The 144,179-nt window shown below is 45.2% G+C and overlaps 1 protein-coding gene across 4 annotated transcripts; it reads right to left on the reverse strand.

The window, feature by feature from the left end:
* Positions 1 to 1,503: 1,503 nt before the first annotated feature.
* Positions 1,504 to 92,328, reverse strand: MTLN (mitoregulin). Of its 4 annotated transcripts, none has more exons than XR_014962687.1 (3): positions 91,971 to 92,328; positions 13,222 to 13,289; positions 1,504 to 1,848 (listed from the first exon to the last, which is right to left on the reverse strand). XR_014962687.1 is itself a non-coding variant. In XM_085609340.1 (2 exons), the coding sequence occupies exon 1, from the start codon at positions 92,154 to 92,156 to the stop codon at positions 91,986 to 91,988; it is 171 nt and encodes a 56-aa protein (XP_085465466.1). In that variant the 5' UTR covers positions 92,157 to 92,327; the 3' UTR covers positions 1,504 to 1,848; positions 91,945 to 91,985. The 4 variants fall into 4 exon arrangements, 2 of the variants coding, with proteins under 2 accessions (XP_085465466.1, XP_085465465.1); XR_014962688.1 differs by having other exon boundaries at positions 91,945 to 92,328; XM_085609340.1 differs by lacking the exon at positions 13,222 to 13,289 and having other exon boundaries at positions 91,945 to 92,327.
* Positions 92,329 to 144,179: the final 51,851 nt, after the last annotated feature.

Here is a 144,179-nt window from a genome sequence, read left to right on the forward strand (position 1 = left end):
CGAAAGAGGGTCATAGGGAAAGACAATGAACTATTAGTACCGGTGAAAGCTGTGATTAGTTGAGGTTTGTTCTGTTTTTCATTCTCCAATGGCTCATGGTAAAGAGTTTTTTTCATGCTGACTAAGACTGCTGTTTAATAAAAGTGCATGAGCATAAACCTCGCCTCCATGTCCTAAATAGAATAGAAACTTTCCATTACCTAAGCTAGGAAATATTACAACGGTTTTAAGTAATCATGCAATAAGTAATCATGCAATAAAGGTTATTCTGATTCTTTATTCTAGGTCCATATCTGAAAGTGAATAAAACAGAAGAAGCTTAAATGTGTTTAGAATTGTTTTGTTGATGATAACAATGCCATGGGATCAGCCTGTTTTATATTATTGCTCTCTTCTGTCAATGTTCTAGAATTACAGTTGGCAAACGTGCTTTTGTGATTCATTCCTTAGTAGTCAAAATATTTGCTTCTCGCTGCCCTTCAGGAGAAAGGGAGAACACAAAGTGGTTGAAGACACTGAACCACAAATATGTGTCTGTAACCAGCTGTTGTACCCTGACCATTAAGTACTAGACATTTTTTTAACTGTTGAAAAGTTTTATCACCCACAACTTTGTCCACCATGTTGGAAAAAATTGACAATGAACATGAAAAATATCCAATTTACCACAAAGGTAATTGCCATACAATTCCTATAGTTAATTTCTCACATTTTATCAGCGGTCTGGAATACCATGAACGTTTAGCATTTTCAAAGCATTACTGGTCACATAGCCCAGTGGAACACGGAGGAATACACCTCTTAACTGTTAAGGTCAGAGTCCTATACCAATATCAGTCACTCTTTTCGAGTTTCTAAGTAATAAATGTGGTTGCAGTACTATGAAGTCTTAATTTACTTTACAGGCCAGTGTGATGTCTGCCCACAGTGGTCCATAAAAAAATCGTAGCAGGGCCAGATAAAAGAAGTGAAAGCTACTAATATGGCAGTAGTAGCCTGCTGGTTCACATACTTACCAGTGTATAGTTGTTAATGACGTTGCCAAAATGCCGAAGATAGATACAAGACTTGCATGAGTAGAAGAAACCGAAGATGCTGAACCAACCAAATTTTGTGCATCTCATGAATAACTTAGAGGTGGGACGTGTTTTGAGAATTAACTTTCAACACAACGAATACCGAACGATTTAACGATATGTTTTAGAGGGCTTATTCTGACAGTTTCAGTGTATGACTTGTGAAATGCCACATATTTCCTTCATGAAATACCAATGAATTACCTGTGTTTGTAGCTCACAGTGGAAAATGGTCTCCATTTTAAGGGTGGCTGCTCATATCTAACACACTATGACCACCATTCTGTACCACAAACAATATTTACATTAATGGACATGCACAATAACGAGTGAACTTGTAAACAATCGTAGAAATATATAAATATAAAAAATAAAAGTAGTGGTATGAAAAGAAGATATCAGAAGTGGAAATAAAGACATAACAACATAAATTATCAAAAACATTTATAAACTGTAAAACATGCTTCAAAGCAAGGACACATTTAAAATCAGCAATTCTTTGTCCATAAAGCAAGTCTTCAAAGATTTAGTTCCACAGTTAAACACAGTTTGTCTTTACCAGGTGATAAATGTGAATCCAGAAGAACAAAGAATGGCCACTTTGTATGATTTCTTCCATAGAATTTGGGACAGTTAATCTTCTTTCAAAAGGGTTGACTTCTCGCAAGATCCATAAACAAAAGTACTTATTACATTTTTAACAAAAACATATGAAGGTTTCTTTAAGCACTAGTGTGTCTCTGTTCAGCGTCATGCTTCCTTCTTTGAAAACCTGTCAAAAGCAAAAGAAAGAAAATCAAACAGAGTAAAGACACTTCAAGGCTAACAGACTAACACAGATTGCAAACAATCGCACGTTGCATATGTCAGCATTAAATAGCCTTCTTACACAATGAACAAAAGAAAGAAAAGTTGTATTTGCAAAATGGAAATCTAAAGGTTACTGATCTGAAATTTACTCGAAGGTTTAATTCCGCCTACATTTACAGACATTAGACGTGTAGTCCTGACGCTCCCAACGGCAACTCCAAGAGGTCAAGCTTGGAAAACAGATTCCTTGCAAAAGAGTACCATTTAACTTATATAATCTTTAGGTCTGGCTTAACAGCAGTGCTGCAACAAACCATATGTGATCAACCAAAAAAGAAAGAAAAACTTAAAGAAGCAGTAATAAGGTAGGGGATTAGACCGTGGTTTCAGGATTTGATTTGGTTAGCATGTTTGTTAATCCGCTTTGTAATTAGTCCCATTGCTGTACAAGGGCAATGGACTGTGTCCTTGCTCTAAAATGGAAGCACAATGATGTAATATACATTTTCCCACAATTGCCCCAGAAAAAAGAACACACTTTCTGCTACTACATCACCCCAACCACAAACAGCGTCATGCCAGAAGCAGAGCTAGTGATACGAGCATGACATCCGGTGGCCCTTCTTTGATGTACAATGGCTTCACAGCAGCCTGCAAAGGGCAACTCTAGTCTAGGTGGAACCACGGAATGGAAGGAAAAGGGAAGCTAAAGGTGGCATTTTGGCAGTGGCGTTGGTGAACATGATGGGGCCCCATTCATAAGGAGATGAATGCCCTATGGTGCCTTCTCAGGTCCCTTGAAACCCTGTCAGTCCTTCACTGACCCCCTTCAAACAGCTCCCCACTAGTCCAGGAGGTTGTAGCAACCCTGCCATGGCAGTTGTCATTGGGCGACTTCCTTGACCTGGATATCAGAGCAGAGGTCAGCTGAACATGGGGGTAGAAGGCAGCAACAAGGCAGCCTAGAATACAAAGGCAGCGGAAGCACTTCACCTAGGCAGAGCTCAGAGCTGGACTCGCCATTCTAGTCTTCCTTGCATGTTTTTTTTAGGTCAACACAGCTGTCTGGTTGCAAAGACATATTGGAGCCATGCTGGAAGCTCATCTTGAAATGCATTTCGCCTATTGCTTACCATTGGCTTTTCCTTTGGTCACTCACATTTGCATGCTTTCTGTTCACTGGCTTTATTTGTTTTAGGCTGTGTAGATTGGGTTAGTCCCTCTTGTGGAGCACTGCCTATTTACCACCTCCCTGATTGACTCCTTTTATTCTTCCACAACTGCTCATTGTTTGGGAACTCAATTGTTTCCTTTTGTGTGAAGCACTTCACGAGAATGCATGTTATAAAGCTGTCTCTCCTTGTACGATTCCCCATCCCCATCCCCCTCCCCTCCACCCCTCTTTCTATGGCTCTCGGTGGATTCTGCAGTCACTTTTACCAGAAGCGGTCTTGGTTTTTGAGGCACATTTTTATGCATGAAAGTGTATGTTTTGTTTAGAGGTTGGTTTTCACAGGGTGTTTGTCACTATCTGACACAACATGCCTTCCCTTCCACTGGGATGCCAGAAGCTGTAATTTTGTTTTTACAACTGCTAAGATTTGTAGGTCAATTAGCCTGTGAACACAGCATGGCGTTATATTTACAGCATGTCAACAAACTTCCCTGGCCCATTTGCTGATTGACCGGGGTCTGAACAGACAGTAAAATATTTTATTGAAATGTGTTCCTCTAACACAAAAGAAACCACCTGAGCATACATTTGTATTTCTTTGGGAAATCTACCAATACTTTGCAGTGATGAACAGTTCAATTTAGTTTTCTATAGTGATGTCTTTATGTTGGATGCTTATGTACTGTGAGCAAGCGTTCCTTTGATATATTGGAATGTGCTTGCCACCAAGTACAACACTTTAGCATAAGTTGGATAAGTCAGTTACTTTCATTTATTGTTTGGCAACTGAATATACCAAGTGTTGCCCTTCTCCATTTAATACAATAATTGTATAAATACATATTCTTTTGTTGTCATAATGCTAGCTTCTTTCCCAATGCACACAATGTTGCACATGGGCTTTTTTGTAAAAAAACCATAATAAAACATTTAACTTTCCTAGGTGGCCTTGGACCCATCATGTAAGGGAGTCCATGTACTGTTTTTTCGAACGCCCATGTTCTTCTTAATAAATCCCACATGAATTTGATTGGGAACTCTATATAACATAGTAAATGTATTAGGCCGCTGGCGATGGAGCATGCAGTAAACTGTAGCTCAAGGATCACATCTGTCTCATGTCTCTATACATGTTTATTAGGCTGTTTGCCTTTAATAAGCTTGCTTTTACCATGCAGAAACATACCCTTACCCTAAATATACCTTTACAACACAGATGCCATTCATACGCAAGTTAACTATATTTAAGGTAAGTGTATACTATATATTTATTTTAATCTTGAATTTATTCTTTATTGGTGGGGAGCCCCCCCTTTTTTTATTTCAATTTTACTCCTAACCTGCCTTCACCATTACCCACCCTATAATCCTAAATTTACATTTACAACTACTTATAACTAAACCGTAAATGTCCATTACCACCGCAGCCTTGACCATATTATATAGTCATAGTTACAAGACTACAAGTTAAAAATAATGTTTTTTGTGGAATATATTGGGTCAATAAATGCATACTCTGTTAATAACCCTAATTTTGTTTTAATGGACAGCTTTACTGCTTTTATTTAACATTAGTTATATTGTGTATAGCAGTGCTGTAGCAAGTGCTTTGTCGGTTGATATATAGTTTTATTAACAAGAGAAAAATGTAAAAGAAATAACATATAAATATATATTCGCTGAAAAGAATCAGAGGTTACAGAGACGTTATACGTATGCTCATATTTCACTCATACAAACCCAAAAAATCAGCAGTTATAGTTACCCGAGCTAACTATAACTTACGCCCACACAATTTACTGCTTATGACTGGACATATTACATCACTGATGACATGGTCAGTGACATCACTGATGACATCTCAAATAACATCACTGATGACATCATCTAGTGATTGTGAGTGTTTTCTAAACGTTTATGAGTGTTAAACATATACACTAAGGTATTACAAAAATTGAATTACTATGTTTTGTGTACCACTAATGAGTGATACTATTTCTAACGTATATTATGAGAGTGGCTCTGTGACTTTGTAGCCATGTGTGAGTGGATGTCTGAGTGGTTTATAGGTGCGTGAGTGGCTGTATGGGCGAATCAGTGGGCGTGTGAGTAATTGTAGTGGTGTGGGAGTGGCTGTGTGACTGGCTGTATTAGTGAGTGAGTGGCTGTATGGGTCTGTGAGTGGCTGTATCAGTGTGTGAGTGGCTGTATGTGTAAGCAGATGTATGGGTGACTGAGTGGCTGTTTGAGTGGGCGTTTGGTTAACTGACTGGTTGCGTACATATGTATGTGAGTGGCTGCATGAGTGAGTGAGTACATGTGTGAGTGCTTGCATGGGTGTCTGTTTGAGTGGTTATATGGGTGAGTAAATGCCTCTGTTAGGAGGCTGTATGGGTGAGTGACTGGGTGTGTGAGCAGTTGGATGGGTGAGTGAGTGGCTGTGTGCGTGACTGTAAGGGTGAGTGACTGACTGAGTAGGTGTATGGGAAGTGAGTGGCTGTATGGGTGAGTGAGAGGGGGTGAATGAGTGGCTGTATGGGAGTGAGCGTGGGTTTATGAGTGGTTGTGTTAGGTGTGTGAGTGGATGTGAGGGTGCCTCTGTGGATTCGGTCATTTAGCACGGTGGGCGTTGGATGCAGATTCTGACCTGGCATAGTGCTGCCCGTACCCAAGCTTGCAGCTCCTGCCCCCTTCCTCCTCGTCATCCATTGTCTAAGTCCATGCCCCTGCTACCTCTTTACAGCTTTGTGTGGCCATTGTTCTGCCACTGCCATTTCCACCTACCCTGAACAGTTAGCTTACTGCCCCATCCACCTCCTCCCTACCCTCTGTTGTCCAAGTCCATGCACCACCCCCTTCCCTTCTGCCCTGCATGGACCGATGTGCTCCCAATGCCCTCCATTTAGCTTGATGTCCCTGCCCAAGCCTCCTGCCCTCTGTTGCCTAATTCTATGCCCCATCATTGCCCTCCACTTAGCCTCTGTGCTTAGCTTGCTGCCCCTACTTTGCTTCCCCTCTAAGGTCTGTGTGCATGCCCCTGCTACCTCTTTTTTATCACCATGTTCCATGGACCAGCCACTGCCCCTCCTTTCTACTCTTCATTGTTCTGTTGAACTGCCACTGCCCCTCCCAGCTACCTAGCATGGTCAGATGGCTGCCGCCTGTCCCTGCCACCTCTAGCCTGCCTGTCCAAGTTCCATGCCCCCTATGCCATCCCTCCTGTCCTCCATGTTTCATTTTGCTGCCACGTCCTTTTGCCTTCCATGCTCTGTTGTGCTGCAACTACTCCTCCTGCGTGGTCTGTTGTGAAGCCCCTTGCATTACTCTCTTTTGTCTGTGTCCAGCCCCTGCCCCTCCCTTCTGTCCTCCATGGTACTTTGTGTATGCCACTGCCCCCTCCCTCCTGCCCACCATGGCCGTTGTGTTGCCACTTGACACGCATGGTCTTCTGTGCTGCCACAGCCCCTCCCACCTGCCCTTGTGTGATCAGCATGCTGCCCCGGACGCCCTTGTGTGGGCAACCTTCTGCCCCTTACCCCCTCCCAACTTCCCTCTCTTGTCTGTGTGAATGCCATTATAGTTTCAGTGTTGCCCTCCAGGGTCTTATTCCCATTGAAATTATTGTTAGTGCTCTAAACAACTAAAATAAGGACATATTTTCTGAGTTCTCAAATAACAACACAGCACGTTTATATAATTTGCTATCTTTATGATTTTTTATCCAATTATCACTTGATTGTATGTTACATTTAAAGGAGAGGAAGTGGAGTTACGGCCAGAGCTGCAGACTTAACGGGGGAACCAGGTTCGAATTTCAGCATCAGCTGGACATCTTGCGATTCTGGGCAAATCACTTAATCTCCCCATGCCTAATACTAAAATGAATGTATTCTTGTGCAATATAACCAATGCTCACGTAAAGCACTCCAATACCTTTGGGTCAAGACTGCGCTATATAAAACTGCAAAACAATTAAAAATGAATTTAGTGTTTTGCACACTTTTGTCATTGGCTATACTTGGGCTACATTTGGGTGAAATTTGTACTACATTTGGGCTCTTTTTTCTCTGTTGGCCACCTTATGAGACTTATTTGTTATAAAGCTCCCTAATTTCCTCATTTAATGCAGAATCCTCAGTAGAAAATGGTTTCAGTTTTCCACTTCGATTCCATCAAGATAGCATTCAGATGTGCCACACTTGACATAAATTCAGAATGTTAGTACTTGAGTTGCAAATTAGAACACTGTAGTAAAGCTGCAGATCACCACGGAGTTAACGGCCAGTCTGCTGCTGGTGTTGAAAGTGCATGTCAGAATGTTTTAATGAAATAGAAGAGGAAGATATTAGAGAACTCACTTAAAATGTGTCCTAATTTTTCTTTCTACAGCACTAACAATAATTTCTATAACAAACTGAACCCCCTCATATTGTACCTTTTTAAATTAAATGTTTTCAATTTTACCAGTTTGAGTCAATCAAGATGGCTTCCGGTGTTCCATACTTTTGTCACTGCTCTAGTTATTCTTTAGAACACTCTGGGGTGCTACAGTAGAACACAAGGCAATCAACTGACATGCTTCTCCTGTTGGCAGTTCATAATTTAGTGAGAATGTCAGACTTCATTCTCATATGACTGAGTAAGGTAGTGTGAACTTACAGAAAATATGCTCACATTTTAGCTTCTGGAGCATCTTCCATAACCTCTATGAGAAACTCATGAGAAAACAGTTCTCTCTCAAACATGATTGATGAAATCCCAGCAGGAGACTTTTTCACATGGTGAAAACACCTTAGAACACACCACAATTCCTAAATGTTTTTTTAAAACTTTATTGATTTTACAACTTTTAGTGAAAAAGCAGCACTATGAGCACAGCACCAATGCAACAAATTGGAATACATTCCATTATTTACAAGAAGGCAGAAAATACATCACATTACATTTCACAGCTGAACTAATGACCACCCTCTGCGGGGCAGGGTCCGATTCTCCTGCTCTCACATCAATATTGTCCATTCCACACAGACCTGTGACCCCACGATCCACCAATGGCTTCTCTGTGCACAGCTATAACTGTATCCCTCAATAATCTGCCCTTTCCTTCCAGATCTTAAAGTATTTCTGGGGGTAGCCCCGTGACAAGTAAATCAGAAGTATCATTGTCATGCAATGATCCATGGCCTTGGCCCAGGTGTCTACAAGTGGAGCCTCCTTCGCCTTCCAGGCCCAGGCGATATCCCTCTTTGCGACAATGAGTCCCAGCTGAAGAAGTGGCAGAAAGTGTGAGGTAAAGCCCCCTTGGGTCATCGCACCGCAGACAGTTCCTCGTGGGGATCAGGCCCATGCGGCAGAGCCTGGCCCTAGTGAGATACACTGTATGAAGTATCTTAAGTTGGATCAAACAAAACTGAGCAGCTATCATCGTCTCTCTGGATGCTTCCATCGCCTCCCTCCAGGCGTTGTCTTCCAGACAGCCCGGTTCACCCTCCCATGCCTGCCGCACTCCCGCCATCGGCTCTGGCATATTACGCAATAACATTTTATTTATTTCCGATACTTTTTGCTCTTTAAGACAGAATTCCCCAAATTAGTAAGGTACCATCAAAAAATTATTTATATTGTAATTAAACTCTTTTATCACCTTTTTTTACGTTCTCCTTTTTGTGACCCACAAAACCTGCCATTTACTACAATGCATTTCAATGGGGTGCTATCATTTATATTGGTCCCAAGATGGCTGCCAACACTTCCTGGATAAAGTGGTGGCTGCCAATCAGATCCTGTAACAAAAGAAGGTACGTTGTTCCTAAACAGGGTCATAGAACAGATGGGGAATAGAGTGCTATGTACAAGGCCCACTAAAAATACAGGTAATCCTGCTGATTTCATAATGCAGGAAAATTGTTTCCTTTGGAACTAGGGCCCTCACACACCCAGCCAGCAGGTGTCATGCTTCATCATTGGGCCTGCTCCTCGTCGGGTCGGCGCTGCAATACCCGACGGGCACCCAATGAGGGGCTCTTTGGCGGAGATCTTTTGTTCCATGCCGTATGGTGTCGTGGGGGTGAGGGACAATCAATGTCTCCCACTTGAGCGGTTTCAAATTAAGCCATACATAAAGTATGCTTTGGCCTTTTGCCCGTTCAAAGATGGCTGACATAGAATCCCCTGGGTAGGCGTCCCTTAAACCAGAGAGACGATTACTCACCCGCTGGTAACCTATCGTCTTTTAGCCCCGCCTTAAACAGGAACCGGGGGAGATATTTAACTTCCCCTCGTAGGTGAAACCACCGACCGTTTCCGGCGATGTATGGGTAGGTTTACTACACGGACAGCACTGCAAACAAGGTGAGACTTAGGAGAGCACAAGTGGTCTCTGCCCCCACTGTCAGCGACACTGGAGGTAACAGGTTGGGCTACGAGTCGGTTTTTCTTGTATAGTTGGCACGTTAGTCCCCACGGCATTATTTACATGTTGAGCTGGTTATGGACGCGGGGACCCCCCCGTTTTCCCACGGCCGCTAGGTTCACTCACAATCTTTTGGGTTTTCCTTGGCGGGCCCTTGGGGCTAGATATGTCTTCCAGTGTTACGATGCTCACGTAAATCGCTCCTCATTTAACGCAATATGTTGGGATAAGTGCCAAACTAGACCACTACCCTCCCTGTTACCTACCATTGGTATGTCCTGAGCAATTGGGTGATGTAGCATAAATTCGATCATCTGATCTTCCTGCCATTATTCTGTTCTCTAGGACACTCCACCATGTGTGTCCTTGATCAGCCGGCAACTGTTGAGACATAACCCTTTAATGACTAGGTGAGTCCTTTTACCTTCCCCATCGCCATTCTGTGTTTTTGTGAGTCCTGCTTTTAACATATTTGACTATGTGCTCACTTAAACCTTTCTACTTAAGTAAGTCACGATTATAGTTTCGTGTTGATGACATTATTACTGTTGAGTGATGTTATTATGCACATTTGCGCACACTATGGGTCATATGTTAACAACTTATGGTGTTGAGAGAGCCTTTTACTGCCACTATGTTTATACAGTATTAACCTACTAGAGTTTGAGTATGATTTTTTCCTTTTTTTCTAGATTGTCCTCTATACCTGTGGGTAAATGTTTTTTTTTCCCCGAGGTCTCTTCATGTGATAGGTAGGTGATGCCACCTGATCACAATGTGTAGATAGTATTCACTATGGTCCTGAAGAATTGCCACTGATCCCCCTGACAATTAGGCATGAAACATGTTGACCTTGATAGTAAGAGTAGGGCGCTAATATATTTTTTGATCCACTATGGTCACATAGCTGCTACACACTCTCTATTTTTAATCAGGCAGGGAGCCGATTACAAAAAACTGGTTCGCACTGGACTTCCTGACCTGTTTTAACCTTTGCACTCACTAACACATCACATCTACACGTTATAGGTCCCTCACCCCCACGACACCATACGGCATGGAACAAAAGATCTCCGCCAAAGAGCCCCTCATTGGGTGCCCGTCGGGTGTTGCAGCGCCGACCCGACGAGGAGCAGGCCCAATGATGAAGCATGACACCTGCTGGCTGGGTGTGTGAGGGCCCTAGTTCCAAAGGAAACAATTTTCCTGCATTATGAAATCAGCAGGATTACCTGTATTTTTAGTGGGCCTTGTACATAGCACTCTATTCCCCATCTGTTCTATGACCCTGTTTAGGAACAACGTACCTTCTTTTGTTACAGACCATTTGGGGCACGTACGTTGGACCTATCAAGCCCTGTGAACTCCCCCCCTTTTTTGATATATGCCAATCAGATCCTACCATGAGATCTGTGTCCTAATGCTCTGCCCGATTATACAAATTAGAATTTCCTTTATTATCTCAAAAACTACTGAACGCATTTACACCAAATACAAAAAAAGCACACTTTTTGGACCGAGAACAACCTTTCTGCTAAATTTGGTGTAATTCCGTCCAGTGGTTCTGGCTGTAGTCATGTCTAAAATCTCTATGAGAATTAACATGGGAAACACACGTTTTTTTTAAACCTCCCTTTTTTCTCTGCCCCCGCTTGACGCATCACCCTAAAGCTTTCCAATCACAACTAGAATCAGCGTGGCACTCTTTAAAAAAAATTCATGAAGATTCGTCAAACGGCACCAAAGATATATGCAAGTCAAAAAACACTTTTCCTATGGAAACATTGTTCTGACTAAAACTACCTACTGATATATATATTCCAAAAGACATTAACGCACTGGGACACCCATCCACTCGGGTCGGGCCTGTTAGAAGCATCAGACCCCAAATTTTCCAAATGCAAAACACATCCAACACTTACAAAGATGTAAAATCAGGCCCACCTGCCAGTCGATAAGTAACGATTTTTTATTCCAGGCACAGCAAACAGCATAAAGCGTTTTGACTCCCAACGAGTCTCGATCATATGCTCACATGCGGGTGATCACTTGTTGAGTATTTAAAACATTAGCAGCAAATGCAGAAACCCATGAAGCCCAGACACCAAAGCCCTGTGACATCCCTGATCAGATGCTTTAAAATCACACAGGGATCTGTGTTGAGCCCCACGTTGTTTAACATCTTTATGTCCCCTTTGGCGGCCTTGGTGGAAGCATATGGGGCCCAGATCATCTCTTACGCCGACGACACGCAACTCCTCTTCACATGCGGGAAAGACCAGGGAGTTTGATGGAGGGAGAATTCGGGACTGTCTTACATTGGTCTTTGACTGGTTCCAACGGAACAGTCTAAGGGCCAATTCGAGCAAGTCCGAGGTTCTGTTTTTTGGTTGCGGTGTCGATCCGGAGTGGCAGCATTGGTGGCCGTCCGACATGAGCCCTCCTGCACAGTCTTCCTTGGTGGCTAAAAACCTGGGTGTCAAGCTGGACAACCAGCTATCGCTGCGAACACACATTCTGGGTCTGGCTGGCACCTGTTATGGAATTTTGAAAATGCTCCGTAAATTCCTGCCCCTGCTGTCTGAGGAGCACAGGCGTATTACTGTGCAGGCTCTCGTCGGTTCGAGGCTTGATTATGCTAATGCCCTCTTCCTTGGCCTCCCTGATTACCTAGTTCAGCGCCTACAGGTGGTACAGAACTCTGCCGCCCGGGCTATCTTTGGCCTGCGTAGACGAGCCCGAGCTTCCGGGCTGCTTCAGGCGCTACATTGGCTGCCTGTCCGGAAGCGGATCCAGTTTAAATCCCTGACTCTGATGCACAAAGCCCTGTTTGGATCAGGGGCTGGATACCTGCGGCGGAGACTAGCCTTCTATCGACCAGTCCGCTCCTTGCGCTCGGAATCCCTTTACAAAGCGGTGGTCCCTCGGGTGAGGAAGGCCCGCACGGGAGGGCGCTCTTTCAGCTGCAAAGCCCCACAGCTGTGGAACTCGCTTCCTCTTTCGCTGCGCAGCACTGTCAATTTGTTCCAGTTCAGGAAGAGCCTGAAGACCTGGCTTTTTAATCTTTAGGCTGTTCTTATTGCTTCAGTTTCTGTTCTTTTTCTCATTCTTTTGCTGTGTTGTGTTATTTTTATTCTGAGATGCAGGTGGAAAGCGCCGGGACACTCTTTTCGAGTAGCCGTGCGCTATAAAAGAACGCTGTAACATAACATAACATAACATAACATAACATAAAATTCTTACAGCATTCACATGTTCTCAGGTACACAATACACATCCCAAATGCATCTGTGTTTGTCGTCCACCAGCTGAGTTGGAACACCCCAGGACTAAACTGAGTTGCTTTTAATGTTTACTATTTGTGCATACGTGACTATTTGTGTCTGACAATGCTCCAAACATTAATTCAAAGTCTCATCATAAAATTTTTAGTATGCTAGATATTGAGTTTATATAAAATATGATAATTTGTATTCGATAAATAATTCTAAATATGGCCCGTATTTCAATGACTGCCACAAAGCCCCTCTGCTTCATACACATACTCCAAATAAATAAATAATAATGTAGTTTCAATATAGCAGCATCTGAAATTTAAAAGCGTGGTAAATAACAGGTGTTTCTATTAAATCATTTTCTTTAACTCGATTTACCAACCGTAGCATGTTGGAAGGCTGCGTCAACTTTGCGAAGAATTGCACTCGAGATCAACATAGTACTGTAAGTGTCAGCAGCGAGCCCTAACTCACCGAGTTACTCTGCCAGCCAATCTTCTCATTTTGATTTGGTATTTTCCCTCCAACCACTTTATCCAGAGCTGTTTGATAGAAACAGTAGGTTTGTGAAAAGCCAATAGGTCTAGCTTTAATGTGGTAAACTAATGCAAGTATCTTTTCTGCATGGCTATGCTTGCATTTATTTATTTATAAAGTTTTATATAGCGCGAACAAGATCCTGAAGGATATCAGAGCGCTTTACAAAGAATGGAAGGAAGGACATAAATCCAATATCGAACATCAAGTAAGAATACAAAGCAGGAATAATCACATAATTCCCAGACAAATTAATCAGGGAGAGTAGTGCAAAAGAACACGTTACTTACCTTCGGTAACGCTTTTTCTGGTGGATACAGTATCTGCCTGTGGATTCCTCACCTTGTGAATATCCCCTGCGCCAGCATTCCACGGAATTTTTCTTCCCCAGCACTCCACGTCGACGTGGGCGACGTCATAATACATCGGCTCCGCTCGCGACTCCGTATGACGTCACCGGAGCCATAAGAGGCCCACGTCGGCGTGATGACGTCAGTTCCACCCATTTTTTCCGTGCCTTCGAGGCGAACAGGTGAACCAACGACAAACTCAAAGTATACACAGTGTACAGTATACCAACACATATACACAGTATACAAAGGAAAAGGATGCTAAATAAACAAGCATTTCCAACAAATGTACAAGCATTTCAAACAAGACCTATTTCATGGTATACAAAGGTGGACAACGGGGAGGCGGGTGGGCCAGTGAGGAATCCACAGGCAGATACTGTATCCACCAGAAAAAGTGTTACCGAAGGCAAGTAACTTGTTCTTCTGATGGATACATCTGCCAGTGGATTCCTCACCTTGTGAATAGATTCCCACAGCAGTCCCCACTCCCGGAGGAGGGTGTCCACCTTCCTATACCAGAAAGCCTTGCAACACAGAGTGCGCGAAGTGGCCCTCCCTCCTCATCTCGGAGTCCAAGCAATAATGCTTTGCGAAAGTATGGAGGGAGGCCCAAGTCGCAGCTTTACAAATATCTGCCACAGGAACACCCCGGGCCAAAGCAGATGTAGACGATTTTGCTCTAGTTGAATGAGCTCTAATGCCCTCAGGGGGAGTCTTACCAGCCAGGGCGTAGCAGATCTTGATGGCAAGGATGATCCATCTCAATAGTGTGCGCTTGTGCACCGCCCTACCCTTCGAATGACCAACGTAGCCAATGAAGAGTTGCTGATCTAGACGAAAGTCTTTAGTCCTGTCCAGATAAAAACTCACAGCCCTCTTCGGGTCCAGGCGATGGAGTCTTTCCTCCGCTTTGGAAGGATGAGGAGGTGGATAAAAAACAGGGAGAGTAATAGACTGCCCCAAATGGAACGGAGTAACAACTTTTGGCTGGAAGGCAGCCCTGGTCCTAAGAACCATCCTTTCAGCATGTAATGTAAGAAAAGGGGGTCTAGAACTAAGAGCTTGGAGCTCACTCACCCTCCTTGCCGAGGTTATGGCTACAAGAAAAACCACCTTAAAGGACAACAGCCTCAAAGGACAGCTATGTAGAGGCTCAAATGGGGACCCCCATCAGAAAGGTTAAAACAAGATTAAGGTCCCACTGTGGCATTACAAAAGGAGTGGGAGGAAACATGTTTGTAAGGCCCTTGATAAACCTCAGTACAACCGGAGATTTAAACAGTGACGGTTGATCCGGAAGGCATAGAAAAGCCGATAAAGCCGAAAGATAGCCCTTGACCGTGGCCACAGCACAGCCCTGCTGAGCCAAGGAAAGAGCAAACTGGAGCACATTAGAAAGATGGGCTTTTAAAGGGTCAATGGACCTCTCTCCACACCATTTTACAAATTTAGACCACCTGTAGGAGTAAATGGACTTGGTGGAGTGTCGCCTGGCCGATAAAATAACGTCCACCACATCAGGTGGGAGAGAGAAAGATCTCAGGTTGCCCCGTTCAATCTCCAGGCATGAAGGTGTAAGCTCTGGAGGTGGGGGTGTAGAACCTGCCCCTCCGACTGCGAGAGGAGGTCTGCCCTCAGAGGGAGACGGAGCGGAGGGCACGAGGAGAGGTGGAGGAGATCTGTATACCACACCCTTCTTGGCCAAATCCGGGGCGACCAATATGACTTGGGCCTGGTCTTGGCGAATCTTCCTCAGAACCCGAGGAATCAAGGGTATGAGAGGAAACACGTAAAGGAGTTGTGAGCCCCAATTCAACTGAAACGCGTCCCCCAACGCCCCCTGCATCGGAAACTGGAGACTGCAGAATGACGGGCAGTGCGCGTTCTCGCGGGTGGCAAACAGGTCCACCCGAGGTGTCCCCCACGTCCGAAAGACGTGACGAACCACCTCCGGATGGAGCCTCCACTAGTGGTCGGCAGAGAACTGCCGACTGAGACTGTCCGCACGTACGTTCAACACCCCGGCCAGATGATTTGCCATCAGACAAATCTGACGGCCATGAGCCCAGGACCATAGACGCAGGGCCTCTCTGCAGAGACAAAGAGACCCCACTCCTCCCTGTTTGTTGACATACCACATCGCGGTCGTGTTGTACGTCAGGACTTGAACAGACTGACCGCGAAGGGAAGGGAGGAAGGCCTTGAGTGCCAAACAAATCGCCCGTAACTCCAGAAGGTTGATGTGAAGCAACCTTTCCTCTGGAGACCAAAGACCCTTGATCTCCAGATCCCCCAGATGAGCACCCCACCCTAAAGTGGAGGCATCCGTTATCACTGTGGCCACCGATGGAGGCAGATGGAAGGGCTTTCCTTGCGACAGATTGCCCTCCACGCTCCACCAAGATAGATCCGCTGCAGCTTCTCTGGAGATCTTGATCGACTCCTTGAGATCCCCGTTGTGCTGATACCACTGCTTGCGGAGGCACCACTGGAGCGCCCTCATGTGCCAGCGTGCATGGTTGACCAACAGAATGCAGGAAGCGAACAGACCGAGCAGGCGAAGGACCTTCAGAACTGGAACAACCGCTCCATTGTGGAATAAAGGGACCATCTCCTGAATGTCGAGAATTCTTTGTGGAGGAGGAAATGCTCGACACACAGTAGTGTCCAGTACCGCCCCTATAAACAGGTTGCGTTGAGAGGGCACCAGGTGAGATTTGGGCACATTGATCGAAAAACCCAAGTCAAATAACAGCTGAGATGTTACCTGCAGATGATGCTGCACCATCTCTGGGGACTCTGCCTTCAGAAGCCAGTCGTCCAGGTAGGGGAAAACTGGAATCTCCGACCTCCTGAGATGAGCAGCCACCACTTCCGTCACCTTTGTGAAGACTCGAGGTGCGGTAGTAAGACCAAATGGGAGGACCGCAAACTGGTAATGTTGCGACCCAACCGTAAAACGGAGATACTTCCTGTGCGACTTCAGGATTGGGACATGGAAGTAGGCGTCCTGCAAGTCGAGCGACACCATCCAGTCTCCTTGCTGCAACGCTTGAAGAACCTGCGCAAGGGTCAGCATCTTGAATTTCTCCTGTTTCAGGTAAAAGTTCAAGATTCTGAGGTCCAGGATTGGACGCAATCTGCCGTCCTTTTTGGGAATCAGGAAATACCGGGAGTAGCATCCCTGACCCCTTTCCTGCTCCGGAACCACCTCTATTTCACCCTTTTGAAGCAAGGCTAGAACCTCTTTCTGAAGAAGAAGCAGATGGTCCTCTGAGCAGTAACCTTGGCAAGGAGGGTAAGGGGGAGGAAACTCCCGAAAGGGAAGGGCGTACCAAGTCTCTACGAGGTTCAAAACCCAAAGGTCTGTCGTAACAGATTTCCAACCCCGTAGAAAGTAGGACACCCGACCCCCCACAGGTCTTACATGATCCGGGATGGGGGATCTAGGGCTGCTTCCCTGGTGCCTCATTGGGAGCAGAGGAGGAGGAAGAAGAAGAGGGGTTGCGTCCAGAACCTCTCCGACCCCTTTGTCTCCCTCTATAGGATTTATAGAGGGGATTCTGCTGATGCTGCTGCTGCTGTTGCTGCTGAGGCTGTCAGTAGGAGCGAAAAGATGACCTTCCAAAACCCCTAAATTTCCTAAAAACAGAACCCTTTGCAGGAGCTTGCAGACCCAAAGACTTTGCTGTTAATCTGCTGTCTTTAAATCTTTGTAGAGCAGAATCTGCCTTTTCACCAAACAACTTGTGCCAATCAAATGGCAAATCCACTAATGTGGCTTGAACACCCACGGAGAATCCTGACGAACGGAGCCCTGCCTGCCTTCTTGCAGCTATGGACCGAATCCGCCGTTTCCAATCCCGACTGGATCACCTGTCTGGCAGCGGCCTGAGTGTCTGTAACCACCTCCAAGAAGGACGCCTTATCGCCCTCCGGCAGCTTAGGGGCCAAAGTCTTCATCGAGTCCATCAATGCGTGCACGTACCGCCCCAGCAAGCACGTGGCATTGGAAGACTTTAATGCCATACTCCCCGAAGAGAAAGTCTTTTTAGCAGCCTGATCCACCTTCTTAGACTCCCTATCTGCGGGAGACTGAGGGAAAGCCCCCGAAGCATGCTTCGAGCAGGATGCCTGCACAACTAGGCTCTCTGGAGACGGGTGTACAGATAGAAAATCCGGATCCCCAGGCGCCACCCTATACCTTCTCGCCACCTGTCTGGAAACCGCCGGAGAAGAAAGTGGTTTCCGCCATACCTCCAAAACAGGCTCCAAGATGGCCTCATTAAAGGGCAGTAAAGGCTCTGAAGTGGAAGTAGGAGAGTGCAGAACCTCTGTCAACAAGTTCGATTTATACTCTGCTGAGGGCAACTGCAAATCTAACAGCTCTGCAGCCTTTTTGATAACAGTATGGTAGGGAGCCAGTTCTTGTGGTGGAGAGGATCTTGCCGATGTGTGCTCCCATTCTGGGGTGGTGTCTAGGCCACTAGCCTCTTGTATGCCCTCAAAATCATCAGAGGATGTGTCCACCTCACCTTCCTCTACCTCTTCTCTGTACCATCCTTCTTCCAATACCCTTTGGGCCTCCCTTCTCGATCGAATCCGGGGAGCAGGCGTCGACGACATCGTACGCGGCGTCGGTGGAGCCAGAGGTGATGGAGTCGGCGGCACCATATACGGAGTCGGCGGCGCCGGACACGGCGCCAATGGAGTCAGCAGCGGCGTCGAGGAAGGCTCTGAAGCAGGTCTATCCATCCGAAGTCGTGACGGATCCCCAGACGGCGCCGGAAACTGCCACGAAGGCGCCATCGGCAGAAAGGGCATGAAAGGGGCCTGAGCACAATGCTGCGGCACACCCAACGTATAAGCCATGGGACCCACGATACCAGTTGGTGCTCCGGATGGGAAGGCCACCCTATTAAAAATACCATACATGGCATTTAAGAACGGAGTAGAATCAGTACCCGAAGCAGGAAACTGAGGATAAGGCACTGAACCTGCATCCCTCTGCTGAGTATTTGGCTGCGGCGCCGTAGTGTCCTCCACCGGAGCCATAGATTCTTCAAGCGCCGGAGTCGGTTCTTCCTCCCGTTCCTGATCCGAAACATGCGACTCCACCCGATCCGGAGACGACGCCGGGGACTGCTTCGGAGACGGAGAACCTCCCGGAGTCTTAGAGGGAGAAGGAGAAGGTGAAATGTACTTACTCCGATGACGCCGAGTTGAAGTCGACCTCGACTTCCTGCTCTTCGAGCAACGGCGTCGTGAAGAGTGTTTTCTTTTTTTATGATGTCTCCTGGACTTCGACGACCTCGAAGTCGACGACGCCGCCCTCGATTTCTCTTTCTTTCTCCCTCTCTTCTCCTTACCGATCTTCGCCATAAACAGCTTGGCCTTTCTTTCCTTTAATGCTTTAGGATTCATCCTCCTACAGCATGCACAGTCTTCGACATCGTGGTCCGACGAAAGGCACCACAAACAGTCCTCATGTGGGTCCGTCATGGACATGTGTCCGCCACATTCCCTACAGGGCTTAAAGCCTGACTTCCTCGTCGCAGACATTACAGGATTTTGCAACAGAAACACCTTACAACTACAAAGTAGCAGGAGTACTGGAAAAAAACGTTGCGCGTCGACGGCGTGGAAAAAAGGGAACTGACGTCATCACGCCGACGTGGGCCTCTTATGGCACCGGTGACGTCATACGGAGTCGCGAACGGAGCCGATGTATTATGACGTCGCCCACGTCGACGTGGAGTGCTGGGGAAGAAAAATTCCGTGGAATGCTGACGCAGGGGATATTCACAAGGTGAGGAATCCACTGGCAGATGTATCCATCAGAAAACAGGTATATAGCAAGCTCCGAAGGGGGCAAACCATGCGGAAAAGAAGAGCATAGATCCAATATCGACAACAATTAGGAAAACACAACATGAATAATCGTTTGATTTCCAAACAAATGAATCAAGGAGAGAGATACAATAAGCAGGAAAATAGCAGGCTATAAAGGGGGGGGGGGCACACAATGCAGTACAGAAGAGCAGCATCACATGAAGGTACAATGGATGTAGGATCCATGATTTCGAGCACTTGATCCTAGCCCAAATTAAGGTAAAAATATGTTAATTAGGAATCTTTTGGCTTCCAGTTTGAAAGCAGTAGTTGAAGGGATTCTGCTACTTCCGGTGGGAGAGAGTTCTATATCCTTGGGGCAGCGCCATTGCCCCATTAAAATCAGACCTATTGCCTTGGCCAGAGCTGGTTGACGTTTTGTCATTTCAAGAAGAGTTGTCAAACCTGGCATTTGGAAAATGGCTACCACTTCAGGGGGAGTCCCCTCTTTGGGCTGCCACCAGCAAAATAATCTATTCAGACATTAATGGTACCCTGATGCTTCCTTAATCCTTCTTGCTCCACATCTCCATGATCAAAAATAAGAAAATTAACGTTACAGTCAAAACTCTAATCCTCGACTCAGCTTCTGCTCAACCAAAAATGAGCATGAGTTCTTAAGAATCTAAGACAGGCCCTCAATAGATAGGAAGTAACAGTTCACCAGGGGTGTGGAATTTAATAAAATATCTGCTTGTCCATTGGGCAGGTTGCTTCATAAATCTAATGGTCCTGTTACAAAATCCACTTTTCCCTTTTGTGCCATGTAAAGCAGCGACAAATTATGGCAGCAATCTAAGTATATATAAGAGCTCTGAAATATCCTCTCTGATTATGCCTGGGCTCATTCCATAGTAGGGTTTGAATACTAGCAATTCCCTTATGTTGCCACGTTTCCGCAGATCTACATACTGGGGCTGAAGGTAGTGGTAAGCAACAGTTCCAGGGTTGGAATTCCTTTTTGAGTCTGTGCAAACCTACCATGTTTAAAGGTTTTTCACTAACTCTTCTCTAATCTTTTCCCATACTGAGAAAGATTGGACATTTACTCCTGACAATGGCAGACATAAAACTTCTTCCAGGATTGGGAAAAAAGTGGTTGGAGGGAAAGTGACCTTGCAAACACTCAGATTTTCGCATGAGCAAAACGACACCTGAATATTTGCTCATGCTAAAATGCAGTTCACAAATATTTTCTAGGAGTACTATTTCTTGGCCTACTTGTATAAAGTCTTGTGAATTCACAAAAGTAGTCTATTTGCACTTAATGCAAGGACATGGGTGCACTTTGAGACTTTATTTAATAATTTGGCACCTAAATAGGTCTGGCGTTAACCATAACCTTTTTTGTTTATATCAAAATTCTGTGTCCATTGGCAAGCTTCACTGTGAGTGACAGCATTTTGTTCTTTCACAAGGAGCATATCAACGCATTTGTTTTGTTCAGTGCCAAGAACTACTGTGGCAATGTGTGCTTTTGGAGACCAAAACTATTTTTGCTTTTGCCAATGTTTGGTATAAAGGTGAAGGCCCGGCAGCTTCCACACCAATAAGGTTTTACAAAAGCCAAGTCACGCATTAACAAAACCAAAAGGCTGACCAATAATTTCAGACCTACTGGCTTTACCAATGCTTCTTTATTGTTATGTTTCCCATAATCATATTAAAAATGGTTACACAGATTTTCCATTATAAATATTTTTGGGAAAAACTCGCACACATCAACACATTTTACTAAATGATGTTGCAAAGAAATGGTGCCTTAAATTTAACAGTAGTTCAGTGAAATGTTTCTGCATTTGTTTCTAGTTATTTTGAAAGCAAAGAATCCTCAATCTTGCTTTCAAGCTTCTGCAAATATGTGCATCTAATCAGAGAGCATTCTTGGAGCATTAAACATAGCCTCATATTGCTAAACTTTGAACTCGTGTGTAAACATTTTTATACTGGAACCACTGTCAGTAGTGCACTCCAAGCTTGCAACATTTACTTAGAGCGCTCACCCTAATAATAAAGGCTTCGCATTAATGAACCATTAATACAAGTTTGAACAGCATTAATACATGGACTCAAATATTATGTTAGCTTCAGTTAATGCCTTTCCCTGATCTATGATGCGGTGCTGTAAACTGGTGGCCAAAGGGTTTATGCTGTAGGGGGTTGGGCCTACATGTCCCAAGGACAAAATACACATGAAAACCTGTTGCCCTTGACCCCAAACAATATGTCCCGGGCGTCGTGCTATAGGAATTCCACATCCCTGGTTCACATACTAATTAAACAAAAGTAAAGGGTCATTGCGTCACACGCGATTTTCAAAATTACAGAAGCTCAGCTTTTCAAGAACAGTTAAGTCAAAGCCTCTCTATGGTGCTCTTGGCTCTCCAGTAGTAGCTTGGTTTAGTGTGTTTGGGTCCACCTACTTGCAAATTAAATTAAACCCCGGAAAGACAGAGTTCCTACTGTTCTCTTTCTCAGCTACTGGACTAATTTTCATTAGTGACTAAGTGCACGATTTAGAGGTAGGGTACTCTGCTACCAGAGAAACTCCCAAGCTGTCAGTCATTAGTATTTTGTAGTTCAAACACAATTTCCTGCTTTGGGAGTTCGTTTTTGAACAACAACAAAGTTTGCCAAGCGGCGCCTGAAATAAAGAAGTCACTCATGACACTTTCAGTGCCCCCAGAGGAGTCGCCATTGCAGCAGCAGCTCTTTTAAGGACATAAAGGTCTCCCGATGGCTAACAGAGGCACTGAACACAGTGTGGGGTAGTCTGGACAGGGTTTCAGTGGTAATGACCTCTATGTACTATGGCTGCTTTCCTCTACTTTTTCCAGTGAAACTAATGAGAACAGCTGTTCACCTATCATATGCAATAAAATTACTCCATGTCACCATGATACCATTTATCAGTTCTGTGCTTCTCATTAACAATCTGGGGCCGTATTATAAACAGGGGAATGTTGCGCCCTCTTACTTATAGCCCTCAAGATAGATGCGAACTTGCAGCTGCCCTGGTGGCAGTGCATTAATGAAAGAGAGTTTTTAAAGCAGCCGCTCTGTCTTTCATTGTTTAGGCGGCACTCTCCTGTACTTCAAAGTGGAGATAGAAATACCCCTGCAGGCGGGTGTAGTTAGTGACTGAGATAATTTCCATGGGACCCCCTGTTTAGGTCTCACCTACGCAGCGCACATACGCTGCATAGGAGGGGACCTTTAATAATGGATTCCCTTTTTCTGCCAAAAACATGCACGCTTTGCTTTCAATGGCAATGCGAGCACGTTTGGAGATTCCCTTGCGGGAGCGAGCTTTGAACCCAACTGTTTGTAATTAACAGATGGGTCCTGCCCTCTCCCGCAAGGGAAACAAGCGCAGGCCCCTTCCTCTCTCCCCTCGGAACATGCACAAGTACAGTCCCACTTTGTTTTCATTCCCCGTGTGTTCCTTCTGTGTACCGTATATTGCCATCTCTCAGAGCGCCGGGCGGGGTGGGGTATTGGTTCGGTGTAGTTCCTTTGTCTTAGAGGCACGTGTTGTTCCTCCTCCGCAGTCCATGTCCTTGACCCACATTGCTGCTATCCATTCATCGGAGGATATTGAGGGGGCATAGGTCTTTTTCAGTGCCCTCCCCCATCCAGTTCGGTCGAGCCCCCCTCGAATTATCGTGCCTGCTTCTACGGTACATGGAGCAGCGCGGAACCAAGTAATCCCCTCAGCCCCAAATAAGGTGTTCATCCGGTGCTGGAGAGTGTCACCCGTCTCCACCAGTACACTGGAGTATTCGGACACAGAAACCTTGATTATCGTGTGGATTTGCTGCTGTGGAGCATGTACCATCTCTGCAGCCCCACCCGCCTTCCCCCACCTGGCCATCATCCTGTCCAGTCAGCTGAGATGCAAGCTCCATCGCAGCTGTATCCAAGGGTATATAACTTACATTACACATACCCAAACCTGCCTGAAACACCCTGTCCGAGATTGCTGCTTCACAGCACGGCCCACACTGGCTTGTCTTTGTAAGTGATTTTAAATCACTGTTTGTTGAGCTCTCGGAGAACTGACTAGCTGTACATTTTCTGTCATTCTCCCACAAATTACCTCTAATGCGTGCTTTCAGCCTGGTGCTTATTTTTGGAGGGGTGAGCGCACGTGGGAGTAACCTGCCAATGTTATTTTCATGGCAGTAAAGTGCCGTCAGTACCCTGACAGCAGCGTGAAAGCTGCAGGCTGTGCGGGGCCGTGTGGTGTGCCGTAGTAGGCTGGGGTCACACTAGATGGCCGTCCCATGGGGACAAATGGCGCAGTAGTATGTAAAAGGCAGTGCAACTGGAAGCCAAGTGTGATGTGTTATCAGTATGTTGCGAGATGGTCCCCAACCGGCCATTGTCCAGGGTTAATTTGTAGAAAGTATTTTCTTTTTGTGTATACCGCGTCCTTGCACTTGGCGCTATACAGGCAATAAAACAATTTGACAAGTACATGGAAAAAAGCAAGGGGGTAAAAAACACCCCTGGGTATGGAGGGGCTCGCTGCAGGAGGAGGCTCGCAGAGTAAAGCATGTGGCTGAAGGGGGTTGAACCATACGCCTGTTGGTATAAGGTTACCTGTCGAGGTGGGTGAGTTTGTCTTCCCATTATCTCCCCAGCTTGGGATAGCGCCACAAGAGGGGTGGGAAGGATCCAACAGAAGGCGCTTTTGGTAGTGGGCCGCTTCTCTACCCGCTCCCGGGTAACTTTATGTGTAGATACCTGTAGGTCAAAGGCCAAGATAATAGGCCTTTTGTTGTTCTTTTTTGCCCCTGCTCTGACCCCGCGTTCATGCACAGGGTCACACGTCCCATGCGTTTCTTTATGCACTTCGACCACAGATGGAAGTAGGCTCCTGCGAGGAGGCTAGCCAAGAGCTCACAAAAATGAATGGGGGTGGAGGATGGGCAGGAATTCTTATGTCTCGGCGACTCGCTTTGGTGCACGAATATTTTTGTATGGTTTATTTCAAAGCTTGTGAAACTTTTTTCTCTGCGAACATGTTTTCATAAAACGCGAGCAGACACAGTTGTTTGTCCTTGCGCTGGGTCACCTCTCTGCTCTGTGCTGAGAGGTGAGGTCCTTCCCTTCCTATGTTGCTGTAGGCCTGTAACTACCTAAACATGTGTTGCATGAGTGCGCCTCTGTGTAGTGCTAGGAAGAATAGTGCTTGCTTGCCATAGTCATCTCGTTACCCTAGATGGGACTTACTGGGCAGTGTGGGCTGGTGGCCTAATAAATATTGCCAAAGTAAGCATTGAATCCATATGTTACGGCATGCCCGTCCACCTGTGGTTGTGTTAGTGTGCACACAAAGCCACAGTCCATGTTTTGCCTCTTTTGCTGAACTTCATGGACATGTTGCACTGTCAACCTTTAGAAACAGAAGCACGTGACTACAATGAGAGCTCCCATTGGAGGAGAAGAAATTAGAAATAATATTTAATAAATACATACATTACATTGAAAATAAATAAAACCATTGTATATTCAGTAGCAAATATTGACAATATCAGCCTTACGCAACATCAGATATGTTGTCGAAAGGCTTTCATTCCTTTCCTGGGCAGAGAAATAACATGTATCATAATCTGCAATCCACGGCCACCAGAATTACAGGAATATCAATATTTTGCTCCAACCACTACTTCACCTCCTTTAAAATAAAAGCTTCCGACATGTTGTGATTTTCGTGCTGTCCAGTATATATTTTCATAAATTGTTCATTTTGATCAAGCAAGCATGCATATTGGTGAAAGCAGTGCAAGTATTGTCGCGTGTACAGCGCTAGGGCGGTCTTACTTTGGTGAGCTAGTGCTCACTTTCTAAGGTACCTTTATTTGTAAAAGGGAGTGTTTGTCAAAAAACACAGATAATTATAGAGCAGTTGCCTGTGAAACATAAAATAGTGAATGTTCACTAATTTGTCCATCCCCACTTTGAGAACCCTCCTACCCCATCTAAACCGTGCTTTTTGCAGTAGTCATTCATGTACTTGAGCACTTGTGGTTGGATCTTGGACTGAGTGCAATGGGCTACATTTTATGATTTTGAAATGGTGGCCTTGCTGTGTGGCATTTTAACATATCATGGACATAGACTGCAGCTAATCATTCCCTCGGATGGTGGCACAAGGGATGTTTAGAGAAATACAGTGGGTATTCAGTTCTCCTGAACTGGTTTTTTTTTTAACCAGGGAGTGAGTATCCTTTAGAATCTGTGGCACCTATGAAATCAGAAATGCGCGGGCCACCAGTTACGTTTGTAGTGCTGATTCCTCGTGGATTGTGGTGCCTCTTCTCTGTGGGACTTCATTGCGCCCTCGGGCAGGAGTCTCTTCATGCTTAGGGCGCCAGAGATGTTAGGGTGTGTCAGGCCGCTTACCATTGGACACGGTCGGCGTTTTAATGACCTCTGTCCGCAGAGACCCCGAAGGGCAGTTGAGCTGAAAGTATCACCCCTCTGCTGGTAGCCCGTGACAGCCCCTTCTCCAGGGAGCAGTCAGTGTCGCGGCCTGCTGCTTTGTGTTTCTACGTGTGGGCGGAAAGAGGCGTGTGGGAGAGCGGAGGACCTGCTTCTGACACTGCCCCAGTCCAGTAAACATGAGGCTCGGAGAAAAGAGTGGCGATCAGACTGTATTCGTCGATACCATTGGCAGTGGAATTGGTGGTGTTAACCATCTAAGACTTTATCTCCCAGGTGGTTGCGTCCGCCTCCCCTGGGCCGTAAGCACTTCAGGCTGGCCTTTGCTACAACCACATGTCTCCGACATGTTACTTTACTTCATGACAGGGCGCCTCGCGGAAAGGCATAGGTTTCTTTAATTTTTATTCTTTCTTTTTTTCATCTTGTGTTCAGAGGCCAGAACTTAGCACTATGTAGAGTAATCTTACCGAGCATTAAACTGCCCGTAGCAAGAAGAAATTTAGGCGGACTTAAGACCTCACCACGAGGCCTAGCTTTTTGTTCCAAAATGCCTACCTGCTAGAGTTTTTGAACGGAACACAGGGCGCCATTCATCCTCTGCCCTCTTGGACACGTGCTTGTGCTCTGAAATTCGTGCCAGACTCACTCTCTTCTTTTTACGAAAATAAATGTACAATTGGAATTAGCGTGTGCAGGAAAGGCAATGTGCTGGCTATTGAGCATGTTGCTTATAGAAAGTATTACCCAGCAAGCGGCGGGCAGGTTGATTCCAATCCGCAGCACTGGTAACAAGAGCCCCATTTTCTGTTTAAGGGAGTACCAGACCCTCCTTCTCCATCGGCCGGCTGTTTGCAGCAACGTTTTCACTGTGTGTCTTTGTCTGACTTGCCAAGGGGGCAGCAGAGAGCGAATCCGAAAGGCACCTCCATGGCGCCGTAAAGCTGCCCCCCTCCCCCAGTGGCATAATGCATTGCAGTCCCATGGCCAAGCCAACTAGCATTGGCATAGCCAATAGGTCTCGCCCTTGGGACCCTATAAGTATTTAGCCATGCAACAGTTGATGTTGTTGCACCAAGGATATTGTGCTGCATAACTAAATACTTATAAGGTCCCAAAAGCCAGACCTATTGGCTATGCCAATGCTTGTTCCCCTTCTGAGAGCTGTCCACAGTTTTTGTGGTGCTCCGTCAGTGCATCTCCTGACGGCATCTTTCACTCTGCATCGGTTTCCATATTACGGCGTCAGTACAGAGCCAAAGAATTTCCCTCATTCACAAGGGGTCATGCCCCCCTGCAAGTAAGAGAAGGCCCTCTTCAGACAGCACCAACGCTGTATGTGTTGGCTCTATCTGTATTACAGAAGGGTCTGCAAACACATCTGCTGCCCCTCCTGGAATAGAACAGTGCTCCAGAAGAAACAGGGTAGCAATCAAGGTTGGTATGAACAAAGCTGGAGACCATGCAGGTACTTTCTGTCAAAAGATGACAAAGACAATCACTGCATAAAAGGTAGAAAACAAAGCAATGGGAGCACTATCGCCGTTTGCCCTGCAGTGCCCTTTTAATGATGAGCACCAGGAGCAATCAGGGATAGTGCACCCTATTACATATCTATTGCACTGCCCTCAGAACAACTGTGAACTCGCAACTGGCTGGACGACAGTGCATTAGTGAACAGCAGAGCAGTTGTTTGTAGCGGCTGCTCCACCATTCATATTGCAGGCAGCACCCAGTCTGTACTTCAAACAAAAGGGACAGGTGGAGAAGCAAAGTGTTTCTGTAATTTGCAGAGGGCTGTGCCCCCATGCAAATGGGAAGAACATCCCCATAAGATAGCACCAGCACTATCTATAGAGCAGAAGAGGCTACTCAAGAGAGTCTGTGGCCCTTCAGTAGTACCACAGTGCCCTGCCAGAGCAGAAAAAGAGTATACACATCTGTGACGCTCCCTTGGCAGTGCATGCAATATGGCTCAAGGTGCTTACTATGCCGGAGAACATGCTGCCTACTGTGGAAGTATATCAGCTTTGCAGAACAGTGCATGTATGCCCGCTTTCCAAAACAAGGTGTGTGGATGATTCCATTATGGGAGTGCATGCCCATGTAAAGCAGTGGTTGGGAGAATGTCCAGCCTGGAAGGTCTTTCGGGGCAATCTACCTGTGTGTACATGCATATGTCACTGCGCAAGTACGTTCCGTAAGAGTGCAAATGCATGTCATTTTCTAGAAAATTGTTCTTAGTTAGAAGCTGACTAAAATGTTTTTAAAATAGTGATGATTGTTTTGTTAAATCTATCTTTATTGATTTTGATTATCAATCAAATACATCATGGAGGCAATATAGTACACTTCAAGTAAGTATAATTGCTACTTGGTGAAACTATTATCCTCGTAGGAGGAACCATCTATATACTGTTGTTCAGCTCAGAATGCTTATGATTATATGCTTATGCATATTGACACAAACAAATGGTTAGAGGACACAACAAGAGTCCACGGACCCCCTGAAGAGGCACAACATACCCCCAGAGTTCTCCAGATCACAGTTTAAGAACCGCTGGTCACGCAAGGACCCGTCTACATCAGAACACAAATAAATTTAGATTGGTTTCCTAATGCCAAAATAAATATAGTAAAGGTGTGCATTCATAGTATTCAATCACTGTTGGTCCCCAGGCAGTCTGAAGAGATTTATGGAGTACAACAAACGGACCAGGCACAGCAATGTGGCCTGTCTGCCACTGAGGCCTCGAAACAGGAAGTGGCAGAGAAGAGTTTTATAACAATAAAATATCACACAGTCCAGGTCCTGATGTATTCCCAAGGACATGCCGACATGACCCTGACATTCAACATGTTATAACGTCAGGGCAAGATCCTGGAAAGCTTGAAAGATAGCATAGAAGGGTTAGAGACTATTGACTTCTGAATCATTAGGGTTATTCCAGTGGAGATTGAGGTCTCCGAGAAATATTTGGGTATTTTGTTGTCCGGCATAGTAGAAACAATGTGCATGAGGTCCGGTTCTTGCGTAAGTATGAGGTCAGCTAAATCAGCAGCATGTCTTGAGGCCGATCTACAATTAAGCAGTATACATTTCAGACGGGGCTTGGTGGGGGTTGAGTTGGGTTCCTGAATAAGGGGAACTTGTATGAGATTGTTTTCGACTATACCTCTTAGATTGTGTTTTGTGATTCTGTGTGTATTGGAAGGAATAGTTTGGATTAGGGAATTTTTGTGGAAGTTGTCAGGAATCACTGTGTTGAGGTGGAGTTGTGGGTGATCATAGTAGCGTAATAAGAAGAGTACGTCTTTATCCGATAGAGGATTGGTCCTACGGATTGGGCGGGTTGCAGTAATATGGAGAGGAACTGATTCCACCAAGGGGGCCATTGTTTCGGGGAGAGTTTGGAGCGGTTAGTGTGGAAGTTTGTCCTGGTTTCTTGTTCAGATCTATTGGTCAATGGTTGGCAAAGAAAAACTTCACATAGAACTTGTAGGTCTTCTTTGACTTGCCATAGGGAAATGAGGATCTCGTCAAGTCTAGGGTCTGGTGTAGGTGGTAGCATGTTTGGTGGTTGTATTGCGGGTGTGGGATGAGTGTTTGCGTCCTGTAGGTAGTATGAGGGTAACACGTATTTTGTGTCGTCGTGTTGCATCCTGCCTGGTTGCTTATCCAGATCGGGGGGAGTGGGGTTGTTGATGTGTAAACTGCAGGGGTGTGAGGAGTGGATGGAGTCGCAGTAGTGTTGGTTTTGCAGGTGGGAGAGTTGGAATAGGTGGGATGTATGTCCATTCCAGGGGAGACAGCTGGATCTGGAATTGGTGTCAATGCTGGTAGTGTAATAAGAGGGGAGTGTCTTTGTTAGACCTGTCAGCCCTTTGGGTGGTCCCTCCTCATCATGATTTATTTTGTCCCACTTTTGCCTCAAACCCTGTTTGAATTTTTCCTTTTTGGGAACCACCAGACTTTTTAGTGTTGCTGCAGATTCAGGGAGCCATTTTAGCTACCCCTGAAACTTCTGTCTGAGGGCCTGAAGCACAAAATGGTGGCCACCTGTGACATCACCAGCATCCACTGGAACCTACCAGCACCTTCCAGAACATTCCAGAACTCTGTGACAGTTGGAGGCGGTTTAGAATGTTGGGAAGCTAAGAGAGAGTGTTGGCAGTTGGAGCTGGCAGTTGGCACCTGACTGGTGAAGAGAGAGCAGCACAACAGTGAAGGAGGAAGGAGTGAAGCAGCAGGGGTGGAAACTTGTGCCTGGAGTGGGGTCCATAAACCCACCCTTGATACTTGTCCCTACTGATGGATCCCAGCCTATAGCCCTGTGTGGGAAGAAGACAGAAAAACTCATCCTAAGGACCTGGACAGCAGGAACAGGCCTTAGAAGCAGAAAGCAGCAAGATCCTGACCTGGAAACTGGTTTCCCTGGAGTCCGGCGTCGAGTAGCCTGAAGACCTGGAGCCCGAGGTGGAGAAGCGGCGCTGACTGAAGAAGCAGACGTCGTACCCGGAGCCGCCTGAGGTCGTGAGAGGGCGCCGACGGAGGTCGTGAGGAATACCAGAGGTCGAGGAGGAAGTGAACCGAGGTCGAGCGAGCGGCGTCATCGGAGGAGTGAAGTCCGCCCTCCGGAGTCGTCGGAGACCGAGGTAGAGGAGCACCGGAGGTCGGGAGTGAGGATCGCACTCCGGAGTCGCCGGAACCTGAGAGGAGGAGCACCGGAGGTCGGGGGTGAGGATCGCACCCCGGAGTCGCCGGAAGTCGACATCGAGGCCAGGCCAGCCGACGTCATCGGAGCCGAGAGCGCCATCGGACCGGAGCCGCCCGAAGTCGACATCGAGTAGAGACTGCCCGACGCCGTCGAATCGGAGGTAGAGATCGAACCGAGGCCGCCGACATCGGACCGGAACCGCCTACCGGCGTCGTCAAAGAACTGACATTGTGCCGAGGCCGCCGAGACCGAACCGGAACCGCCTCACGGCGTCGACACGACTCCAGCGGCGTCGGAACATCAGAAAAAGGGCAGTAAGTGGAGTAGAGGGCGCCTAAGGCCCTGTGGAGACCTGAGAGACTGCTCTAAGGGGCTAGGGAGGTGCTGAAACCAACCTGACTGTGCCGGGGGTGAACTGGGACTAACCTAGAGAGGTTGTGTGGAGAGAGAAAGCCAGGGCACTGGTATTCCCCCCTTTGATCTACCTCAGTTTAGGCCTCAGCCTTGTCCCAGCCAGGGAGTAGCCCCCCCTCAAGCCTTCCACAACCCTACAAGCTGTGCCTGGGCCAAATCAGCCCTTAGGAATTGAAGAGTCATCTGATTACAGGAGTGTTGCTGTATACTTTTAATTATTTATTGGGGGCACTGTATTTATGGTGTTTTACTTATTTATTGCTTCACTATATTTATTGGTCCACAGGACTTGATGGTGTACAATATTTATTGGTACAGTATTTATTGCCTCAAAATATTTAATTGCCTGTATTACCTGCACTGATATTTATGTCCCTTGTATTTATGATCATCCCTATTTATTGAATCTTCAGATAATATTTATTTGACCTGCACTATTTAAAAGTTGTATATTGTGATTGACTTATTTATTTTTCCAATCAGCAACTAAGAGAAAAAGATAAAGAAAGAATATTTTCATAATTTTTACGGTGTAGAGTCGTTTTTGGAACGGATGCACGCATGGTTATTGTATGGGTATATTGTATGCTTAGCACGGTGCCTGTTTCCTGACCACTCGAGCCAAGCTACCACAGTGTGTTCGGGGAGTCCACCACCACCCTGCGGAGTGGGAGTGGGCTGTTTCCAACATAAATTGGTGTTCAGTGGTGGGATTGAGCTGTGCCTACATATACTCAACAATAAATGTGGGTAGTCCATAGGCCTACACCGGGAGTTTTCTCAAAGCGGCCTTCCTAATTGTGGGTTTTTGTTTTTTCCAAATTTACTCTGGTGGTGGGAGGAGGTATTATTGAAGGTACCCCCCTGCATTGTTACTGCACAAAACCTGTCCTCTAACCTGAGTGGGCAAGATGGAGTTTGTACTAGAAAATCTAGAAACGTACACTGTGGCCCAACTCAGGGAGTTTTGCCAGCGGGAGGGGGTGTACTGTCCCCCAGGAGCAAAGAAGGGTGCACTCCAAACCAGCTTAAGGGCTTGGGGGGAGGCACGCAGGGAAAGCAAGGCTGAGGAGGAAGACAGGGATGGAGAGCCTGACCCCGAGGGGGCTGAGATGTACCAACCTGAGGTGGGGAACCTGTCAGCAGGGCCCAGGACACTTTCTAGGGGGGGCAGCCGTGCCTCTAGCGGGGGCTTGTCTGAAGTGGAGTTAGCAGATCGGAGGGAGAAAAGACAGCTCACATGGGACTTAGCAAAGCTGGAGAAGGAGAAGGAGGAGCAGAGGATGGCCCATGAATTGCGACTGAAAGAAATAGATCTTCAGATTTTGAGAATCGGGGCACAACCTGTTCCTAATGGTGGCAGCCAAATCCAAGAGTCCACCAGGGAACCCAAACCTTACCTGCCAAAGGACATAGTAGCTAGCTATGGGGCGGGTGACGACATCGCCAAGTGGCTAGCAGCCTATGAGGTCTCATTGAGGGCCCATGGGGTTCCGGTGAAGTACTGGGGAGGGGGATTGTATAAGTACATGCCTCCAGCTGGTAGGGATGCTTTATTGGCCCTCGAAGAGGATGAGCAGACCCACTACCCCACCATGAAACTGGCGCTCATCAGAAAGTTTGGACTAACACCTGAAAAGTACAGACAGAAGTTCAGGGGTAGTCACAAACTGGGCACACAGAATTGGGTGGACTTCCTGGACTATGCAAAGAAGGCACTGGAAGGGTGGATTCAAGGCAGTGAAGTGAGGAACTACGAGGAGTTGTTTGACCTAGTACTGAAGGAACACCTACTCGAGAAATGTTTCCCTGAACTGCGGCAACACCTGGTGGATAGCAAGCTGACCAGTCCCCGGAAGCTTGCTGAGGAGGCGGACATTTGGGCTAGTACCCGGGTGTCCACAAGGGGGACTGGAGGGGATACTCAAAAGGCCGGACAGGGCGCCCCCCAGAAGAAAGAGGGAGGGGAAAAGAAAAAGGAGTTCTCCAAAGGCCCCCAAAATAACTTCCAAGGGAAGGGAACAGGATTCACCTCTAAGGCTAACCCACCCAGAAACCCTAATCCTGGCCAGAGTCAGCAGCCAAGGGTTGTCCATTGCTACGAGTGCGGTGGCGTTGGACACTATAAAGGAGATCCGAAGTGTCAGAAACGACCACCCCCTCCCACTGGAGGAAAGACCCCCGGAGTAGCTAGTGTAGTGCTCGGGGAGGAGATGCCCTTAACTAAGGGAAGGGAGTGGGCGGGTGTCACTTTAGTGTCCCTGGGAGAACGGGAGATGGTTCCTAAGATCCAGGTGCCCGCAAATACCGCAAAGTATGGGCAGTGGATCACCATCAACGGCCAAAGAGAGGAGGCTCTGAGAGACACAGGAGCCAGTATGACTATGGTGCGTAGCCAACTGGTGTCTCCAGAGCAGGTAATTCCCGATGTACTCCACCCAGCCGCGATGGCTGACGGCAGAACAGGTCACTATCCCGTGGCCGAGGTTCCCTTTGAATGGGGGGGGGTTGCAGGTTCACTTCGAGTTGCCGTAAGCCCTGCCGTGCCAGTCGATTGTCTGCTGGGCAATGACATGGAGCACAACGCTTGGAAGGAGGTGGAATACCGGACTCACACCGAGATGCTGGGTACACCTGACTGGGCCTGTGTTAGCACAAGGTCCGCGACTACCCGAAGAGGGAGTTCATTCCGGCTGGAGCCTGGAACAAAGGCCCAGCCAGCTGCCAGTCAAGGGAAGAACCGAGGACAGGAGGAGCCTGCCTCGGCGTCTCCACCCCGTAGGACGGATAGGCCACCGGAGGTGGTGGACCAGGAGTCTGCGGAGGGGGACGTTACCAACCTGGAGGACCTACCCATCCCGGCCGAGTGGCACGTGGAGGGAGGCCCGTCCAGGGAGGAATTCTGCCAGGGCCAGAGGGAGTGCCCTACCCTTGAGGGGCTGAGGCGACAGGCCGAAGCCCAGGCAGCAGGGAACGTTGAAGGGAACTACAGCGTTTACTGGGAGGATGGCCTCCTCTACAGTGAACCCAAGGCACCCCTACATGGATCGTCACGAGCCTTGGTAGTCCCTCAACGTTATCGAGCCTTCCTTTTAGAGTTGGCTCACGAGATACCCTTGGCAGGACACCTGGGGCAAGACAAGACCTTCGCCCGTCTTGTCCCACACTTTTATTGGCCTCAGATGAAAGTGTCGTCCGATACCTACTGCCGGACATGTGTGTCTTGCCAAGCCAGTGGGAGGGGTGAAGCTGAAAGCTCCCCTGGAACCACTTCCTGTCGTTAGCACCCCCTTTGAAAGGGTGGGCATCGACATTGTGGGTCCATTAGATCCACCAACTACAGCTGGTCACAGGTTTATCCTGGTTCTGGTGGATCATGCCACACGGTACCCAGAGGCAATACCTCTGAGGACCATAACAGCACCTGTTGTGGCTAGGGCCCTGATGGGAATCTTTACCCGAGTGGGTTTTCCCAAGGAAGTTGTGTCCGACAGGGGGACCAACTTCATGTCAGCGTATATGCGGGCGATGTGGAAGGAGTGTGGAGTGACCTACCGGTTCACAACTCCTTACCACCCCCAGACCAATGGTCTGGTGGAGAGGTTTAACAAAACCTTAAAAGGCATGATCAGAAGTCTGCCTGAAAGCCTGCGGAGGAAATGGGACGTCCTCCTACCCTGTTTACTTTTTTCCTACAGGGAAGTGCCACAGAAGGGAGTGGGCTTCAGCCCCTTCGAGCTTCTGTATGGGCACCCTGTACGTGGACCTCTTAACCTGGTGAGAGACGGATGGGAAAGAACTCCCAGAAAGCTCCCCCAGGATGTGGTGAGCTACATGCTGGCCTTCCGGAGCCAAATGGCTAAGTTGTGGAAGCAAGCTTCTGACAACTTGGAAGCCAGCCAAGCAGTGATGAAAGCGTGGTATGACCACAACGCTCACCCGGTGGAGTTGGAGCCTGGCCAGAAGGTGTGGGTGATCGAACCAGGAGAGCTTAGTGCCCTCCAGGATCGCTGGTCAGGACCCTTTGAGGTGTTGGAGAAGAAGGGTAAGGCTACCTATTTGGTGGACCTGAAGACCCCTCGTCAGCCCCTGCGGGTGCTGCATGCCAACCGCCTCAAACCCCACCACGAGAGGCCCGAAGTCATCTTGATGATGGTGACTGACGGAGGAGAGGACGTGGAAAGCGAGCCTCTCCCTGATCTGTTTGCGTCTCAAGAAAAGGATGGGTCGGTGGAGGGAGTGATTCTCTCCCCATCTCTAACTCCTGAACAGCAGGAGGACTGTCGCCAGGTCCTGGGGCAGTACTCTTCGTTGTTCTCCCTTGTCCCGGGTAGGACTCACCTGTGCGTCCATGACGTGGACACAGGAGACAGCCCACCTGTGAAGTCCAAGATCTACCGGATGTCAGACAAGGTGAAGGCCAGCATTCATAGTGAAGTCACTAAGATGCTGGAGCTAGGAGTGATTGAACCTTCTAGCAGCCCCTGGTCCAGTCCGGTGGTGCTAGTACCAAAAGCTGCACCACCGGGTGCCCAACCAGAACTGAGGTTCTGTGTGGACTACCGGGGACTGAATTCAGTGACAAAAACTGATGCTCATCCGATCCCTAGGGCGGATGAATTGATTGACCGGCTGGGAGCTGCCCAATATCTAAGTACCTTTGACCTTACTTCGGGGTACTGGCAGATCTCTTTGACTGATGGAGCAAGGGAAAGGTCAGCCTTCTCCACGCCCAATGGCCACTACCAGTTCTGTGTGATGCCCTTTGGGCTCAAGAACGCACCTGCCACGTTTCAGCGCCTGGTAAACCAGATCCTCACCGGAATGGAGAGTTTCTCTGCTGCTTATCTGGATGACATAGCCGTCTTCAGTAACAGCTGGGAGGATCACTTGCGTCACCTGCAAGCTGTTCTCCAGGCCCTGAGACAAGCTGGATTGACGATCAAGGCCAGCAAGTGCCAGATCGGGCAGGGGTCGGTAGTGTACCTTGGACACTTGGTGGGTAGGGGAACGGTGCAACCCCTCCAGGCGAAGATAGAGGCCATCATGGCCTGGGAACCCCCCAAGACACAGACTGAGGTCCGAGCATTTTTGGGCCTCACGGGATATTACCGCCGCTTCGTGAAGGGGTACGGTACCATCGTAGCCCCTCTCACGGAGCTCACGTCCAAGAAACAACCTCGACGGGTAGTCTGGACGGAGGCTTGTCAGCAAGCCTTTGAGAAATTGAAGAAAGCCATGTGCGAGGCCCCGGTCTTAAGGGCCCCAGACTTTTCCAAGAAGTTCATTGTCCAGACAGATGCATCAGAACATGGCATTGGGGCAGTGTTATCGCAACTCAACGAAGAGGGTCTGGATCAACCCGTGGTCTTCCTATCCCGGAGACTACTTCCCAGGGAACAGAAGTGGAGTGCAATAGAGCGTGAAGCCTTTGCAGTGGTATGGGCTCTGAAGAAGTTGCGGCCATACCTGTTTGGATCGCACTTCCTAGTTCAGACCGACCACAGACCCCTTCGCTGGCTGATGCAAATGAAGGGGGAGAATCCCAAGTTGTTGAGGTGGTCTATTTCCCTACAGGGAATGGACTTTCAGGTGGAACATCGGCCTGGAGTGGACCACGCCAATGCAGACGGTCTCTCAAGGTATTTCCGCCTTAGTGATGAGAACTCCCAAGGGGTTGGGTAGCTCTCCCCACTTTCAGCTGGGGGGGACGCGTGTTAGACCTGTCAGCCCTTTGGGTGGTCCCTCCTCATCATTATTTATTTTGTCCCACTTTTGCCTCAAACCCTGTTTGAATTTTTCCTTTTTGGGAACCACCAGACTTTTTAGTGTTGCTGCAGATTCAGGGAGCCATTTTAGCTACCCCTGAAACTTCTGTCTGAGGGCCTGAAGCACAAAATGGTGGCCACCTGTGACATCACCAGCATCCACTGGAACCTACCAGCACCTTCCAGAACATTCCAGAACTCTGTGACAGTTGGAGGCGGTTTAGAATGTTGGGAGGTTAAGACAGAGTGTTGGCAGTTGGAGCTGGCAGTTGGCACCTGACTGGTGAAGAGAGAGCAGCACAACAGTGAGGAAGGAAGGAGTGAAGCAGCAGGGGTGGAAACTTGTGCCTGGAGTGGGGTCCATAAACCCACCCTTGATACTTGTCCCTACTGATGGATCCCAGCCTATAGCCCTGTGTGGGAAGAAGACAGAAAAACTCATCCTAAGGACCTGGACAGCAGGAACAGGCCTTAGAAGCAGAAAGCAGCAAGATCCTGACCTGGAAACTGGTTTCCCTGGAGTCCGGCGTCGAGTAGCCTGAAGACCTGGAGCCCGAGGTGGAGAAGCGGCGCTGACTGAAGAAGCAGACGTCGTACCCGGAGCCGCCTGAGGTCGTGAGAGGGCGCCGACGGAGGTCGTGAGGAATACCAGAGGTCGAGGAGGAAGTGAACCGAGGTCGAGCGAGCGGCGTCATCGGAGGAGTGAAGTCCGCCCTCCGGAGTCGTCGGAGACCGAGGTAGAGGAGCACCGGAGGTCGGGAGTGAGGATCGCACTCCGGAGTCGCCGGAACCTGAGAGGAGGAGCACCGGAGGTCGGGGGTGAGGATCGCACCCCGGAGTCGCCAGAAGTCGACATCGAGGCCAGGCCAGCCGACGTCATCGGAGCCGAGAGCGCCATCGGACCGGAGCCGCCCGAAGTCGACATCGAGTAGAGACTGCCCGACGCCGTCGAATCGGAGGTAGAGATCGAACCGAGGCCGCCGACATCGGACCGGAACCGCCTACCGGCGTCGTCAAAGAACTGACATTGTGCCGAGGCCGCCGAGACCGAACCGCCTCACGGCGTCGACACGACTCCAGCGGCGTCGGAACATCAGAAAAAGGGCAGTAAGTGGAGTAGAGGGCGCCTAAGGCCCTGTGGAGACCTGAGAGACTGCTCTAAGGGGCTAGGGAGGTGCTGAAACCAACCTGACTGTGCCGGGGGTGAACTGGGACTAACCTAGAGAGGTTGTGTGGAGAGAGAAAGCCAGGGCACTGGTATTCCCCCCTTTGATCTACCTCAGTTTAGGCCTCAGCCTTGTCCCAGCCAGGGAGTAGCCCCCCCTCAAGCCTTCCACAACCCTACAAGCTGTGCCTGGGCCAAATCAGCCCTTAGGAATTGAAGAGTCATCTGATTACAGGAGTGTTGCTGTATACTTTTAATTATTTATTGGGGGCACTGTATTTATGGTGTTTTACTTATTTATTGCTTCACTATATTTATTGGTCCACAGGACTTGATGGTGTACAATATTTATTGGTACAGTATTTATTGCCTCAAAATATTTAATTGCCTGTATTACCTGCACTGATATTTATGTCCCTTGTATTTATGATCATCCCTATTTATTGAATCTTCAGATAATATTTATTTGACCTGCACTATTTAAAAGTTGTATATTGTGATTGACTTATTTATTTTTCCAATCAGCAACTAAGAGAAAAAGATAAAGAAAGAATATTTTCATAATTTTTACGGTGTAGAGTCGTTTTTGGAACGGATGCACGCATGGTTATTGTATGGGTATATTGTATGCTTAGCACGGTGCCTGTTTCCTGACCACTCGAGCCAAGCTACCACAGTGTGTTCGGGGAGTCCACCACCACCCTGCGGAGTGGGAGTGGGCTGTTTCCAACAGTCTTGTAAAGGAATCGGGCAGGGAGGAGGGGATAGCACTGGAATTGGGTGTAGATATGGAACGTGTCATCAGGTGTGAGCGACTAGACGTAAAAGTAAGGGGGTGTTAGGATGTGTGCTGGGTGTGGGAACCGCGTGTGAGGGGGGGTAGGGGTTTACCACTTTTTCTCGGATGATGGGGAAGATGTTATCCAGCAGGTTTAAGCTACGGTCCGATGCTTGCATGAGGATGATCCCATTGTGATAGATGGTGATTGTTGCTGCGGTGTTGTAGATTAGGGAGGGGAGATAGAAGTTGTGAAACCATGTGCAGTTTTCCTGGTGGAGGAGATCGAGAACGGGGCGAGGAAGGCTTTCCTCCATTGTGTTCTTCTTTTGGTGTAGAAAATAATGTCAGTGGTTATGTGCCCTTTGTTTGTTGAGAAGTAGGGGTCAGAGATAGGGGTTTCAGGGTGTGATTTTAACAAATTGTGTTTAAAGCGTTTGGCTGCTATTCTCAAAATGTTGGGAGGGTAATTAATGGTGTAAGTGTGTACGCCTGTGCATTCCATAGTGGGGTTGGCGCTTGTTGATGGGGATAGTGAGGAGTGGAATGTTGTGCATGGATGTGGGTTTGGGACAGTAGCGGTGGCCTGTGGTGTGAGGGGGGATAGGCTTGGGAAGGTATAGGGTAGTCATGAGATGTGGAGGAGTTGTTGGAACAATGGGAGTGCAGTTGTAGGATTAGGGCAGAGGGGGGGGAGGGGGAGGGTGGAGTGGGGGTTGTTTTAAATTTGAGAGGTGAATGCCCCGCTGCAGGCATGTAATAGATTGATTCATGAATAGGCTTAGTATTCTCTTCCTAGTATTGCCCTGACTGCTTTTGTAAGCGGCAGAGTGGGCTAAAGAACGGTGATGGATCAAACCCAGATCTGTTGACTGGGTGTGAGTGTTTGATTGGTTCTGATGCTCCGTCCATCACCACCCCCTTTTGTACCGCTTTGTTCGCCATAAGTTGGCAGGGTATGCTCAGACGTGAGTCCCTTGATCACTTTGCCACTGGATTCAAGCAAGCCTGGCTGAAGACGGCTGAAATGCCAGAAACCGGTCCTAGGAAGCTTGTTTCCGATCCAGGGAAGGCCTGGCTTGGCAGTTCAGGCTGGACTGTTCCCATGAGGCACAGGGTCAGACTGATTTGCATATGGCCATGTCTGAACTGGGGTGGCAGAGTGGGCTAAGGAACGGTGACGGATCAAACCCAGATCTGTTGACTGGGTGTGAGTGTTTGATTGGTTCTGATGCTCCGTCCATCACCACCACCTTTTGTACTGCTTTTGTAACCTCCCATGAGGACAGGACCTTTTACTTGTGTGGTTACACGGTATTTTATTTAGTCTGTGCAAACTATTTTCTTTCATTATTTTGTCCTACTCCAGACACCACGTGCTTTCCTGCAACTGCAATGCGTCTTTATTTTTCCAGCACGGTCCGCTTTCATTAGAGCGGCTGCGCGCATTTCTTTCTTTATTTTTCCAGAATGATCTCCTTTGAAGAGCGGCCGCGCTCCTTTCTTTATTATATGATAATTGTTTTTTTTTTTAAAGCACCCCTTGCAGCGCTTTCACTTTAATACCAGCCAGGTACCTTTCTTTATACGAGCCACGTCTAAAAAAATAGGCATGGCCTACATTAAAGTGACAGTGCGACATGGGGTGCTTTTACAAAAAATATATGTCAAATTGATAAACAAATGCTTTTTTTTGTAACATTGCCCCATGCCGCGCTTCCACTTTAATGCCCGCCATGCCAATTTCTTTAGACACGGCTCATCTAAGGAAAGGGGCGGAGCCAACATTAAAGTGAAAGTGCCGCATAGACGCTCTGACAAACAAGCCTTTGCATTGCAAATGCTAGTGTTCATCTGTTACTGCTATTGCAGTAGCCTTGAAGAACTGCGGAAGGGCAAGCTCCGCTGGTTTCAAATGAAAAACACTATGACAAAGCTTATGTGCTGAGCTCTGATCTTTTTTGGCCTTCTTTACTTACCGTACCATGCGTCCAGGAACGCCTACATCATCCTGAGAGCCTATTGGCCCAGCGTAAGCCTTCTCATTGAGGAATCCGACGCTTTCTTTTTCATCGAAATGGCAGTCTGCAGTCTCAGCACCTGCATCAACCCTCTTTTCTGTTTTGTTAGTAGTTGTGATTTTGGAGAACAAGTTAGCAAGATTTTGTCATCATTTGGACACACCTGGAGACTGCGAAAAATAGATCTACCGTTCACACTAATAAACCAATGAACCTAAACAAACATTGAACTGTGCCCATTCTTACAATCCCTCTCCAACTTCCCCTCGCTGAAATCGCACATTTTCTATAGCGAATTCAGAATCGTGCATTTAGCTTTGAACTGCTGCTGTACGTTATTTTTATTTTAGCACTGGAATATCAAATAAGGATGCTGTCGGCACGCGCATCAACAATCAAATAAGCAGCCATGTTTAATTGAAATGTTATAAAACAGTTTCAATAGCCGTCACAATTTGATTGAGTCTTGTTTCTTACTTTCGAATGTGCGTTTTATACAGATGTTAACCTCTGATTACACTTAAAACTTTTGGGTCTAAAATTATCTGACGAAAGAAATAAGCAATTGCCTCCAGTTCACAAGGATAGACGGAAGGGATATTGGCAGGGCTTTAAGTGGGCCGGGTCTCACTGGGTCTGAGCACCGGCAGTTTTTTAAAGGGGGCCTCGAAACAGGTCTCTATCGGGCTCTGTTTTGTGCCCTGGCACAGGCGGTCCTTTTTTTTCTCCGGATTGCAGTGACAGCAGACACACCGATGTGCACTGCACACACTGCTCACTTCTCCCTAGTGGAGAAGTTACAGCATTACGTCATGCCAAGTGAGCGTTGTAGGGGAAGGGAAATCCTTTGAAGAGAGTCATTTTCTCTCTGGATTTCCCTTCTCTTTTGAAACTCAGGAGCAGCAACATTGTTGTGGTGTCACCACGGCTTTAAGAAGAAGCCTTTTCAATATTATATACAAGTCATAGATGCTGCTTATTTATCTTAGGCAACTAACAACCATTGACAAAGCCAATAAATAGCCCTGACTTGTTGTATGTATGATGTTACTTTTAGTATATATCTGGATTCAATGACAGAAATAGCAAAATGCAAGTTGGGCGGTACACTATGCTAAGCACAGATTTTAGGTTACGTGTTTTAAGCCACACCCTTAATTACATTGGCCACGGCCCTTTGAGAGACCCCCAGTTTTTTCATCCCACTTAAAGCCCTGGATATTGGTTCCGATTTGCTCAAATTTAATATACATACTTAAACTCAGGAGTAGCTCGAGACCTTAAATGAACGTTGACCTTCACTGCGTGAAAAAGTTGCTTTAAGGACCCATTGGAAGAAAATGATGAAAACAGCGGGGTCGGGGCATGCCTGGTCATGGCCTCTTTGTTGACTAGATTTGATTATGAGTGCAGAATGCTATTATGTGTTCACATGCTGGGACATTCAACAAGGCATCCAACATACAAGCACTCTTTCACTCATTCTTGTACACCATACATCCATTCATCTGCTCACTCACTAACTTGACCTTGCATTTACCCATCAACACCAAATATACACACCCACACACAAGATAAAGTAAATAATAAAAGAGGAAAAAAGAAAAAATGCACTGCTCTAAATTTGGCTTCTGGGAATGTTATGGTGCACAGTGTATCATTGTTTTAAATGTCCAATATCTCCACATTTATAAGCAATGTGTTTGCCAACTTGAAGTGGTAAATTAATGGTACACTATGCGCAATACCATTCCAGGAAGGCTGCTCAGGTCACCTTCGAATGGCATTATGCATTGTATATTATCGTTGTGCTGATCCAACATGGGCCAGCACAGTGCTTCAAAAATGCAGTTTCCCTCATGGAATGATAAAACAATGATATACTATGGACAATACCGGCTAGTTTAGAAGCAGGTTATGTTGATGTAGCCCACTACAGATTAAATGAGCGGCTAGCGAGCTGCCTGCAAGCACTGTTCAGGGAGCTGCAAGATGCTGTTAAAAACATAATGAACAAAACGGTAGGAAATTAATTCAAGGTAAACTAATAATGGAGAAAATACAAACCAAACACGCATTTGCAATGCAATAGGTCTTTCCTTTTTAAAAAAACGGCAATAATAAAAGGTAGAAATTTACAATACCAATAGGTCAAAGTTTTGAAAATGCGAGACCTATTGAATTGAGACCTATTGAATTGAAAATGCATGCTGTTATTTGGTGTAAATCTGTTCAGTAGTTTTATACTTATTTAAAAATTTGGATATCTAAGCACGCGGATCCTCAGAGGATCCGACAGTCCCCTTTCTGATATCTGATTGGTTGGCAACACTCCATCCAGATATTTATATAGCCACTCATTCTTCAATGCAGATTGCTATATATATAATACATATTTAAATAATGAACCAAACCACATTCACTGGATGATGTCATCAGTGATGTCATTTGAGATGTCATCAGTGATGTCACTGACCATGTCATGAATGATATAATATGTGACATCATCAGCAGTGGATTGCAGGCGCGCGAGTTACAGTTAGCAGAACTAACTAGAACAGAGGAATTACAATGGTTTTGTACAAGTGAAATGTCCAGCTAACTATAATAGCCCTGAAACCTATGGTTTTTTCAGTGAATTTCAAAGGTTTCTTAAATGATAATTTTTAAATGTAATAATAGTTATATGTATTTTTTTGATACTGATTTTCTACAGTTTAACTGTTTATTTTTACATATTTTATTTTTTAAATTACATTATATATTTTTAATATAAATGGAAATAAAAATATTTTTTTAAATATTGAAACTGAAATTTTGTTTTTTGTCAGGGTCACTGGATGAGTACTTGGGTACTGACTGAATGATTAGAGTACTGCAAAGAGAGTGCCAGGGTGAATTTATAAGTGTTTGGGTTTTGGCTCAGTGAATGGATTAGTACTTGGTGCTGAATGGGTCACTAGAGGAGAGCAAGGGGAGTGACAGGGTGTTTGCTGGAAGTGTATGCATACTGACTGGGGAATTGAAGGTATGAAAGACAAGTGTGTAGGTGGTTATAAGACTGCATGCATAGTGGATAGGCGTTTGAAGCAGTCCATGTGCTAAGGCCTGGCTCAGTGCATGAGTACTTGGGTAGTGACTGAATGATTAGAGTACTGCAAGGAGAGTGCCTGGGTGAATTTATAAATGTTTGGGTTTTGGTGCAGTTTTTACAATTTGTTCAGATGGGTACTAGTGGTAACTGACTCTGACTAACCAGTCCTAGAGCCAGTGCTATGCTAAAAGACACTTAGAATACAGTTAAAACATCTACATACACTAGAGAACACTATGCGTTGGGGTACCCTTGTGATTAGAATGACCTCCTCTGTAAGCCCCTAGTACATAATAGGGCAGGGGGATTAAAACTACCTCTTAAAACGCGCCACAGGGCGCGTTTGCACACTGTTGAAGGGAGGGGGGGCTGAGCTGACGTGTGCAAAGAAGCCCTGTTGCCGTTTTAATTGGGGGGTTAAAGTCCCCTTGAATCCTGAGTGTCCCTTGGGTCCAAATAGCCCACCAGGTATCTCCAGTTAGCGCCACAGAGCTGCGTGCAGAGAGGTGTAAAAAGTGGCACGGCCTGGACCACCTCTCTGCAACGCAGCGCAGTGGCACTTACTGGAAGCACCTGGTGGACTAGTTGGCCCCAGGGGCCCTCAGGATTGACGGCAAATTATTTCCCCATCTTTAAACGCGCCACAGGGCATGTTTGCACAAGTCACCTCAGGCCACATCCCCTCCCTTCACCACTGTGTAAACGCGCCCTGTAGCCATTTTAATTTGGGAGATTAAGTCCCCTTGAATCCTGAGGGTCCCTAGGGTCCAAGTAGCCCACTAGGTACCTCTAGTAAGCGCCACAGAGCTGCATTGCAGAGAGGTGTAAAAAAAAAGGGCACGGCCTGGACCTCCTCTGTGCAACGCAGCGCAGTGGCGCTTATTGGAAGCACCTGGTGGACAAGTTGGCCCCCAGGGTTGCTCAGGATTGAAGGGGAATTATTTCCCCATCTTAAAACCTGCCACAGGGCGTGTTTGCACACGTCACCTCAGGCCCGCCCCCTCCCTTCACCACTGTGCAAACGCGTTTTAAATTGGGGGATTAACCAGAGGTGTAAAAAGGGGAGTGGCCTCAGAACACCTCTCTGCAACGCAGCCCCATGGCGCACACTGGAGGTTCCTGGTGGGCTAGTTGGCCCCCAGGGACCCCCAGTATTCAAGGGGAACTCGTTCCCCATCTGCAAACGTGCCAGGGGGCGCGTTTGCAGAGTGCTGACAGAAGGGGGAGTGGCCTCCGGCGCAAAGCCGGTCTTTTTATTTTTTAAGAAGGGGGGCTGTGTGGCCCCCCCCTTTCCTAAAATTCTTGGCCCCCAGGGCCTGCCCCCCAATTTTTTTTTTTTAATCCAAAAATTCGGGAAGGAGGCCACGTGGCCCCCCTCTCTAGGCCTTAATCGGCCCCGGGGCCCCCATCCCCCGGGGCATGGCCTTTTTTTTTCTTATTTTAAATCTTTCCGAGGGGGACTGCTTTGCCCCCCTCCTCCGGCCACTTATGTCTCCGGGGAATCCATCCCCTGGGGCCGGCCTTTTTTTTGTGTGTGCAAATTTTGGGGAGGGGGCCGTGTGGCCCCCCCTCCCGGGCCACTAATAGCCCCGGGGACCCGATCCCCCGGGGCTGGCCCTCTCCGTTGGGGGCCGTGAGAGGGTCCCCAATACCCCCACGGTCCCGCCGGCTCCCCGCGGGAGCCGGCATTGCTTTTCCTCATGGGGAGCTGCTAAGACGCAGCTCCCCGTGTAGAAAAGCAATTTGGTTTGAATTTTGAAAGAGAGCAGGTTTCCTGGTCTCTCTTTCATAATCCAAACCAAGTTTGCTATGGCAGGGCGGGAGCGGCGAGGCTCCCGCCCTGCCATAGCAAACAGGAGTGTCCTGTGGGTGGGCACCCCGGGACACTGCAGGAGCTAGCCCTGGCGGGTGGCGGTCCCCAGGGCTACGGCAAGGCTCCAGGAGGGGGGCCGCATGGCCCCCCTCCCACCATATCCATAGCCCCGGGGAGTGGTGGTCCCCAGGGCTGGGGGGTCCGTTACGGACCCCACAATTTGAATATTTAGAGCCCTGGGGAGGTGGCGGTACCCGGGGTGTGTGTGGGGCTTGAGCCTCCCCACACAGGTTTTGATTTTTTTTTTAAAAAACACTAGCCCTGGGGGGTGGTGGTCCCCGGGGCTGCGAGCCCCCTGCATATATTAGCATAAAGCCCCGGGGGTGGAGGTCCCTGGGGCTTGGGGGGCCTTTGAGCCCCCCACCCATATATTTCAGAAATTAGAAACACGTATTTTTTTTCCGAGGCGGGATGTGCGGATCCTACACGCATCCCGCGATTTAAAAAAAAATAAATACTTTTATTTGGGCATTGGGGGTCCTTGTGGGACCCCCTGAGCAGGCCTAGGGGGTCAGGGTGTTTCTACCCTGCCCCCTTTTTGCGTTTTTGTTTCACTGCTTTCTTGTGCCTCGGTTCTACCGAGGCACAAGATGGCTGCCAACACTTCCTGGTTTGAAGTGTTGACAGCCAATTAGCATAAAGCTTGTGCTCGGGAGGATCCGCGGCCCTAGATATATAATGTTTTTACTTTTGAATTTCTCAGCAACTACTGAACGGATTTACACCATTTAACAAAAAGGCACCTTTCTGAACCAAGGGCTACCTCTTTGCCAAATTTGGTGTAATTCCGTTCAGCAGTTTGGGCTGTAGCTGCGGCTAAAGTTTCATATGGGAAATTGCATGGGGAAAACACGGTTTGGGACCCCCTTTTTTCTCGCCCCACGCTTCACGAATCACCGTGAAACTTTCAGTATAGGAGCGGACCGGAGCGCCCCGCGAGTTTTGAAAATTTCGCGAAGATTCGTCAACCGGCGCCAAAGTTATTGGGAATAGAATGTTGCGGATTTCCTATGGAAAATAGGTCCTAACTATAACTACCTACTGGCGATCGCCAGTAGGTAATATATATATCTTCACAGAAAAAACCATAGGTTTCAGGGGTGTTATAGTTAGTTGGACATTTCACTCGCACAAAACCATTGAAATTCCAACGTTATAGTTAGTTCAGCTAACTATAACTCGCGTGCCGCAATGCACTGCTGATGAAAACTACCTCTTAAAACACGCCACAGGGCGCGTGTGCACACTGGTGAAGGGGGGGCAGAGTTGCCATGTGCAAACACGCCCTGTGGCCGATTTAGTTTGGGGGATAAAGTCCCCTTGAATCCTGAGTGTCCCTTGGGTACAACTAGCCCATCAGGTATCTCTAGTTAGCACCACAGAGCTGCATTGCAGAGAAAATGGGCACTGCCTGGACCACCTCTGCAATGCAGCACAGTGGCGCTAACTGGAAGCACCTGGTGGGCTAGTTGGCCCCCAGGGACCCTCAGGATTGAAGAGGAATTATTTCCCCAACTTAAAACGCACCACAGGGTGTGTTTGCACATGTCACCTCAGGCCCTGACCCCTCCCTTCACCACTGTGCAAATGCGCCCCGTGGCGCTTTTTAAGTTGGGGGATTAACTCCCCTTGAATACTGAGGGGCCCTGGGGTGCAACTAGCCCACCAGCTACCTCCATTAAGCACCACAGAGCTGCGTTGCAGAGAGGTGTTAAAAAGGGGCGTGGCCTCAGAACACCTCTCTGTAAAGCAGCACCCTGGCGCATACTGGAGGTTCCTGGTGGGCTAGTTGGCCCCCAGGGACCCCCAGTATTCAAGGAGAATTCGTTCCCCATCTGTAAACACGCCAGGGGGCACGTTTGCAGAGTGCTGAAAGGAGGGGGCGTGGCCTCCGTCTCAAGGCCGATTTTTTTTTAGAAGGGGGGCTGAGTGGCCCCCTTCTTTTCCAAATATTCTTGGCCCTGGGGACCCCCAGGGCCTGCCCCCCAATTTGTTTTTTTTTGGGAAGGGGGCTGCATGGCCCCCCTCCCAAGGCCAAAAGCTGCCCCCGGGGACCCCTTCACCCGGGGCATGGCCATTTTGTTTATTATTTTTTGGGGAGGGGGCTGCCTTGCCCCCATCCCCCAGGGCCTGCCCCCCAATTTTGTTTATTTTTTTATTTTGGGGAGGGGGGCCGCGTGTCCCTCTCTGTTGGGGACCGTGGGTGGGTCCCCAATCCCCCCATTGTCCCGCCGGCTCCTCGCGTCCTTCAGGAGCCAGCATTGCTTTTCCACATGGGGAGCTGCTAAGATGCAGCTCCCCGTGTGGAAAAGCAATTTGGTTTGAATTTTGAAAGAGAGAGCAGGTTTTCCTGCTCTCTCTTTCAAAATTCAAACCAAGTTTGCTATGGCAGGGCGAGAGCCGCAAGGCTCCCACCCTGCCATAGCAAACTACAGTGTCCCGGGGGTGGGCTCCCCAGGACACTGCAGGAGCCGGCCCTGGGGGGTGGCGGTCCCCAGGGCCATGACAAGGCTCCAGGAGGGGGGCCACGTGGCCGACTCCCACAATCTACAAAGCCCCGGTGGGTGGTGATCCCCGGGGCTAGGGGGGCTGTGAGCCACCCACATATTTTTTAAAAAGCCCGGGGGGGGGGTGTGGCAGTCCCTGGGGCTTGGGGGGGCCTTTGAGTACCCCACCCATTACTTTTCTAAGCCCCGGGGAGTGGCGGTCCCCGGGGCTGGGGGCCCCTCTGGGCCCTCCTTTACATAAACAATATTGCCCCCAGGATTTGGCCCCCTGGGGACTAATTACCAAGGAAATGTTTTAAATCGGCAGATTTTTGAAAAAAAAATACTTTTTGGGGGGCCTTGGGGGTCCTTGTAGGGCCCCCTGAGCAGGCCTAGGGGTTCAGGGTGTTTCTACCCTGCCCCCTTTTTGCGTTTTTTGTGGGGGGTTTTTCTGCTTTCTTGTGCCTTGGTTCTACCGAGACGCAAGATGGCTGCCAACACTTCCTGGTTTGGAGTGTTGACAGCCAATTAGCATACAGCTTGTCATCGGGAGGGTGCGCGGATCCTGCGGAGCCATAGATATATATATTTTACTTTTGATTTACTCAGTAACTACTGAACGGATTTACACCATTTAACTAAAAGGCACGACTCTGAACCAAGGGCTACCTTTTTGCCAAATTTGGTGTAATTCCGTTCAGCAGTTCGGGCTGTAGCTGCGACTAAAGGTTCCTATGGAAAATTGCATGAGGAAAGCATGTTTTTGGGCCCCCCTTTTTTCTCCGGCCCCTGCTTGACGAATCACCCCGAGACTTTCAAGATAGGAGCGGACCGGAATGCCCCACCAGTTTTGAAAATTTCGCGAAGATTTGTCTACCTGTGCCAAAGTTATTGGGAATAGAATGTTGCGAATTTCCTATGGAAAATAGTTCCTAACTATAACTACCTACTGGCGACCGCCAGTAGGTAAAATATATATATATATATATAAAATTCACTGAAAAAACCATAGGTTTCACACAAGTTATAGTTAGCTGTACATTTCACTCGTAAAAAACCAATGAAATTCCCCCATTATAGTTAGTGCAGGCAACTATAACTCACGCGACCGCAATCCTCTGCTGATGCTAATACTGTATTTAGACACTTATTTGCCCATGTCTTCTTCCATCAAATTTTAGCTATACATATATTACAAATATTTTTTTTTCATAAAGACACATATGTCATCAGCAGAGGATTGCGGTCGCGTGAGTTATAGTTGCCTGCACTAACTATAACGGGGGAATTTCATTGGTTTTTTACGAGTGAAATGTACAGCTAACTATAACTTGTGTGAAACCTATGGTTTTTTCAGTGAATTTGCAAGGTTTTTTAAATGCTAATTCCTAACTATAACGTGTGTGAAACCTATGGTTTTTTCAGTGAATTTGTACGGTTTTTTAAATGCTAAGTTACTTTACGCCATTCGTGGCGTGCGCGCCCAGTTAACGCAGTTCGTTCCGTGCGCGCACGGTGCGCTTCGCGCACCGTACGCGCACAGTGAGCACGCGCGCCCACTTTACACAGTTAGTGCCGTGCACGCACGGTGGTCACGCGGTGCGCTGCGCGCACCGCGTGCCCACGTTATGCGGGATGGGCCATGTACGCACGATGCGCTTCGCGCACCGTGCGCACATGGGGGACATATTATGCGCATCGTTGTGAAATGTATTCTTTATTAATTTCACAGCTGTAATATGCCATGCACAAATGGTGCCCATCGGGCACCATTTGCACACGGGGTAGGGAGAGTATGGATAATTTTTTTTGGGAAAAATTTTTTAACGTACGCGTACGGTAAGCGTAATCGGCGATTTTTCGAAAAAAAAGAAAACTTTTTTTTTGGTCTTGGGGGTTGTTTGGGGACCCCTATATAAATGCTGGGTGGTTATGATGTCAATATACTGCCCCTTTAGACATTTTTTGGCTTCATTTTTGCTGCCCCACTCAGAGTGCGAGAGAGAAAATGGCGGCCGCCGCTTCCTGGTTTCGACCGATTCGAATGTTTACTAAGATCTAAGAGCCAATCAGAATCGCGCTCACGCACGCCACCGTACGCGTACGGTAAGCGCACCGTAAGCTGGCTCAGATATATATATTGATTTAAAGGCTATTTTCTCAGAATCTACTGAACAGATTTACACCAAACCTACAAAAGGCACTTCCTTGACCTGAGGACTACCTCTCTGCCAAATTTCATTTAATTCTGTTCAGCCGTTCGGGCTGTAGCTCTGTCTAAAGGTCCTATGGAAAAATGCATGGGAAAAATGCGTTTTGGGACGCCCCTTTTATCTCAGCCCCCGCTTGACGAATCCCCCCCCGAGACTTTCAGGGTAGGAGCGGAGTTCAACGCCCCACCTATTTTGAAAATTTCGCGAGGATTCGTCGACCGGCGCCAAAGTTATTCAAAATAGAATGTTGCGGATTTCCTATGGTAAGAGGGTCCTAACTATAACTACCTACTGGCGACCGCCAGTAGGATAGTAGGATATATATATATATATATATATATATATATATATATATATATATATATATATATATATATATATATATATATATATATATATATATATATATATATATATATATATATATATATATATATGTATTTATTTTACCTACTGGCGGTCGCCAGTAGGTAGTTATAGTTAGGACCTTGTTTCTATTCATTAAGCGTTTTTCCCCCCCAATAACTGTGGCGCCGGTCGACGGATCTTCGCGAAATTTTCTATAAGTTGGTCCCTCTCCGGTCAGTTCCTATCATGAAAGTTTCAGGGGGATTCTCTAAGCGGGGGCCGAGAAAAAAGGGGCGTCCCAAAACGTGTTTTCTCCATGTTAATTCCCACAGGAAATTTTAGACATGACTACAGCCCGAACTGCTGAACGGAATTACACCAAATTTGGCAAGAAGGTAGCCCTTGGTTCAGAAAGAGATCTTTTTTTCAAATGGTGTAAATCTGTTCAGTAGTTTCTCAGAAATTAAAAAAATAGAGGTCGGAAAATCATTTTTCCCATAGGAAACTTTAGACACGGTTACAGCCAAAACTGCTGAACGGAATTACAGCAAATTTGTGCTTGGTTCAGAAAGAGCCCTTTTTTAGGTCTCGCTAAGTCAGCGCATGCGCTGCCCTGCGAGACATTTAGTCAGTTGCTTGTGGAAATGCTTCCAAAGGCTGTTGCCAGCCACCAGCTTTTGGTTACGCGCACAAGCGCGCACGCCTCGCTCCGCCTCTCCAATCAACGCTGCTGCGCGCGCATCCCTCACGTGCTGAGCACAGAGCCCGTCATCACGATCACTTTCGCTTTCAACGCGATGACTTTCGCTTTCACGGCCGCGCGGCGTTACTTTTATAGCCACGCTACTTTCCAGAGTCTTTCCTCATCTTCTTTTCAGACATTATCTTTCTCTGAAGGCTTATCTGTCCATCCACTCTCCCCCAGTCAGTCTTTTCTTGCTCATTCTTCTCCCCTTCATACTGGTTTCCCAAGCCCTCCTTTCTCCTACATTACAGTGCTTTGATGCAGTACATTTGTGGTTGTAAGCACTGTATGAAAATTACGATTTTTAAATGATCATTTCTGATCTACTGAACTGTTTTCGTTCCGCTTTGCACCAGGTCTTCCTGTACAATTCATCCCTTGCGTGTCTGGGGCGCTGAAGTGCGTCAGAGCGGAGGGCCGAGCTGGTGCTTTTCTTTGTCTCAGCGTCGCATGCAAACTCAGAGCTCCCGAACGCGCACAGTCTGTCTCCTCGACCCTTTTAATTTTTAAGCTAAAAAGAGCTATTTTTTTTACTGAAAGCGCCACTAAGGTATTTGCTTGTGAAACCATGAGAGCCGTTCTGTGATATTTCATGTTTACACAATGCAGGGCGTCTGAATTGCTCTAGTTGCCTGCGGACCAATCACCGCGCCGTAATTGCTATTTGCATAATTTCCGTTCTTCTGCCACGGAATCGGGAACCAAAACCTCGGCAGGGAGTCAGCTCTCTTGCACGGCTATAAATCACAAACTGACTTTTCTCTCCTCTCTCATCACCACCCATTCCTCTGTCTTTTTCTCAGCTGGCTACAGCATATTTTCCCTCCACTTCGAGTGTTTCATGTGTAGTGGTTTGTCCTCAGAGACCTGTGGGGATGCGCTCAAGTAAATGCGAGCGACAACCATGAAGAGCCAGAAATCAGTAGGTCTTAGGGCTGGTGAAATGTTGTGCGTCATGTAACGTTACATTATTGCTTTGATGTCGAGTGGTTCGAGGATCTCAGTAGGAGAAACGTGCAATGTAAACTTTCTAAAATAGAAACCAGCAAAATGAGCAGAATTTAAAGGGGATGAAAATATACTTAAACGAAACCCACAATGTATTTTATACGCAGACCCTTCTGCGTGTCAACTCTTTTCCAAAATATAAAAAGATCTAGTTATTGAAATTACACAAGGGGGTGTTTCCTGCAGACATTCCTTTTACATATTTTAAAAGGCACTTGGTGCCCTGCCACCAACATTACAGTACACCCTTATCCTGCCACATCCCAGGCTACTGATGTGCTCCCCCCACCATGAACCTGTCTATAATTGGGGATGGGGTGGACGGGAGACAAAGGGATTAAGCTGCCACTAAGCATCGCTCTGTCACACTGGCAAAGTCGCTTCCATGCAGGGACGTCATTTAGGGGTGCATAGGGGTCACTCCTGCGACCCCCTGGCTTGACCCCTGGCCCTGTATTTGCGACTCCAACTTCAGAGGTGGTGAAATCAGCGCCAGGAACACAGGGGCAGCTTGTCCTTATTGACATCGGTTGGGGTCCAACTCTCCTTGTTTTCTGTCAAACTTTTGACATTAATATTTAATAATGTAACATTCACTATTAGGGTTATACAAATGGAGTACAAATAGCTGAAAAATTACTTTTTCTTACAGAGGAGGTAAATTAAAAGAAATGCTTTTAAATGTATGGTGTGTGCATGCTTGCAAGTGTTCATGTATTAGTGAATGTGTGTGTATATGTAAGCAGTGTGTGTGTATTTGTGAATAGGTGTGTGTGAGTGAAAGCGAAGGTCAAAGGGCATGTGATGTCCCTTCTGCTACCCCAGCATTTTGGCGAATAGACGTCCATGCTGCCATGCACTGCTGAAGTCCATGAATTCTTGCGGGCCTGTACACAGCATAAGGGAGGGGACCAAGCAGGTCTCAACACTACAGCAACTTCTATTCCACTGCTTCAACTGGAGCAAAGTGGGAGATGGAGGGAGAACACGACAGACCAAGACCTGTAATCCCACCAAATCCGGCACGTCTGAGCAAATCCAGGGGATGAAGACTCAGGCTAAAGCTCAAAACCCACCATTTCACTTCTTTAGTTTTGTGGAATCTGTGGTAGGCAGGGTGAAATGGGCAGGTGCTCTTTCCTCTGTAGAGACAGAAATCGGGACGCTGTGGAGAAATAGGAAGCTAACTCCTAGGTTTCTGGAATTTTGATGGTACCTGGCATTGGATACTTGAATGGACCAAGAGTAATCACATCAAAGTGAAGCTAACAGCTTGATGTTTTAATTCTGCTGGTTACATAAACTCTAATCAAAATATACTCATCTATATCTCTAATAGATAATGTTTTCTGCTTTGATCAGGATAAATAAAAGTAAAATGTCCTGCGCCTTTTATTATTTCTCTGTGAGGGACACGGTCTACTGTATGGTGTAAGATGAGTCTCCAACTTGCATCCCTTTGCTCTTAAAAACGCTTAGGGCACATACAAAAATTAGGGCACATACAAAAATTGAGGCAGTAATAACTCTTAGTATTATTTAAAGTCCCAAGTTGGCAGGAAGGGATATAAAGGACAAGGACACTTTGACTATAGGCAAAGTTTTTTTTGTTGTTTTTTTTTTTTACCATGAAAGCATGCAAGAAACCAGGACTTTAAAAAAATATATGGGACATTTTAGTAATCAGACTGGGCAAATAGGGAGCACTAACACCCTCAAAAGAGAAACCCCTCTAACTCTGTCCAGCAGTATGTCTCATTCATCCACTTTCAATCAGTTCAGACGGTTAATAGCGGTTATATTTTGTCTAAATTATTTACAAATATCTGAAGCAGTGCGGTGCTCCCTGCAAACAACTGCAACACTACATACTCACTTTACCTTAGCTGAACAGATGGATGGATAATACCGTCCATCAATACTAATCGAAGTCTGAATGCACTCAATGTGAAAGACTGCAAAACTATTAGACCGTCAATCCCATAATGAAAAAAATTAAACCAACTGAGAAGCAATTTGTTCATCAGTTTGCTAGACTAGCCAAGCCCTTAGACCTTTCTTCGCCTCAAAGACTCTCCCAACATTTTAGATTAAATCATGGAATAAGACTTCCCTCATTCTCCTGGGCAAGCACACCTTCAGCGTGCTAAAACATCTACCCTTCATGCACTGTTTAGGAGAACGGATGATTGGTAAATTGTTAACATCAGTTAACAGCCAAAATCTTCTACAAGCGTCAAACTGAAACACTGAAGCTGTTCTGGTGGCAACTTCTAGTCCGATCCAAGACGCACGTATTTGAGTCGGCAGGCTCTTTAAAGTTGGTGAGCCAACCGTCTCACTCTCTCACTGACTGCCTCTCTCACTGACTGACTCTCACTGACTGACTGACTGACTCACACACTCACTCTCACTGACTGACTGACTCACACACTCACTCTCACTGACTGACTGACTCACACACTCACTCTCACTGACTCACACACTCACTCTCACTGACTGACTCACTCACTCTCACTGACTGACTCACTCTCACTGACTGACTCACTCTCACTGACTGACTCACTCTCACTGACTGACTCACTCTCACTGACTGACTCACTCTCACTGACTGACTCACTGACTGACTCACTCTCACTGACTGACTCACTCTCACTGACTGACTGACTCACTCTCACTGACTGACTGACTCACTCTCTCACTCTCACTGACTGACTCACTCTCTCACTCTCACTGACTGACTCACTCTCTCACTCTCACTGACTGACTCACTCTCTCACTCTCACTGACTGACACTCTCACTGACTGACTGACTCTCACTCACTCACTCACTCACTAACTGACTGACCTTCACCCTCCTGTTATCTTTGCTCCCCCATAACAAAACAAGCATTGGCATAGTCAATAGGTCTCCCTTTTGGGACCGTTTAAGTGTTTAGCCATGCAACAGTTGATGCTGTTGTACCAATGATATTGTGCTGCATAACTGAATACTTATAAAGGTCCCAAAGGTGAGACCTACTGGCTATGCCAATGTTTGTTTGGTGTAAATCCGTACAGTAGTTTGAGATATTAAAGGAAAAAAACCTTTATATATCTGGGCGGGACCTAACTACACAAGCACGAGCTTGGCTCTAATTGGCTGCCAACACTTCAATCCAGGAAGTGTTGGCAGCCATCTTGGTGCAATGCTTTTTAGGTCTCGCCTAGCGACGCAGCTCATGCGCTGCACTCTACACAAACACCACTGCACTGCCCTAAACCCTAAAACACTACTCCCAGTCCGACCCCCTACACTGCCCGAGCAGCACTGCACTGCCCTAAACCCTGAAACACTATCCCAGCATGACCCCCTACACTGCACGAACACCACTGCACTGCCCTAAACTCTGAAACATTACCCCCAGTACGACCCCCTACACTGCCCGAACACCACTGCACTGCCCTCTAAACCCTGAAACACCACCCCCAGCATGACCCCCTACACTGCCCGAACACCACTGCACTGCCCTAAACCCTGAAACACCAACCCCAGCACGACCCCCTACACTACCCGAACACCACTGCACTGCCCTAAACCCTGAAACACCACCCCCAGCAAGACCCCCTGCACTGCCCGAACACCACTGCCCTAAACCCTGAAACACCACCCCCTGCAAGACGCCCTACACTGCCCGAACACCACTGTCCTTCCCTAAACCCTGAAACACCACCCCCTGCACGACCCCCTACACTGCCCGAACACCACTGCCCTGCCCTATACCCTGAAACACCACCCCCAGAACAACCCCCTACACTGCCCGAACACCACTGTACTGCCCTATACCCTGAAACACCACCCCCAGAACAACCCCCTACACTGCCCGAACACCACTATACTGCCATAAATCTTAAAACACCACCCCCAGCACGAGCCCCTACACTGCCCGAACACCACTGCACTGCCCTAATCCCTGAAACACGACCCCCTACACTGCCCGAATACGGCTGCACTACCCTAAACCCTAGAAAAGTAACCACCACCCCATGCCCAATCCCCCTTACCTCTCACTCCTTGTGGTTCCTCTCTCCTCATGGTTCCTGCTTCATGTTGTCTCTGAGGGGTGGTGCAGGTCGTTATGAGGAAACGGAACAGCCTCTGTTTCCTTACAACAACGTGGATCGGCTACATTTTTTTACAACTCATGGTCATTTACCATCATACCTTTTCATCAAAATTTGTTGTAAAGACATGTGTGGTAAATGACCATGCGTTCTAAAAAAATGCGTAGTACTGACTTCGCGATGTACAACGCATGCGTGGTAATGCATGCGTTGTATCGCGAAGTAAAAAAGTCGTTGTAACGGCTGTTTACCGATCGAAGCTGGCCCCTGTTCTTCAGTGAGACGTTTATTTGATTAATTAGGAGGAAGGAATGTGTTTTTTTTTTTACCGAAAAGTGCATTCCCAGCTGTTGTATTGTGAAAGTGTCTGCGTGGCCTGGTTTCACTTCCGGTGAGAAAGTGGAAGAGTCTGTTTGGATCTAAAGGAGTTCTGTTGTTGGACGGGGCCAGCGCGACACGTCATCAGAAAACATAGCTAATGGAAAGCGTCCTCCCTGAAGTTTGGAGCAAGCCATGAAGCTGAAGTCGGACAAGACGGAGGTCCTCATCCTCAGACCCACCCCCTTAGCCTGTGACGACTCCTGGTGGACGACCACACTGGGAACACCACCGACCATGCACGCAACCTAGGGTTCATCCTCGACTCCTCCCTCTCCATGTCCAAACAGGTCAACGCCGTCTCCTCCTCCTGCTACAACACCCTCCGCACGCTCCGCAGGATCTACAAGTGGATCCCGACCGAAACAAGAAGAACGGTGACACAGGCCCTCGTCAGCAGCAGACTGGACTACGGCAACGCACTCTACGCAGGAATCCCAGCCAAACTCCTACGACGACTACAACGCATCAAAAACGCCTCCGCCCGACTGATTGTCAACGTCCCCCACCGCACCTCCCACCTATGAGACCTACACTGGCTCCCCGTCGACAAGAGGATCACCTTCAAGCTCCTCACCCACACACACAAAGCACTCCAAAACGCCGGACCAGCCTACCTGAACAGCAGACTCAGCTTCTACACCCCCACCCGCCAGCTCCGCTCCGCCAACCTCGCCCTCGCCGCTGTCTCCCACATCCAACGAACGACCTCCGGCAGCAGATCCTTCTCCTACCTCGTCGCCAAGACCTGGAACACCCTCCCCACCCACCTACGGCAGACCCAAGACCTACTCGCCTTCAGAAGACTCCTCAAGACCTGGCTATTCGAGCAGTAGCGGCACCCCCCCACCCCCCCTTGCGACCCTCACGGGTAAGTAGCGCGCATTACAAGTACTTTGATTGATTGATGAGAGGTCAACGAGTGTGCGTCACACCGCAGTATGAACGTACCGCGTGACCCATGTGCCGCCTCCAGGTTACGGGAGGCAGAAGCGGCATCGCAGGTCCTTTTGAAGACCGTTGTAGCACTATTTCTACATTTTGGTACAAGGGCATTTTAACTTTGTTGTTCCTGCCAGATACAAAGAGAAGATCATGTGTTATTCAGTGACCTCGTTACCTTTCTTGTGGGTTGTGGTTCTTGTCACTTCGCTGCACCGCCGGTGCACACGACTGGGCACCCCACCTCGTGTGCCATCTGCAGGGCCGACAAAAACAGTTGCTCCCAAAAGGACTAGCCTGAACACTTAGGTGAATATACCCTGCACCAGCATTCCACGGAAATTCTTTCCTAGCTCTCCCACATCGACGAGGACGTCATAATAGCACGGCTCTGCTCGCGACACTGTATGACATCATCGGAGCCATAAGAGGACCTCGTCGGCGTGCTGACGTCAGTTCCACCCATTTTTTTCTGTGCCACCGAGCCAAACAGGCGGACCAAGAATTTTTCACATGTATACATAGTATAATAAATATATATATTCATTGAAAAAAACTATAGGTTTCAGGCACGTTATAGTTAGAAATTAGCATTTAAATAACCTTAGAAATTCACTTAATGAGTGATGTCACTGACCATGTCATGAGTGATGTAATATGTGACGTCAACAGCAGTGCATTGCGGGACTGCGAGTTATAGTTAGCTGAACTAACTATAACGGGGGAATTTTTATGGTTTTGTACGAGTGAAAAGTCCCACTAACTATGACGCCCCGGAAACCTATGGTTTTTTCAGTGAATATATATATATAAAATAAAAAAACATAGGATTGAGGTACATTAGACTTACACATTTTCATTTAAAAAACCTTTGAAATTCACTGGAAAAACCATAGGTTTCAGGCACGTTATAGTTAGAAATTAGCATTTAAAAAACCATAGAAATTAACTGAAAAAAACATAGGTTTCAGGAACGTTCTAGTTAGTTGGACATTTCACTTGTACAAAACCATAGAAATTCCGGATCCACCCACTAGACACCAGGGAGGGGGGAGCAGCCCCTTGGGCAATGGCCTTTGCTCCCCCCAAATAAATTTGGAATAAATTAGTCTTTTTGCCCCCCCTGGGGGGCAGATGGGGCAGCAGCCCCTAATCTGCCCCCCTGGGGGGACAAAAAGCCCACTAGACGCCAGGGATTTCTTTTGTGGCGCATATATTATTAGGGAGGGGGCTGCCAATAAAGGGCATGTCCATGACCCCACCCCCGCAAAATGTACTGCCTTTCTGCCCCCCCCGGGGGGGGCAAAAAGCCCACTATACGCCAGGGATTTTTATTGCCGAAATAAATTAGGGTGGGGGCTGCCCAAAATGGGCATGCCGATGCCCCCACCCCCGGCCGCAAAAATAACAGTCTTTCTGTCCCCCCTGGGGGCAGAAAGCCCAGTAGATCCAGGGATTTTTTTATAAATTATAATTTGTGGTGGGGGCGGCCCAATATGGGCATATGCCCATGCCCCCCCCTTCCCTGCAAAAGTGACAGCCTTTCTGCCCCCTTGGGGGGCAGGAGCCCCCAATCTGCCACCCGCGGGCAACAAGCCCACTAAATGCCAGGGATTTTTTGCGGCAAATCTGAATTAGGGTGGGACCTGTCCAAAATGGGCATGCCAATGCCCCCACCCCTCCCCCACAAAAATGACAGCCTTTCTGCTATCTGTGGGGGGCAAAAAGCCCAGTAGATGCCAGGGATTTTTTGGGCACATTTTAATTAGGGTGGGGGCATTGGCATGCCCGTTTTGGGCAGCCCCCACCCTAATTAAAATCTGCCTAAATAACTCCCTGGCGTCTAGTGGACTTTCTGCCCCGCAGATGGGGGCATCAGCCCCCAATCTGCCCCACCGAGGGGGGGGGGGGGGGCAAAAAGCCCACTAGATGCCAGGGATTTTTTTGGGGCAAATTTAAATTAGGGTGGGGGCTGCCCAAAATGGGCATGCCCATGCCCCCACCCCCTCCCCGCAAAAATTACAGCCTTCCTGCCCCCCCCGGGAGGCAGTAGCCTCCAATCTACCTCCGGGGGGGCAAAAAGCCCACTAAACACCAGGGAATTTTTTGGGGCAAATTTTAATTAGGGTGGGGTCACTGACATGCCCGTTTTGGGCAGCCTCCACCCTAATTAAAATTTGCCAATCTGTACTGCCAGGGGGCAAAAATCGACTAGTCACCAGGGATTTTGTTTGGGCAAATTTGAATTAGATTGGGGCTGCCCAAAAAGTGCATGCCCATGCCCCCACCCCCTCCCTCGCAAAAATTACAGCCTACCTACCCCCCCCAGGGAGCAGATGGGGCAGTAGCCCCCAATCTGCTCCCCAGGGGGCAAAAAGTCCACTAGATGCCAGGGATTTTTTGGGGGAAATTTTAATTAGGGTGGGGGCTGCCCAAAACGGGCATGCCCATTCCCCCACCCCCTCAAAAATTACAGCCTTCCTGCCCCCCCTGGGAGGCAGATGGGGCAGTAGCCTCCAATCTACCTCGGGGAGGGGGCAAAAGAGCCCACTAAACACCAGGGATTATTTTGGGGCAAATTTTAATTGGGGTGGGGGCACTGGCATGCCCGTTTTGGGCAGCCCCCACCCTAATTAGAACTAGCCAATCTGTACTGCCGGGGGGCAAAAAACCCACTAGTCACCAGGGATTTTGTTTGGGCAAATTTGAATTAGAGTGGGGCTGCCCAAAAAGAGCATGCCAATGCCCCCACCCCCTCCCTCGCAAGAATTACAGCCTCCCCCCCCTCCCGGGAGCAGATGGGGCAGTAGCCCCCAATCTGCCCCCCGGGGGGCAAAAAGCCCACTAGAAGCCAGGGATTTTTTGGGGGAAATTTTACTTAATGCATACTTATATATATATTATAATATTCTGTTTTTCATTTTTATTTCACAAATAAGTGGACACTTGGCCACTGTGAAATGTTATAAGAAAGAATGTGCCAATGATTCAGCTGCTGGTAATGAACAAGTTACTTACCTTCGGTAACGCTTTTTCTGGTGGATACAGTATCTGCCTGTGGATTCCTCACCTTGTGAATATCCCTGCGCCAGCAACATTCGGAAACCTTTGTAGCTCTCCACGCAGACGAGGACGACGTCACAGAAGCACGGCTACACACGCGGCTACGCTGACGTCCCTGGATCCATAAGAGGACCTCGTCGGCGTGATGACGTCAGTTCCGCTCTTTTTTCCGTGTCTTCGAGGCACATGACAGACCGACAACAATATATATATTCAGTATACACAGTACATAATATACAAACCAACACACACAGTGTGAAGACAATGCAGGAAAGCAAAAGAAATAACACTTCCTTTGACAGCAATAGATAAATATGTCAAATCATCACTATTGTAGGTATACAAGGGTGGACAACGGGGAGGCGGGTGGGTCAGTGCGGAATCCACAGGCAGATACTGTATCCACCAGAAAAAGCGTTACTGAAGGTAAGTAACTTGTTCTTCTGATGGATACATCTGCTAGTGGATTCCTCACCTTGTGAAAAGATTCCCACAGCAGTCCCACTCCCGGAGGAGGGTGTCCACCCTTCTATACCAAAAAGTCCTGAAGGACGGGACGTGCAAAGTGTCCGTCCCTCCTCACCTCGGAATCTAAGCAGTAATGCTTCGCGAAAGTGTGGAGGGAGGTCCAAGTTGCCGCTCTACAAATGTCCTCCATAGGAACACCTCTAGATAAGGAAGATGTAGAAGACTTAGCCCTGGTAGAATGAGCCCTTATACCCTCTGGAGGTTCCTTACCGGCCAACGAGTAGCATATCTTGATGCACAAGATAATCAATCTGGAAAGGGTGCGCTTGTGCACCGCTCTGCCTTTCCTGCAGCCAATGAAGCCCACGAAGAGCTGGTCATCCACTCGAAAGTCTTTAGTTCTATTGAGGTAAAAGCTCACCGCCCTCTAAGTGTCCAAGCGGTGGAAGCGTGAGGGGGAGGATAGAAGGTAGGAAGGGTAATGGACTGCCCCAGATGGAAAGGATATACCACCTTAGGCAGAAAGGCAGCCCTGGTCCTGAGTACCATTCTTTCAGCATGAATGGTCAAGAACGGGGGTTTCGAACTCAGAGCTTGAAGCTCACTTACCCTCCTTGCCGAGGTAATGGCAATGAGAAAAACTGTTTTGAAAGACAATAGCCTTAAGGGACACTTGTGCAAGGGCTCAAAGGGAGAACCCATCAAGTAAGTTAAGACAAGATTTAAGTCCCATTGAGGCACAATAAATGGGGTGGGCGGAAATTTGTTGGTCAGGCCCTTAATGGACCGTAATACAATGGGTGATTTAAACAAGGACGGCAGATCCGGCAAACAAAGGAATGCCGACAAAGCCGATAAATAACCCTTCACAGTAGCTACAGCAAAACCTTGCTGAGCAAGAGAGAGAGCAAACTGAAGGATGTTGGATAAACGAGCCTTCAAAGGTCAATAGACTTCACTCCGCATCAAAGGACAAATTTAGACCACCTATAGGAATAGGTAGACTTGGTGGAATGACGCCTGGCAGACAAAATTATGTCTACCACGTCTGGCGGGTGAGAAAAAAAAAAATCAGGTTGCCCCGTTCAATCTCCAGGCATGAAGGTGTAAGCTCTGGAGGTGGGGGTGTAGAACCTGCCCCTCCGACTGTGAGAGGAGGTCTGCCCTGAGAGGGAGACAGAACAGAGGGCATGAGGAGAGGTGGAGAAGATCTGTATACCACACCCTGCTTGGCGAATCCGGGGCGATCAATATGACTTGGGCCCGGTCTTGGGGAATCTTCCTCAGAACCCGAGGAATCAAGGGTATGGGAGGAAACGCGTAAAGGAGATGTGAGTCCCATATCAACTGAAACACGTCCCCCAAAGCTCCCTGCATCGGATACTGGAGACTGCAGAATGACAGGCAGTGAGCGTTCTCGTGAGTGGCAAACAGGTCTACCCGAGGAGTTCCCCACATCCGAAAGACGTGACGAACCACCTCTGGATGGAGCCTCCACTCGTGGTCGGCAGAGAACTGCCGACTGAGATTGTCTGCACGCATGTTCAGAACTCCGGCCAGATGATTTGCCATCAGACAAATCTGATGATCCTGAACCCAGGACCAGAGACGCAGAGCCTCTCTGCGGAGACAATGCAACCCCACTCCTCCCTGCTTTTTGACATACCACATCGCGGTAATGTTGTCCTTCAGGACCTGAACCGACTGACCGCGTAGGGAAGGGAGGAAGGCCTTGAGTGCTGAAAGTATCACCCGCAACTCCAAAAGGTTGATGTGAAGCAACCTTTCCTATGGAGACCAAAGACCTTTGATTTCTAGATCCCCCAGATGCGCACCCAACTCTAAAGTGGATGCATCCGTTATCACTGTGGCCACCGATGGAGGTAGATGGAAGGGCTTTCCTTGAGACAGATTGCCCTCCACGCTCCACCAAGACAGATCCGCTGCAGCTTCTCTGGAGATCCTCAAAGACTCCCTGAGATCTCCGTTGTGCTGATACCACTGCCAGCGGAGGCACCAATGGAGCACCCTCATGTGCCAGCGTGCATGGTTGACCAATAGAATGCAAGAAGCAAACAGACCGAGCAGACGAAGGACCTTCAGGACTGGAACGACCGCTCCATTGTAAAACAAAGGAATCATTTCCTGTATGTCGAGAACCCTTTGAGAAGGTGGGAATGCTCGACACACAGTAGTGTCCAGTACCGCCCCTATGAACAGGTTGCGCTGAGAGAGCACCAGGTGAGATTTGGGCACGTTTATCGAGAAACCCAAATTGTACAACAGCTGAGTTGCAACCTGCAGATGATGGAGCACCTTCTCTGGCGACTCCTCTTTGATCAGCCAGTCGTCCAGCTAGGGGAAAACTGGAATCCTCGACCTTCTGAGATGGGCTGCCACCACTGCCATCACCTTGGTGAAGACTCGAGGTGCAGTAGTAAGACCAAACGGGAGAACCACAAACTGATAATGTTGCGATCCTACCATAAAACGGAGATACTCCCTGTGCGACTTCAGGACGTGGATGTGAAAATACGCATCCTGCAAGTCGATCGACACCATCCAGTCCTCCTGTTGCAGCGCTTGAAGAACCTGTGCAAGGGTTAGCATCTTGAACTTCCCCTGCTTCATAAAAAGGTTCAAGATCCTGAGATCCAGGATTGGACGCAGGCTGTCATCCTTCTTTGGAATCAGGAAATACCGGGAGTAGCATCCCTGACCCCTTTCCTGCTCTGTAACCTTCATTAAAATTCTGCCTGTTCTCCTCAGACAACTTAGGAGCTAGCTGTTTAGCAGAATCCATGAGAGCGTGGATATAACGACCCAAGAGACAGGAGGCATTTGTGGACTTTAAGGCCATACTCGCAGAGGAGATCACCTTCTTGGCCGACTGGTCGAGCCTTTTCGACTCCCTATCACTAGGAACCTGTGGAAAAGCCCTGAAGACTACTTTGAACAGGCAGCTTGAACCACCAGACTTTCAGAAGGATGGGATGTAAGAAAGTCCGGATCTCCTGGTGCCGCCCTGTACCTCCTAGCAACAGACTTAGATACTGCCGGAGCCGAAAAGGGCTTACGTCAAACCTCCATGACTGGCTCAGGGATGGCATCATTAAAAGGAAGCAAAGGCTCTACCACGGTGTAGGGAGAATGAAGAACATCAGTCAGGATGTTGGGTTTAAATTCAGCCGTTGGGAGCTGCAAGTCCAAAAGCTCCGCTGCTTTCCTTATGACGGTGTGGTAAGGAGCCACATCCTTAGAGGGAGCATCAGTAGGAGGAGAAAGCTCCCATTCCGGGGACAAATCAAGGCCACTTGCCTCTTTTAGTTCCTCAAACAAGTCATCTGACTCCATGAGCTCACCCTTTTCCATTTCTTCCACCTGGTACCTCTGCTCCTCCAAAATTCTCCGTGCTTCTCATCTGGATCTAATCCTCAGAACCGGCGTCGGCGGCGCCGCACACGACTCCGACGCAGCCGGCGGCGAACACGGATCCGGAGGAGCAGCTGGAGTCGAACGAGGTCGAGCTGGAGCCGGAGAAGAAGGGAGCGGCGTCGACGTCCTCGGCACCGGGAAGTGCCAAGACGGCGTGACTGGAAAGAATGGCATAAAGGGAGCCTGAGCATAAGCCTGAGGAACCCCCAAATTAAAGGCCATTGGATCCATAGGACCCGAAGGTGCTCTAGAGGGGTACATCGCTCTTGAAAAGACACCTTACATAGCATTTGAATAATGCGATGGGTCTTGCCCTGGGCCAGGAGAGGGGGGAGGGGTAAGGCTCAGATTGAGGCATTACCAGACTCGGGCCAATCGGCGCCGACGGTCAAGCCAATGGAGCCGAAGACTCATCAGGAGTCGGAGCCTCTTCCACCGGAGCCGAAGAATGCGTCGGCGATGGAGCCGGAGAACGCCCCGGAGAAGCTGCAGGCGAAGCCGGGCAAACAGGTGAAGTCGGATTTGACACAGAAGGAGAGAGAGAAACATAGTCCTTACGACGTTGAGGAGCTGGTGAAGTCGATCTAGGAGCTGTCTCCTAATCTGAACGGCATCGAGAGCTGTGCCTCTTCTTCTTTTTATATTTCTTCGACTTTGAAGCATGACCAGACGTCACCTTCGAGCCCGACCTCGACCTGGACCTCGATCTTGAACGCTTTAGACCTCTCTTCTCCTTTCTCATTTTCGCTATAACCAGCTTAGCTTCTCTTTCCTTTAAGGCCTTTGGGTTCATCTTGCGGCAGCAAGAGCACCCCTCGAAGTCGTGATCCTACGACAGGCACCAGACAAAAAAATTCTCGTGTGGATCCGTAATAGACATGCGTTTACCACACTCTCTACAGGGCTTGAACCTGGACTTCTTCGTCGACATCTTGAGAAAGAAGCAAGATGAAAGCAGAAACACTAGCAGAAACACAAAGTAACTAGTAAAAGCTACGGAGAGTCCCAAAAAACCGTTAGCGTCAATGGCGCGGAAAAAAGGGAACTGACGTCATCACGCCGACGATGTCCGCTTATGGATCCAGTGACGTCAGCGGAGCCGCGTGCGGAGCCGTGCTTCTGTGACGTCGTCCTCGTCGGCGTGGAGAGCTACAAAAGTTTCCGAATGTTGCTGGAGCAGGGGATATTCACAAGGTGAGGAATCCACTGGCAGATGTATCCATCAGAATTTCAGTTATTCAATGTATTGTCTAATCTAGCACTACACTTTTGAGTGGTAATTTGCCCACAAGCGCATTGCTCATAAACTCACACCTCAAAGATTATGTCACAATAGACATACTTCAAGAAATCACTTGAGCAATACTTCAGATGCTATTACTGTAAAAATTCCGGCTGTGCTCGGCAGCCATGCACACCAGGTAGGACCTTTGTTTCAATTTTTCATGCTTGGTAAGGGAAGCTGAAGCAGGGGCACTTCTCATTTTTATTTTGAAATAAAAGCTTGAAACATAAACAAATAAATCCAGTATTCATATAGGGGGAAGGTAGGCCAGGTCGGTTTACATTTCCATCCTCTGAGAGCAGGTCAGTCAGGAACTTTTTAGGTCGAGCATTCGAGACCTCTTGTATATACTTTAGTATATACTTTTATGTGTATGTACTTTGTGGGCTCTGGAGATCAGCCCTAGGACGTGTCTGCTTCTGCTGAGGGACTTTTTTTCTGTTCAAGTGCCTCTATTTAACCATCTTGATATAACACAACCAGTAGAGTTCAGTAAAATACCAGAATTGCTTTCTGTTTAGGGACTTTCTTTTTGACATTTTTCTGACAACTGTTTTTATTTAACTTTCTTGATAGAAAATGACCAGCAGAGGTCAGTAAAATACCAGAATCATTTTAGCATTCTCTAGATTTCAGTCCACAGAAATTGTCTTCCACGAGCACCGGTAGACAATAATATTTTTTTCAAATCTTGTATTTTCAGTGATATGACCATCGAAGGCCCTGATTTTATATTAAAACCAGAGCTTTGGACTATACCATTTCCCGCTAAAAGGCAAGATTTATCTCCATCTGTTCCCATACCTGGCATGTCATTCTGTTTGGTGCTTACTTTCCCCCCATGTTAAAGAAAAGTAGATGTTTCAGCACCCAGGTTAATGTTCTGCATAGCTAAATACATATGAGGTCCCAAAGGCGAGACCGATTGCATTGCAAATGCTTGTTTTCTTTAATGTTTCTCAGCATAGGATCGTCCAGCCCCACTGAACATTTGTTTCCACCTGCAGATGTTGGCAGCCTTTTGGGTATTAGCTTTATCCTTCTGCAGTGTGTCAGACACAGTTTGGTGGGGCCTAAAAGACAGATGGGGAATACTGTGCCCCAACCGTGGTGTTTGAGGTAGTCTGTCATAGTGTCCTGAGCCTGGTCAGTATAAATCACTAATCATATGCTGGCAGCCCTCTTTTATGTGAAATGCCCAGGTCAGGGACAGTAGTTAGCTATGAGATCACTCTTGGTGCACCCCCCATGTGTCACAGGACTGATCCTGGAGCACTAATCGTCAGGGACAGGATCAGTCCTCCGTGGCCTACAGGAAAAAATAGCTTCTCAACTGGAAGGACTTGATTTTTCGAATCCTATGCCAATATTCTCTTATATTTCTCCAAAGCTGCTAAAATGACACGCCAAGGAAAATTGAACCAACCCACATAACTCCAGCAGATTTTGACTTAGCTGAAAGCAAAGTCTGCCATGGAAAATCCAACTTTTGTGACCACCACATAAACCTCTAGTACAAAACTGCATAAAATGTTCCAAAATCAATTATAGGTACCTTTAGTAAGATTAATGTAGCCGTGGTAAACATTTCATTACTGCAATTAAAGAAATGTTTTTATGTATAATAACAACCTTAGCCATAGTTACAGCTGCTATTGCCAGTTCTGTAATAAAAATCACACACATATATATATATTCACTGAAAAAACCATAGGTTTCACACATGTTATAGTTAGCAGGACATTTCACTCGTGAAAAACCAATGAAATTCCCCCGTTATAGTTAGTGCAGGCAACTATAACTCACGCGACCGCAATCCTCTGCTGATGACGTCAGATATTACATCACTGTATTTAGACACTTATTTACCTATGTCCTCTTCCATTAATTTTTAGCTATACATATATTACAAATATTTTTTTTCAGAAAAACACATATGTCATCAGTGATGTAATATCTGACGTCATCAGCAGAGGATTGCGGTCGCGTGAGTTATAGTTGCCTGCACTAACTATAATGGGGGAATTTCATTGGTTTTTCACGAGTGAAATGTCCTGCTAACTATAACATGTGTGAAACCTATAGTTTTTTCAGTGAATTTGCAAGGTTTTTTAAATGCTAATTCCTAACTATAACGTGTGTGAAACCTATGGTTTTTTCAGTGAATTTCAAAGGTTTTTTTAAATGTAAATTTTTTTTGTTGAGATTTTTGTTAAAAAATAATATCCATCCTATGTATAAAATAATATATGTACTATATCCTGCATTATGGAATGGTTAATTTAAAAAAAAATAATGTTTACATACAGTTGTACATCACAGTTATTATCTTCTACAACCCTTGAAACTTTTAATTTTTTTTTTTTTTATGAATTTTTTGCCGTGCGCGTACGGTAAGCTGACGCTACGCGCTCCGTACGTCATAAGTACGGTGCACTTACGTGATACGTACGTGACGTACATACGCACGCGTACTTCTTCGGCAACGCGTACACGCATGCGCGTAGCGCGGAACCAACGTTGCGCTTACGTGGGTGCGTGTAATGCGCATGCGCGAGTGCGTTATACGTACGCGCTCCGTAAGCGCTCCGTAAGCGCATGTGTACGTCCCGTTTGCGCATGCGTACTTGTTTACGAGCGCGTAGCGTAAGCTTACGGAGCGCATAGCGTACGCTTACGGAGCGCGCACGGTAGGTCATGTGATCCACAAAGAACACTTTACATTGGTTTAAACTACTTTCAGTTCCAGAAACTTGCAACACCACACCCATTCCCCTCATTACTGCTTGAGATCCCCTAGGAGAAGGAGCTGAATTGACATTGAGATACAATGGAAGAACAGCAGTCCTCTTCTGAGAGTGAGCCTAGCAGCACCATCATCATACAGAGAAGGAGGAAACAAAGGATTCTTTTGTGTGGGAGTATTTTACTTTTCCAGAGGGGCAGAAAAAGGTCAATGCTCCATTGGTCACTTGCAGACTTTGTGACCGTGTTCTATCTAGAGGAAATCCAAGGAAGAAGTATTCCTTTGGAAATCACTCTATGATGAGACACCTTAGGGATAAACATCCCAGGACCTTTGCTCGACATACTGGAGAAAACTCTTCAGTAAATCACCAGAGCCCAACCTCAGAAGCTCAGCCGAGTACATCATCGGCAGCTCAGCTGAGCCCTTCCTCTGAGGTGGGAGCATCACCTTCTTCAGCTCCTCTGGACATTAACCCTCGATTTCGGAGGGTTTCAATGAGGTGTACAGCGTGTTGTGGTCTTATTGTTTTTGGGGAGACCAGTGTTTCCCTTATTAACAATAAGATAGACCAGCACGTTTGTAGACGTTCATAATATTCCCATTCTTTCTTTCCTCTATCCCTGTATTAACACAACGGCTCTTTTAAGAGCCAACCTTACCTCACAATTTTTAAAACATTTTTTTAACCTCTCCTTTTTGAAAAAAATGTTTTACCGTGCGCGCACGGTACGCGGAATCGCGCGGAATTTTTCCGTTTACGCCGTGCGCGTACGCTACGCGCATTCGGCGATTTTTCGAAAAAAAACTTACAATTAATTTTTGCCCTTGGGGGTCCTTCTGGGACCCCCTGACAAAGGCTAGGGGGTCAGGAACTGTCCACCCTGCCCCCTTTTCACGTTATCCACCTTTATTTTTCACCCCCTCAGAGTGCGAGAGACAAAATGGCGGCCGACACTTCCTGGTTTCGACCGATTCGAATGTTTACTAAGATCTAACAACCAATCAGAATCGCGCTTGCGCACGGCGGCGTGCGCATACGGTAAGCTTACGGTACGCGCTCGGAGCGCGCCTATAGACCTTCAAAAGGCACATCCCTGACCTGAGGGCTACCTCACTGCCAAATTTCAAGTAATTGTGTTCAGCCGTTCGGGCTGTAGCTCGGACTAAAGGTCCTATGGAAAAATGCATGGGGAAAACGCGTTTTGGGACCCCCCCTTTTTCTCAGCTCCCGCTTGACGAATCCCCCCGAGACTTTCAGGGAAGGAGCGGAGCGGAGCGCCCCACCTATTTTGAGAATTTCGCGAGGATTCGTCAATCGGCGCCAAAGTTATTCCAAATAGAATGTTGCGGATTTCCTATGGAAACACGGTCCTAACTATAACTATCTACTGGCGACCGCCAGTAGATAATATATATCAATATATCTCATATATCTATATATCTTATATATCAGTGAAGACAATTTGTTAAAGGAAATTTATGGTTATTTACTCAATGTACTATTTACTCATAACAAATAACTTTTTCAAATAAAAAAATAGTCAGTCCCTAAAAAATAAAAACCTTTACTTTGATTGAATATTATGCTTACTGTAAAAAGAACACAATTACCACTGAAGTTACCCAGTTATGGTGATCGACATACTCCACATAGAATGGCTTGTGTCTTCACTAACGATGTTAAAGATAATATCACAAAAGACAACTATCACATCAATGAAGGAGGCCTTGGAGGTGTGGCACTGAGGATTTAAGCGCATAAGCAGACTCTGCACCAGAAGCAAACTGTGATGCTTCAGAAAAATGATCCTATTTTGAATGAGGAGAAATCCAAGTTGTTTAAGGCTGGTGTAGAATAAACGGGCCATAGTATATTCGAGGAAGGTACTAAACCTTAATATTCACCAGTTGAAACCACAGAAAATCTCAGAGTAAACTTATCACTAAAGAAAATCCTCTGTGCAACATGTCATCAAATGGTGCTGATGGCAGACTGGCGCTATGTTGAAGCACCGGCTACAAGTTCACATTGATGAAGGACTTTCTAAGCACTTTAAGGAGTACCAGAGAGGCAGCGTGAGTCCCTGCAACATTAGATTGTTGTAAGACTTTGTAGTGGAATTGATGGAGCAAGGTTTTGTGGAAAAGAAACTTGCTCGGATGCGATCCACTCGTTTAACTTACTAACGAAGTTACTAATCATGTTTTGTGAATAACTAATACGCACCACATGAACACGCGGGTTAGTGAAGCTTTTATATGTGTGTACTAATACGGATAACAATGAAGCAGGACTAATACTGCTTTCAACGGGGAACTTTTGAGCGCATGCGTCAACTGCATCTACGTGGTATGACGTATTAATGCTTGAAGGGAATTTCTGGCGCATGAGCAGAAGACACTAAGGGCCTCATGTAGGTAGCTAAATACCGGTCGGAAACGGCCGAAATTCGGTAAATATCCCGTTACCGACCGGTATTTAGCTATTTGAGATGTAGGAGGCATATTTCAGGATTCGGTAATTTACCGAATCAGTAAAATTACCGATTCGGTAAAATTACCGATTCGGTAAATACCGAATCCTGAAATGATATGTAGGAAACACTCTAATGAGTGATGAGTAGGAATTAGAATTCGGTATTTACCACCAAATATAGGTTGGAGATAAATACCGAATACCTTGCAAAACGTGATATTTTGCAGATGTAAAAGTGCCATGTGGCAGACATACATGCCCTTAGGGCATGTATGTGCGCCACATGTGCACACATGGACGAATCAGGGGTGCAACAGGGTGTCAATGTGACACCCTGCCACCCATGATAATGCCTCCCCCATTACCGATTCGGTATTTACCGAATCGGTAATGGTAACTGGCTTCCCATTCATTCCTATGGGCCTCCAGGCCCATAGGAATCAATGGGAAGGTATGCCTCATTACCGAATCGGTAAATACCGATTCAAATTTACCGAATTTTTCCGATTCGGTAAATTTTACCGAATTATTACCTACATCACATTTACCGATTCATAAATACCGAATCGGTAAAATTCGGTATTTATGAGTCGGTAAATGTGATGCTACCTACATATGGCCCTTAGATGGAGTCTTGAAGACTCGCGTGCATGGCATCTGCTTGCTTGAAACGAAAACAAGCTATTTTACTAATGCTAATTCGGGAAAAGTATTAATAATTAAAGGGGAACAGAGTAGAGGTGGGTGGTATACAGTGCGACCACTTTATTTGTGAAATTAATATTGGTCTTTCTGACTATCACTAGTGCGTATTTGGGCCTCTGACGTATAACTGGATTAAGCTGAGTGATGCAAAGTCTGCGCATGCCTACTGAGTGAAGCCGTGAATGCCATGACTGGGCATTTGAAAGAGAGCCAAGATTGAATATTACAGCATGAGAATGGATGGTGAAGAGTTCAACGAAGAGGACTCCTATTCAGAATGTTATTAATTTGTTGCAAAGTGAAATAAAAGATGTATGGGAACTGAACATATGAATAAAAATTAAGGGGATGTGTTTGCGAACAATAGTCAGACTGATATTAATGACATGTAAGCTTGGTGTGATGGAGTTTCCCCCTTGCAGGACCAATGATATCTCATACTTTTACGATATTGAAACATTAATGGGTGGAACATGCAGAACGAAAGGTATAATTAAGATAGTAAGTCATTCAGAACAGAGGCTGCTGAGAGGGAGACTTGCTGAATGCTGGGAGAGATTCTATGAGAGATGCTATGAGATGTTGATGAAGAGCTGAATGCAGAACTTGAAGCAGAACTTTCTATCCTAATTAATTGGGTTAGATCAGAAGATCGCTGAAGAATCTCGAGGAGGAAGAGTGTGTCAGAGAGGGGTGCGACGCAATCGTTGGTATTCTAGAGAGGTCAACTATGCTGTCCCGAGTCCTGTCCTCAAGTCTTTGTCTCCTGACCTATCCTGCGGGGACCCTTACAAGCCCTTTGGCCAGGGGGTATGGTCTTTCACACCATCCTTGGTAATTATATTTTCCTTGTTATTTGCAGATGTTCTTTTCTCTCAGTCCTCTCCCTTTCTGAACATTGATTATTTTTCGAGTACGAAATATATGCTTGGTGTTTATTAATTGAATTTTGCTCTCCTATGAATGAAGGTGACTGTGCTGTATTTTGGAATGGTTCAAATGCATTAATTTAGATAAAGATTTAAAACTTTCCGGAGTCTGTGGTTATATACATTGAATTAAAGTATAGTTAGTTTTATGTTAATTTTTCACCATCAACTAGTTCAATTAATGGTCCATTGACCAGAGGAAAGAACTTTTTGATCAGTGAAAGGTTAGTTAGGAATTTTAAATAACTAATCTTGAACACTGTGAAAGTTACAAAACTTGACCCCCCCCCCAGCGGTCTTTCCCACTGTGAGTTTATGGGCCAAGGTGAGTATATGTTATTGGAGTATCTGTTGTTGGTGGACCGCTGGATCAGAATCACCAGCCGCCTCAAGTACAGCAACGCTCTCTACGCCGGCATCTCCACCCATCTCCTCAAAAGACTCCAGAACATGCAGAATGCTGTAGCCAGACTCATCCTGGACCTCCTTAAACGGACCCACACCACCGCCACCTCAGAAACCTCCACTGACTCCCCATCCACAAGAGATGCCAGTTCAAGATCCACGAGCATGCCTACAAAGCTCTGCACAATCAAGGACTGGCCTACATCAACCATTAACTGAACATCCATCTAACCACAAGACACCTGTGCTCCTCCTCACTTGCCCGTGGGCCCACACCCGCATCTGCCACAGCCGTAGTGGCGGCAGCTCCTTCTCCATCGCCGCCAAGACCTGGAACAGCCTACCCCTCCTTCTTCGAACAGCACCCTCCATGGCGCACTTCAGGAAGAAACTCAAGACCTGGCCCTTCGACTCAGATGTTGCACCCACAGGACCGAGATACCCCTTGTGAGGACAGTGCTGGACTATACAAATGCCGATTGATTTAACTGATTTGGAGTTCTCCATCACCCGCTTCCGCTCCCTGCTCCTTTTTTGTTTTCTACCTGATTATTTTGGAGTTTACAGGAGGAAGAGACATTATCATTTAGGGTGCTATTAGTTAGGTAAAATTCTGGTTACTAGTTATTGCTAATTCACTACTGTTTTCAGCACTGCCTTTGGTTCTGCCTCGATTGACCCTTCGGATGTCTGGTGCAAAGTACCTCTTCAGCCTGCAATAAGTATACTGTGAAGAGACACTTCTGTGTTTCTTTTTAACCGTCTTAATTTACTTTGATTCCTATTGCAATATTTTACAGAATATTTGAATGTAGTTTTTGTTTATTTGAAGAGCATTTTAAGTGGCCAGACTTCAAGTCTCTTAGGCAGACTGTATCTCCGCCCGGTAACATGTGTCTAAGTCACCTGAGCCCTAGTTCTTTCCCATTTGCCCTACTGTACCCAGTTTAACTAAACTCAGGGAGAACCATAGTTTGGATTAGCAGTAATAGTCCAACACAGTATTCTTTTGTATCTAGTCCAGACACCTGGTCCCATGAACTAGAAGCAATTATTTGTTGTAGCTTCTGAGAGTAAAATGCCAACTTGGGTTTACGTTTGGCACGGAACAACACAAATTATTTGATTATAAAAAGGAACAACCTGTCACTGGACCAACCCGGAAGCTGTTTGATATGAGCCGCTACTGTGTGCCATCTATTGATGGCAATGTATACTGCTTGGAATAGGTGTTGCGAAGGACAAAGAGCAACGCAAAGTGATTACAAATAAGTCATCACAAATGTGTGATGTAAGCAAATATGTGGTGTGAGTAGTGCAGTATGTTAGGCACACACTCTTGGAAAAACATCTTAAAGTTCAAGCAGACCACTAGCCACTGGTTTATGTGTTACCTGTGGGTAACTGAAGTGCCAAGGCTTGGACAGTATGGCTATGTTAAAACATGCTGCGATATACGTAGAATGTAGTCTGTGTGCCAAGAATGTCACATTTCCTTCACGCCACTTCAGTCACCTTCTGTTTCCAACTAGAAGCCCAAGATTCTTACTCGCCTGTCTTGGGGGCGAAGCACCAGGCGTCTTGGGTCCCACACCACTACAGAAGCCACTAGCCTCAACTCTATGTGCACATCATGCTCAGGCTGGGGATCAGAACATCTTGGTTACCCAGTTCGACTTAGAGCAGTGTTTACGGTGGAGCTTGTAGCGAATATTGTACTTTTCCCTAAAGCCAAAATTTTAAACAGAAAAACACTGAAGCTAGTTTACCTTTCCTGCCTCATTCCTCGGAGATAGAGTTTTCCTTGCGATCCTTGAAATAACTTTCTCACAAAAGCAATATTCTTTCTGTATGAGTTTTGTCATCCAGGATGGCACCTATTCTTTTTATCTCCATCCTAAATTATTTCCCTTTGAAGTAATGAGTCTGCAGGTGCTATTTAAGGGCCCCAATTCTGAAATTCATCGTCATAACTCTTCAAAAGTCCCTACTGTGCTGCTCACTTTGAGTTCCAGATTGCTGCCATACTCTTCGTAATTTTATTTTTTCTAGATTCCAGATGTGAGTCTTAAACACACTAGCTAAGCCTGGTCTTTAGAAGTCTAGTACCTCATTTGGGTTTTCTTCTGAAAATATTATTAATTTGTTTCCATTTCATGCTCCTGCTCTGTAGTTCTTGTTTAGAACCACAAAAACATTAAGGTGGTGGAAGGAAACGGCAGGCCTTATCTTTGTGAGAAGAACAGAACTACTAGACTTACAGCCCTTTTCAGACTTGGGCTTAAAAGGAGATGGTCAATGTGACTGCTAAATGCTTGTCACAGCTGTCTTTTGAAGAAAGTCTGTATGGGCATGATTGAGAGAAGCAAGGATAAGGATGCAGTGGCTACCATCAGAGCCATTATTGACGCCCAGAAGATATGAATCACTAAAAGAGTATAGTGGGTTTACATAAGAACAGATGAAAATTAGGTAAGATAAAATGATCTATCATGGACAAAAAAGTGATTATCAAGAAAATGGGTGAGAACATAAGGACATTTGCAGAGACAGACTTTTTTTTTGTTGAAACATTTTTATTATTTTCCAAATCAACAATTACTGCTCATTACACAACGAGTCCCCGTGTCCCAATGGAGTACACATTTGCAGAGACAGACTTAGCGATATTTGTGGAAGTTGCCCTGGAGAAACCACCAGAAGACGGAAGGAAAATTGACTGATAATGCAGTGCACACTGTAGTCATTAGGGAAATCGACCACATAAAGATCATCAATGACAAGAGGTTGGATTGCTGGAGCGGGTAATGCTTAAAAATGTATACCCACCCCATTTTGCATGTTGTTTTATTAATTAGATTAATTAATTAATTATAATCGAACTAATGGATTGGAGTGATGTGGAAAATATTTACCAACCTTACTAATATACGAATTACACGTGGGATTTGCATCTGCATGGCTTAATTACGTAATCTAAACCCTTTACGAATCGTAATGATAGACTAATTGGAACATTGCATGATATATGTCGCTTTTGTAATGTAATTGTGATTTGTGCTTTATTTAGTAAGTATAAACCGCACTGAGTGTTGCTTTTGCTAGATAAATTCACCCACATATGGGTATTAGCGAGGGAATAACATTTAATTAGTCATTTCCATGTATTAATTACGATTTTGTGTTTCTTTGCTTAAGTTGACCATTTTGGCCTATCGAAAGATGGCTGCCCTTGGTGCCTAACCCGACTGCCGACGCCGAACAAGGCTTGGGTGAAGCGCGCCTGCGCTGACAACAGCTACACAGTGGCCTCGTCATGACCCCAGATGAACATGTACCCTTCAAGGTTGCTCTGGGACGCAAGCCAGCTTTTCTAAATGAACAATAATGTGCTCCTAAAAACTGGATAATTCAAGTACAATGACATCAGAGACTTTATTTTGATGAGAATCCTGTCAGACGATTTCAATGGACCAATCAGAACATTTGAAGACCCTTTTTCGATACAAATTGTCAATGATTTTTACTATAAATTATGGTAGAATAGAGAGGTGGTAGCGGGTTCGTTTCTGGCCTTTCTCGATTTCCTGACGTTATGCTGACGGAGAGGACAGTGACACTGCAGGACAGCTGATTGCCTGAATCTTTGATGGACTGAATTAATGCCCAAACTCCTGATGAACTGAACCTACTAAATTAATAGGCATAGATTTGCGAGACTGCCAGATTTGACATAGAGGACGACATTTAGCCAGAATAGGTAAATATGGATGGCAATTTGCTCAAATGAATGATTTAATTTGCGATATTAATATAAAAATTTGAATTGATTATCTTCAGAAATGAGTTGGGTTGTTTATTCATTGAAATGTGTTAATAAAAAGATTAATTAGAGAATTAGAGGTTAAGCTAAACCTACAACTAACTCATCCACCCTGATTTATGAGAGGAATACTAAAGGTGAAGTTTGAGGCCTAATGAGTATCAGAAGGTGGTGTAGATTTGTCGCTCATTAGGGTAGAAGTGGTATTTTCCCTCTCATTTTCCAGCACTTAGAAAGACAATCGCCTCCCACACGGACTGAAGGTGAGTGAATGTTGGTGTTATGGGCCCCACCAGCGAATGTATGGATAGTGTGTGTATGTGAGATCTTTTGGTCCGTGATGGAGGGAGGGATTTTGCACTCTGCGCTGGAGCAGTTTTTCTGGTAGCAAGATGATGGTTGTTATTGTTTTGGTTTAGTGATTATTGCTTGTACATTGCTTATTGATTTTGGTTATTGATTGGTATTGATTTATGTACTAACACTCTATGTTGAGTTACGTTGAGTTATACGTTGTTTGCACGGCTTCTGGGATGTAGGAAGTCGGAAGTTTGTAACAGTTCTGTAGAAGGGAAGAGGTAAGCGCTGCTCTCGGGAAAGACGGAATTGTTGTTGCCCTGTAGGTACACAGGGGTAACGTGTGACAATTGAAGTTGCACGGCGCATTGTCTGGGTTCTATTCGGTAGCATCGTCGTGTGTTGCCTTTAGAGACATTTACAGTGCGAGAGAAGTGTGTATGATAGCGAAGGTTACCTGTGAAATTCTGGTCTTAGGTACCAGGGATCCAATTGGCATTCCGATAACGCTTATCACTGGAAAGGTAATAGGTACTCTCTGAGCTTGTTAGAAGGACAAAGGAGAGGTAAGCGCTGCTTTGTTAACGTATGACATAATTCTGTAGCAGGACAGACTATTCGCTGTTCTCGGGAAAGACAGGATTCTGTGCGAATGTACTACATTTTCTTGTGTGAACGAGTGTGGATGTAAAGGCATTCGGGTTGATTGCGAAACTCTGGGTTTATTTCTCAGGAGCATTAGGTCTCCAACTATGTGTCTTAAATGCTAGAGAAACAGTTAGCTAATGCTTGTTAGAAGGGTGAAGTAGAGGGATGTGCTACTTTATCAACGGAAGTAATGATTCCGTAGTAGGGCAGAGGTAAGCGCTGCTCTCGGGAAAGACGGAATTCTCGTGAGAAAGGTCTTTTTGCCGTTCTTTGGTTAGCGAAGCGGACAATGGAGATGTTTCTATGTTGTTACTAACAGAAATTGAAACAAAAACTTACTGAGCGGATTTGTAAAGGAGGGGTAGACAGAAGCAGGAGCTGGAGCTGGAGCTGCCGCAGCGGCTGCTGACGTCAGAACGACCGCGCTGGGATTGGACTGTCGGTCAGAACTGTGAAACGCCCCAGATTGGTGCGTCAGTGTACGCCACGCTAGGATTGGAGGAAAACAGGGTGACGTAGACGCTCCTTATTGGTGTATTAGTGTGAGTCGCGCTGGGATTTGAAGATTGTGACAGTGACGTGGACGCTCTGAATTGGTGCGTTAGTGTGAGTCGTGCTGTGATTGGATAGACTAGCGGTACGGTTAAAAGAGACTAGCGATACCAGAAAGGCAAGAAAATGTATTACGACCCACCAGAGAAAGAAAAGAAAATCTGGTTAGGGAGAATCAAGAAGTGGTTCAAGAAGGACAAACCAGTTAAGACTAGAGAAGGACAGTTACTTCCTCCACCGAAAACCCCCGCATCCTTTATGATTGCAAAATATGGGTATCATACTTGTATTTGGTTGGATAACTGGGTGAGATACACCAAGGACAACGGAGTATTAGCTTTTCCAGAGCATGGTTCATTTAATTTGGCTGTTTAGAGAAATTTGAGAGAAAAGATGATGAATTTGGAACCAAGACCTAGACCGACGCAGTTTGAGGCTTTGACGGAATGGGAAGACGAAATGCATGAACGAGAGAGACAAAGAAGTGGTAGAGGATATAGGTACTGTTTTGGAAGACCATACGAACATGAAACGCATAGTGATCGAATGAAAAGATGGCGAGATGCGAGTATGACTGACGGTGTGTTCCCTGTAAGAACTGTAGGAGAGAATGAAGGACGAAAGTGTGTAGAAAAGAGGCATAATGTGGAGTCGAGAGGGTATGGAGCGAATGAGTCTGAGGATGATGTCCTTGATGATATGTTCTATAAAAATACACCACAGCATCGACCAGAACCAGAAATATTAACTCCAAGTGCCCCAATGAGAGAATCGATGCAAATTATAAAATCGGAACCAGAATCCCCAAGTTTGATTAAAAACAGTGCTACTAGGGAGGTAGAAAAGAGATCGGAAGGAAGAACAGATGGAGAAAATTCTGCAGAATTAGCGAAAACAACCCTGGAATTAACTGAGAAAATAAGAGAATTGACTAAGAATCTAGAAGCGGTAACTGTTCCAGTAACGATAGCTCCAGTAATGCCTATTTTTGACAAACAGAAGGACAGTGAGCATTGTTTGACAGTCCCTTATAGAAGTAATAAACCAGTAGAACAACCAAGAGTGAGTCAGAATGAGAATCCATGGAGGCAGACTATGAGTGTAATGGAACCGAATTTTACAAATAATCCATTTGTAGATCAGAATTGTGCAGAGAGACGTATGACAATGATAGAGACAGTGTCAGAAACACAAAAAGATTTTGGACACGGAAGTATAGAAAAACCAGTAGGACCATCAACAGACGAGTTAAGTGAATGGTTGAGAAGCTTGCAAAGGAAAGCCAAAGAATCCCAATTAATTGATGTGGCCAAGTTACGAATGGTATTGGAAGAATTAATAGTAGGGACTATCCCAACAGAAAAATTGAAAACCTATCAGGATGAAGAATTATTATTTTTGTGCAAGAGTGTGACCTGGAGAGCGAAACATTTGCATGAAAGGTTAGAAGAAGTAGCAAATTAAATGGGTATTGATATTGAAAAGGTAAAAGCCTTACAGAAACCATATCGAGTAGAATTCACTGAAAAGGACATTGAGAATATGAACACCACAGGACGAATAGGTCAAATTAAGGATATAATCATTTTGCTGAGAAAATGGGGAGACGTGGATAAATGGAGAAGCAGGTGGTATAGAAAACACGATGATGCCGCAGATAAGACATTTTCAGCATTTCCTGTAAGAGAAAAGGAGAAGGTAGTGACAGAGTGCCCTATGAGAGAGATTCCAGGAGGAAGATATGTACATGTCCCATGGACGAGACAGGATATTTTGTCTTTTACAAATGATTTCCCTCGACTACGCGAAAAGCCTGTCGAGTGGTACAGGCAGGTAGACAGATTTGTGAAATTGTCTAAAGTACTATGGATTGATTTGAATAGTCTATTTGACATAATTGTACCAGCAGATCTATGGTCAGAGTGCAAGCTAATGATAAATTGGCCAACCAAGGAATATCCTAGGGATCCTAAAACAGGAGCACCAGACCCCGAGGTAATGAAGAAGTATGAGCAGGTTATGATATTTCTGAAAAATAAAGTGCCCCCTAAAGAGACAGACTGGGTAAAAATTGATCGAACACACAAGGAAAGTAAAGAGTCAGTACATGCATATTACGAGAGGCTAATACAAGCTTTTAAGCAGTTTAGCGGAGATGAGAATCTGAGTGAAAAGGATTTGAGCCATTTTGTATACAGATTTGTATATGGTTTACGACCAGAAATTGGTGAGATGATTAAAGAGCATACGGTAGATTGGCAAAACAAGAAAATAGATGAAGTATTGAGACATGTTAAATACTTCAGTGATGAAATTGAAGCAAAACAGCAGAAATTAAAGGAGAAGGCAATGTGGGCACAGGTAAAGGTAGCTCAGAGACAGGAAGCACAATTGGTGGAACAAGCAGGGACAAAGCCAAAATGTAATAATGGGAAGTACAAAGGGAACATTGAAGAAGCTAAAAAGAAATTTCCATGTCATAATTGCGGCAGGATAGCGCATTGGAAATCTGAGTTTAAGTTTCCCCCGAGTACTAACAATGAAAATCCATCATTGAACCAACAGGTGCAGCATGAGGTGAGTGGTCAACTGCAGCAACAGCAGCAAGTTGTTCCCCCACAGAATCAGGTGCCAAAACCGCCTTTTCCTCAGAGCAGAAACACACAGAAGTATAGTAGTGAATCGGGATTCTACAATGAAGAACAGGTAAATAAGCTGCCACGCGCTAGCGCTGTCTCGCAGTATTGGCTGCAACGCGATGAGAGTGACGCAGAAGAGAACTATTGACGGTGCCGAAGGGAGGAAGAAGAGTGCGTACTTGGCGCAACTCTAGAAGTAGACCAGACAGGACCTTTTAGATGGGATGGTTAATGATGAAAATATTACTTTCCTAGTGGATACTGGTGCTACTCGATCAACTGATGTTAAAAATCTTCCTCTCTCGGATGAAACGATCCAAGTAGTTGGTGTGTCCAACAGACAGATTAAAACATATCTTACAGAACCAGTGATAGTTAGCATAGGGAAATTTTCAGAAATGCACCGCTTTGTGGTGTGTGACTCCAGTCCTGTGAATTTATTAGGTAGGGACCTGTTGTGCAAAATGAATTGCACTATATTTTGTACTCCGGATGGAATAGCTTTTGAAACACCAGATGATGATGTATTGTATAAAATGACCATAGCTAACAGAGAAAATGAAGTTACTGAAACATATGCTGTATTCAACCCTGATGAATTACCTAAAGAATTGAGACAGTCTGTAAAGGCAGAAGTTTGGGATTTCACTGGAGAAGATGTAGGACTAATGAGAAGTGTAGATCCAATCAAAATAACAGTAAAAGAAGGCGTAACATATCCTAATGTTCCACAGTACAGATTGACACCTGAAATAGTTGAAGGTGTAACTCCTGTGATAGAGAAAATGATCAGGCAAGGAATTTTGAGAGAAATAATGAGTAGTCCATGTAATTCACCGATAATGGGACTGAAAAAGCCTAATGGGAAATTTAGGATAGTGCAAGATCTGAGAAAGGTGAATAAAATTGTGGTATCATGTTGTCCCATTGTACCAAATCCATCAGCGATTTTATATCAGATTCCCCATGATGCAGAATGGTACACAGTGATTGATCTGTGTCATGCTTTCTTTTCCATCCCATTGCACCACGACAGTCAGCAAATTTTTGCATTTCGTTTTGGTGAGCGTATTTTGGCATGGTGCCGAATCCCACAAGTGTATACAGAAAGCCCCTCAATATTCAATCAGCTAATAAAGAAGTCTTTGTAGAGTCTAGAAATGCCCGAAAGCTCTGTATTGGTCCAATATATTGATGACCTTTTAGTGGTGTCAAAAACACGTGAAGCTTGTGAGGTAGATACAATAGCCTTGCTGAATCATTTGGCACATGGAGGACTTAAAGTGTCACCAGCAAAATTACAGTTTTGCAAAAAGGAAGTACAGTATCTGGGACACAACATTGAGAAAGGACTAAGGAAAATAACCATAGACAGAATTAGAATAATAAAAGGAATGAGAGCTCCCATGACTCAAAGAGAAGTGAGAATGTTTTTGGGAATGGTTGGGCACTGTCGTCAGTGGATAGGCAAATTTTCTTTGATCGCAAAGCCTTTGGTGCGATTAACGAGAAGTGATGTGAAAGATCCCCTTGAATTAAACAAAGAAGCATTGGCAGCATTTAGAGAATTGAGAGATGGTTTGTGTGACGCACCTGCATTAGGTATGCCTGACTATGAGAAAGAATTTGAGTTGTATTGCAGTGAGAGAAATGGATGTGCACTTTCTGTGTTGACTCAGAAGCATGGAAAAATGAGAAGACCAATTGCATATTTTTCATCAATGCTAGATCCAGTAGCTGTAGGTTTACCTGGATGTTTGAAAGCGGTGGCTGCAACAAGTCGAAGTTTGGAGCAGAGTGAAGGAATTGTGATGGGATAAACATTGAAAGTGTTTGTATCCCACAATGTAGCAATTCTGTTGACAAGGAGTCGTACTCGGTATATGACACATAGTCGGCTGACTAAGTATGAAAAGGTAATATTGGGTGCCACTGATGTGAGTCTTGCAAGATGTGTGAATGTGAATCCTGCAACTTTGTTGCCTGATGCTGAGATTGTGGAAGTGAGAGATGAAGTTGATCATGATTGTCTGGATGTACTCGACCAGACATAAAAGATGTACCTTTGCCAGAAAGTGATTTTGTGATGTTCGTTGATGGGTCATGTTTGAGAACAGATGAAGGAGTGCTGAGTGCAGCGTATGCAGTATGCACAGTCACAGCAGTAATAGAAGCATCATATTTGAAAGGGGTGAAATCAGCCCAGGTAGCAGAACTTGTGGCTTTGACTAGAGCATGCAAGATTGGAAAGAGTGTGAGAGTGACTGTGATAACTGACAGCCAGTATGGCTTTGGAGTCGTCCACGACTTCGGCCAACTATGGCTACAAAGAGGTTTCCTGACCTCGAGTGGAACTCCCATTAAGAATGCAGAAGTGGTTGGAAAGTTGCTTGAGGTGATACAGCTGCCTAAACAATTGGCTGTTGTAAAATGTGCTGCTCATAGTCAAGGTGGTGATTATATTGCCACCGGGAATAGGTATGCTAACGACATGGCGCAGTATTGTGCACGAAATCAGAATTCGGTCAATCGGGCTAAGAAAAGAGAAATGTCTTCTTGCTCATTGATGTTCACTAACATTGTGGGAACTTGGGAAGAGGTAAAACAGTTGCAGGATGAGGCAGGAGATGAGGATATGAGACAGTGGGTAAAAGCAGGATGTGCCCCAAGGGAAAAGGATCATGTGTGGGTCTATCGAGATGGAAGACCAGTTATGCCTGATAGCATGATGTCTACCATGGCACGGATGTATCATGGCCAGGGACATATTGGGAGACATGCCATGATCAGGTCATTTAAGCAGACCTGGTACAATGCAAAATTCAGACTTGTAGCAGAAAGTCTTTGTCAGAGATGCTTAATATGTCAGCAGTACAACCCTGGAAGGAAGACAGTAGTGAGTCTGGGAACAATAGGTCGAGAAGGAGGGCCTTTCACCAGAATGCAAGTAGATTTCATTGAGATGCCTTCCTGTAACAGACTGAGGTATGTTTTGGTTGTGGTCTGCCTATTCTCTAGATGGGTGGAAGCATTCCCAACAAGAAGAAATGATGGGTTGAACGTAGCTAAGCTACTGCTGAGAGAGTTCATCCCCAGGTTCGGGTTCCCAGTGACAATTGAGTCAGACCGAGGAGGACATTTCCATAATGAGATTGTAGGATTCATTTGTGAAGCATTGAATGTACAACAAAAACTACATTGTGTCTACCGACCAGAGGCTTCTAGTGTGGTTGAACAGATGAATGGTACTATCAAAAATAGAATAGGGAAAATGTGTTTGGCCACAGGTATGAAATGGCCTGATGTCTTGCCTCTAGTACTCATGACAATAAGGTCAATTCCAGACAGAACTACAGGATTGAGTCCTCATGAAATAATCATGGGACGTGCTATGAGACATGTGCTTATACCAGTCAACAAGCTGATGACAATAACTGATGACATGGTGTTGGAATACTGTAAAGTCCTGGCTGACGCAGTTCATTCTGTGTTTCATCAGGTTGGACCAGGTGCCACCACACTTGAAAAGAAGCCAGCTCATGATCTGAGCCCAGGTGATTGGGTAAGGATAAAGGTCCACAGAAGAAATTGTTTGGTTCCAAGGTGGGGAAAACCACGACAAGTCATTTTGACCACGACCACAGCTGTGAAGTGTGCTGGACTGAAGAACTGGATCCATGAAAGTCATACATTGAGAATTCCGAATCCGGTGGACAGCACAGGAAAAGAAGACTTTGATGAATCAGAATCAAGTACTGAGTCGGATGACGAAGGGCCAAAGACACGAGGAAATTCTGAAAGGGGGGAAACAACAAAGTTCAGCTTTAGTCCCCAGAAGTAGCTCTCTGAGAAGAAGATTGCAGATTTCTGAATCCAGCGATTCTGGAAACGAGCAAGAAGCACAGGGTTCTAAGAAAGAACACAGAAAGAAAAGAGGAAAGAGTACTGAAGACACAAAAAAAAATCGTGAAAAGGAAGTACCAGATGAGAGACTGAGAGAAATTCCACCTGCAGTAACAAATTTAAGTGAAAGAGGGACAGGTGCAGAGAGAGAGGGACAGATTTCTGCGGAAGACCCCCGAGGAGGTGTAGGGAACTGCAACATCCAGTTAGGTGAAGGGACAAGTAGCCAGCAGGAAGATTGCGTGTCTGAGATCCGAGGAGGGACAGAAGTAGGGAAAACAAAACAAGTGGTGGAAGAAGAAGTCGCTGAAAAGACAAAGCAAGTTGAGACAGAGTCTGAAGAGTGTGAAAATGAAATACCTGAGGGTCGAGTTCTAAGAAAGAGAGCTTGGAGGAATGAAAAGAATGACAAAGGGAGTAAAGTAAAAAGAGTTGCAAGAGATGATGTTTGGCCCAATAAAATATGGAAACTGAGATACCGACTGACACGAGTGAATTCACCTAGAGCTGAACAGGTGAATGAAGTGACAAGTCAAGAAAAATCAAAAGAAGACGACTTAACTGAAGACAAAGAGAGTAGAAGGACAAGGAAACCTAACCAGAAGTATAAGTCACCAGAATGGATGTACGTGGCTCTGCCTGAAAATGGAGAAGAGGCAGACAATCAAGGAAATCCAGAGGAGGCTGTACTGAAAGTGGTTGAGGATGAAATAGAATCGGAAATCCTGAGAGTTCTCTTGTCCGACATTGGAGAAGAAGAAACGGAAGTTCAGGAAAATCCGTATTTGGATGACGAGAGGAGAGTGAAGAATGATGAGATGCCAAACTGAATAAATCAATAAAACTATTGATGAAGAAAACAAGATATTGAATCAAAAGATAGAGATTGGTAGAACCAAATAGGTGTTAGAACCTTAGGTTAGAAAAACTAGTTGTGAAGTAAAAGAGGCTAAGTCAAAAGACACGGTCCATTTTAACAAAGATGGCTAACATAGAAAGTAGTAAAGGTAGATGTACATTCATGAAAAGATGGTGTAAAATGTGTTGTTGTTGTTGTACAGGATTATTAATGCTTTTATGGAGCATCCTTGCTCTTGTTATAACAGATTTTTCTAATAATGTGTTTTCAAAATTATTGTATGAATATGTAAAGACAATGGACGTACGGGACTGCTACGTATGTATGCAGTTACCTGCATCCGTTTCTGAGGGAGTGACATATCATCACCTTCCAGCAACGTATGGAATAAAATGTAGTGTAATAGCTAGTTTATTTTATGAGACAGGGAAATTAGAATATTATTTTTCAGATGTAGATAACATTTTTGCGCAAGTGCCTTCTTATAATAAATTAAACAAAGTAAAACCTGCTAAGGTATTAGGTGAATTCTTCTTAGAAACTAAGGAACTAGCATTAGAGTATATTTTTAGAAACAATCTGACATGCAGTTTGAAGAAGGAGGAAAAGACATTCCTAGACATGGTTGAGGCAAGAAGATTGAAGATGCAAAGAAAAGCAGCAGAAGGGACATTTGAGAAAACAGTCTGGGATATAGAGAAAGAAAAACATTTGAAAGGAGAAGCTAGTCCAACTATAGCTTTAGATTGGCCTCAGAAAGGAAAATTTTGCAGCCGAAGGAATCAAACTGTGTATGATAACTATTTTCTAGGTAATAGTGAGTGCCATGATACATATCGAATCATGGGTGGATGGGGATTCAAAGGTGGTAGAGATCCAGTCTTTCCTGGACTATATTTTATTTGTGGGAACAGGGCATATTATCGTTTGCCAGACCATTGGTATGGCACATGTTACGTAGGCCTGGTCTTTCCGAAAATCTTACATATGGATAGAGGAGAAGATGGTGTACATAGTTTAAGTAATCATTTAGCAAGGACCAAGAAAGAATCTTGGGCAGAAATTGTAGGCGATATTTTTCAGGCATTGATACCAGCAGTGGGAATAACTCTGAATGCAAATAAAATTAGAAAATTATCAACAGTAGTGGATCGCTTGTCAACAAGCACCGCTGGAGGATTTTATTGGTTAACACTGAAATGGTTGCCATGCGTGCTATGGTAATGCAAAATTGACTTGCCCTTGATATATTATTGGCAAAAGAGGGTGGAGTCTGTGGAATGCTGAAAGTTCAACATTGTTGAACTTACATTCCTGAGGAAAGCAAAGATCTGAAAACTTATATTAAGAATATTACTGAATTGCATGATGAACTTGCACCACTGGAGGTTGAAGGTGTTTGGGAGAGAATTGGAAAGAAAATAGCTGCTACTAAGAATTTCTTAGTAAAAATACGTAGTACTCTTATAGGTAAAATAAGAATAAAAAGCTAAGATTCAAAAAGAAAAGATAAGAAACAAGAAAGAGAAATTGAGGAAATAGAATTGGAGGAGTGGAAGGAGAGTATGTACGAATCAGTTAAACGAGAAGACGTAGGTGAAACGGAATTATGATTAAGAGCAAGAAAACATTTTAAAGATTCCGTAAGACAGAACAAAATTTTGGGTGGTGTGGTGATAAAATCACCAAAGGGGGGATTGCTGGAGCGGGTAATGCTTAAAAATGTATACCCACCCCATTTTGCATGTTGTTTTATTAATTAGATTATTTAATTAATTATAATCGAACTAATGGATTGGAGTAATGTGGAAAATATTTACCAACCTTACTAATATACGAATTACACGTGGGATTTGCATCTGCATGGCTTAATTAATTACGTAAACTAAACCCTGTACGCTTATCAATGATAGACAATTGGAATATTGCATGATATATGTCGCTTTTGTGATGTAATTGTGATTCGGGCTTTATTTAGTAAGTATAAACCGCACTGAGTGTTGCTTTTGCTAGATAAATACACACACATATGGGTATTAGCGAGGGAATAACATTTAATTAGTCATTTCCATGTATTAATTACGATTTTGTGTTTCTTTGCTTAAGTTGACCATTTTGGCCTATCGAAAGATGGCTGCCCTTGGTGCCTAACCCGACTGCCGACGCCGAACAAGGCTTGGGTGAAGTGCGCCTGCGCTGACAACAGCTACACAGTGGCCTCGTCATGACCCCAGATGAACATGTACCCTTCAAGGTTGTTCTGGGACGCAAGCCAGCTTTTCTGAATGAACAATAATGTGCTACTAAAAACTGGATAATTCAAGTACATTGACATCAGAGACTTTATTTTGATGAGAATCCTGTCAGACGATTTCAATGGACCAATCAGAACATTTGAAGACCCTTTTTCGATACAAATTGTCAATGATTTTTACTATAAATTAGGGTAGAATAGAGAGGTGGTAGCGGGTTCGTTTCTGGCCTTTCTCGATTTCCTGACGTTATGCTGACGGAGAGGATGGTGACACTGCAGGACAGCTGATTGCCTGAATCTTTGATGGGCTGAATTAATGCCCAAACTCCTGATGAACTGAACCTACTAATTTGATGGGCATAGATTTGCGAGACTGCCAGATTTGACATAGAGGACGACATTTAGCCAGAATAGGTAAATATGGATGGCAACTTGATCAAATGAATGATTTAATTTGCGATATTAATATAAAAATTTGAATTGATTATCTTTAGAAATGAGTTGGGTTGTTTATTCATTGAAATGTGTTAATAAAAAGATTAGAGAATTAGAGGTTAAGCTAAACCTACAACTAACTGATCCACCCCGATTTATGAGAGGAATACTAAAGGTGAAGTTTAAGGCCTAATGAGTATCAGAAGGTGGTGTAGATTTGTCGCTCATTAGGGTAGAAGTGGTATTTTCCCTCTCATTTTCCAGCGCTTAGAAAGACAATCGCCTCCCACACGGACTGATGGTGAGTGAATGTTTGTGTTATGGGCCCCACCAGCGAATGTATGGATAGTGTGTGTATGTGAGATCTTTTGGTCTGTGACGGAGGGAGGGATTTTGCACTCTGCGCTGGAGCAGGATAACATGTGTAGCACCACTGGTTTGGCTAGGCTGTACAGATAAACAATAGCAGATGTTGGTCTTGGACATTGTATGTTCTTTTAAAGCTTTGCCTGAGAGATAAACAGGCAAATGTGACGGTTGATTCTCAGAACTCTGAGGAGGTTTGTGTGGAGAAAGTGATGTCTAAAAGACTTTTTGTGAAAGTTACTTCATTGTGAAGGGTTTCCAAAGAGATAGTAACTGGCTATGTTTTGCAGTTGGTATGACAAGATGAATTTCTGAAGATGTTGTAATCAGAAATGGTTTGCAATTGTTATCCCCTGAAATGCAGCAGTCTCTGTGTCTTTCTAAAGGGAATTTAACGTAGGCCGTTTTAAACGATCCACAAACGTCTGCATGGCTAGAAAACTTTACCTTCTTTGTAAAAGAGTCAATATTGATGTATTCAACGTGTTGAACTAATTGGAAGAAGCAAGTGCAGGCAAGCATCTCGGTATGCAGATTATCGCCAAATTAGGTGACAGAAGTGAGTACTTTTGGGAATAGGGAAAGTGGTGTTGGGAGTTTTTTGTGTTAGCAAAAGGTTCAACAGGCATGCGGAGAGACAGCAGAATAGAGCACCTGGAGGAGGAAGCGTACTGCAAAGGGATCAGTATGAGATTAAGTAAGGGGCAAAGAAGAACTAGTCGTCAAAGGGAGATATGATTTAGATGAGGTGCTAGATTTTGAGGTTAAAGGAAAATCCTAATGCACAGTATACCAAACTGGTCAACGCCCTTTGCAGTATGTTGGTAGCATCCACATCAGACCCATAGGCAAGTACAGCAGCAGGCATTCTGCCCTGATCGAATATTGGGTACTCTGCTGATGGTTGGTTCATCCCATGCAGAAGTGGAGGTCAACTGTGAAAAAGGGGACACCGGGAATGCACTAATAGATCTTCAATTCTGCCCCAGAAGGTCAAGAAAAACATGTGAACATACCAACAGTGATTTTCTCTTTCATGTGCGTTTTGATTAAGGTTGATTGTGAATGGTTTAGTCTTGGTTTAGGACTAAAGAATCAACACCACCGCACGAAATAGACAGCCTACACACAAGAGTCTCTCTGGAAGCTTCCTGTGGACATTGGGAACACTGCCGGTTGGTCATCCGAAAGGTGACAAGGATAGTCAAGTAGCAGGCAATATCATATGTTAGTTAAGGGCAGTTACACTATTTCATCCAACACTCTCTGGACTAACCACAGGAGTAGCAGCACAGTGATAGTACAGAATAAGTAGCCCAATATAGTCTGTTATGTTCCCTTCTAGGTTCTATGATGTACATTAGAAAGAAGGTTGCAGCATTTCCTAAAAAATATACAATTCATAGTGGCAACATAAGTTAGTAATTGTCATTTTCTTCTGCGTGTACGTCTCTTTAGCCAGGCCATATTCCCCTCTCGACTGGAGGCTTCCAGTAGACTTCCAGTGCCTGTCTGCAATCAAGATTCAGTTGTAGCCGTGCAGGGTTATAGGTTTGTATATTATTCTGTGTACCTGTCTGTGTACTATTCTTGTGGCAACATGAAGATGTTCAGAAGAGAGCACAGAATGATTCTCAATAAAATATTGATTGGCTTATCCATTATTCTTGGGCTCTGGAGTAGTGTACTATTCATATTCCTCTGGGGTAGTATGTGCGATATAAATGCAATTACAATAACATAACGTGTATTTGTAAAGCGCACTTTCCCAGTAAGCATCTTGGCACTGAATAACAGATGTTTATTGGTACCCAACAGACCTAATTTTATCGACCATAGAAGGATGAAAAGCTGAGTGGACCCGCCAGGATTTTAACCTCTGACCATGAGGTCAAAAACAGCCCCTACAGTGGACGCATTAGTCCACTAAGCCACCAGAACCGGCTTGAATACACTTTGCATGTCTGTTCCCTAGACAATGCATTTACATATTTAAACATGAAACATTTTTCAATGTTTAAGTGACATGCAAAGTAGAAAGTGTTAAAAGCACGTAAACTTAGTAGTATGTGTGTGCTGGGTTCGGGTAATTTGAAAGTACTCAGGTGAGAGAAAGTAATTAGGCATCATAGCTACAAGGTGATGTTTATTTTTCCAGAACAGCAAGAAGGAAACCGGAACCGTCCCTATTAAGTCAGAAAAGGAGTTAGGGTTGGCCAGCAATGGTCAGGCTGAGTCGTTGCATTCAGTGTTACACGGGATGGAACCTTGGAGTACAAGGTGGAATGTTATGGGTTGAACTAGTGGCAGTTAATGGAGGCATTGGAAATAATAAGTTTCGGTAGTGTATTTGAGTAGCATGGATTTTAACTGCATTTCTACAGCACGTCTGACGATATACGGCACCTCTTCACTTTACTGCAGTGCCAATTGCTTCGCTGGCTACAATATTTCCCACCGGGGAGTTTTACTTTTTATAAAACATTTGTCATATACCACAGACCCAACCTGTGACTCATCATGGGCGCAAAGAGTTACCAAAACCTGCCCGGAAGCATTAGAATACGAGCCACTTTCAAAACACTGCACCCCTCTGCCCCGCACACACATGATGCTCACTAAGGTTATGCTTTGGGGAGACTCGCCTGTTCGAGCAATGTTTAGGAAAGGTCGAGCTTCTTCTGGGTCTCGATGAGTTTGTCATGCAGTCGCTTTCGTTTCCAGTCCAAGAATCTCCTGCGCTGGCGGTTAGCTTGCCACCCCACCAGCACCCCTGAGGCAAAGGCGAGAGTTACGGCAAGATACAGGCTGCGCTCCGACACATCACCCATGGCGGTTCCTTCTGTCTAGGAGCCCGCCTACTGTCGCGCCGAGCGCCCCGGCAGCTTCGACTCCAAGGTCACCGAACACCGTTCTACTCAAACGGCTGTTTGCATACAAAGTGACAGCTCACAGCGCACAAAACATCCCGGAGCTCACCGCCATCTTGGAATGGTGCCGTTTACTTCAGTAACAACGGAAACCTTGTAATTAAATCAAAACTAATTCAGGAGTTGTCATCATTGCGTCACTTAGACGAATTCGGGCACTTCCCAACCTTTTAATTATTTTTAACAAATCTTGAAAGACATAAGTACTAGATTATTGTGTCCTTTATTTGCCTTTTCGCGTGTATGACTGCGACACAGGCATCGTATCTGGGTCTCAGGAGCTCGAATAGTACAATTAGACGAGCGACAACAGCATTTTCTATTTAAAGTTCGGTCGGACTTATGTCCGACCCAACCATGACACATCAAAATATGTGACACTAATAACAGTTGCAGTTAACTCCTGTCCAAGGTAGATTATAGAGGACTGAGCAAACACTTGGCGGGATATTCACAAGAACGTGTGATAATTATCGCAAAATTAGCTTAACGCAACTTTCAACATCGCAGTCTAACGCGGGAAAATAACGCTGTGTCAACGTGATATTCTCAAAAAATGCGAAACACGAAAAAATCGGCTTTGTCCTGCTCCAGCGCGAAGGGCAAATTTACATATCCTCCCTGCGTCACAGACCCGTCATCGCACGTACTCATTCATGCATGCATTCATTGGTGGGGCCCATAACACCAACACTCATACGTCTTCACCTCGAATCTGCACACAGGAGGATTACCTTATTACCTATAGGAGGAGAATTCTATACAATATATATATTATTTACATTAGTACCTATAGAATCCTAACTTTAACATCAAGGCACTGTACCACTTGGTCGACGGACCAATTAGTTGGACTGGTTGATGGTGATTTAGAACCTGCTAAAACACATTTAAAGTTTTGGAATCTTTAATCAATGCCTTACTTAAAGCATCACAAACTCATTTTCTGCTAATCAATGTTTAGTGTATCTCATGAATTCGCTTTCATTTACATAATCAACTTTGGTCAACACAGAATTCAAATTTGCTTATTCATCATCAATTAGCAATTATATTGACCTAATCTTGATATCGATGACCCTGTCTTAAACCCTGTTAGCTTCTGCATAAATCAAATCTCTTCGGGTGAAATCGTCCCAATCGAATGCAGGTTAATACCCAAATAGGTCCGGAAAAGTTATTTTCGCTCAGCACAACACAGTCCCAGAAATATCCAAAGGACCAGACAATTGTGCAAGCAATTCGATCACGCAAGTTCGGTACACCCTTCTGGAATGCACCAGTCTACACCCTTCTTTACAAGCCCCTTCTGTAATAATTTCAGGATAACATGCTACATTTGTCGAGTTGACACTGTCGGTGATGGGTCAAACCTTCAAATGTTGTAAGTTTGTGTATAATTCCCATAGCTACTAAATTCTCATGGAACTAAGAGACGTCATGTCCTGGTTTGGGCAGTTCTCATGTGAAAGTGTCCAATGTATCAATGTTCCGTTTGCTTGAGACAGGTATCCTTTGTTTGTCTGTCAGTCACATTAGTTGAGCTTTGGCAGTCCTCCACGTTCCTATCCTTGACAAGGAACACTGTGACCTGATCGGGGCTCGCCTGGAGATCTTCAGAGCTATCCAAGTCTGCGCAGTAGACATCGTGCTCACACAACGGTGGCTACTTCCGAACTCCATTTTGGATATTGCGGCCTAGTAGGCCCGAATGCCAACTTAAGCGAAACAAACACAAAAGAATAATTAGTATGCGGAAATGAAGATTCTGATGTTAAACCCACACTAATCCCTTTATATATTAGTATTTTCCTAGCTTATAGCAACATTTAAAGCGATATTACTCACCATTTCGTCCTAACAGGAACGCAAAACATCAGAAAAAAGCAATATAACCATGCAGTTTTCTATATCAACACAATCTATCATTAATATGCGTACCACAGTTATTGATTAGGGTCATTTGCCATGCAATTTGCTTCTTAGTCCCACGTGTAATTTGTGCTTACTAAAGTGTAAACTTGGTTAATACCAAATTTCCACACCATTAGTACAGGTTAATAATTAGATTAGGTAATTCGTATTTTCATGCAAAATAGAGAAGGTATACAACATTTTGTTTTGCCTGTTCCATCAATCCCCCCTTTGGTGATTTTTAATATCACCACAAATCCCACAAATTTCATTTGTATTTTTATGGAAATTATGTCTCAGTTCCCTTTCAACATGTTAGGTTACATCACTGTTTCTCCCATCTCATCCTCATTTGCCTTCTTATACTTACTTTCTTTCCATTCTTCCAGTTCTATATCTCCCCTTTCTCTTTCCTTTCTCTCTTTTTCTCTCTTTCTGATTACTTCTCTTTTTATTTTATTTTGTAACTTTCTTCTTTTCATACATACACACATAATCTTACTATTAATACTAATATTACCACACAAGTTATTGGAATTAGAATCTTGCCTATAAATGTACTGCCTAACTTAACTAAGAAGTTCTTAATAGTAGAAAACCCTTTCCCAATTTTCTCCCAGACACTTTCAACCTCCAATGGAACAATCTCCTCATGCAAGTCAGTTATATTCTTAATATATGTCTTTAAATCTTGACTTTCGTCAGGAATATAAGTACAATAATGTTGTACCTTCAACATTACACAAACTCCTCCCTCTTTGGCCAAAATAATATCAAGGGCAAGTCGATTTTTGCATCACCATGGCTCTCATGGCAACCATTTCTGTATTTACCAATAAAAACCCTCCAGGAGTGCTTGTCGATAAACGATCCACTACTGTAGATAATTTTCTGATTTTATGTGCATTCAGAGATATTCCAACGGCTGGTATCAGTGCTCCGAAATAATATCCCCTACAATTTCTGACCAACTTTCCCTCCTTCTACGTGTTAGTTGTCTACCTATCTCATGTGCACCATCTTTTCCCCATCCCACATGAAATATATTTGGAAAGACCAGGCCTAGGTAACATGTGCCATACCAATGGTCCGGTAACCGATAATAAGCTTTGTTCCCACAGATAAAATATAACCCAGGCAATACATGATCGTTTCCTCCTTTAAATCCTCATCCTCCCATGATTCTATATGTATCATGGCATTCACTTGCACCTATAAAATAATTATCATACACCGTTTCATTTCTTCTAATACACAATTTCCAAGTCTAAAGCCATAGCTGGACTGGTTTCTCCCTTCAAATGTTTTTCTCTTTCTACATCCCAAATTTTCTTCTCTCCTTTTCCTCCAGGGATCTTTTTTTGCATCTTAATTCTTCTTTCTTCTACCATGTCCAAAAATTTATTTTCTCCCTTCTTTAAACTACAAGTAAGATTATTTTTAAACACTGCTTCTAAAGTCAACTTATTAGTTTCTAAGAAATATTCACCAAAAACTTTACCAGGTTTTATCTTATTCAATTCAGGGACTACAGGTACTTGTGAAAAAATATTATCTACATCGGAGAAATAATATTCTACTTTCCCTATTTTGTAAAACAAACTTGCTAACACACTACATGTTATTCCATAAGTCACAGGAAGGTGGTTATAAGTAACCCCTTCTGACACTGATGCAGGGAACTGCATGCAGACATAACAGTCCCTAACGTGCATAGTTTTCACATATTCATACAATAATTTTGAAAAACGTTAGAAAAATCAGTTATGGACCTGTCCTTATGTAAATCAGTTCTATCTATTAATCTAGTTGTGTGAATATCATGAATCTTTTCTACATTAGTCTTATTCTCGGTATGACCTTCTATCGGTTCGAATGTTACTTTAAATGACATTATTAAAGCTAATACACTCCATAGAAGCATTAGTAATCCTGTACAACAACAACAACACAGTTTGCACCATCTTCGAAGGAACACACATGTAGATTTTCTACTTTCTGTGTTTGCCATTTCGGAAATGATTAGCGTCTTTTGACTTGGCCTCGTCCACTCATAACTAGTTTTGTCTAACCCAAAGGCTCTGAGCGCCTACTTGGTTCTTTCAGTCATATGTCTTTATCCAGTAATTCAATCTTTCTGCAGCTTTTCTTGCACTTCAGTCTGGCATTTGATCGTCTTTCACTTTGTTTTCAGAATCTTGACTCAGAATTTCCTGAACATCCGCTTCTTCTCCGATATCGGATAAGATAACTCTAAGGATCTCTGAATCTTCTTCCTCCTCAACCACTCCCGGTACAGTCACTCCTAGACCTTCCTGGCTATCTGCTTCCTCTGGTTCTTCAGGAAGTGCCACGCATGTCCATTCCGGTGACTAATACCTCTGGTTGGGTTTCTTAATTCGTTTTCCCTTCTCCAAGGGTGCCTGATCAGTATCTTTTGAGTTTTCTTGGCTAGACACCTCATTCACTTGTTCTGTTTTAGATGACTTTACTCGTGTCAATCGATATCTCAGTCTTTTTATTCTGTTTGGCCAAATTTCTTCCTTTGCTGGCCTTTTTAACTTATTCACCTTTTCACTCCTTTCGGCCCTCCAGGCTCTCTTTCTCAAGACTTTTACCTTCGGTAGATTCTTCATCCACAATTTCCTGTTCTCTATCTAATTTTGTCCCTGCTCGTGTTTCTTCCACGCAATCTTCCTGCTGACTAACTGTCCCTTCTTCTACCTGGATGTGTGGTTTCCCTACACCTCCTCGAGGTTCTTCCGCAACAACCTTACCCTCACTCTCTGTATCTATTCCCTCACCTTCTACTTCCGCAATCTCCGGTGGAATTTCTCTTGTACTTGCACTTGGAGCTTCCTTTTCAAGAATTTCCTTAATAGTTTCTTCAATATTCTCTGATACGCCCTTTGAGATTTTCTCTTGTTCAGGATCCGACTCTGAACTGGTATCAGAAATCTCCAATCACCTTCTTAACGGTAAATTCTCTGGACCTGGTTCCAACTCTTCCCTTCTTGGGGTTGGTTTTGCTCTGCCTTCTTCTGAGTCCGACCTGGAACTGGTATCGGACTCTCCAAAATATTATTCTTCAGGTCTGTTCACTGGACTAGGAATTCTCAGAGTGTGACTCGCATGAATCCAATTCTTTACTCTGGAACATTTCACAGACGTTGTCGTGGTCAGAATCACCTGACGTGGCTTCCCCCAGCGTGGGACCAGACAATTTCTTCTTCTATGTACTTTAATCCTTACCCAGTCTCCTGGACTTAGATCATGAGCTGGCTTCTTTTCAAGGGTGGTGGCATTCGATCCAACCTGATGAAACACAGAATGAACGGAATCAGCCAACCCCTTGCAATAATCCAACACAAAGTCATCAGTTATAGGCAGTAGTTTGTTGACAGGAATGAAAACATGTCTCATCGCCCTACCCATGATAATTTCGTGAGGACTCAGTCCTATGTTCCTATCAGGGATAGATCTAATAGTCATGAGCACTAGAGGCAAGACATCAGGCCATTTTAATCCTGTGGCCAAACACATTTTTCCCAATCTGTCCTTAATGGTGCCATTCACTTGTTCCACCACTCCAGAAGCCTCTGGGCGGTAAGCACAGTGCAATTTCTGTTGTACATTCAATGCTTCACAAATCATTTTTACAATTTCATTCTCAAAATGCTTTCCTCTCTCTGACTCGATCGTAACTGGAAAGCCGAATCTAGGAATGAATTCCCTTAATAGGAGTTTGGCTACTGTAACCCCATCACTCCTTCTGGTTGGGTACGCCTCTACCCATTGTGAAAACAGACAAACCACCACTAAGACATATCGTAGTCTATTGCATGGGGGCATTTCAATGAAATCAATCTGCATTCTGGTGAAAGGACCTCCTTCCCGTCCAATTGTTCCCAAACTCACCACTGTATTTCTTCATGGATTGTATTGTTGACATGTGAGACATCTTTGACAAAGGCTCTCCGCTACAAACCGAAACTTAGCATTATACCATGTTTGTTTGAAAATTCTGATCATAGCATCCCTTCCTATATGTGCTTGCCCATGGTACATCCGTGCCATGGTAGAGACCATGCTATCAGGCATGACTGGTCTTCCATCCCGAAAAACCCAAGGTCTGTCTCACTCTCTAGGTGCGCATTCTGATTGTATCCACTGTCCCTTTCCCTCATCTCCTGCCTCATCCTGCAACTGTCTCACTTCTTCCCACGTATTTACGGTGTTAGTAAAAAGTAAGGGACATGAGTTCATTTCCTTTTCCCAGTTCCTGTTTATCGCATTCTGATTGTGCGCACAATATTGCGCTATGTCATTTGCAAATTTGTTTCTCTTCGACACATAGTCAGCAGTCTTTGAGTGAGCTGCACACTTCACCACTGCCAACTGCTTAGGCAGCTGTATCGCCTCAAGCAATTTTCCGACCACTTCAGCATTTCTTATAGGAGTTCCACTTGATGTCAAGAACCCCCTTTGGGACCATATCTGTCCAAAGTTGTGCACAACTCTGAAGCCGTACTGGCTATCGGTAATCACAGTGACTCTCAGATTCTTCCCCAACTTGCACGCTCTTGTTAACGCAAATAGTTCAGCAACTTGAGCTGATCTCACTCCTTTCAAACACGACGCTTCCAATACAGCTGCCACAGTACACACTGAATATGCTGCACTCAAAATCCCTTCATCAGTTCGCAAACATGACCCATCCACAAACATCACATAGTCACTTTCTTTTAGAGGCACATCCTTTATGTCCAGACTTGGTGCAATAGTTAAGCACTTCCAAACAATCATGATCCACGTCATCTTTCACTTCCACGTTTGCAGCATCGGGCAACAGCGTTGAGGGGTTTACATTGAGACACCTCACCAGGCTCACATTTGTTGCTCCCAAAATAACTTTCTCATATTTAGTTAGACGACTATGCGTCATAAATTGTGTGCGGCTCCTGGTTAAAAGGATTGCCACATCATGCGTTACAAACACTCTTACAGGATATCCCATCACAATTCTTTCACTCTGTTCCAAGCTCTTACAAGTAGCAGCCACTGCTTTCAAACAACCAGGTAATGCCACAGCTACAGGGTCCAATATAGCTGAAAAATATGCAATTGGTCGTCTCAATTTTCCATGTTTCTGTACCAGCACAGAAAGCGGCACCCATCTCTCTCACTGCAGTAGAGTTCAAACTCCTTTTCATAGTCAGGCATTCCAAGAGCTGGGGCTTCACACAAGCTGTCTCTTAATTGTCTAAAGGCCTTCAACTCTTCTTTGTTCAGTTCAAGGGGATCTTTCACATTACTCTTCGTCAATCGTACCAATGGTCTTGCAATCAGTGAAAAATTGCTGATCCACTGACGACAATATCCAACCATCCCAAGAAACATTCTCACTTCTCTTTGAGTCATTGGTGCTCTCATTCCTTTTATTATCCTGATCCTGTCTATAGTTACTTTCCTCAAGCCCTTTTCGATTTTATGGCCTAAGTATTGTACTTCCTTTTTACAAAACTGTAATTTCGATGGGGATACTTTAAATCCTCCATCTGCCAAATGATTTAACAAAGCAACTGTATCTACTATACAGGCTTCCCGAGATCTCGATGCCCCCAGTAGGTCATCGATGTATTGGACTAGCACTGAGCTTTCGGGCATTTTTAAATCTTCTAGCGATTTCTTCAGAATCTGATTAAATATCGATGGACTTTCTGTATACCCCTGTGGGATTCGGCACCATGCCAAGGTACGTTCGCCAAACCGGAACGCATACATCTGTTGGCTGTCAGGGTGCAATGAGATAGAAGAAAGCATGACACAGGTCAATGACCGTGTACCATTCTGGATCGGGAGGAATCTGATATAATATTACTGAAGGATTCGGTACTATGGGACAACATGGTACAACAATTGTATTCACTTTTCTCAGGTCTTGCACTATTCTGAAGGATCCAATAGGTTTCTTTAGACCCATGATTGGTGAATTACTTGGACTACTCATTATTTCTCTCAAAATACCTTGTTCAATCATTTTGTCTATTATAGGGGTAACTCCTGCAATTATTTCGGGTGTCAATTTATACTGAGGAATATTTGGGTAACTTATTCCTTCCTTTACAGTAATCTTTACAGGGTCTACATTTCTCATTACCCCCATATCTTCTCCTTTGAAGTCCCATACCTCGGGTTTCACTGTTTTCTTCAACTCCTGAGGCAATTCTTCATGATCAAATACCGCAAAGGTTTCAGTAATCTCAGGTTCCAGATTTGCCATGGTCATTTTGTATAGTACATCCTCATCAGGAGTCTCAAAAGCTATGCCATCAGGAGTACAGAAAATCGTGCAATTCATTTTACACAACAAATCCCTCCCTAACAATTTTACAGGACTGGTATCACACATGACAAAGCGGTGCATGTCGGAAAATTTCCCTATTTTAACTTTAACCGGCTCAGTGAGATATGTCTTTATCTGTCTGTTTGAGACTCCGACTACTTGGATTGTGTTATCCGAGAGAGGAAGATTTTTAACATCAGCTGATCTAACAGTTGAACGAGTAGCACCAGTATCTACCAGGAAAGTAATATTTTCATTGTTTATCTTTCCATCTTCAAAAGGGTCTGTTTGGTCTACTTCTAGAGTTGCGCCAAGTACGCACTCTTCTTCCTCTCCTCGGCATCGTCAATAACTCTCTTCTGACTCACTCTCATCTCGGTGCAGCCAATACTGCGAAACAGCACTAGCGCGCGGTAGCTTTGTTACCTGTTCTTCGGTGTAGAATCCTATTTCATTACTGTATTTCTGAGGGTTTACGCTCTGTGGAAAAAGTGGCTTTGGCACCTGACACTATTGGGCAACTACCTGCTGCTGTCGCTGTGGTTGACAACTCACCTCATTCTGCACCTGTGGATTTAATGAGGCATTATCGCCGTTAGCACTTGGGGGTAATTTACACTCGGATTTCCAGTGCCCTACCTTTCCGCAATTATGACATGGCCACTTTTTCTTGGCTTCTTCTAAACTAATCTGTCCTTTTCCCTTACCAATATTGGGTTTTAATTTCACATTGCCCATGCGATTTGCTTGTTCAATCAGTTGGGCTTCTTGTCTTTCCGCTACCTTAACCTGAGCCCACATGGCTTATTCTTTCAACTTTCGCTGTTTTGCTTCAATTTCGTCACTGAAATATTTTACATGACTTAATACTTCATCTATCTTTTTATTTTGATGATCGACAGTATGTTGTTTAACCATTTTGCTTACTTCAGGTCTCAATCCATACACAAATGTATACACAAAATGACTTACTGGCACATGCATCATCAAAGACTTTTGCGATTCCTTAATTGCGATTTTTAAGGAATCGCAATTAAGGAATTGCAAAAGCCTATGCATGTAGGAATCGCTATAAAAATAGCGATTCCTACAAATTCCTTAATAGCGACTCGCAAATTGCGAGTCGCAATTAAGGAATACTGTCCCATTCATTCCTATGGGCCTCCAGGCCCATAGGAATGAATTAGAGATTGCATGAGCAATTTGCGAGTACCAGTAGGTACTCGCAAATTGCTCATGCAATTTCAAGGGTGCAAGGGTGTCAAAATGACACCCTATTGCACCCCTGAAATTGATCTGTGCACATATGTTGCACACACACATGCTCTAAGGGCATGTGTGTGCACAAAATGAAACTTTGAAAAATGCACAAAAGTGCATTTTTCAAATTACCATGAAGTTCAACTTCATGGTAATTTGCTCCCCCTATTAGCGAAATCGCAAATTTTTTCACTTTCATGCATTGCATTTAAGGAATCTCAATTTGGGATTCCTTCAATGCAATCGCAATTTAAGGAATCGCAATTTAGAGATTCCTTAAATTGCGATTTTTGCATTTGGGATGATGCATCCCAAATGCAAAAATACCGGGCGCAAAGGGGCAGATTCTGAGAATCTGCCCGTTTGTGACTGGTTTTTACATTGATGCATGTGCCTGTTAGATCCTTCTCACTCAATTTTTCATACCCACTGTATTGTTTAAATGCTAATAATAATCTTTCATAGTATGCATGTACAGATTCCTTTACTTACTGGTGAGTTCCATCAATCTTTACCCAATCCGTTTCTCTTGGGGGCACTTTATTCTTCAAAAAGGTGATTACCTGTTCATATTTTCTCATTACTTTTGGGTCGGAGCACCTGTTTTAGGGTCCCTAGGATACTCCTGAGTAGGAGCCAATTGTAATTTTACAGTCTGCCCATAAATCTGCCGGTACAATTATATCAAACAGTCCATTCAAATCTACCCACAGTACTTTTGACAATTTTATAAATCTTTCTACCTGTCGGTACCACTCCACGGGTTTAACCGGGTAAAATCATTTGTGAATGATAAAATTTCTTGTCTAGTCCAAGGAACATGCACATACCCTCCTCCTGGGATCTCTCTCATGGGGCATTCTGTTACCACCGTTTCCTTTTCTCTTACTGGAAACACTGAAAAAGTCTTATCTGTTCCTTCATCTCTCTTTCAGAACCACCTACTTTTCCACCTGTCTACATCACCCTATTTCCTTAGTAAGGCAATCAGTTCTTTAATTTAGGTTAATCATCCTGCAGTATTTACATTTTCGATATCTTTCTCAGAAAAGTCTACCCTATATGGTTTCTGTAGCGTTTTTATTTTCTCAAAATCAATATCCATTTCACTGGCTATCTCTTCTAGTTTCTCATGCAAATTTCTAGCTCTCCAAGTTATACTTTTACATAGAAATATCAACTCTTCATCCTGGTATGCTTTTAATTTTTCAGTTGGAATCGTCCCTACTATCCATTCTTCCAGTGTTATTTTTAGTTTTGCCACATCTAAAGGTTGAGGTTCCGTATCTTTTCACTTTAAGCTTCTTAACCAATCGCTTAATTCTTCAGAAGTAGGACCTACAGGAATCGTTTCATCCCTGATTTGCCCTACGCTTCTCTCTGGGGTCCCTGGAGCTGATTCTGTAGTCATTAGCATTTTGCTTGCTGGGCTTTGATTCAGTGTCAGATTTTTAGGAGTACTTAATCCTGAGGTTCCCACTAATTTTCCCCATGGATTTTATCCCGAACTTCTTGCTTCTGTCTCAATTGGTTTATTACTATGGTATGGAATGGTCAAACAATGCTCGCTATCTTTCTGTTTATCAAAGACATGCATTACTGGTCCTATGGTTACAGGCACAGTTACAGCTTCCATGTTTTTAGGCAATTCCCTAATTTTCACAGTTAGTTCCAACGTACTTCTAGCCAATTCTGCTGAATTTTCATTTACCATCCTAACAGGTTGGAACATCTCAGATTCTCTAAAGGGATTATTTTTCCCTACATCAGGGGTGTTTGTTCAACCGGTTTACTTCGTGGAATTTCTTTTACTGGTGCACTCGGCATCAGCAACGTTGAATTTGGTTGATACGGGGGAGGATTTTTATAAAAAATGTCCTCCAGCACATCATCCACCGATACTTTCAAACCATACTTGTAGCCTTCTATCCCTGTATTGTTTTTCTTCTCTGTACATTTTCTACCACTGTTCTCTTCTGCATTTCTTAACGGAAACATCCCATCAGCCATATTCGCACTCCGCCATCTCATTCTATCATCATGATTCTCCTGTCCATGTGGTCTACCAAACATATAACTATACCTTCCTCCACTCCGCTGTCGTTCTCTTTCATACATCTCATCTTCCCATTCCATTAAAGCTTCAAACTGAGTAGGTCTAGGTCTCGGTTCTAATCTCATCATTTTTTATCTTAAGTGCCTCAATACAGCTAAATTGAATGAGCCATTTTCTGGAAACGCTAAAACTCCATCATCTTTTGTGTACTTTGCCCAATTATCTAACCAGATACATGTGTGATACCCATATTTTGCAACCATGAAGGATGCGGGTGATTTCGGTGGAGGAAGCAATTGTCCCTCTCTAGTCACAATCGGCTTATCCTTTTTAAATAGATTCTTGATCTTCCCAAACCATGACTTTTTCTCTTTCTCGGGTGGATCATAATACATAATTTTTCTTAAATCTGTAGTCTCGATTTACTAGACTTCCAGAATCTCTCGTCTACGACTATTCTGTTTGCTGTCCAATCGTAGCGTGACTCACACTAACGCACCAATCAGTATAATCAGCGTCACACTAGATATTCTCCACTCCCAGCGCGGCACACACCAGCGCACCAATCCTGTGCGTCTACGTCACTCTACAGCTGGCCAATTCCAGCGCGGATCTTTCTGACGTCAGCTTTTCCTCGCTACTCCAACTTCTGCCGACCCCTCCTTTACAAAATTCATTGGCAAATTTTCTGTTATGTTTTCCTCACTCAATCATCTGTTAGTAACGACATAAAAATACCACCATTGCCTGTTTCGCTAAACAAAGTGATAGTTTTGTCCAATTATACAAGAATTCCGTATTTCTCGAGAGCAGCGCTTACCTCTGCCCTTCCACAGAATTATTCAGTTTCGCCGATAAAGTAGCACTTCCCTCTACCTTACCCTTCTAACAAGCAAAAAGGCTAACCGTTTCTCTGAGGTTAAAACACATGTGGAGACTATACTGCTCCTGAGAATTAAGGCCAGATTTTCACGAGAGAACCTGTTGCTATTTCACTCATGCACTCTCACACAGAAATGTCCCTAACGATAACACACGACGATGTTACCAACTCGAAACCAGACAATGCGTCGTGCGACTCCAATCGCCACTTGTTTTCCCCGTGTACCTACAGGGCAACAAGACAATACACCATACGACTTCACTTGCCACACGTTTTCCCCGTGTACCTACAGGGCATCCAACTTCCTACATCCCGGAAGTCTTCAAAAACAACATAGAACACGACACGCTTCAACATAGAATGTACATGAATCAAACGTTAGTAACTAGGACCCCCTGAATTTGTAGAAATAAAATTCCTAGGACAGGGCAATACACAATGAACCAGTAACTTCCTAGGCGATAATTATATGTAAAGCATTTCTATGTTTTATGTGTCAAATTAGTGTAACAACAAGGTAATTAAAAAATACAAAATTATATTTATTTTTCACATCTCAAATATCACAAAGTATAAAAACCACATTTGCTCAGTGCAAACGTACAATATTTAGTCACTTATAACAATAATCTCATTAAAAATTACAATTGTTATAAAAATAAAACGAGGGGAAGACAATCCTGTGGCAAAATCTTAATCTTCGACGCGCGTTTCGGCGTAAAGTACGCCTTCATCAGGAAAAGCCACAAATCCTGAAATTAATAAGAAACATATACTAGATACCAACTTTCATGATCATTGTTTCAATTTTATATTCGATATATTCAAGTTACATCATTTAACTGACAGATAAAAAAGCTGATCAATTGACTATGTATGCCTACATTTCATATTTCCTGTTAAAAAACCAGAGGGGAGAAGATCTACAACGTAAGAAACAGTTAGAGAAACAATCAAGAGAATAGATATCGGGAAGAATCAGAAGGGTGAAGAAAATATATAGAGAGGATAATGTGAAGTTAAAGGAACAGTGTATACCAAACGTTCCAATCTAGTTTATATGGCACCCAAGGTGATGAAGGGTACTTTCTACAATGCTTACTTTCTATCCTATAGCCAAAAGTGAAGAATGCCAGAAGATTATATTGTTCAGATATTCCGATGGAACTGAAACCTGTCATTATAGCAGGTTATCATTTAGTTCTATGTTCTTATATAGAAAATAAGTACAGAACTGGTTACATTTAAGAAATGGATACCTTTTATTTTATAGAGAATCCACTCGAAGCGTGGTGACATTAGTCACTGCTATAGGTCAACCGGATTTGCTGAAATATATGGAGTGGCGCTCTGTTTTTTGATAAAAATCTATAAATAGAGATTTCAAGTTTATATCATATTTATTTTGATCACAGGTTGGCGTTATAGTGAGGATGACTGAAAAATAGCCTTCAAATACCTGATTTTTTATATGTAAATTTCACAGGTATAGATCCAAAATAAAGTGCCGCATAGATGGCAAGCGTGTGCAAAAGCAGTTACTTTTCCTAATAAAAGAGAAAATGAAAAAGGTAAGACATGTATTATTTGTGGGCATAAAGATATGTAGGCCTGCTATCGGGGACGACATAACGTTAATGGTCCAATGTGAATCAATTGACCACACATCTTTTGCCGTATTATTGATAATGAAGTTTTGAGTTCTATGCTTAAGTTTTAGGCTTAATGCTCGTTGCCTAAAGGTGCCAACATCGTCTCTTTATGGATATAACCTAAAGTGGTAATAATAGTAGAACCTTACGGGGATAACACGATGATATCACATTTCACATCATGTAGCTATTTGGGCCCTGTTTAAAGCAGGCTTACTATATTATGCAGTTTTAACAGATTCCTATATATTCGCCTTACCTTGATAGCTTTATTCCATCGATAAACTGCCTCGGTTCTGTAGGCGACTGATCTGGAGACGGATAACCGGAGGTGATGGATGGTGATGTGTTGTTTTTGGCAGCGTTTAAATAACGGAGATTAGCACGGTTAACACAGTACCCCTGTGGCGTTCACATCGTGTCATCACGTAATGTAAGATGCTAATCTCATTACGTGTTACGTTTTAAATGGGTAACGGTTGTTAATTCCTAATACGGCCAAATGTAAATAGCGTCTTCTGACGACCATGGACGCTGTGGCACGTGACTGTATGTCTCCATTACGTAAACCCCATAACACTAGACTGTCAACTCACTAGTGTTTGTATATTGTTTTTAATTCTACATCGAGAGGTTATCTCTAATAGCTATTGGAGTCTTGAACTGTGTGTATGAAAAAAATAAACTACCAAAGTGAATCTATTATGCACTTTTATTCTATAGGGACTGTCTGTAAGAAAAATGTTGATAATTACTTTGAGAAAATAAAAATATTATTTGTTTACGGTAGTTGTCCATATAGATTAATGGATAGCCTAAAGAACTTCTTAATTTTCATAGAGTGACCGAGGGGCAATAAATGTAAAGTGGTGAGCAATTGGGTCTCTATGGGCAATAACTTAAATGATTAAATGATAGCGTTCTCCCAAGGTAGATCGCTGTTTAAACCATTTCGAAAGGTGTCTAATGAAAAGATCAAAAAAACCTCCAGTTTTTTGCGAACTTGCATCCCACCTTTGTCTTCTTGTATGCTGTTTTTTTCCAGGATACGCCATCGAATCTCTTCTGATTTATGTTGTGAATCGAGAAAATGTTTCACTAGAGGGGCCATTAGTTTTTTTGTTTTTATCACAGAACGATGTTCTGCTATTCTGGTGTGTATGGCTCTGGAGGTTTCCCATACATAGCCAAGTTGGCATGGGCAGAGAATTAAGTAGATCACATTTTGTGTTCTACAATTCCACATATTTGTTGCTTGGATTTTAAATCCATTATGGATCAATGTTTCTCCAGGTATTATGGACTCACAGGATTAACATTTTGTACATCTAGTTGTTCCTTTGATGGGGAAGTCACCATTAAAAGATTTCTGAATGAATGGTTGACTAGGATTGTGACTTTCAAATCTAGAATGCACCATGATATCTTTTAAATTTTAGTTCTGCGGTAAGCATATAGGGGTTTCTCCAGTTTTTTAATCTTGACCAGATCACAGTTTAAAATGTGCCAGTTGGTTTTAATTAGATGTTTCACTTTGGTGTTTATTGTCGAATGTTTCATTATACATACAAGTTGTTTTTGTTCATGTCTTTTCACTGTTCTTAATAGGTAATCCCTGTCATAAAATCTGGCTTGTTTGTAGGACTGTCTAATGAGTCTGTGAGGGTATCCTCTTTCTAGAAATTTTCTTTCAAAGATGTGTGGTCAATTGATTCACATTGGCCCATTAACGTTATGTCGTCCCAGATAGCAGGCCTGCATATCTTTATGCCCACAAATAATACATGTCTTACCTTTGTCGTTTTCTCTTTTATTAGGGAAAGTAACTGCTTTTGCACACGCTCGCCATCTATGCGGCACTTTATTTTGGATCTATACCTGTGAAATTTACATATAAAAAATCAGGTATTTGCAGGCTATTTTTCAGTCATCCTAACTATAACGCCAACCTGTGATCGAAATAAATATGATATAAACTTGAATTCTCTATTTATAGATTTTTATCAAAAAACAGAGCGCCACTCCATATATTTCAGCAAATCCGGTTGACTTATAGCAGTGACTAATGTCACCACACTTCGAGTGGATTTTCTATAAAATAAAAGGTATCCATTTCTTAAATGTAACCAGTTCTGTACTTATTTTCTATATAAGAACATAGAACTAAATGATAACCTGCCATAATTACAGGTTTCAGTTCCATCGTTGTAGATCTTCTCCCCTCTGGTTTTTTAACAAGAAATATGAAATGTAGGCATGCATAGTCAATTGATAAGCTTTTTTATGTGTCAGTTAAATGATGTAACTTGAACATATCGAATATGAAATTGAAACAACGATCATGAAAGTTGGTATCTAGTATATGTTTCTTATTCATTTCAGGATTTGTGGCTTTTCCCGACGAAGGCGTACTTTACACCGAAACGCGAGTCGAAGATTAAGATTTTGCCACAGGATTGTCTTCCCCTCGTTTTATTTTTATAACAATTGTAATTTTTAATGAGTTTATTGTAATACGTGACTAAATATTGTACGTTTGCACTGAACAAATGTGGTTCTTATACTTTGTGATATTTGAGATGTGAAAAATAAATATAATTTTGTATTTTTTAATTACCTTGTTGTTACACTAATTTGACACATAAAACATAGAAATGCTTTACATATAATTATTGCCTAGGAAGTTACTGGTTCATTGAGTACATGAATCAAAGTCAATCAATCATCCAACAGTCAATAATCAATAATCCCCAAACCAATCCAATAAATACATCAATCTGCTACCAGAAAAACTGCTCCAGCGCGAAGGGCAATTTTACATATCCTCCCTGCGTCACAGACCCGTCATCGCACATACTCATTCACGCATGCATTCATTGGTGGGGCCCATAACACCAACACTCATACGTCTTCACCTCGAATCTGCACACAGGAGGAAAGGAGGAGTGCTGGACACGTGGGGGTACCTATAGGAGGAGAATTCTTTACAATATATATATTATTTACATTAGTACCTATAGAATCCTAACTTTAACATCAAGGCACTTCACCACTTGGTTGACGGACCAATTAGTTGGACTGGTTGATGGTGATTTAGAACCTGCTAAAACACATTCAAAGTTTTGGAATCTTTAATCAATACCTTACTTAAAGCATCACAAACTCATTTTCTGTTAATCAATGTTTAGTTTATCTAATGAATTCGCTTTAATTTGCATAATCAACTTTGGTCAACACAGAATTCAAATTTGCTTATTCATCATCAATTAGCAATTATATTCACCTAAATCTTGATATCGATGACCCTGTCTCAAACCCTGTTAGCTTCTGCATAAATCAAATCCCTTCGGGTGAAATCGTCCCAATCGAATGTAGGTTAATACCCAAATAAGTCCAGAAAAGTTATTTTCGCTCAGCACAACACAGTCCCAGAAATATCCAAAGGACCAGACAATAGTGCAAGCAAATCGATCACGCAAGTTCGGTACACCCTTCTGGAACGCACTAGTCTACATCCTTCTTTACAAGCCTCTTTCATAATAATTTCAGGATAACATGAATTGAGACTGTCGGTGATTGGTCAAACCTTCAAATGTTGTAAATTTGAGAATAATTACCATAGCTACTTAATTCTCATGGAACTAAGAGATGTCATGTCCTGGTTTGGGCAGTTCTCATGTGAAAGTGTCCAACGTATCAATGTTCCGTTCGCTTGAGACAGGTTTCCTTTGTTTGTCTGTCAGTCACATTAGTTGAGCTTTGGCAGTCCTCCACGTTCCTATCCTTGACAAGGAACACTGTGACCTGATCGGGGGACGCCTGTAGATCTACAAAGCCATCCAAGTCTGCGCAGTAGACATCGCGCTCACACGACGGTGGCCACTTCCGAACTCCATTTTGGATATTGCGGCCGAGTAGGCCCGAATGCCAACTTAAGCGAAAAAAACAAAAAAGAATAATTAATATGCGGAGATGAAGATTCTGATTTTAAACCCACACTAATCCCTTTATATATTAGTATTTTCCTAGCTTATAGCAACATTTCAAGCGATATTACTCATCATTTCGCCCTAACAGGAACGCAAAACATCACGACAAAGCAATATAACTATGCAGTTTTCTATATCAACACAATCTATCATTAATATGCGTACCACAGTTATTGATTAGGGTTATTTACCATGCAATTTGCTTCTTAGTCCCACGTGTATTTTGTGTTTACTAAAGTGTAAAGTTGGTTAATACCAAATTTCCACACCATTAGTACAGGTTAATAATTAGAATGATTAGGTAATTAGTATTTTCATGCAAAATAGAGAAGGTATACAAAATTTTGTTTTACCTGCCCCACCAGTCCCAAACTGCGATACGAAATTTAGCGATAACCAACGACAGGCTGGAATTCCCACGCGTCATGCGGGAAAATGCACCATAAAAGCAGAGAAAAAAAAACTGTGAGATGACAATGTAGGAGTACAACCTCACAGCCGTGATGTAGTACAAATGTCCACTTTCCCGCATCAAAAAGGCATCTCCTCACAAACAGCCACAATGTACATTTTCCTGCAGTCCGTATATAAACTTCGCCAATGCGTAAACATATGTGGGACACACTGTGAAACTGCATCTCCCCTTTATATTGCAGACAGACAATCAACACCTCCTGCAGAGCAGACCCTACGTTATGTCAGTGATGATGGAGACGACCCTCAGGACAACGACTATGACAAACTCCAATGGTTCATGGACAGCCTCCAAACCCCACCTCCAGTAGCAAGGTAGCCCAGCAACATTGAGGTGAGCCCACCCCCTGCACAGACTACACAGCAGGAAGCACCCACCACCACGTCTGGCTCCCAGCAAGCACCTCACCGAAGAACACATGGCGTTCCAACGCCGTGTGTTAGACCGCCAGAAGGAGCTGGCTGAACAGGTGTGGGTGGGGTTCGGCCTCATGGCAGCCAAACTAGATGCCATACTTGGGTTTCTAAGTCCCATCAGGGACCAATCACACTCCCTAAAGGACACCTACAGTCTGCCCCATGCCCTCCAGCAATGCATGGCTGGCGTCGCTGGAGTCATGACTCAGAGACAACAACAACTGCCTAGTCAGAGTGGCTACAGCGATGTCATCCGTGATTTGGGAAACATAAGGAGGGTCATGGAGAACATGGAGCGGATGCAGGCGCAAAGAATGGCTAACACAGCTGCACACGAGAAAGCTGTAGATGGGATCTTCCATGCCCTGCAGATCCTCATCATGGGAGTAATGCCACAAGACAGTGCACAGATGAATGCTGCTGCTACTTCTACATCCACATCTCCGGCCCCTGATGTGTCAGTGTCACACACTACTGCAGATCAAACACCACCACCCACATGTGAGGCACATAAAAGTCAGAGGACGAAGATGAGGATGAATCTGCCTAAGTGGTAGGAAGGAAGCAGTAGCACTCATCTCCATCATATGGCTTGTCTCTGCATGGCTCTGCACACTGCATCATGCCCTGGAAGAACACCGTCCCCGATACACTCTGTAACACTAAACTTGGACCTCGACATGGAGTGCCATATTTTGGTTGCTTAACAATGACACAGCAAGCAGCCTGCGGACTGGACTCTTCCCTTCCGAGTAACTTGTCAATCCCAAATGACTCTGGCTGGTCCTCCATGGGGCAACATTGTAAAGTGCTGTCTACATGGCCCAGTACTAAGACAGCTTCAACACTCCACTGAACGTGAATAATACATACTAATACACACAGATGTGTCAAGTCTATGATTATTCAAATACGAAAGCATGGACGAATGTAGGGGCAGTGATTCCCCCTTAAGTCCATGTTGCTCATGTTGTGGGACTTGAGTCACAGGGTGCATCCCTGCATCATGGTGGTATATATCTGACCCCAAAAGAAGGCCTGTTGTCAATTGTAGGTCACAAATAACAGCCTATATGTAATGACTTGGGACACATGTGAAACGCTGATGAGTGGGATTCCGTACTATCTTTGACACACAGAAATGACATTTCGAATACGTGACACCCTAAACAGCCTCTCTGTACAGAGGTGACACACCAACCATCTATTTTCAAATTATGAGACTGTTAGCACTACATGTTGCACTTACACTTGTCAGAGTGACGTGTCTGTACAGAGGTGTGACAGGCACTCAGGGAATGTGTGTTGGAATTAATTTATTTGCACATGCTGTGCCTGTGGTCATTTTGTTCTGTCCCATGATTGCTAAGGACTGTGACAATGTGACGTGCCCATGTGAAGAAATTGTCAATGATGGTGTTCCTACGGACTATTCCTGCTGCGGCTGCAGTGGGGTGTGGGCCACATGCCTCATCTTCCTCATCATCGTCCGGTGCATCTGGCACTTGTATCCATGGGGCATTGGTGCGTACACATATATTGTGCAACACACAGCATGCAACGATCATCTTGCACACGATGCCTGGGCTGTGCAGGAGCCTTCCACCTGTGATGTCCAGGCACCTGAAACCTGACTTCAACATGCCAAAAGTGCGTTCCATGATGCCCCTGGTGCGTTTGTGGGCCCCATTGTACTGCTTTTGGGCCTGTGTGTTCGGGGCTCGGAGGGGTGTCAACATCCAAGGGCAGAGTGCATATCTTTGATCACCTGTGACAGTGCAGAGAGACATAAGTCAATAGTTGATTATGCATGATGTGTTGGCAGGCTCACTGGTTCATTGGTGTGTGATATGTGTGACTTAGTGATTCCTGTTAGACATGTACTGCTGGTAGCAAATGAGCAGCATCAATGTGTATTACGTAGCATCACTGCTGCTCCTCCCTCCCCCGAGCCTATTTACTAGTGTGCGCAGTGCGGTTGCATCACTTGCACTCCTACGGCACATCATTGTCATGCCTGTCTGCGCCTGTCCACAAGCCTGACAACGACACTGTGATGTTGTGTGTTGAAGGTGGGCGGCCACGTGTGTGTAAGCCTAAGGTAAGGATAGGGCGGACACAGATGTAGCTGGCTGAACTCGCGCAGCGGTTGGGGGTAGACCTTTGGCTTATGCTGTGGTAATAGCTACACACACAGCAGTTGGCATGTATGATCCCTGACCCCGAGCGGGCTTGCACTCCTTCATTTACCCCTTCGGCCGCGCTTGCACTCCAGGGGCATGCTACGTTGAAACATTGTCCATTGCGGTACGGGTGGCGCCAACTCTACAACAGAGACACATGCATTAGTTACTTCCTTGGCAAGGCCAAAACGTAACCACGCCCAGAGCAACGGCTTGATGAAACACACCCCTATGCTGGACTGTCGTAGGCCAGTCCACTCCGCTTACGCTTACAAGGAGGTATGACGCAGCCACATGTCCCAGGTCTACCCCACTGGATGAGGTAACATGGTTGCGTCCACTGTCCACTACACTCCAAACACCGGCAGTGTATGTCGACATGGATATGTCTGTGGTCTGCATACTGCAGTCTGTCCAGCACATCCATGCCACACTTGGCATTGTGTACATTCTCATTCATGGGTCACTTGCCTCCTTCGCACATGCCTGGTTCCCACCTCTCCCCACTATCTCCTATTTTGTGGCTGAGGTGCCATGCCATTGATGGCTTATGTACATGGCTAGCCCAGGTTACCACAGTAAGTTGTGCTGTCGTGTCTGGTAGGTGGGCATGTTGTTTGGCATGTTGTATGTGAGTTTGTAACATGTGCATCCCCAGAGTTGTGAGTTGCATGATTGTGGAGTTGAGGTGTGTGGTGTGTTCATTTGGTACTCACCAACGAGCAGTGCATTCCCATAGGTGCCATCCTGGAAGCGCTGGTTGATGATGGACTGTCAGAAGATGTAGGAATCATGCACACTGCCTGGGAAGTTGGCGACGACATTGGTGAAGAGTCCCCGGTGGTCCACTATTGCCTGCACATTGATGGAATGCGTGTGCTTTCTGTTGCGGTAATTGTGTGCAGTGTCGGCGGGGGGCACAAGTATGACATGTGTGCAGTCAATTGCCTCCAACACGTGCGGGAAGCCAGCTATGGCGTAGAAGCCTTGCTTGATCTCTAGCTGTTCCTGCGCAGTGTGGGGGAAGTGAAGGTTCTGGGGTACCAAGCTGTTGATGGCATCCAAGACAGTTGTGATGAACTTTGATAGGGCTGGCTGTGAGACCACTCCGACTCTGGTGGTTGTTGGTTGGAAGGTACCAGAGGCCAACAAGTGCAGCACAGCCAGCAGCTTTGTCTGAGGTGGGATGTTGGTTGTCCGCTGTGTTGGTACCATCAGCCTGTGGGCAATGATGTTCAGGATGCGGAGGATGGTTGTCCTTTTGAGCCTGTAGTGGGCAATGACATCTTCTGGTGTTAAGTCTGTGAGGCTGGTGCGTTTTCTGAAGGTCCGTTGTCTTTGTCTGCGCTGCCTCTGTGGTAGTCCGAGGGAGGGGTCCGGAGGGGTGGCGGGCCTGGTGGTGGTGGCAGTGGGTGTTGTGGCCCTCTTGGGGCTCCGAGCTGCATGATCAGTAGCTCCATGGCATCTGTTGTTCTTCAGGTGTGGCTCTGGGCTGGGCCCACTTTTATGGTGCAGGTTGTCGTCCGACTACCAGGTAAGAGCAGGTGTTAAATTCCTGCTGCTAACGCGCCTTATCATCTGTTTTGTGATCTTATCTCCGATCTGGCTGGTCGTTGTGAATGTTGCAAAGTGGTGTTGTCGCGGATTTTTGCACGGGGACGCCTACTCTGCATCTCATTAGCGATAGTTGCCGGTGTCATCTGTGGCGATGTTTTTTGTGGCTGCTATCGCAGAGAAACTGGTGATATTGGATGTTAGCACCAGCTTGTGAATGGGACGATAATTTTATCCGACTTTGGCTGCGATAAAGTGCCGCTAACTCGGCGATAAGTGCTTGAGAATCCCCTTGGTTTCCTTCATGGTTAGTTTTGCCTCCTGTTTCCGAAGACCAAAATATACAAAAATAAATGTATTCACAAAATCTCCAATAAAGGAAACAGTACAATCATTGGCATTATGTCTAGCACATAAACAATACATAATTACAGTAGACTGACAAAAGACATGAACAATAAATGCTAAAAGAAAGAGAGTGTAAAACAGACAAACAAAATATGTCTTTCAAAGTTTACATATCCGTGGTATAACAATACACATGGCGTGGAACTTGGTGTTTTTATAACAAAGCCTTGGCATGGTTGTTCAAAAACGGCTATTCCAGTATTTTTAGCCTTAGAGTGCTCCCTTGTAAATTGGGATTGATTTGAGTAGATGCACGCACCCGCGTGTGTTTGGTCGGAAATAGTCTGTTAACAATTTGCAGATTACACTTGAGCCATGGTTGTCTTCTTTTAAGAATTAATAGTTACAATTCTGGACGGAACAGTCAATACATATATATGGGCCCCATGAATCAGACGAAAGGCAATTACTTCTAAAAACTGATTAAGGTTTCTATTGGTTTTGTTTAAAAAGCCTTTTAATCAACTCAAGTCTTGTCTTGATAAAGATGGAAATATTTTAAACCCATCGAAACGCGTTGACGCCTTTTTAACCACATAATCCGTGAACACAGGCGGTAGAACGAGTAGAAAATTATAAAAACACCAAGTTCCACGCCATATGTATTGTTCTACCACGGATATGTAAACTTTAAAATACATATTTTGTTTGTCTGTTTTACACTCTCTTTCTTTAAGCATTTATTGTTCATGTCTTTTGTCAGTCTACTGTAATAATGTATTGTTTATGTGATTATTGCTTTCCTTTGTTGGAGATTTTGTGAATCAATTTATTTTTGTATATTTTGGTATTTAGATAATTTCATTCTTTCTCTCTTCTCACTAAATAGTGCCCTACTCCTTTGGTTCTGAAGGGGCCCCTCTTCTTTCTTGATAAATTATCATGTAGGAGTCAGACTGCGATAAATTGCTGATCATCGCAATGTAATCTAGGTAAGCCACACTGAACTCCTCCAGCACTGCGAGAATGTGGTTCTCCTGGTGCTGAAAAGTAGCAAAAGCATTCTTCAACCCAAATTGCAATTGTCTTAAACAGATACAAGCCCTCTGGCTTAGAGAATTCAATCTTCTCCTTTGCACTTGGTGCTAAGACGATCTGCCAATGCCACAGGTCACATCAGAGGTGCAAGGGACTTTTCCATCCTATCAATGTACATTTGTGATAATGTTTGCAGTATACATATTGTGTGAGGTTTGCATGCCTCATATGGCACTTTGAGTGGCACGTCGACAACGCTGCAATAACATTACAAACTGACATATAACAAGGACTAAACTCACACAGCCCACCTACATGTAAGGAACAGATATAAGAAAAACAAAAAAGTAGTAGAGCTGCAGAGAAATTGACTTGGTTTTATATCAGAATGTTTTGACTAGCCCTCTGAAGGAATAACAGCTCTCAAGGCGTTCCATGTAACACATTAGTAGGTCATTCTTTAAGTCTGGTACAGACAGCTTCATATGGGCACCAAATCTTCTGAGATCACTGCAGAATATATAACATACAAAGAGTGGCTTTGGGGCAGTTTCCTCCAACAATCATATTTTACAAGTGTCATGCACGGTGTGGCTCTGTCCACCTTACAGTCACCGGGTGCTTGGATGTCAGTTCAGTGAAATGCAGGCTAGCGGAAGTGACATCATTTTACATTTCACCCAAAGAAGTTGTGTCATATGAGGCATTACCAGTAGTGTAGCAAGGATGTGATAGGCCCTGGTGCAAGCAAGGAAATGCCAGAATACTTACCGGTAATCTTAATTATCCTTAGACCAGACAGTCCTTATGACAGGTGTGAGAAGTTGGCCTGATATGTAGTGCTCACTATTCTAGTGATCACTGTGTATCATTCCAAACGACCCTTATTGATGATTGGTTGTAAGTCAACCTTATAGACCAGCTATCCTAGTAGCGTGGATACGAGCAGTCTTAGGCTAAACTCTAGAGGGCGTGTTAAGCCAGCTGTTTACCATCACATATACCCCTTGAACACCACGTGAAAGGACACCACACAAGTTGTTATGAAAATAAAAGGATATTTATTTATAACAAGACTACCCTGGCTCTTTATGAGTCAGGGAGCTAAGCACAATACAAAACTCTTAGGAAAATACTTCAGTTGCACAATTTACACAAATGCCCGAGGGGCACGAGAAACCATCTACACTTACAGTGAAATGCGAATGGATAGAGTCTGGAGGTACTGATTCCGGAGTGTTCCGATCAGTGGGACTAAACGAAAAAGGAACTGGACACTTGTAGAGCGAACCTGCGATGGAGCACCGAAATGCTCGAGTTACCTAGCCCAGAGGCTGCGGCTGCGTGAAGTTCGGCAAGATGTCGGGAGTCCTCGTGTAGTCTCAGGAGCCTGAAAGAAGAAGTTGCTGGCAGGCGACCAGTGATGATGTTCCGCGAGATCCAAGCCTGGATCGGTGATGAAGGAAACCTGAAAGCAGAGGGGACTCAGTTCTCAACCGCTAGCCAGCGATCGTGTGGGTACCAGGAGGGTACCGGCTGAAGTCACCTCGACCAGGTGAGTGGGTGACGTCGGACTCGGCTGTTCCTCGGACCAGGAGGCGCGGCGGCGACCAGGATGGAGGGCGAGCTGTCCCACAAAGGTGTCTGCTGTCGATGATGCTGGGCCCAGGAAGGGGCAGCGGATCTTGGCAGTGGCAACCCAAGCGGGGAAGTCAAGATGGCGTCGGGAGTGGACCAGGAGGGTCCGTGGTACTCCTCTGTTGGAGGGGAGCAAGAGCCAGTCTGGAGCAACCAGACCGGTGATGAAAACAATCTTGGAGCGTCGTGAAGAGGGCCACAAGCCGGTCGGCAAGTGGTCGGACAACGCGGCGAACAGCAAGGAGTGGAAGGGCCCCCACGCAGATCTCGTGGATGCTGGGGAGACAGACTTCGATGCTGGAGCTGCTCAGGGTTAGGGCTTCTCAAACCCTAGGTGCACTCACTCGAGGGTCCCTCGGTGGGCGTGCTAGATAAGCGTCGTGCAGGTTCTGAAGATGGCCGGTCCCGCAGGTCTCGTCACACCTACGACTCTCAGCTGGGCTGATGAGGTAGGTAAAAGGTCAGAGATGGCAGGGACTCGGGTCTCGTCGAGCTGGGCAGTCTTGATCCGTAGGAGAGACTTACAGCAAACCGCAAGCGCTTAGGTGGTGCCTGCTGGTGCAGGGTGGCTACTCCTTAGCCACAAGGGAGAGTCTTCAGAAATGGTCAAGAGTTCCTTTCGTGGAAAGTAGTTCGTGATTCGGAGTCATCCGATTATCTGATTATCCAATTTGGGAAGGGGACTCGCTCCTACCTTTATTCTAAGAAAAAGGGGGTTGGCCCGTGACTAGGTTCTACCTATGGGTGGAGCCAGGAGGGGGGTGGTTACACCCCTATCCTTTGTCCGGCTTCGCGCCAGCTCAGGGGCTGGTGTGCCCCCGAAACTGGTTTGAGCCGAGCTATGCACAGTGAGCACCGGGGTGCCACTTGCAATCACCTTCCTTTCAGCCCTGCCTACCTGGAATACACAAACCCTGTCTGGGATGGTGCTAACACCGCCCTCGACAGGAAACCCTTTGTCCAAACTCCCTTCGCTGGAAGGTCTCCCAGCAGCAGGAGGTCAGACTTGTGTCTGGTGGCAGCATCCATTTTGTGATGCTGAGGCTTGAGTCAACTTTAACCGGGGTTCAAGGTTACTTCCATGTCGTGCCCCTCTAGAAGGGGGGAATGCTAACCCCGTCGCCAGAACTAGCGAGGGGTTCGTATTCCAATTCGTATGACACCTTACTCGACATGTGTAGGTGATGCGATGCCAAAGTTAGCAAATAACCACAAGGATTATAATGCATTTAAAATAGTTGGCCCGCGTCACCATGGAACGGCTATTAGGACTTGGTTCCGCAAGCCGTCGACGGGCTCAGCTCGCGCCAGAGCACCATCCCACATGACTCCCTGCACTCTGCCTTCAGGATTGATAAGGCCTGCCATAGGAGTGACTGATAGGAATCCATGTGTCCATTTTAGGGTTAGGTGTAGGAATACTACACCTACAGCAACGGGTGATTACACCACGTGGCCCCAGCTGTCGTGCAGCCAGTTGTGTCAGATTTGGGCGGCCATTCCAGGGGTGGCATAATACATGCTGCAGCCCCTGGTAGGCCCTGGGTACACCGATGCCCTGGATACCTGTGGCATGCTGAGACAGGGACTGACAAGGCGGCCCAGTTCCAATTAGTGGATGCACCTAATGTACATGTGTGTTAATTTCGAGAGAGAACAGCTAGGCTGTGGGTCTGATTGGCAGGCCCACAGCCGGGGAAAGTCGTAAACCAATGAAGCAAAAGCAAAAAAACTGGGTGATCATAGGATTGCAGACCCTACTCTCCTACATGACCCCCCCCCCCCAAACTTTGGGACAATAAGCTAACCTTGACCAGGTGAGTCTTCTTGCTCTAAGTGGAAATACCTGGAGAGCCCATCTGCATTGCCATGATCAGTGCCAGGTCTATGCTCCACTGTGAAGTCCATCCCCTGTAGGGAAATGGACCACCTAAGTAGTTTGGGGTTTTCACCCTTCATTTGATTTAGCCACAAGAGGGGCTTATGGTCGGTCTGAATCTTGAAGTGAGTGCCAAACAAGTATGGCCTCAACTTCTTCAGGGCCCAAACCACAGCAAAGGCCTCCCTCTCAATAGCTGACCAATTCTTCTCTCTGGGGGTCAGCCTCCTGCTAATAAAAGCTATGGGCTGGTCATGACCATCAAAATTCAGTTGCGATAGAACAGCTCCCACACCCAGCTCCGAAGCGTCTGTTTGGACAATGAATGGTTTGGAGTAGTCTGGACTCTTTAGGATAGGTGCTGTGCACATGGCCTGCTTTAGGTCATCGAATGCCTTCTGACAGCTTGCTGTCCACTGAACTTTTTTTGGCATCTTTTTACTTGTCAGGTCGTTTAGCGGGGTCACAATGGATCCATAATTTCTGACAAATTTCCGGTAATAACCAGTCAGGCCCAAGAAAGCTCGAACCTGAGTCTGGGTGGTTGGAGGAGCCCAGTCCTGGATGGCCTGTATTTTGCTCTCCAACGGTTGAACCTGACCCCCTCCTACAAGGTGGCCCAGGTATACAACCTGTGTCTGCCCTATCTGGCACTTGGTGGCCTTGATAGTGAGGCCTGCCTTCTGCAGGGCCTCTAACACTTTCCTCAGGTGGACCAGGTGATCCTCCCAGGTGGAGCTAAAGACAGCGATATCGTCCAGATACGCCGCACAGAAGTCGTCCAACCCAGTGAGAACTCGATTCACCAGCCTTTGGAAGGTGGCAGGTGCATTTTTCAAACCAAAGGGCATTACCACGAACTGATAATGCCCACCCGGGGTAGAAAATGCTGTTTTGGGCTTGGCCTCCTCAGCTAACCTGATTTGCCAATACCCAGCTGTCAGGTCAAACGTACTTAAGTAGTTGGCGGAGGCCAACCGGTCGATAAGTTCGTCTGCTCTTGGTATCGGGTGGGCGTCAGTCTTAGTGACTGCATTGAGACCTCTGTAGTCCACGCAAAACCTCATCTCTTTCTTACCGCCCTGGGTGTGAGGTTTTGGCACGAGCACTACGGGACTAGCCCAGGGGCTGTCCGAGGGTTCAATGACTCCCAGCTCCAACATTTTCTGCACCTCCGTCTTGATGCAGTCTCTGACGTGATCAGGTTGCCGATAGATTTTACTCTTTACGGGTAGACTGTCCCCAGTGTCGACCTCATGGGTACACCAATTGGTCTGACTGGGTGTCAGAGAGAACATATGTCGAAAGGATTGAAGAACCTGTTTACAATCCTTTTGTTGATGTCCAGAGAGGCTGCCACAAAAGACAACACCATCTACTGATCCATCGTCAGGGTTCTGAGAGAGCAGGTCCGGGAGAGGGTCACTCTCCTCCTCCTGTCCCTCATCTGTGGCCATGAGCAAGCCCATGCCCTCCCTGTCGACATATGCCTTGAGCCTGTTTACATGGAGCACCCTGTGGGGGCTCCGGGGAGTTCCCAGGTCTACCAGGTAGGTGACCTCTCCCTTTTGCTCAATGATCGTGTGGAGCCCAGACCATTTGTCTTTGAGTGCTGCTGGGGCCACTGGCTCCAGCACCCACACCTTCTGTCCAGGCTGGTACACAGTCAGGACAGCCTTTTGGTCGTGCCAAGCTTTCTGTAATTCTTGGCTCGCCTCAAGGTTTTTAGACGCCTTTTCCATGTACTCCGCCATCCGCGAGCGGAGACCGAGTACATAGTCCACAATGTTCGATGCCGGCTTTCTGAGAGGTCTCTCCCATCCTTCCTTTACCAAACAAAGGGGTCCCCTTACAGGATGTCCGAACAGAAGCTCAAAAGGGCTGTAGCCAACCCCCTTCTGCGGGACCTCTCTGTAGGCGAACAAGAGGCAGGGTATCAGGACATCCCATCTCCGCCGAAGCTTTTCAGGTAGTCCGTGAATCATCCCTTTTAGGGTCCTGTTGAATCTCTCAACAAGCCCATTGCATTGTGGGTGATAGGGTGTGGTGAATTTGTAGTTGACACCACATTCCTTCCACATAGCAGTCAGATATCCCGACATGAAGTTTGCACCTCTGTCTGAGACGACCTCCTTAGGGAAGCCCACTCTGGAGAACACTCCAAGTAGGGCCCGTGCCACCACAGGTGCTGTAGTGGTCCTAAGGGGAATAGCTTCAGGATACCTGGTGGCGTGGTCCACCACCACCAGTATAAACTTGTGCCCTGATGCTGTCTGGGGTTCCATTGGTCCGACAATGTCGATCCCCACTCGTTCAAAGGGTACCCCCACCACTGGTAGTGGTATGAGGGGGGCCTTTGTCGTGCCACCTGACTTACCACTGGCTTGGCAAGTGACACAGGAGCGGCAAAACTCCTTCGTATCTTCGGACATGTGGGGCCAGTGAAAGTGTGGAACAATTCTGTCCCAAGTCTTATTCTGGCCTAAGTGACCTGCAAGGGGAATCTCGTGGGCCAAGGTGAGAAGGAAACCTCTCAGAGACAAGGGGATGACCAGCCTCCTGGTCGCACCAGGTTTGGGGTCTCTTGCCTCAGAGTACAGGAGTCCATCGTCCCAGTACACTTTGTGGGTACCTGTGGCGTTCCCTGCAGCCTCAGCAGCAGCCTGCTGTCTGAGGGGTTCAAGTGAGGGGCAGTCTAACTGTGCCTTCCCCAGGTCTTCCCTGGAGGGTCCCCCTGAGCCCAGAAACTCAACCTGACCAGGTTCAAGCTCTTGCGGCTCAGTTTCCCTCAGTTCTTTAAGGTCAGCCTCCTCGGAGACTTGATCCACGACCTGGGGCAAGGGGGAAGGCGAAGCCTTACCCTTACTGCTCCTTTTCTTGGAAGGTGTCTGGTCCGTTCTTCCAGGATCCAGCACCTGTTCAGTGGGGCATCTTTTGGCCTGTGACCTGGTCACAGCAAGGACATGTGCTGGCAAGCCTAACATCTCCATGTGAGTCCTCTGCTCCACTTCTGACCATTGTGACGTTTCCAAATCATTGCCCAACAGACATTCTACGGGGAGGTCTGAACTAACCACAACCTTTTTCGGGCCACTTACCCCTCCCCAGGAGAAATCAACAACTGCCATACTGTGATTGGTAGTGACGTTGCTGGCATTGGTCACTAGGTAACTGGTACCTAGCATGATCTGTCCAGGGTCCACAAAGTTAGGCGTCACCATGGTGACACTGGCACAAGTGTCCCTGTAGGCCTGAGCCACTTTTCCATTGATCAAAGGTGTCTGTCTGTATTTGCCCAAAGTATTGGGACTGGCATCAGGGGACATATCCATATCCCCTGTACAGACAAGGACGGCCTGAGTGAGCGTGCCGACTAAGTCGTCACTCCCCTCGGTTCCCAAGGTTAACCCAACTAATGCCTTGGGAGGCGCACTACCACTGCTGACTGTACTAGGGGGTGCAGGCGCCTTAGGGGCTGCAGTGGTAGGAGTTTGCCCTCCTTTCTTGGTGCACTCACTAAACCAGTGAGTCGTACTTTTACAGTATTGGCACCACCTTTTTGACTGGCCTTCTTGAGTCTTCTTCTTCTGTGAAGCCTGACCCCCACCCTCTTGGTTTGTTGGGGACCTGTCGAAGACTTCTGGTCATTTTGTTCGTTCTTGTTACCCTTTTGGTCTGCTTTCTTCTGACCACCCTGGTTCTGATTCTGGTTCTGCTTGACCCTTGTTCTGACCCATCTGTCTGCCTTCTTTCCCAATTCTTGGGGAGAGGTCAGATCCGAGTCGACAAGGTGCTGATGCAACAATTGGTTCTGACAGTTGTTTAAAATCTGTTCTCGCCTTCCAAAGCCTTAGTGGCACAATCGACAAAGTCAGCCCAATCCTGAGACTGAATTTTCTGGGTGTCCCGGAACAGCACCCGGTACTGTTCCGTGGTTAAGCCGAACCCATCAATCAGTGTGTTCTTCAGGACTTGGTAGTTGTTAGCATCATCAGCTCTTGTAGTGAGGAGCTTGTCCCTTCCTTTACCTTCAAAGGAAAGCCACAGTATAGCTGCCCACTGACTTGGGGGGACGCACTGGACAGTGCAGGCCCTCTCCAAGGCAGTTATCCACTTGTGGATGTCGTCCCCTTGTTTAAAGGGGGGCACTATTTTACTCAGGTGTCTAGTGTCTATACCCCTGTCTTTCTCTCTATTGAGAATGCTGCCACCAGTGGGATCTAACCCACTTAATTTCTGCTCTCGGGCCAGGGCAAGTCTTTCTTTGGCGAGGGCAAGTTCTTCCCGCTCGATCCTCAGATTGACTTCCCGCATCTTCGCTTCATGCTCCCTCCTCTGAGGGGAAGTCATTCCTCTCTGAGAAGATGCCTGAGAGACATGTGTATGAACCGATCTGCCGGAGCCTCTGGAGAGAGACCTAGCTCGTCCGTTCCCAAGGTTAAGCCTGCTTGAGCGTGGGCCCGGGGCTCCCCCAGTTCCATTCTCATGCCTGCTTAAGTTGGTCCTTGTAAGCCTGCTGACTACCACTGGACCTTTGTCTGCCTCGTCTCCCGATAACTCGTCCTCGTCCTCCTCCTCTGTGTGGAGGTCGAGGTCGGGGTCACCGAGGGTTCCCTCTAAGGGAGGCATGTTCCCATCTGCACTGGGGGGACCTGTGTTAGAGGACCTCCTAGCATCGTACACCTCTAAGAGACCTATCAGAATTGCGATGGTAGGGTTAGAACCCTGGTTTAGCTTCCTGGAGGCACACAGTTGTCTCATCTCCTTGAAGCTAAGGGTTGCATATCGTGACACGACCTGTGGAGGGTCACTGACCACTAAGGGAGTCTGCGAGGACTCTCCGTGGACCGACATGCTTGTCTAGTGAGGTGTAAGTGATGCACCTACCTACACTATGTGTTTACCTACTGGTCCCTTGCTAAGAGTTGTAGTCAGGGTGTGCTAATCCCTGTTACACTACAACAGCCGGTTCAGTAGAACTCGGGGTATTCTAAGTTAAGTTATATGTACCTGGGTACTTATGTGATCTTTCACTGCGATATTCTTAGGATACGTGTGTGGTAAACCAACAGCAAGCTCAAATCCCAACCGCTGCTCACCAATGTGAGAAGTTGGCCTGATATGTAGTGCTCACTATTCTAGTGATCACTGTGTATCATTCCAAACGACCCTTATTGATGATTGGTTGTAAGTCAACCTTATAGACCAGCTATCCTAGTAGCGTGGATACGAGCAGTCTTAGGCTAAACTCTAGAGGGCGTGTTAAGCCAGCTGTTTACCATCACATATACCCCTTGAACACCACGTGAAAGGACACCACACAAGTTGTTATGAAAATAAAAGGATATTTATTTATAACAAGACTACCCTGGCTCTTTATGAGTCAGGGAGCTAAGCACAATACAAAACTCTTAGGAAAATACTTCAGTTGCACAATTTACACAAATGCCCGAGGGGCACGAGAAACCATCTACTCTTACAGTGAAATGCGAATGGATAGAGTCTGGAGGTACTGATTCCGGAGTGTTCCGATCAGTGGGACTAAACGAAAAAGGAACTGGACACTTGTAGAGCGAACCTGCGATGGAGCACCGAAATGCTCGAGTTACCTAGCCCAGAGGCTGCGGCTGCGTGAAGTTCGGCAAGATGTCGGGAGTCCTCGTATAGTCTCAGGAGCCTGAAAGAAGAAGTTGCTGGCAGGCGACCAGTGATGATGTTCCGCGAGATCCAAGCCTGGATCGGGGATGAAGGAAACCTGAAAGCAGAGGGGACTCAGTTCTCAACCGCTAGCCAGCGATCGTGTGGGTACCAGGAGGGTACCGGCTGAAGTCACCTCGACCAGGTGAGTGGGTGACGTCGGACTCGGCTGTTCCTCGGACCAGGAGGCGCGGCGGCGACCAGGATGGAGGGCGAGCTGTCCCACGAAGGTGTCTGCTGTCGATGATGCTGGGCCCAGGAAGGGGCAGCGGATCTTGGCAGTGGCAACCCAAGCGGGGAAGTCAAGATGGCGTCGGGAGTGGACCAGGAGGGTCCGTGGTACTCCTCTGTTGGAGGGGAGCAAGAGCCAGTCTGGAGCAACCAGACCGGTGATGAAAACAATCTTGGAGCGTCGTGAAGAGGGCCACAAGCCGGTCGGCAAGTGGTCGGACAACGCGGCGAACAGCAAGGAGCGGAAGGGCCCCCACGCAGATCTCGTGGATGCTGGGGAGACAGACTTCGATGCTGGAGCTGCTCAGGGTTAGGGCTTCTCAAACCCTAGGTGCACTCACTCGAGGGTCCCTCGGTGGGCGTGCTAGATAAGCGTCGTGCAGGTTCTGAAGATGGCCGGTCCCGCAGGTCTCGTCACACCTACGACTCTCAGCTGGGCTGATGAGGTAGGTAAAAGGTCAGAGATGGCAGGGACTCGGGTCTCGTCGAGCTGGGCAGTCTTGATCCGTAGGAGAGACTTACAGCAAACCGCAAGCGCTTAGGTGGTGCCTGCTGGTGCAGGGTGGCTACTCCTTAGCCACAAGGGAGAGTCTTCAGAAATGGTCAAGAGTTCCTTTCGTGGAAAGTAGTTCGTGATTCGGAGTCATCCGATTATCTGATTATCCAATTTGGGAAGGGGACTCGCTCCTACCTTTATTCTAAGAAAAAGGGGGTTGGCCCGTGACTAGGTTCTACCTATGGGTGGAGCCAGGAGGGGGGTGGTTACACCCCTATCCTTTGTCCGGCTTCGCGCCAGCTCAGGGGCTGGTGTGCCCCCGAAACTGGTTTGAGCCGGGCTATGCACAGTGAGCACCGGGGTGCCACTTGCAATCACCTTCCTTTCAGCCCTGCCTACCTGGAATACACAAACCCTGTCTGGGATGGTGCTAACACCGCCCTCGACAGGAAACCCTTTGTCCAAACTCCCTTCGCTGGAAGGTCTCCCAGCAGCAGGAGGTCAGACTTGTGTCTGGTGGCAGCATCCATTTTGTGATGCTGAGGCTTGAGTCAACTTTAACCAGGGTTCAAGGTTACTTCCATGTCGTGCCCCTCTAGAAGGGGGGAATGCTAACCCCGTCGCCAGAACTAGCGAGGGGTTCGTATTCCAATTCGTATGACACCTTACTCGACATGTGTAGGTGATGCGATGCCAAAGTTAGCAAATAACCACAAGGATTATAATGCATTTAAAATAGTTGGCCCGCGTCACCATGGAACGGCTATTAGGACTTGGTTCCGCAAGCCGTCGACGGGCTCAGCTCGCGCCAGAGCACCATCCCACATGACTCCCTGCACTCTGCCTTCAGGATTGATAAGGCCTGCCATAGGAGTGACTGATAGGAATCCATGTGTCCATTTTAGGGTTAGGTGTAGGAATACTACACCTACAGCAACGGGTGATTACACCACGTGACCCCAGCTGTCGTGCAGCCAGTTGTGTCAGATTTGGGCGGCCATTCCAGGGGTGGCATAATACATGCTGCAGCCCCTGGTAGGCCCTGGGTACACCGATGCCCTGGATACCTGTGGTATGCTGAGACAGGGACTGACAAGGCGGCCCAGGTCCAATTAGTGGATGCACCTAATGTACATGTGTGTTAATTTCGAGAGAGAACAGCTAGGCTGTGGGTCTGATTGGCAGGCCCACAGCCGGGGAAAGTCGTAAACCAATGAAGCAAAAGCAAAAAAAACTGGGTGATCATAGGATTGCAGACCCTACTCTCCTACAACAGGTATTACTTTTGAGGTGAACCCATCTTTCATAGGAGAAAGATAAAGGGAGTGATGTAAATTCGGCCCACCCTCTGGGTACCTTAATGTTAACTTTATGGACATGTTTTCTCAGAATACCAAGCCACTGAAAGCCAGTATCACAGGGAGGATGGATGGCTCATAATGACTGAAGGACTCCCCAGACTAAGGATAATGAGGACCACCAATAAGTAACCAGTCGTTTTTCCTACATGTCTTTATGTTTGGCCCAGTCATTACTTCAAAGACATTACTTGTCTTCAAATTTAAAAAGATAATAACAATCAACACACTAATTATGTTACACTCTTTAATTAGTGAAAAGAAAAAAGAGATATAATTTGTTTTCATGAGGAAATTACTGAATTCAAAACACCTTGACTGAAAGAATGACATTCAGATCTCATATTCTGGATAGAATAATTTTTAACAAATGTGTCAGAAGAAGCCGAAGTTGCACCTCAGAAAATTTCATTAAAGGTTTCTACCTCCTTCCAGACCACTGGCCAGAAGGTAGAATCTTCTAAGGTGGATCTGACGTGAATTCTTTCTGGAATAGATGCTTCAGAAAGAGTATATGCCATAACAAATATAGAGCGTAACCATCTACTGATAGTCATGTTTAATCATCCAGGATTTATAAAACGTGGCTAATCACCCGGTAGGGTATCCAGGGCCTTGCAGGTCGTGGAGATTTATTTGAACAGCCAGGTCTTGAGGGCTATTTGGAATTTCGGAAGTGAGGTGATGGTCCGGAGTGATGTGGGGAGTCTGTTCTAGGTCTTTGCTGCGATGTGGGATAAGGAGCGTCCTCTACTTAATAATAATAACATCCACATTTGTAAAGCACGAACACTCACCCGTAAGGGTCTCTAGGCGCTGGGGGCCGTCGGGAAGATTAAGCAAGCTATTGCCCAGAGTCACATGGTGCTGGGCTAATCTGCCACCGGCGCCGGGGATCGAACCGTGATCCCCAGATTCCGGAGTCAGTTGCCCTGGCCGTGGCGCCGAACCTACTTGTGCTTCGGTAGTTGCGGGGCATATGGGCAAGTGAAAGGGAGGCAGAGTGCAGTGTTCTCAACGGTTGATGGAAATTCAGGCGGTGGTTAACGTAGGCGGGTCCTTGGTTGTGTAGAGCCTTTTGTGCGTGGGTCAGAAGGTTGAATTATATCTCTTCTGTACGGGGAGCTAGTGGAGTTGCCTGAGGTGGGTTGCGATGTGAGTTAGTCGGGGAAGGCCAAGGATGAGTCTGGCTTCAGCGTTCTGTATGGTCTGAAGTCTCTGTAGGAGGTTTGCAGCGATTCCTTTGTAGAGGGCTTTGCTATAATCCAGTCGGCTGGTGATGAGTGCCTGTGTAAGGTTAGTGTTATATTGTGATCTTGTATTATCGCATGGAATACTGTTGATGTCACGCTGCTGTGAGTGATGACATCACAGGATTCTATATCAGACATTTCGGTGGTTGGAGTCGGTGGTGCCTGACCGAAACGTAGGTTGTAATGCTAATAAACTTCAAGAGATTTTCTTATAGCTTTGGAGTGCGCAGCCTTATTAACACATTATTTAGTGACAAACAGGATCTCAGTGTCCAGGTACCCGGTGATATGTGCTGGCAGAGCAACCTGCATCATCTTCTGAGAGCAGCCGCTAAGTTCCTAGGTCTGACCAAGGCCTTCTTGATCTTATCTGGAGAGTTCCTGCCTGCTTGTTCGCTTCCTGAGTTTCCGGCGGAGCAACAGCTGAAACCTGTGCGCTCTCACCGAGCCATGATCTCCCTGCTGCTTCATGTCGGAGTGCAGTCCGACTCGCTCTGTTTCCTGTGCCGTGACGGAGCGGTGCTACATTTCCAGAGGAGGGAGTCATTGGCTGGAACACCTGCTTCCTCTTGGTTTCAGGGGCAGTGGTGCCATCTACACGCCGTCCTTTGCTTGACTGCCACCGTGTGGTAAAGCCATTATTACTCCCTGTACAAGTAGTTCGGGAGGGAGCAGGTTTTAGTTCATTATCTTTTCTGAAGTGTTCGGGACGCTAACTCTGCCTTGGTGAGTACTCAGTCACTTATTTTTGTTTTTGTTACTCACTCTGACAGGGTTGTGACATTGGAGGCATTAGTATCTCTGGTTTCAGCAAACTTCTATTTTGCCAGAGACAGTGTGAGCTTATTTGTGGCTGTGCCAGACTCTACCTACTCAGAAGTTATTTTAACTACGAACATCGCTTACCTGCTCAGCTCCTTACTCTTGTTGCCTACCATACTGACTTCCAGCATTGCTATTTCTCATCATTATATGTGCTCACAGTGTCATCTAGTACATTTTAGTAGCAAGAGTTTTTATCAAAATGAATATCAGTCAGTCAACCACTGTTCCACCATCATTATGTCGCAACAAGGGGAACCACCCATTGAATGGGAAGATTGGTCTGAAATGTTTGACAATTACATTTTGGCACTAGGAGGTACCAATTTCTCACCTACGTGGAAGAAAGCACTTTTTATGGGTTGTTTTGGCACTGAAGTTCAACACATTTTAAATACCTACCTGAAGCACATGAGCAAAATAGTGACGTTATAGAGGATGTTTTTAAGGAAGACAAATTGAGATTACAAACTCGCTTTGCTAAAACTGTCAATACGGTAATGAGACGTCACAAGTTCTAAATGCAACTGCAGAAACCTGGGGAAACAATTGCTGAGTATGTAGCTCGGTTGCGTGAATTGGCAGCTAAATGTAAGTTCGGTCCTATGACTGACGAAATGATTTGGGATCAACTCATCATTCAATGTGGTAGCAAGAAGATCCAGGAGAGAGTGTGGTCAAAGTGTGACCCAATCCTTAAGGATGCAATAAAAAGAGGCAAGATTGTAGAGGAATCTGAGAGGTGTACAAAAGAAATGCAAAAAACGGCCCACTCCGACCTCACAGAAAATCAAGGCAGCCGATCTTGTCATAGGTGTGGTAGTTTCTCGCACATGGCAGATTCCAAGAACTGCTTTGCCATTGGAAGAGTCTGTCATAAATGTGGGAGAAAAGGTCATTTCTCACTAGTCTTCAAAGCCTTAAGCAAAAGAGTTGCTTTTCTGGAACAAGTGGGTGATAAAACGGAACACAGAGTGCTGACGGTGGATGGTGAGGAAAACCAAATTGGGAAAAGGAAAGTATGACCTAAGGCTGAATTTAGGGTCAATGGCAAAGTGTTTGAGTTTATGGAAGATTCATGCTCCTTATATACCATTGTTTCTAAGCACATGTTTTATGACCTGTGGCCAAAAGAAAAGTTGTAAATATCAGATGTGGTCCTGAAAGGTTATCAGGGAGCTGACACTGGTATCATGGGTTTCTTCACTGCAGAGATAGTGTTCAACGGTCGCACGGCGAAGGGGAGAGTTTATGTTGCCGTGTCTGGACCTCCAATATTAGGGTGGTCCTACCAGTATGATCTACACATTGTTGTAAATACTAGAGCCAGACAACAAGTGATGGTTGTTGAAGAAGGGGAGCTGGAAGAGTTACTCAAGGGCTTCGAAAGTTTATTTTAGGATCATATCAACGAAATCAAAGAGTACCAACGTAAGATAGTTCTGAAAGAGAATGTCCTTCCTGTAAAGCACTGTCTTAGGAAGGTTCCACTTGCTGCTCGTGCGGAAGTCAAGTCCATCATTGATCAAATGCTTACAGATACAATTATTGAACGAATAGAAGCATCCAAATGGCTATCTCTGGTGGTTATCACCAACAAGGCAGATTCTTCTCTTAGGTTCTGTGTAGACTTGCGCAGTATGAACAAATCGGTAGTGATAGAATGCTTTCCACTGCCTAGTATCAATGAATTGATATCTCTGATATCCAAATGCAAGTTTTTTTCTCCAAAATAGACCTTAGAAGTGCCTACCATCAGGTAAAATTGCATTGTGACTGCAAGCACTTGACAGCCTTCATCACCACTAATGGTGTATTTCAGTTCAATAGAATAACTTTTGGACTTTCTTCGGCTGCAAGTGTGTTTCTGAGGCTCATGACACGGGTGTTGGCTGATATCATGAACATAGTCTTCTTTCAAGATAGCATACTCAAATTTGGTAAAGATGTCTCTGAGCACAACAGGATTTTGCAGCAAGTAATAAGTTGCTTAGTGGATGCGGGCATGACTCTGCGCAAAGACAAATGCAAAATTCTAGTCAGGAAGGTGGAATATCTAGGCTATTTGATTCCTGGGGAAGTTATAAAGCCTAAATTGAATTTAATCAGTGCAATTGTTAATGCTCAAGTTCCCAGTGACAAACACATGCTAAGATCCTTCATGGGACTCCTTGAGTATTATTCAAAGTTTGTGAGGGACTTTGCTGAAAAGTCTATTCCATTGAGGGACATACTTAAAAAAGGAAAGAAGTTTGAGTGGGGGAAGATCCAGCAGATGGAATTTGAGCAATTCAAAATGGACATTGCGAATGCTAATTTGTTATTTCATTTTCAATGTGTTTGAAGAACTATTCTAACCGTTGATGCAAATGCGAATGGTGTAGGGGCTGTTTTGCCTTAGGTGCATGGACGCTCTGGAAAAAACTGGACTTTCGTGAGACGCTTGTTGACTGAGGCAGAAAAAAACTACTCAGTCATTGAGCGCGAAGCGCTAGCAGCAGCATCGGCTACTAACCATTTTCGGGTGTTTTTGTGGGGCGGGAAAGTTGTTTTGAGAACCATAAACCGCTATTACAAGTGTTAGTACCCAAAGGATCTACCAAATGTTCAGGTCGTTTAGCAAGGTTGGCTGTAAATTTACAGGAATACGACTGTGCAATTGAATACCTACCAGTTTAGAAGAATACTGTAGCAGACTGTTTGTCTCATTTGCCTGATAAGTTGGCTGACAAGTGCACTTTTGAAACAGAAGAAGTAGTAGCTGAGGTGGAGGATGCGATTGAAGGTCTACACAGGTGTGTGTCTATGAGTGAGTGGAAGGTAGCCATGCAATCTGATGATGTCCTTAGGGTGGTAAGGGAGTTGCTCAAAGGTGAATTGAGAAGAGAAAGCACATTACTGCAGGCAGTTAGACCTTTTCATAAGGTACTGGAAGAATTGTCCCCAGTGAAGAATGGTCTCATCTACATAATGAAAGACTTGTGCCGCCTAGAGCTGTGAGGAAAAGCTCACGAAGGACATTTGGGCCAAACTCTTACCATTAAGAGACGGAAGGACCAATTTTAGTGACCTGTAATGGATGTTCAAACTAAGGCGTGGATGGAGAGGTGTGAGACATGCAGGAACTCAGAAACAATACTTAGAATTGGCCTGGGGGTGACTGAGTACAATCAGCATGTAGTTGTGGCTGAGCGAGTGTGGGAAAAATGGTGTTTGGACTTCATTGGCCCATTTTTCACCCATCTAGAACATGAAAGGTACGCATCAGTTATAGTAGATGTCAGATCTTGGTGGTTAGAGGTAGTCTTTATGAGGTCTATCAAAACTAGAGCTACCATTTCTGGGATGGGGGAAATATTCAGATGGTAAGCCATACCTTCTAGCTTAATCATGAATAATGGTGCACAGATTACCTGCACAGAGATGTAAAGTTGTTTAAATAGTTTGGGCATTAAACATATACGTACTTCACTTTATAACCCACAGAGCAATGGTCAAGTTGAGAGACTCAACCTCTTAGTCAAAGGAACCATGGAACTGGCTGTTATAGCTGGCATTGACATGCAGAAAGCAATCAAGGACATGTTGTGGGCATACCGTACCACAGGGAATTTCAGGACGGGAAAGACACCTTTGAAGCTTATGAGAGGCAGGAAACCAGGTACCAAATTAGTTCCATCATGGATGTGTGAGTGAGATGCCAAGGCCATAAAAAATCTCAAAATCTCTTGCAGAGGTCAGAGTTTGATTAGCTTTGACGATTGGGTAAAATTCAAACCAGGTTGAGTCATTGGAGGCTCATCCAAATTTCGGGGGCCCATATAGAGTAAAGGAAGTGGGTGGCAATTGGGTCAGACTGGAGAATGAACAAACTTGGAATCTCAAAAGAGTAGCTTTGTTAAAAAAAAAAGAGCAAGGTCTTGTTGTTCCATTGTCTGAAGAGGAAGAAGGTAGTCCTGGCTGGCCTCTCATAAATGACAATGAGTTCGCGAGATCTCCAGACACAGGCACTAGGAGGGCTGTGGACGTAGGAGTGAGTGGTGAGGACTCTAGCATGTGTGGTGTGTGGGTGAGTAGACCTCCCGCCTGGTGGGGTGATTATGTTTTTAGTTAGCTTTTCTAGTCTGTGTTTTAGTCCATTCTTCTCTTTAATTTGTTCCTGCGTCTTTTGTGTTTGCTGTAGTGATTCTTTTCTGCGTTGTGTCTCTCACCCTTGGTCTTTGTTTCTCTGGTTATCAGTACCTTTTCTTGCATGTTTTACATTCGTTTTTTGCTGTGCATTGTTCTTTGGTGGAAAGAAAGGGTATATGTTAAATTGTGATCTTGCCTTATCGCATGGAATACTGTTGATGTCACACTGCTGTGAGCGATGACATCACTGGATTCCATGCCAGACATTTCGGTGGATGGATTTGGTGGTGCCTGACGTTAAAGCAGGTTGTAATTCCAGTAAACTGCAAGAGATTTACTTACAGCTTTGGAGTGCACGGCCTTATTAACACAGTTAGCCACTTGATGATCTTACGCAACATGCGCAGAGTGAGGAAACTGGCAGAGGAGATGGCGTCAATCTGTGATTAAATGGTGAGCTTTCTGTCGATGATTCCGAGGTTTCTAGTGTGGTCGGAGGGAGTGGGTGCAAGTCCTAGGTCTGATGGCCATCAGGAGTCGTTCCAGGTGTTGCTGTTGTTGCAGAATATCAGTACTTCTGGCTTCTGTTTTCAAGCACAGGCAGTTGTTGGAAGCTTTGTGTCCTCGATCTGTACCTCCAAATTTAAAAATAGAAATGTTCAGACTTAGAAACCAGGTAAGAAAATATTTGCTCCTTATGCGACTTAGGGAATTCTTTTGGAAAAAAGGCAAAACTAGAACTTAACACTACTCCACCTACCAACATTCTAACAAAAGGTGATTACATAAAATAGCACCACAATCTCCAATTCTTCTAGCAGATGTGAATGCTTCTAAAAAGGCATTTAAGATTTACTGAAGCTGGTGATTCAAAGGAGACCCCTTCCAGAACTTTTAAAACCAAGGGGAGATCTCAAAGAGGAACAGAAGGGCTATTAGAAGATCTAGAGATAGAGACACTCCTTAATATCCTCATCACTAAAAGTTCACCCCACCCAAAACCTCCTCCAAGTTCTCTAAATACTTTGATGGGAGTCTACTGAACTTTTAACATGGATACTGACAATGTGTTTCTGAAACCCAGAAAGCAAACACTAAAAAAAACAGAAGTTATTGAGCAAAGAAGAAGGGGAGATAGCAATAGGCTCACACCAATGTTGGAATAGACTTTGATGTTTAGAATATGATTTCACTGGTGCTGGATATCTTGATCCATGTACAATCTGAGCAAGATATTTCAGGAATTTCCTTATTTTCAAGCCTAATCCTAACAACTTCCAAACCGACAGTGAAAGCTTTGACAAAGAAAAAAACTCCACTGCTCACAGAGGACAAGGTGAGGATGGAATTTTCCTATGAGGCAATATTGGCAGTGGCCAGGAGGGAAGTACTATCATTACCTAACTGACTAGAACCTAACCATGCCTCTAACTCCCAATCAATAATGATAGAGTGTGGGTCACCAGCTCAGGTTACACACACACATATGCCTAATACTCACCTGGGCCCATTACATTCACACAGATAAGCCAGTAGACCCCGCTGTAATCAATTTTGAGTTTTACCTTTAATTTGATTTTCACCTTTACCAAGTCTTACCAATTTGATCTCCTTAATAATTTCTTTACTCAAAGAATCAGGTTTCTGAGATAGTTTAAGGTAGAAAATGACATTTCAACTAAAGCTTGAAATAACCACAAACTCAAAAAGTTTAAAATCTTTATCTAAATCAATAATTTTGTGTGTCAGAATCAAATACAGTTTAGCACCTTCTCTCAAGAGACAAAATAAAAGTCAAATATAGCAAAGTCATAATAACAAAATCAATGAAGACGGTACCTGGGAAAGGGAGGAAGAGAGAAAGCAGGTACAAAGACAAGTTTCACAGAATTATATTTACCTAAGGTGATAGATGAACCCAACTGCTTAAAGATGGCCCAGATAGATTCTCTCAGGACAGGATGGAGACAGAGGATCAGGCAGATTCAGATCTGGAAAGGTGACCTCTTCTAAGTGCAACGCCAGCGTTGCACTCCTCTCTGGCACTACTCTCCTAGAATGTCCCTCTTCCGAAAATTCCCTTCTAGATGATTTAGTTTATCGATCAGTATCTCGCTTTCTCGAGCAGAGTTTCTGGCAGCAGCAGGATCTGAGACAGCGTCTCAGACAGAATCTGTAGCAGCATACGTGTTGGGTCGGTGACGAGTCGGAATGATGGATCTGGAAAGTCTGACAGGTCTGATAATGTCTCTAGCTAACTTACCTCAATTATACTATTCTGTATTCGTGTACCACCCCCAAAAGTTGCAATATTCGTGTTTTCCCCTATTCTGATTGGTCAGGGCGAGGAGGTGAGTTCATCACACCATATTAAAAGTAATATTTTTTCTTTGGACCATTGTTCTATGTTTCCGCCCTTAATTTACTTTCCGGCAAGTCACCATGCGCATGAGCACGGATCAAGTGGGGTAGGGATTTCAGTAACCCTCAGAGGCCCAAATATGAACTAATAATAAAGTCAGAAAAAGACACGTTAGAATGCGACAATAAATGATTTCACTGTATACTACTTATCTCTACTCTATCCCCATTTACTTATTTTAATATTTTCGCATTAGTGCTTAGTAGAACTTATAGGTTTAGTTTATGCAATAGCATGTGCATTACCATGTGAGTTTCAAGCGGCCATTTTTAAAGCTATTCCACAGCTGCAAGTTTTCCCACCAAGCAAAAGAGGACGTCATACTACATAGATGCAGTAGACGCATGCGCAGAGACCTTCACGCATTTTCGGCTTCCATTTTCAGACACTCGGGTTACTTGTTAGTAATACACATAGGCAAGCGTCCCCTGGATATATTATAATGAATGTAATGCAATATTAGTATTACAAGACTTGTTGGTTACGTTGTCACATGTTATTTGAGAGGATTGCATACAAGCAAGTTTCTCAAATAGGAAACCTTGCTCCATCAATCCCCTCTCTGATGGCATTTAATGCCATCACTAATTCCTACTAAATCAGATGCCAACTTTAGCACATCTCAATTTCTTCTTCAACCCTTTCATTTCTTCCTTTCTCCTTTTTGAATTGTAAACCTTTTGTAAAAGTCTCCTTTTAATTCTTCTAGTTGTTTTTCTGTGAATTTTCTTTTCTTCCCTCTTTCCTTCATTTCATATTTCTTTCTCCCTTTGCAGCATTTGTGCCAAAACATTATAGCTAATACTAATAGTGTTATTCCCATTATGGGCAGTATTATGTGACCTAGAATACCATTACCTATGTTGGAGAACCAGCTACCTAAGTTAGAGATGCTATTTGTCAATTTCTTCCATGCACTTTCAACTTCCAGTGGTTTCAACTCTTCTAATTTCGTATTATTTTTAATGTATCTTCCAATTTCAACAATTTTATCTGGAATATACGTGCAACAATGTTGCGTTTTCAATCATTTACAGACTTCACCGTCTTTTGCCAATAATATGTCAAGAGCAAGTCGATTTTGCATAACCACAGATCTGACCGCAACTAACTCAGTGTTAATCATCAAGAATCCTCCAGCAGTCTCAGTAGATAACCGATCAACTACTGTAGACAACTCACAAATTTTCAGTGAATTTAGAAGAACTCCCACTGAAGGTATCAATGCACCAAAAATGTCACCTACAATTTCTGAAAAACAAGCTCTTTTTACACATATTAGTTAATTATTGTCTTCATTGCATCCAGTGATTCTCTTTACATGATACACTTTAGGGAATACTATTCCAAAATAGCAACTCCCATACCAATGGTCTGGCAGCTTAAAATAGGCTTTATTGCCACACACATCAGAGATTCCAGGAAATACTGGATCCGTCTCTTTTTAGTCCCCATCTCCCAATTACTAAGAAATTACGTTCACAGTCACTGGAACCAATAAACACATTGTTATATTCAGTCTTTAACCTATGAAGACAGATTTTCTCTTCTTTTCAAAATCCAAGGACATAGCAGCATGAGTCTTGCCATTTGCATAATGCTCTTCCTCCTCAGCCCATTTAGGTTTCTGAGGTTTAGGTTCAGCAGCTCTCCTTTGAAAATCCTGTCTCCTTGTCTCAACTAAATTCAAAAATATTTTCTCTTCTTCATGCAATTTACAAGTTAAATTGTGCTTATGTGCTTCAGCTATATCTATTGCTTTCATTGTTAGAAAATATTCACCCATAAATTGTGAGTCTCTCGTACTAAGGACAGGGTTCATGCTTTTTCGCATAGGAACCTCAGAAATGATCCCATCTACATTAGAAAAGTAATACTGCAATTTCCCTGTTCTATAAAATAAGCTTGCTAAAACACTACACGATATACCATATGGGAGACGCTTCGTTTTGAACACAGGTCCAGCGCAGCTGACAGCGCCAGCAATCCTCGCCCCAGGAGTTTGAGGGGCAGTGTGAACACCTGTGGCCCCGCCCCCTGCTACCGGGGAACCTTCAGTTGCAGCTCGCACCTCCGGCTTCGCGGGAGACGCTTAGTTTTGAACACAGGTCCAGCGCAGCTGACAGCGCCAGCAATCCTCGCCCCAGGAGTTTGAGGGGCAGTGTGAACACCTGTGGCCCGCCCCCTGCTACCGGGGAACCTTCAATTGCGGCTCGCGCCTCCCGCAACGCGGGACGTGCGCGGGCGGCGCCGGGCTAAGCCCGGGCAAAGGGCGGGCCCTCTGTGGCCCTCAGAGGCCTGAAGAGACTGGACTGGGCCTGAGATTTGGGTTTTTAGTGCTGGACTTCATTCGCAAAGTGAGACTTTATTTGTTTTATCTTGCTATTAGTGTATAGTGTTATTTGTTTTGTTTATTAACCTATTCATATTTGTTATAATGTCTAAATCGAAAATTGATAAAACTGCTCCCGTGCTGGGGACTTTGGATAATTACTTGGTGAAAAAAGTAAACCGTATAAATAACGACCGTAGGGCCTCCTTGGGACTGGAGAGCACATTAGTGGCACAGGAAGATATGCCCCAGCTAGTGGCTGACACAGATGGGGGCACTAACCTGGACATTAGTGATAGGGCTGAGATATCGGTTGTTGCCCAGGTGCATGCAGAATCACAGGAAGAACCGATGGATACCTCGATTGAGGAAATAGTGAAGGTACCATCAGCCCCAAGGCCGGTGCGATCCTGTAGGAAAGCACAAATAAAACGGGTTGGGAAGCATAATAAAAAAAGACTAGACCCAATTCAGCCAGTTTTCAATGGCTCAAGATCTTCTACACTCAGTAGAAATAGTGAGCGTGATGTTAATTTAAATCTAGAGCAATTTACTCTATTGATTAACACTTTGGAAGTGAAGATAGAGGCTAAACTAGAGGAGATGTTAAGACCCTTGACAACTAAGCTTGACACTTTGACATTGGAAGTAGATAAACTAGGTGGTCTGTTAACTACACACTTGGCATCAGCTACTGCGGCTGGAGCTAAGGTTGCGGAAAAGGGGCAGGAAATTACGATAGGGAATGTACAGCAGATTCCTCAGCAAGTCGCTGTAGCAGTACCTGTTCCTCCTGTGACACCAGCCATACCTCCCCTGTCTACATATCCCACAATAGCCCTGGAGGGTAGACTTGATCCCAGGCATATTAGGAAAAGCCGCCATCTTAATCTCCCACCTGATCGCGCACCATATGTGGCGGTGCTGACAAATGTTCCATCTTGTGATGACCACTTAGCTTTACCATATGGGGAATCCCACGTCTCATTAAAAAATCTAACAGTCGCATGGCTTAGCAAAAATTGTGGTTTTCCTGTTGCATATTCGGACCAAATTATAGCAGTGAGAAGGGTGAATTGGGTTGGTCCGTCTAGAAAAACAAGCAGTGGGGACTGTATTGTTGTTAATTTTAAGCATCCCCAACAGGTGGCAACAGTTTTACTAAGAGCATCCTCATTAATGTGTAATATGAATAGTATATGTGTCCGTCCACTGGGCTATTTTTACGCACACTTGAATAAAGATTTGCGTCCTCAAAAGAGAATTAGGCCAGCAAATCCAACTCAGACCCCTGCCTTGGATGCCCCATATGTGTATAATGTTAATCAAGGTGGGTGTGGGCCCTCTGTAGAAACACAGAATAGATTTAACTTTGTTGGCCATTGTAGTAACGTGGATATACAGAATAGATATGATGTTCTGTCTGGCTTGGAGGCGTGCGACTGACGTGAGGCGCCTGTGGGTCTGGGTAATGTAATACCAGCTGAGATATCACCCATTAAGATCATACAGGATAAAGCCAGTTGTAATAATGTTATTTCCTGGAACATTACAGGCCTGGCATCAAAGATGGCGGATGACAATTGGATTATGTACATTAAGCACTTTATGATCATCTGCTTGCAGGAGACTTGGTCAGTGGAATGTGACTTTTTCCTCGAAGGGTATAAGGCCTATTATGTTCCTGCAAAAGCATCAAGTAGAGGCAGGCCTAAGGGGGGACTGGTGACTTTTATTTCCGTTACACTCTTGTAAAATTCGTAGAATTTTAACAGCATACTCTGGATTTATGGGCTTAGTATTGAATAGAGAAAATTGTCTGGCTGGTTTGGTTAACTTTTATAATGCCGTCAATGTCAACACAGGTTCTAAACAAATATCTGCTCTAAATGAATTTATTAATTCTTCACTGAGGGAATGCCTCCATAACCTTATAATTATGGGAGATTTTAATGTTCATCCTTGCGGTGACCCCCTGTCGAAATGTTTAATGGATCTGCAGTGTGACCGCCTCGGCGGTTTGCATTTGGAACATACGATGGATGGGGAACTTTTTAATGATTTACTGAGCAGTTTAGATCTTTCTTTGGCTATGGCACTGAGGGATCCCACAAAGTGTTTTGATACCCCAACTTTTAAAGGTCATGGGAGGGGTACTTTCATTGACTATGTGTTACTCTCTTTGCCTCTGCAGTCATTTGTGGACTCTTTTACCATCGAACAAAGTGAACTCAGCGATCATAACCCACTCACTGTTCATTTGAAGGGTCCCTAGATTATTAAAGAAGATCGGAAATGCATTAATGGCAGGTTGAGCACAATCGACGGGAGACGGCACCTTAGATGGTCAATGATTACTCCTGACCTATTATACAAAAATATTAGGGAGAACTGCACGCAGGATATTAAGAACTGCATTCAAGAAGGGGCAGACCCGAATCAGGTTCTTAGTGCTTTTCAAAGCCTGACGGAGAAGGTGTCGGAGCTGATGATGGTCCCAGTAAAGAATACAGAGAATGAGGGACCGAGATGGTTCAATCATGTCTGCTCCATGGCAGCACATAATCTAAGGATAGCCTTGGCAGCAAACCCTAGAATAAAAGCGAATGTAAAGTTGTGTCGCAAAGAATATAAGTCTGCCATCGCTTCACGCAAGGAGTTTTTAAGAGAGGAGGCCTGGGATGAGATTCTTGACCCCTCTACTTTAAAAAGTAGCTCTAGATTCTGGACGGTAGTAAAAAAAACATTTTTGGTCCAGGACCCGGGTGATGGCCTAGAATGCTGCATAAAAAAGGAAGAATGGGAATCACACTTTAAACAATTGTATAGTTGTGTGGTGACTGAAAATGTCAACTTGCTCCCTGGTAATAGTGGTGGAATTATTACGTTTGATAGAGGCGAGGTTATGGAGGGCATAGAGGGACTCACAGCCAGGAAAGCTCCTGGCCCTGATGGGATCCCACCAGACTTATATAAGTCTGAACCTAGCTTTTGGGCACCCATTTTAGAGTCTGTTTTTAACGCTGCTGCTGAAATTGGCTGTCCCCCTTCATGGGGAGTTTCAACGATTGTCCCTGTCTTTAAGAAGGGGGATAGGGGCAGTTCTTTTTGTTACAGGCCAATTTCATTAATAGACTCTATGGTCAAAGTTGTGGGGAGAATTCTGCTGCAGAGATTGTCAAACTGGGCGTTAGAAAATAACATCATGTCCATTTCCCAGTATGGCTTCTGCAGTGGTCGTTCTACTATAACCCAGTGCCTTAATCTTTTTTTAATGCTAAGTAAATACACTGTTGTTCAGAAGGGCACTGTCCATCTCGCCTTCATGGATCTGTCATCAGCCTTCAACTGTGTCAACAGGGGAAGGCTGTGGCAGTCCATGAGGGAGAAGGGTGTGGATAGTGGGATTGTTAATATTCTGGTAGACCTACACAGTAACACTAGTGCCAATGTTAGGTATTCGTCGGATCTGTGCACCACTGGCAACTTCGATATTAAGAAGGGTGTGCGCCAAGGCTGTATTCTCGCCCCTTTCCTTTTTAATTTTTATATTAATGAGTTAGATAACGTTTTGCAGAAGGTACAGGCCGACTGTCCTAGAGTTGGTAGGCGGGGTATTCCTGTTCTTTTATACGCAGATGATGCGGTTTTAATCTCTAGAACCGAGAAGGGTCACCAAGCCTTATTAAATGCTTTTAAATCGTTCATGACAGAAAGAGACCTAACGGTCAACAATTCCAAATCATTTATTATGCAAGTTGGCCTACAGCCAAAAAGGAACTTTGTATTTAAATTAGACTATGCATCCATCCCCATTTCGAAATCGTTCTCGTATCTCGGGGTCCTATTTGATACCAAATTAAGTTGGGGCCCCCAGTTAGTCAAAAAGAAAGGGGAACTGGCAAGGGTTAATGCTACTATTTTTAACTTTGCATCGAAATTGGGGAAGAAGCCCAATAATGCCATGATGAAACTCTAAAATACAAAATCACTGGCAACTGCTGTTTATGGCAGCGAATTATGGGGCTATGTGGCTGGAGAACAGCTACAGGTGGCTGAAAACGCCTTTATGAATCGTCTTCTATGTGTTCCAATTGGTACATCTAACTTGGCAGTACACGAAGAATTGGGGGCACAATACTTATGTGACATTTTTTCTCTGCGCCCTTTGACCTGCTGGGCAAAACTGTGGTTGAACCAGGACATTCCATTAACCCACTTGATTGTGAAAGATCTTGTGTCCCATGATAAGGCAATGTGCACCCCCTGGTTAAAATATCTGAAATCCTGTTTTTCTCGACTTGGTTGCCTGGAGTTGTTTGAAAATCCAAGCGGGATTGTAAATGGGGATGTGGAGGCAATTAAGCGTGCCTTTTATATGGGGAGAAAGGTTCAACGAGAGGGAGAGGAGCTCTTGAAACCCAGTATCAGGAAATATGTCATGTTAAAAACTTGCGAGACAATGGAGCCATATTTGATGGGCTCATTCAGCTCCCATGAGAAGTTCCTGCTGTCAAGGTTCAGGTTAAATTTCTTTCATAATCTGTTAATTAGACCTAAAAAAGACATTTTTAACAAGGCTGCAGCTCCCTGTGGCTGCGACGGAAAGTCTCCACAGGATATGCTGCATTTTATATTTTTATGTAAATTTTATGAATACCCGCGCAAACGCTATCTGGTAGCTCTTTTAAAGAAACTTAATTTTAACCAGATCAGACCAGCACTAATGTATTTACAACTTTTGCACAGTGACAGTGTTCTCCAAGTAACTGAATTCTTAAAACTGTCTGTTAAATTGAGAACCTGTATGGACCAATGAGGTTGTCTCTTTGCTGTTTGACTGCTTCATCTACCTCAGGAACCTATATGGACTATACTATACCTTGCGCTATTTGCACTTTACTGATTATGAATTCATTGTACGGTATTGGTGATATCCTTGTGTTTTTTTAACTGTGATGTTTATATGTATACTTTTATGGTTTGAATCAAAACCGAAATAAAGTCTCTATTGATTGATTGATATACCATATGTCAATGTTATATGATGATATGTTACTCCTTCTGCTACAGATGCGGGCAATTTCAGACATGCATAGCAATCACTAACCTCCATGGTCTCTACGTATTGTACTAACAGGTTTGTAAAAACATTTAAGTTTGTATAATTTTTATTCACAGTGTGATGCAAATGTAACTCATCTGGTGCTTCTAATTCTACTTTGTCTCCTTTTATATCTACTTTCAGGTGTATTAGTGCTATTTTGTTGTTTGGTTGGATAGATGCACAGCAGATTTGTTGTACCTTTGATTATATTAGGTTTAGTTGATTTTTATGGTGCACCAAAAGGTGGCGCCGAGGGTCCAACGGCGTCTAGAACATAAGTTGAGAAAGTGATACTAGAGGTTCTCTAGAGTCATCCCTTTATGGTCACACATTTTGTTGTCTTTTCCACAGAAAGAAAGACTTCCACTCTGTTAATTCAATGGTTTGCAGGTAATTTATTTCATTAGCAATTTGGCTTAATTTCGAGCATAATTTGTTATCCTT

Source organism: Triturus cristatus, chromosome 6 (assembly GCF_964204655.1).
Source record: "Triturus cristatus chromosome 6, aTriCri1.1, whole genome shotgun sequence".
Lineage (NCBI taxonomy): Eukaryota > Metazoa > Chordata > Amphibia > Caudata > Salamandridae > Triturus > Triturus cristatus.

Bases quoted from the DNA above. Each gene is read 5' to 3' on its own strand.
- MTLN (XM_085609340.1), bottom strand. From the start codon at position 92,156: ATGGGTGATGTGTCGGAGCGCAGCCTGTATCTTGCCGTAACTCTCGCC.